General features: G+C 43.2%; 3 protein-coding genes across 9 annotated transcripts; all 3 read left to right on the top strand.

The window, feature by feature from the left end:
• Positions 1-4606: 4606 nt before the first annotated feature.
• Positions 4607-13740, top strand: LOC106607662 (matrilin-3). 6 transcript variants are annotated; one of them, XM_045712927.1, is made up of 7 exons: positions 4607-5033; positions 8062-8631; positions 9518-9640; positions 10070-10080; positions 10123-10174; positions 12815-12928; positions 13137-13740. In XM_045712927.1, the coding sequence occupies exons 1-7, from the start codon at positions 4778-4780 to the stop codon at positions 13181-13183; spliced, it is 1173 nt and encodes a 390-aa protein (XP_045568883.1). In that variant the 5' UTR covers positions 4607-4777; the 3' UTR covers positions 13184-13740. The 6 variants fall into 6 exon arrangements, with proteins under 6 accessions (XP_045568883.1, XP_045568889.1, XP_014060457.2 ...); XM_045712933.1 differs by having other exon boundaries at positions 10073-10080; XM_014204982.2 differs by having other exon boundaries at positions 4610-5033; positions 10073-10174.
• Positions 13741-14425: 685 nt separating this feature from the next.
• wdr35 (WD repeat domain 35) lies at positions 14426-75974 on the top strand. Of its 2 annotated transcripts, XM_014205269.2 has the most exons (28): positions 14426-14772; positions 15148-15265; positions 16485-16556; positions 16635-16727; positions 17928-18056; positions 18350-18483; positions 18657-18822; positions 25031-25170; positions 25517-25642; positions 31023-31208; positions 32135-32170; positions 33341-33401; positions 34284-34428; positions 39246-39315; positions 39498-39551; positions 39649-39758; positions 39982-40201; positions 40592-40672; positions 40960-41096; positions 58077-58280; positions 58539-58685; positions 59349-59481; positions 60141-60251; positions 61373-61537; positions 63655-63795; positions 64468-64624; positions 72294-72534; positions 73601-75974. In XM_014205269.2, the coding sequence occupies exons 1-28, from the start codon at positions 14749-14751 to the stop codon at positions 73749-73751; spliced, it is 3552 nt and encodes a 1183-aa protein (XP_014060744.1). In that variant the 5' UTR covers positions 14426-14748; the 3' UTR covers positions 73752-75974. The 2 variants fall into 2 exon arrangements, with proteins under 2 accessions (XP_014060744.1, XP_014060832.1); XM_014205357.2 differs by lacking the exon at positions 32135-32170.
• An 8738-nt stretch (positions 75975-84712) lies between these two features.
• On the top strand, positions 84713-86949 carry LOC106609318 (potassium voltage-gated channel subfamily S member 3-like). The gene has a single exon (XM_014208033.2). The coding sequence runs from the start codon at positions 84802-84804 to the stop codon at positions 86302-86304; it is 1503 nt and encodes a 500-aa protein (XP_014063508.1). The 5' UTR covers positions 84713-84801; the 3' UTR covers positions 86305-86949.
• Positions 86950-144179: the final 57230 nt, after the last annotated feature.

A 144179-nucleotide genomic window follows, 5' to 3' on the forward strand; every position in this document is an offset into this window, starting at 1 on the left:
AAAGCGCAGAGTGTTGAGTGCTCGTTATGATATTTATTAACTTAAAAACACTAATGACAAAATAACAAACGATCAACATACAGTTCTGTCAGGTACAGAGACTAAACAGAATGCAACTGCCCACAAACACAGGTGGGGAAAAAAAAAACTTAAATATGATCTCCAATTAGATGCAATGAGGACCAGCTGCCTCCAATTGGAGATCAACCCAAAAAAACAACAACATAGAAATAGAAAAACACCCCCTGTCACGCCCTGACCTACTCTACTATAGAAAATGTCATATTACAAGGGTCAGGACGTGACAAAGTCGCTCTTTCAGTTTTAATTCTGAGTTGTTTTTCTTTGACAGTGCTTTTTATTTTCAATAAGACCAAGTTCTTACCATGCAACATCAGTTACAGTTATATATATTATTTAACCTTTATTTAACTAGGCAAGTCAGAACAAATTCTTTTTTACAATGACAGCCTACTAGGGAACACTGGGTTAACTGCCTTGTTCAGGGGCAGAACAAAATATTTTTAACTTGTAACCTCAGGGATTCGATCCAGCAACCTTTTGGTTACTGGCCCAAAGATCTAACCACTAGGCTACCTGCTCCTCAAAATGATACATGTAAATACCACAGGCAGCCCACTTGTACCTTAATTGGGGAGGACGGGCTCGTAGTAACATTACTTTGAGCCGTCCATCTCTCAGCAGCCTCCTGTGGTTATTATACATGTCAATACCAAGAGACCCGGACCCTTCAGGTCTTATCCTTGTTTAGTAGAGAAGTCTCCAACACTGAAGGTTAATGCCTGTTCACTCTTCACGGATACACAGCTGGGTACAGGGGAGTCTGGTCTCTCCTGATGCTCAACACAACACCAAAACACCTTCGATCAGTGATTTGTTCCCCATTGAGTAAAATTGGCTGAGCACTTTATGTGGATACATTTCAGCACAGGAAATTTCCTAACAATATAATAGAAATCTCTCACCCTAAAGCTGCAATGTATAGGTCGTTCTTTTTTTTAGAGGCAGTGGTCCCCTCCTCTCTCTTCCCAAAGACACTAATTTTAGAGGCAGTGGTCCCCTCCTCTCTCTCCCTAAATACACTCATTTTAGAGGCAGTGGTCCCCTCCTCTCTCTCCCTAAATACACTCATTTTAGAGGCAGTGGTCCCCTCCTCTCTCTCCCCAAAGACACTAATTTTAGAGGAAGTGGTCCCCTCCACTCTCTCCCCAAAGACACTCATTTTAGAGGCAGTGGTCCCCTCCTCTCTCTCCCCAAAGACACTCATTTTAGAGGCAGTGGTCCCCTTCTCTCTCTCCCCAAAGACACTCATTTTAGAGGCAGTGGTCCCCTCCTCTCTCTCCCCAAAGACACTCATTTTAGAGGCAGTGGTCCCCTCCTCTCTCTCCCCAAAGACACTCATTTTAGAGGCAGTGGTCCCCTCCTCTCTCTCCCCAAAGACACTCATTTTAGAGGCAGTGGTCCCCTCCTCTCTCTCCCCAAAGACACTCATTTTAGAAGAAGTGGTCCCCTTCACAGAGAGACTAATTTAAGAGTCAGTAGTCCCCTCCTCTCTCTTATTTTAGTAGCCTGCACAGAATAAATATGCAGAAGAAAGTAAAATAAGTTTAAAAAGTATCAACTGTAAAAGTATGAACATCCTTTTTAGTGTGCTATTGTTGTGTAAATGTCAGATTAGCCAACTTCACTCTAAACTTAATTAAAATGTATTTCCTCCCCCTTCTCTCTCTCTCTCTCTCTCTCTCTCTCATTCTATTCTCTAGAACACAGCAGCCTAGCAACGTGCTGGTCTACATTCTACCCATTCTATTCTCTAGAACACAGCAGCCTAGCAACGTGCCGGTCTACATTCTACGCATTCTATTCTCTAGAACACAGCAGCCTAGAAACGTGCTGGTCTACATTCTACCCATTCTATTCTCTAGAACACAGCAGCCTAGCAACGTACTGGTCTACATTCTACGCATTCTATTCTCTAGAACACAGCAGCCTAGCAACGTGCTGGTCTACATTCTACGCATTCTATTCTCTAGAACACAGCAGCCTAGCAACGTGCTGGTCTACATTCTACGCATTCTATTCTCTAGAACACAGCAGCCTAGCAACGTGCTGGTCTACATTCTACCCATTCTATTCTCTAGAACACAGCAGCCTAGCAACGTGCTGGTCTACATTCCATTTATAGAAAAGCCCTAGATGGACCGGGAAATACATTACAATTCCAAGCACTATTACTGTACAAATTGGACAAAAATCTTTGCAAATTGCCATGCAAAATGTAAGAAATGTTGACGCAAAATCAAGCACTTTTGCCCCTAACTATAACAAAAACATTCAGCAAATTCCTGGAGGGACTGACTTCATCATATTATCTACCTACCTTCTTTCTTAACATGTACTCCTCCTTTTCAACAGTTACTGACAAATGAAGACTTTTCTATAAGAGCTTTTTTATCTGAAGGAAACATTGTTCAATGTGATTGTATGTCTCCAGAATAGATACTGTTACAACCCAACCCTGTCAGGTTGTCAGTCAAACCTTAACTCAAGTACAGTAAATCTGACCTCTTAATTCCCTTTCTAACTAAAGCGTTGTATGTAAGTACAGCACATGGATATACTGTATTACTCTGGTGTTACACTAACAGACACGCACAGCAGAAACTCTCTCTCTCTCTCACACACACACACACACACACACACACACACACACACACACACACACACACACACACACACACACACACACACACACACACAATTTTACAGTTGTGATCTATTTGTCCCCTCTGTGTTGAGCTCTGCTCTCTTTCCTGTCTCCATCCTCCATCTGTTTCCAACTGAGTACACCAAGTTTGGTACATTTGACTCATTGCCAACCTTTCTAAAAATGAAGTTGTTAAAAAGGATAATCCGAGTTAACTTCAGAGAGTAGCCATTCCATAAGGGAAATATGCAAATACATGCTGAAACAGGCCAATAGAATCTGACTTCCTTGTGCTTGGCTCTGCCCACCTTCTCCCTTGTTCGGCTCACTGTGTGAGAGTCGTGGTGTAGGAACCAGTTGGTCCACATTGTGTCACCACTGATACACTTCCTCCCTGTATGAACACAGATCAGACCTGCAGGGCTCAAATGCGACCACTTGGGCAGCCTGGTCTCATAGACTTGACATAACATTGTATATGTATATCTGGGACACTCAAATGAATATGATATGTTATGTTTGGTATGGTTACATAAGACAGATGGTTACTTAAGGCAAAAATGAAAGAAGAGTGGTTGGTTGGGGTAGATGGGTAGGTGTATAATGCGAATGTCTAGCAACCCAAAGGCTGTGAGTTTGAATCTCATCACAGACAATTTGAGCATTTCAGCTGATTAGCAACCCAACATTTCTGAGTTCGAATCTCATCACGGACAATTATAGCTAATTATCAACTTCTTAACTACTTACTACTTTTTAGCTACTTTGCAACTACTTAGCATGTTAGCTGAAACCTAACTCTTTTAGCTAACCCTAATCTTAACCCTAACCCTTAGCCAGCTAGCTAACATAAGCCACCTAGCTAGAATTCGTAACATATTGTATGTTTTGCAAATTCTTCACATATAAGACGAATCATAATTATTAACATATCATAAGAAATTGGTGATGGAAAACAACAAATTAATACATACCATATGAAACATAACATACAAAATAAATTGAGTTTCTCAGATTTAAGTAAAGAATAATATGAAATTCTCAGAGACCAGGTTGCAGCCAGCTAGTCAGCCAGTGGATGATGCTATGGCAGTGCCAGAAAGCGCAACACATTTCAATAATAATTCAAGAGCAGCCTTGTAACTTTGTCCTCCCTACGATCCTCATCCCTGCACACCTCTACCGTCTTGCTTTCTGCTAAAATAATAATATGCATTATGGAAAGATTATTTGAATTTGGTTCAGGATTTTCCATAAACAAAGTAAAATTATACAGTTGTTTTAATATGAGCACAAGCATTTCAGAGGTACAGTTTTGGCCAGAATACATTTGTTATGTCCAACTAATGATTTTACTCTTTATCTTTTTACCAATTTAACCAAATTCCAGTAGCTTCTATTTTTGTGAACAAGTTTGTTCGATGATTTTCACTAATAATATTCATTAACAATCGAAAACTGGCAGCAAATACATTTATAGCGTTTTAAAAATAAAAGTTTTTTTTATTGTAACGGCAAAGTATTTCAGTTTTTAATTACAACTGTCGGTTTTAATACCCTGTAATAAAGCTGAAAGAGCAATATACTAAAAACGAATATTATTATACATCAATTGTAGCTATACTAGATGTGTTTTAGTTTTATTTGTTCTAATAAAAATAATTTATGCATATCAAATTGAGAATAAAACTGATCTCACGAATAAGCTTGCATGTGATTGTATGTGACGCTCGGGGTCGCAGTTTGCATGAACAATGGAAAACAAAATTGCATCCTCTCCAACCCCATCACGTCGTTTGCCTAGTCCACGGTGCGTAAAGCCACGGTACCACGGTGCGTAAAGCAGGTCACACACCTGCACCCGAACCAACACCGAACTGTGATCTTTTCTTCCCACGTCTAATTTTCGATTGGACAACTTTCTCCCACGTGTGTCGGCCGGAGATGCTTAAATATGCCCCCAGAGACCAAATTATTGTACTCGTGGTTTAGTATTATGAATTGCCTCTTGATACGGACCTATTAAAAGAACCAACTGCCTGCCACAGGATGACATCGTTAATCGGAGGACTCGTCTTTTGCATTTCCTTCCTTGCCCTGGAAGTCCAAGCAACATACCGACCTTATGGAGGATACCATCCTCGGCAGCATCAGGCAGACAGCCCTATCGTGCCACGGCAAACGTTTCAGCGGAGCTTCCAACAGCAACAACCATTTCAGAGTGTTCAGCAAGGTCAGCAACATATTGGGAATGTTCAGCAACCAGCTCAGTTATCTCAGAATCAAACAACTATTGATTTGGGAGGTTGGTTCATTTTCATGCATTGTCCATTATTCTGTAGAGAGGCCTATGCTTTCTGTCTATAGTGCGCAGACAGCGGTAGCCGATATTTGGAATAGTCCGCGCAGATTGCTGTTTATATTAAATTATATTTGAGAGTATAGTATATTTAAATTTGAGATAATTTGGCATTGACGTCCATGTATGATGTGCATTAAAGTTTCGAATGTAATCAAATATCCTGTATTGGCCAGTCGTCTGGAATTACAGAATAAAGAATTCTGTAAATGATTTGATACTGTAAATATACATTCTTATCTTGTCAGACAATAACATACATTTAGAAATTCATTTGTAGGAAAATGTTACCAAATAGCACACCAAAGGAAGGACTGTCAATGTGTAGGCTAACTTACTCAGTCCTTTGGGCTAAATTAAACCTTCCGGCTGTTATATTTCAAAGTTAAAAGTTCAGAACCCATTAACGTTACATTGTCAGAAATGGAAAACAAGATACTGTATGATGTCGGTTACTACTCTAGACATTTTATTTTTCATCTTTATTTTTTATTTTTCATCAGCTTTTTTTGCATCTATACTCAATTGGTAGCAGACAGGACCGGTTCTTAAGGCTAGCAGACAGGACCGGTTCTTAAGGCTAGCAGACAGGACCGGTTCTTAAGGCTAGCAGACAGGACCGGTTCTTAAGGCTAGCAGACAGGACCGGTTCTTAAGGCTAGCAGACAGGACCGGTTCTTAAGGCTAGCAGACAGGACCGGGTTCTTAAGGCTAGCAGACAGGACCGGTTCTTAAGGCTAGTAGACAGGACCGGTTCTTAAGGCTAGCAGACAGGACCGGTTCTTAAGGCTAGCAGACAGGACCGGTTCTTAAGGCTAGCAGACAGGACCGGTTCTTAAGGCTAGCAGACAGGACCGGTTCTTAAGGCTAGCAGACAGGACCGGTTCTTAAGGCTAGCAGACAGGACCGGTTCTTAAGGCTAGCAGACAGGACCGGTTCTTAAGGCTAGCAGACAGGACCGGTTCTTAAGGCTAGCAGACAGGACCGGTTCTTAAGGCTAGCAGACAGAACCGATTCTTAAGGCTAGCAGACAGGACCGGTTCTTAAGGCTAGCAGACAGGACCGGTTCTTAAGGCTAGCAGACAGGACCGGTTCTTAAGGCTAGCAGACAGGACCGGTTCTTAAGGCTAGCAGACAGGACCGGTTCTTAAGGCTAGCAGACAGGACCGGTTCTTAAGGCTAGCAGACAGGACCGGTTCTTAAGGCTAGCAGACAGAACCGGTTCTTAAGGCTAGCAGACAGGACCGGTTCTTAAGGCTAGCAGACAGGACCGGTTCTTAAGGCTAGTAGACAGGACCGGTTCTTAAGGCTAGCAGACAGGACCGGTTCTTAAGGCTAGTAGACAGCCTCTTACTGATGCTTAAGGCTATACGCGTTTATTTTGTACTTCACGTCATCACCATGTAAGCCATAGGCGCTGGAGGCAACCAAAAACAATAACCTGCATCTTCCTCCCTCCTGGTGGCCCCAAAGCACATGGCAATAATCACTAGTACCAGCAGCCACACAGGATAATGGCCACCAGTCATGTACCTCCAGCTCACTGCACCACCCCTTCGACCTGCACCCACACGCCCATCATCAGTGCTGTCACAGGTATAAGAAGAAAAAAAAAGTCATTTTTAAATGAACCTCTCAAGGACTGATTGATTGCTGGGAAGAAATCGGACACCCCCACCCCTCCCTTCTGTTGGTGCCCCTTTCTTTTTCCAATCTCTTATCTTGTTCAATGATTGAGCAGGTGCTGTGATAAAAGTCACTATTTTTTTTATTTATTTCCTCTGCAGGTGAATCTTGAGAGAAATAGGATAAACATGTGCTTACTATACTACATTGGATGAATTGAACTGATTTCCAAGTTGAAATTTAACCTTTATTTAGCTAGGTAAGTCAGTTAAGAACACATTTTTATTTACAATGACAACCTACCTGGGGAACAATAGAAAGACAGATTTCAATTTTTTTTTTACTTTGTCAGCTCGGGGATTCAAACCTGCAACCTTTCGGTTACTGGCTCAATGCTGTAACCGCTAGGCTATCTGCCGACCCAAGTTACCATGTTTACTTCCCTCAGAAAAGGTCAGAAACAAAGCTTTGTTTAATCTCGTATCCAATCCTAATCCACTTTACTTCAGATTCCTTTATTACTTCAGATTCCTTTAGACTTTTATTTTTACTGCTTTATTTTGTAGCATATCATTGCTGTGTGTAAAGAAGCATGCACGATTGCACGCTTAAAAACTAACTCTCCCATCCAATCTTTTTTTAAATAGTAGCACATGTCAAGGTGACTTGCTAAAACCTTATTAAGCAACTCCAGGCCTGAATGTGAAACCTGAATGTGTTTGATATATACTGAATGTACAAAACATTAGGAACACCTGCTCTTTACATGACATAGACTGACCAGGTGAATCCAGGTGAAAGCTATAAATCGTTATTGATGTCACTTGTTAAACCCACTTCAATCAGTGTAGATGAAGCCTTGAGACTATTGAGATATGGATTGTGTATGTGTGCCATTGAGAGGGTGAATGGGCAAGACAAAATATTTAAGTGCCTTTGAACAGGGTATGGTAGTAGGTGCCAGGCGCACCGGTTTGAGTGTGTCAAGAACTGCAACAATGCTGGGTTCTTCCATGCTCAAAAGTTTCCAGTGTGTATCAAGAATGGCCCACCACACAACGGACATCCAGCCAACTTGACACAACTGTGGGAAGCATTGGAGTCAACATGGGCCAGCATCTCTGTAGAACACTTTCAACACCTTGTAGAGTCCATACCCTGATGAATTGAGCCTGTTTTGAGGGCAAAATGTGGTGCAACTCAATATTAGGAAGTTGTTCCTAATGTTTTGTACACTCAGTGTATATGACAGAGGAACTCTGGCTAGCAGTACCCTGTCAAAGTGTGTAGAGCCAAACCATTTCACCCTCTGTGGTAAAAACCTATGTCACGTTCTTTTCCCTCGCAGAAACCCACTGCAAAAGCCGCCCCCTAGATCTGGTGTTCATCATCGACAGCTCCCGTAGCGTACGCCCCCAAGAATTTGAGAAGGTCAAAATCTTCTTGGCTGACATGGTCGACACCCTCGAGATTGGTGCAGACGCCACACGTGTGGCCGTTGTCAACTACGCCAGCACAGTGAAGATTGAGTTCCTGCTCAAGACGCACTTCGACAAGCCGGGTCTGAAAGCAGCGTTGGCGCGCATCGAATCCTTAGCGGCTGGCACCATGACGGGGCTAGCCATCAAGACGGCCATGGAGGAGACCTTCACCGAGGGATCGGGCGCCCGGCTAACCAACAAGAACATCGCCAAGGTGGCCATCATCGTGACGGACGGGCGGCCCCAGGACACGGTGGAGGAGGTTGCCGCCGCGGCGAGGGCGGCAGGCATCGAGATCTACGCAGTCGGGGTGGACAGGGCGGACATGAAGTCCCTGCGTCTCATGGCCAGTCTGCCATTGGACGAACACGTGTTCTACGTGGAGACCTACGGCGTCATCGAGAAGCTCACGTCCAAGTTCAGGGAGACCCTGTGCGGTAAGAGAATGAGACTAGTGCTAAGGCTTAGATGAGAGAAGTCATGTTTGCAAGTCCTCCTATAATAGCGGGGCACAATTGAATAAGAGCCTCAGTCCTGCTGGTTTTTAGTTTCTTTCAGTCCTTGACACCTACTGATGTTACTGACCACCCAGGAAACATACCTGGTTTCCCAGTTCTAAACTAGCTGTTGGATTCCCAGTTCAGTTCTAAACTAGCTGTTGGATTCCCAGTTCAGTTCTAAACTAGCTGTTGGATTCCCAGTTCAGTTCTAAACTAGTTGTTGGATTCCCAGTTCAGTTCTAAACTAGCTGTTGGATTCCCAGGTCTAAACTAGTTGTTCGATTCCCAGGTCTAAACTAGTTGTTGGATTCCAGGTCTAAACTAGTTGTAGGATTAATTTACATTACATTTTAGTCATTTAGCAGACGCTCTTATCCAGAGCCACTTACGGTAGTGAATGCACACATTTCATACATTTTTTAAGTTTTTTTGTACCGGTCCCCCATGGGAATCGAACGCTGGCGTTGCAAACACCATGCTCTACCAACTGAGCCACACGCGACCCAGGTCTAAACTAGTTGTTGGATTCCCAGGTCTAAACTAGCTTTTGTTTAAAAATCAAGAATGGAAACCAGCAGATGCGGCTCTCGAGGACTGGTGATGTGCACCTGTACCCAAAAAACATTGACTAATAGTAATAATTCTTTCAACATTTAATGTGAAACAGTGATAAAAAATTTTGGGATTCCATATGATAACCCTCAATTGACCAATTGGAAAGTAATTCATAATTTACCTGAATTAATTCTAACCTGATTAATCCTGTTCAAGGTGATGATGTTGTCAGACTAAACCAATCAGCTGTGAGGATGTTTGTTTACAGGTGTGGACGCCTGTGCCCTGGGACACGACTGCGACCACATATGTGTCAACAACAACAACAACTCGTACGGCTGCAAGTGTCGAGAAGGCTATACACTGAATGCAGACAAGAAAACATGCTCACGTAAGGACCACAAGCCTCTATCGGGAATGTGGGTAGCACTTTGCTCGATAGGTACCTACATAAGGACTTCATAACACATTCATAACCCATGAATAACCCATATATAAGCAAGCATTTCCCAACAACCACAGGTTGATTTTTGTGATACTTATACTGCAGATTTCAACGATTGTTGACATAAGTATTTATGAAATGCTCACGTACTGCTTATGAAGGTGTTATGTTATGTATGAGTTATGAATGTATTATGAAGTCTTTATGTAGGTAGCCTTCAAATAAAGTGTTACCGGAATATTTTTGTGTGTAGGGGACATTTTTACTGTATTTATTGTGTAATACAGAAATGGGAGGGTAACAAAACAAGCCTTGTATTTAGGGGCAAAGTCAATATTAATGTGAAAGATTTTGTCTTATGTTTACACTTGGCAGCAGGTTCTTTGCAAAACCAAAACCAAAACCAGAACCAAAACCAAAACCAGAACCAAAACCAAAACCAGAACCAGAACCGGAACCAAAATGGATCAGGTTCCAACGGTTGGTGCACCTTTATTTCAGAATTCATAGGCTAGAAATCCAAAGTGCTGCTGTTATGGTATGCATGCCCAGTGCTTGAAGTGGACTGAAATAGATGCCACAGTCATTCTGGCTGCTGGTACTATTATATTTCTTATTCTACAAGAGGTGCAGGAACTCATGATGTGGAACATTTAAGGTGTCCCCGGAACTCAGTCTCTGTGTGTTCCTGCCAAAGTCAAGCACTGTGCATGCCACTATCCAATGCGTTTACGCCATTTTTGCTAGCTAACATTGCTTTGTCCCCTCTTCACCTTATACGGCTAATACATGGTGAGTTTGTTGTGATGCGACGGCGTGGCTCATTTAGCATTGGTTATCGACGGTTCCAAAAGCGTCCGCCTGGACAACTTTGAGCTGGTGAAGAGTCGGCACTGGCACTGTACAGGTTGGCCTGATCCAGTACACTAGCTGAGTCCGGACCGAGTTCACCTTAAACCACCACCAAGGCTTTGAAGAAGGCGGTGAGAGGTGTTCAGTACATGGGCTCCATGAGCGTTCTGGCCCTGCTCCACCTGCTGGACAGGAGCTTCACACAGGGAGAAGGCACCAGGCCAAAGTGCCCCGGGTGGCCATCGTGCTGACGGATGGACAGTTGCAAAACGACATCTCGGAGCATGCCAGGAACCTTAAAGAGCAGGGTGAGAGACCTTTTTCTTAAACAGTATAATGTAACACCATTTTATTGAGTTGAACATATCTGAAGTTGTAAGATGACAACTCCAAACTCTAAAATGACTCACTTTTTTTTGGTTCATCAAGTACATTTTTTGAGTTCATTATATGAATGCATGTTTCCTCCTACCATAGCTGTGTAATACTTAAACATCCAGTCCCATGTATATCATGCACCCTATCACAGTTTTGAGTTTGTCAAAAGAGTGACCTTTGTCCTGTCCTGTCTTCCTTCTCTCTTTCCTCAGGTGTGGAGATGTACGTGGTGGGTAAAACGGAGGAGAGCGAGCTCCTGGAGATAGCCTCTGAGCCCCACAGCCAGCATTACATTCACTCGGCTAACTTTAGCACCGCGGACTTCATAGCTCACGCCTTAAAGAGCAAGTTCTGCCACTATAAGGAAGAAGGAAATGGATGAGCATGGGAAGGTGCAGCATGAGCTAGCCGCTAGGGGAACAACAGCTAGATCCAGGAGAAGGACCCAAAGGAGCCTGGTCGACTGACTTGTGTTTGGCCTCATACGTTTGTTGGACTGATGCCCGGGTATTTGAAATTGCATGCAGTCACCTGTGGTTTGTTTCACATCTACGGGAGACCTTGAAAAATCAAAGTACACATGATGGGTTTGTGTTATGATGAACAAGTGCTTGAATGAATGGCTGGCCTACTGCCTTGGTTAAAGCTTGAATGAATGGCTGGCCTACTGCCTTGGTTAAAGCTTAGATTAATGGCTGGCCCTACTGCCTTGGTAAAAGCTTGAATGAATGGCTGGCCTATTGCCTTGGTTAAAGCTTGAATGAATGGCTGGCCTACTGCCTTGGTTAAAGCTTGAATGAATGGCTGGCCTACTGCCTTGGTTAAAGCTTGAATGAATGGCTGGCCTACTGCCTTGGTTAAAGCTTGGATTAATGGCTGGCCCTACTGCCTTGGTTAAAGCTTGAATGAATGGCTGGCCTACTGCCTTGGTTAAAGCTTGGATTAATGGCTGGCCTACTGCCTTGGTTAAAGCTTGAATGAATGGCTGGCCCTACTGCCTTGGTTAAAGCTTGAATGAATGGCTGGCCTACTGCCTTGGTTAAAGCTTGAATGAATGGCTGGCCTACTGCCTTGGTTAAAGCTTGAATGAATGGCTGGCCTACTGCCTTGGTTAAAGCTTGAATGAATGGCTGGCCTACTGCCTTGGTTAAAGCTTGGATTAATGGCTGGCCTACTGCCTTGGTTAAAGCTTGAATGAATGGCTGGTCTTCTGCCTTGGTTCAAGCTTTGAAGTGATTGTTAACCTTTTGCAAAACCCAATTGATTTACCATTGACTTCCCCTCAATGATCTAAAACAGCTTTACCTGATCTTTAACTTGACATCACTTGACTGTGTGCATTGTCTGTATTGGAAGTTTTGACTTTACATTAAGTCAACTAGTTGTAACACTTTACATTACGTTGCTCCAATAACCTCATAGTAACAGGGAATTGTAATATTTGGTTGCATTGTGCAATTTGTAACTACACTACAATTAGTTTCCTTGTTACCACTATGGAAAATGATTTTAATAGATCCCTAGGTGTGGAAGAAGTGACACTTTATGTTTCTAGCTACTGTGTAGAACATGGGGCTGCTGAGGGGAGGACAGCTCATAATAAATGCTGGAATGGAGTGAATGGAATGGCATCAAACACATGGAAACTATGTGTTTGCAGTATTTGATACCATTTGGGACCATTCCACCTATACCGCTCCAGCCATTACCACGAGCCCATCCTACTCAACCAACCTCCTGTGCGTAATTCTGAGTAGCCTATCATATTTAGACGACCAAAATAATACAGGAAAAGCTAACCGATAAGTTGTTTATTGGTAACTGCAGTAAGTCAAGTTTTTCATAAAAAATGTAGCATTTATTCATTATTGCCATTGATGTCTTTTTCAGAGGACGCGAATGAGATGAGCGGGAATGAGCTGAGTGAAGACGCCTGTATGTGTGAGGCTCAGATTGCGTTCCAGATGAAGATGCAATCCACCATAAAGCAGCTGACCAACAAACATATCCTTTTAACCACACCGGTCGTTTTTATAATGGGTCAGAGTGGTATTTATATAGGGCTTTACACAAGATCTCAAAGCCACTACCACCAGCTGCAATGTTGTATGGCCATGTGTATATTGGTCTACTTTGAACTGTTACACTTCTCTATTACACTTCAGTATATGTATTGAAGAAGACAAGTCATTTCCTTGACTGTTATTTCCACTTGATGACCTTTCGAGGAAAGTGACCCAGTTTGGAGGCAGGCGTTGATTCTGAAGAAGAGGATGCTGCATAGAGACCATTCAGAGTTCACCCAGTTAACCTCAATCTAAAATGGCTGTATAGTTTTTCTCTTTTAGCGACCGTCATTATTGACAACAGTCCATTTTGGAGTTATCGTACTGTATACCCTCCTTCAATATATGTGTTTTTAGATCTAAAACAATGTATTTATCATTGAATGACATGACCAATAATGTTCCATTTGCTCACAACAGATGTCCCCATTTCATTTTTTAAAGCTAGGAACAAAGACCAAAGTTGACTTTTTTTTTGCACAATATTTGTCTCCCCATGGTGGCACCTTTCCAGTTTAACAACATTCCATCGTCCACCACATCACCTATAATAAAGAGGAAGCAATACAGGCTCCATCACTGACAAGTGATTTGCTTCCTTATTGTGGTGCAAGATAAATGAGACAAGACTCACGAAATGTAATTTCTGTCAATATATGGTGTTCTATTGTTCTATTTTCTAGTGTTCCATTTTGGATATTTGTACAAATGTACACATTAAATACATATTTTGAACAAATCTCATATTAACATTGTTTCTGTCCATATTTTTGGTCATAAAGATTAAAGTGCTACATTCATGTATTGTATATACGTCAAGCACAATGTAAAAAAACATAACAAATACCTTTGCTGGCTGTCTCCAAGTCCACCAGCTACTAAACAATTTGTATCGAGAATAATTAACCACCCTAAAAAAGGAGAGACTGAAAAGGGATTGTCAAGTTCATATATGCCATTTCGTAGACACTTTTATCCAAAGCAACTTTAGAGGTCATATTTGCATACTTACATCCAAAGTGAATACAGTTGTAACTACATTTTCATGTATGGGTGATCGTGTGAATCAAACCCTCAAACCTGGTGTTGCAAGCACCATGACCTACCAACTGAGAACCATACATGACCAAAGAATTTTACAGACTAGCTGGATGATAAAAAGTAGGCACATAATGATGCCAAACATTTCCCAGACTGAGCCATACTGTAGATATTCTAATACATGGCTCTGGCATTTCCCATTTGAGAAGTGTTGACATACACAAATGTGAACAGTGCATGGAGATAATACATTTGGAATAAAGAGACAAACATGCAGAAGGGAGTGCAACGAAAAAGGACTACAACACAACACAGATATAAATAATGATGGACTACAATTACCACAATGTTGAGAGCGGAAGCCTCAACAAAGAGCTTTCCGGTGTGTGGTTACCAGGGATACCGATGAAAGCAACGTCGAAGTGCTGTAAAAAAAAACTGGCTTGTGAATTTAGTTTATGAAGGAAACCCATAGTTATGAGAAGAAATAAATTTTCACCTATGAATGTATCTTGCGCGGAGTTTGCTAGCTATATTCTACAATAGTTTGCTTGTAAACTGTTTGACAACGGTGACTGAATCTCCAGCTAGCTAACGTTATTTCCATAACCTAGCTAGCAAATTGCTAGCGTTCGCTCTCTAACATCGCTAGCTGGCTAACGTTAGCTTTAGCAAGCAAATTCTAGTGAACGTGTGTTGGGTCACTTGCCAGCAACGATGTTTATTTATCTCAGTAAGAAGGTAGGCATCCATTTCGGTGACATTTAGCTGTCAGATAGTTTTGTTGATACGCGTGAAGCTTCCATACGTCTCACTTGTTGCCTATCAAGACGAGAGCCGCATCAACATGCCATTATGATTAGGCTAATATTGTATTCATCACCATCATGCACACAGACTCTTGCATGCTTGAGCCAGCCATTTATTGCTAGGTAGCTTGGTATGAGACCTGCAAACTAACGTTAGTCATACTGTGCATGTTACTACCTGGGATAGCAGGCACATTTTTCAGAGCCTGTTGGCATAAGCAATACAATCAATGTCCCTTTTGCCTACAACAGTAACAACCAGTTATAATCAATTTGATATAAATGCACAATCCTCTTCCCCTCTCAGATTGCCATCCCCAACAACATACGGCTGAAGTGTGTGTCATGGAACAAAGACCAAGGCTTTATAGCCTGTGGAGGGGATGAGGGTCTTCTCAAAGTCCTGAAGCTGGAGACACAGACAGGTGAACTGGCTTTCCAACACAAGTTACCTCTATAAATTGAGATTTGCTGAGAGTACCATCTGAGCTATGTTATGTAATGTTTCCAAACCCATTTGATTCAGATTCATTTTAGTTATTTAGCAGACACTTTTATCCAGAGTGATTTACAGGAGCAATTAGGTTTAGTGGCTCAATGCTCTTTACCGTGATGCTACCTGCCTCCCAGATTCCAAATGTTTGTGAAACAGAGCTAGAGTAGCTAATTGTATGTGAAAAACAGTTTAAAACCAAAATCAGCTTGGCAACAGTAGACATATTCTGCCAGCAGTATTATGTCAATTAGAAAGTAGGATGGTGAGTTTCTTTCTGAGCTTTACCCCAGTGTGTTACCTAAAGGGCTCAGACTTTCCTGTTTCCATTGGCACGCATGTCTCACGGGACCATGGCCCCGGCGGACTTGCTCTGACTTGGGGCTAAAGCCTGGCCACCGGTACTTTTCAGCTGGCATTTACAGAACAACGGCTAACTGTGTAACACCATGTCACAAAGCAACTGTCTTGATGATGCAGAGGTTGTTGATTCTGCTCACCCCAAGTCTTTAGTGTCACACTCCCAATGGAAACACAATTACACTAGAGCCTACATTAACATAAAACACTGGTGTGGGGTAAGTCTTAGGTGGAAGTGCAGCATAATGGTGTCAGGAACCAATTTGCGTGGGCATCTCTGTATTAGGCTACTTTAGAGCTATGGTATGATTCAAGAAGCTTGTGATGTTGACAGGCTTATTTAACTCACTATAGGCTAGATAATCAAATCAAATGTTATTGGTCACATACACATGTTTAGCAGATGTTATTGTGGGTGTAGCGAAATGCTTGTGCTTCTAGTTCCGATAGTGCAGTAATATCTAACAAGTAATATCTAACAATTTCACGACAAATACGTAATGCACACAAATCTAAGTAAAGGAATGGAATTAAGAATATCTAAATATATGGACGGGATATATAAATATATGGACGAGATTGGCTTGGTTTAGGCTTGAGCATTTCAAATCATGCAAAAATGTGCACCTTTTGTATCCAGAGAAGAAGAAACACTTAGGGAATAATTACTTAGTGTTAGGAATTACTGTACTAGTATCCTATAAAGGAATTTGGAGTGTCCTATATATGTAAGTAGCCTAAACAATAGTGTTGTCACTCTTGTTCTCTTTGGGGCTGTGAACTTTCAACAGACGATGCCAAACTCAAAGGACTTGCAGCACCCAGCAATTTGTCAATGAATCAGACACTTGAAGGCCACAGTGGTAAGTAAAGCGCTATTATGCCTCTTTCTGGGAGCCAGTGGGACCTCTGAACTCTGTTTGTTGTTTGGTATGACACAGGTGCAGTCCAGGTTGTGACGTGGAATGAGCAGTACCAGAAGCTCACCACGAGTGACCAGAATGGTCTCATTATTGTGTGGATGCTCTACAAAGGTAGGCTACACTGTATAGTCACATGTACTGATACTAATGTATGGGGGGGTTGGTCAAACGCAAGATCCATCAGGATGCCTGTGGTCAGAAAGACTGTAGGTGTATTACACTTGAAGGATATGTCAAGTCAGAGAAACACTTCAGCCATCTTGAAGCCGTCTCAGTGTTGTCCATTTCTGTTGACTATTTATTGTATGACATAATGATATGGTGTGTGACTAGGTGATGATTATAATGATATGGTGTGTGACTAGGTGATGATTATAATGATATGATATGTGAATAGGCTGGTGGGACTATTTGATGATTATAATGATATGGTGTGTGAATAGGTGATGATTATAATGATATGGTGTGTGACTAGGTGATGATTATAATGATATGGTGTGTGACTAGGTGATGATTATAATGATATGATATGTGAATAGGCTGGTGGGACTATTTGATGATTATAATGATATGGTGTGTGAATAGGTGATGATTATAATGATATGGTGTGTGAATAGGTGATGATTATAATGATATGGTGTGTGAATAGGTGATGATTATAATGATATGGTGTGTGAATAGGTGATGATTATAATGATATGGTGTGTGACTAGGTGATGATTATAATGATATGATATGTGAATAGGCTGGTGGGACTATTTGATGATTATAATGATATGGTGTGTGAATAGGTGATGATTATAATGATATGGTGTGTGAATAGGTGATGATTATAATGATATGGTGTGTGAATAGGTGATGATTATAATGATATGGTGTGTGAATAGGTGATGATTATAATGATATGGTGTGTGAATAGGTGATGATTATAATGATATGGTGTGTGAATAGGTGATGATTAGAATGATATGGTGTGTGAATAGGTGATGATTATAATGATATGGTGTGTGAATAGGTGATGATTAGAATGATATGGTGTGAATAGGCTGGTGGGACTATTTGATGATTATAATGATATGGTGTGTGAATAGGTGATGATTATAATGATATGGTGTGTGAATAGGTGATGATTATAATGATATGGTGTGTGAATAGGTGATGATTATAATGATATGGTGTGAATAGGTGATGATTATAATGATATGGTGTGTGAATAGGTGATGATTATAATGATATGGTGTGTGAATAGGTGATGATTATAATGATATGGTGTGTGAATAGGTGATGATTATAATGATATGGTGTGAATAGGCTGCTGGTACGAGGAGATGATTAACAACAGGAACAAGTCCGTGGTGAGGAGCATGAGTTGGAATGCAGACGGCCAGAAGATTTGTATTGTTTACGAGGACGGGGCAGTCATTGTTGGATCTGTAGATGGTAAGTGCTCCTCTCTTTAACACGTCTGTCTGGACAGTATGGTTCGTTTTCCCAAACAGATTAAGCCTAGTCTTGGGCTAAGAAACAGTTCCAAAAGAGGATGACCTAAGAATTGTTTTTCTAATTCATACACTGGGTCCATCGGGTTATTTCAGTTTTAACAGTTAGAACAAGTTGTCATTGCATTGCTATTGATTTCTCACACCCATTGGAAAGTATAATGGTAATGAGAAAAGCATCATGACGAATATGGCACATGGTTGTTTTATAATGGATGGGTTTTGTCTTTTTAGGTAACCGAATCTGGGGGAAAGAGCTCAAGGGAATTCAGCTCGCTCACGTGGCCTGGTCACCAGATAGCAAGATCCTCCTTTTTGGGATGGCCAATGGGGAAATCCACATCTACGACAATCAGGGAAACTTCATTGTAAGTCTGGTAGCCTTTGAAAAAGATAGCAACACCCCAAAAGTAACGATGGATAGCGCTTTTTGTACACTTAGTAAAGGTGCACGTTTCAATTGTTTTAGAGTGTTTAATGCAACTTCTGAAGAGTGGATAACTTAGTTCTAGGAGACTTAGAGATAATCATTATGTTGCAGATGAAGATGACGGTCAGTTGTCTGCATAACGTGACTGGAGCCATCAGTATCGCAGGGATCCACTGGTACGCAGGGTCAGAGGGCTACGTGGAGCCAGACTGCCCCTGCCTGGCCATCTGCTTCGATAACGGACGGTGTCAGGTCATGCGATACGAGAGTGATGAAAGTGAGTGAATTGGTTCAGAACTTATGTGAAACAGCACAGTTAAAAATATATTGCAAATAGAAATCAAACTGGATGGACATCAGAAAAAGATGGTTGAGGAAGGACAAAGTAGAACTATTGTAAAATAGATTGTGTCCATAAAATGTATATTGTATGTATAAGCTGTATAAGCTTCCGTCTGGCCACTCTACCATAAAGACCTGAGTGCTGCAGAGATGGTTGTCCTTCTGGAAAGTTCACCCATCTCCACAGAGGAACTCTGGAGCTCTGTCTGAGTGACCATTGGGTTCTTGGTCTCCTCCCTGACCAGGGCCCTTCTCCCCTGATTGCACTTTTTGGCCGGTCGGCCAGCTCTAGGAAGAGTCTTGTTGGTTCCAAACTTCTTCCATTTAAGAATGATGGAGGCCACTGTGTTCTTGGGGACTTTCAATGCTGCAGAAATGTTTTGGTACCCTTCCCCAGCTCTGTGCCTCGACACAATCCTGTCTCGGAGCTCTACGGACAATTCCTTCGACCTCATGGCTTGGTTTTTGCTCTGACATGCACTGTCAACTGTTGGACCTTATATAGACAGGTGTGTGCCTTGCCAAATCATGTCCAATCAGTTGAATTTTGCAATCAAGTTGTGGGAACATCTCAAGGATGATCACTGGAAACAGGATGCACCTGAGCTCAATTTCAAGTCTCATAGCACAGGGTCTGAATACTTAGGTAAATAAGGTGTTTCAGTTTTTATTTTTAATACATTTGCAAAATGTTCAAAAAAACTGTTTTACCCTTTGTCATTATGGGGTATTGTGTGTTGATTAATGAGGAAAATGTTATATTTAATCCATTTTAGAATAAGGCTGTGTGTGTGTGTGTGTGTGTGTGTGTGTGTGTGTGTGTGTGTGTGTGTGTGTGTGTGTGTGTGTGTGTGTGTGTGTGTGTGTGTGTGTGTGTGTGTGTGTGTGTGTATACACTGCCATTCAAAAGTTTGGGGTCACTTAGATATGTCCTTGTTTTTGAAAGAAAAGGTCATTTTTTGTCCATTAACGATAACATCAAATTCATCAGAAATACAGTGTAGATATGGTTAATGTTGTAAATGACTATTGTAGCTGGAAATGGCAGATGTTTTATGGAATATCTACGTAGGCGTACAGAGCCCCATTAACAGCAACCATCACTCCTGTGTTCCAAAGGCACGTTGTGTTAGCTAATCCAAGTTTATCATTTTAAAAGGCTAATTGATCATTAGAAAACCCTTTTGCAATTATGTTAGCTCAGCTGAAAACTGTTCTGATTAAGGAAGCAATAAAACTGGCCTTCTTTAGACTAGTTGAGTATCTGGAGCATCAGCATTTGTGGGTTCGATTACAGGCTCAAAATGGCGAGAAACAAAGAACTTTCTTCTGAAACTCGTCAGTCTATTCTTGTTCTGAGAAATGAAGGCTATTCCATGCGAGAAATTGCCAAGAAACTGAAGATCTCGTACAACGCTGTGTACTAAATCAAATCAAAGTTTATTTGTCACGTACGCCGAATACAACAGGTGTAGACCTTACAGTGAAATGCTTACTTACAGGCTCTAACCAATAGTGCAAAAAAGGTATTAGGTGAACAATAGGTAAGTAAAGAAATAAAACAACAGTAAAAGACAGGCTATATACAGTAGAGAGGCTATATACAGTAGACAGGCTATATACAGTTGCGAGGCTATAAAGGTAGCGAGGCTACATACAGACACCGGTTAGTCAGGCTGATTGAGGTAGTATGTACATGTAGATATGGTTAAAGTGACTATGCATATATGATGAACAGAGAGTAGCAGTAGCGTAAAAGGGGTTGGCGGGTGGTGGGTGGGACACAATGCAGATAACCCGGTTAGCCAATGTGCGGGAGCACTGGTTGGTCGGCCCAACCAGTGCTCCCTTCAAAGAACAGCGCAAACTGGCTCTAACCAGAATAGAAAGAGGAGTGGGAGGCCCCGGTGCACAAATGAACAAGAGGACAAGTACATTAGAGTGTCTAGTTTGAGAAACAGACGCCTCACTAGTCCTCATCTGGCAGCTTCATTAAATTGTACCCACAAAACACCAGTCTCAACGTCAACAGTGAAGAGGTGACTCCGGAAGAAAAAAAGAAAAAGCCATATCTCAGACTGGCCAATAAAAAGAAAAGATTAAGATGGGCAAAAGAACACAGACACTGAACTTTGCCTAGTCACCTCTTCACTATTGACGTTGAGACTGGTGTTTTGTGGGTACAAGTAACAGACATATCTCAACATCAACTGTTCAGTGTAGTCTGCATGAATCAGGCCTTCATGGTCGAATTGCTGCAAAGAAACCACTACTAAAGGACACCAATAAGAAGAAGAGCCTCGCTTCGGCCAAGAAACACGAGCAATTGACATTAGACCGGTGGAAATCTGTCCTTTGGTCTGATGAGTCCAAATTTTGAGATTTTCGGTTCCAACCGCCATGTCTTTGTGAGATGCAGAGTAGGTGAATGGATGATCTCCACATGTGTGGTTTCCACAGTGAAGCATGGAGGAGGAGGTGTGACCAGTAAAGCAGCGATACACCATCCCATCTGGTTTGCACTTAGTGGGACTATGATTTGTTTTTCAACAGGACAATGACCCTACACACCTCCAGGCAGTGTAAGGGCTATTTGACCAAGATGGAGAGTGATTGAGTGCTGCATCAGATAACCTGGCCTCCAAAATCACGTGACCTCAACCCAATTTAGATGGTTTGGGATGAGTTGGACCTCAGAGAGAAGGAAAAGCAGCTAATTTGTGCTCAGCATATGTGGTAGCTGTTTTGTTTCAAAGCTGATAAATTAATCACACAAAGTCAAAGAACTATGAGTCCTATATAGCCTATTTCACCTCGTGCTGCAACACTGCCTGGCTGGGTTTTTTGCGCACGTGAAGAGCTGAGTGAAAGAAACATTTTTAGAAGAGCAGGCATAGAAGTTGGTCTAATTTACTTGAAACTAAAGTCTACTGAAAAGAGACTTTGTCCTTGTGTTTCTTGGCAATTTACATTGATACAAGCTAGGTTGTTTTTCTATGTTTAAGTTTCAACTGCTAGGGAAGAGAAGACCACGCTTCTACTAGTCAGACTCAATCTCATAGGCACAAACATGACTTGAGACACGCTACCACGGTAACCTCCCGCCCTTATTAAAGGGGCAGGTGACATTTTTTGTCTCATCTGTGATATTTTTGGTAATAAAAATGTCATCATTCAATATACCACATTAGTTACTTCTTACTAGTAGTAATACATGTATTGTTTTAGAAACATTACAAAGCATGCTCATCTGTTTCTTTGTAGTTTGTTGGTGTAATTTTTGCATCCCCAAAAATATTTTGGCTGGTAAAAAAATCTGAGTGACTGGTAGGACTGTTTCGCCAGCACAGACTGGAATATGTTCCGGGATGAATCAGTCACCGGCTTCATTAATAAGTGAATTGATGACGTTGTCCTCACAGTGACTGCACGTACATATCCCAATCAGAAGCCGTGGATTACATGCAACATCCAAACTGAGTTAAAGGCTGTCGCTATCAAGGAGCGGGACAATAATGCGGGCACTTATAAAAAAATCTCGCTGCGACCTCCGACAAATCATCAAACAGGAAAAGTGTCAATACAGGACTAAGATGGAGTACTACTACACCGGCTCTGATGCTCGTCAGATGTGGCAGGGCTTGCAAACTATCATGGATTACAAAGGAAAACCCTGCCATGAGCTGCCCAGTGACACGAGCCTACCAGACAAGCTAAATACCTTCTATGCTCACATCAAGGCAAGCAACACTGAACCATGCATGAAAGCACCAGTTGTTCCGGACAGCTGTGTGATCTCGCTCTCCATAGCCGATGTGAGCAAGACGTTTAAACAGGTTAACATTCAGAAAGCCGCAGGGCCAGATGGATTACCAGGACGCGTACTCTGAGCATGTTCTGACCAGCTGGGAAGTGTCTTCACTGACATTTTCAATCTCTCCCTGACCCAGTCTATAACACCTACATGTTTTAAGCAGACCACCATAGTCTCTGTGCCCAAGAACGCCAAGGTAACCTGTCTAAATCGCCCCGTAGTACTCACATCTGTAGCCATGAAATGCTTTGAAAGGCTGGTCATGGCTCACATCAACACCATCATCCTAGACACCCTGGATCCACTCCAATTCGCTTAACGCCCCAACGCTCCACACTGCCTTCTCCCACCTTGATAAGAGGAACATCTATGTGAGAATGCTGTTCATTGACTACAGCTCAGCGTTCAACACCATAGTTCCCTCCAAGTTTATCACTAAGCTCAGGACCCTGGGACCAAATACCTACTTCTGCAACTGGATCCTGGACTTCCTGATGGGCCGCCCCCAGGTGGTGAGGGCAAGCAGCAACACATCCGCCACGCTGACCCGCAACACGGGGGCCCCTTAGGGGTGTGTGCTTAGTCCCCTCCTTTACTCCCTGATCACCCTTGCCTGCATGTATAAGCGAATATGTACGATCAGGTAGACCTGATCCCCGACGACGATGAGACAGCCAATAGGGAGGAGGTCAGTGGTACATGGCATTGTGGTGCCAGGACAACAACCTCTCCCTCAACGTCAGCAAGACAAAGGAGCTGATCGTGGACTACAGTAAATGGAGGGCCGAGCACGCCCCAATCGACAACGCCGCAGTAGAGCGGTTTGAGAACTTTAAGTTCCACATCATTAAGGAATTAGCATGGTCTACACACACCAACACAGTCGTGAAGAAGGCACGACAATGCCTCTTCCCCCTCAGGAGGCTGAAAAGATGGGGTGGAATGGGGAGTTAGAAAGGGGAATGGGGAGGGGGTGGAATGGGGAGTTAGAAAGGGGAATGGGGAGGGGGTGGAATGGGGAGTTAGAAATGGGGAGGGGGGGGGTGGAATGGGGAGTTAGAAATGGGGAGGGGGAGGGGTTGGAATGGGGAGTTAGAATGGGGAATGGGGAGGGGTGGAATGGGGAGTTAGAAATGGGGAGGGAGTGGAATGGGGAGTTAGAAAGGGGGATGGGGAGAGAGTGGAATGGGGAGTTAGAAATGGGGAGGGGGTGGAATGGGGAGTTAGAAAGGGGAATGGGGAGGGGTGGAATGGGGAGTTAGAAATGGGGAGGGGAGGGGTTGGAATGGGGAGTTAGAAATGGGGAATGGGGAGGAGGTGGAATGGGGAGTTAGAAAGGGGAATGGGGAGTTAGAAAGGGGAATGAGTAGGGGGTGGAATGGGGAGTTAGAAAGGGGAATGGGGAGGAGGTGGAATGGGGAGTTAGAAAGGGGAATGGGGAGGGGGTGGAATGGGGAGTTAGAAATGGGGAATGGGGAGGAGGTGGAATGGGGAGTTAGAAAGGGGAATGGGGAGGGGGTGGAATGGGGAGTTAGAAAGGGGAATGGGGAGGAGGTGGAATGGGGAATTAGAAAGGGGAATGGGGAGGAGGTGGAATGGGGAGTTAGAAAGGGGAATGGGGAGGGGGTGGAATGGGGAGTTAGAAAGGGGAATGGGGAGGAGGTGGAATGGGGAATTAGAAAGGGGAATGGGGAGTTAGAATGGGGAATGGGGAGGTGTGGAATGGGGAGTTAGAAAGGGGAATGAGTAGGGGGTGGAATGGGGAGTTAGAAAGGGGAATGGGGAGGAGGTGGAATGGGGAATTAGAAATGGGGAGGGAGTGGAATGGGGAGTTAGAAATGGGGAGGGGGTGGAATGGGGAGTTAGAAAGGGGAATGAGTAGGGGGTGGAATGGGGAGTTAGAAAGGGGAATGGGGAGGGGTGGAATGGGGAGTTAGAAAGGGGAATGGGGAGGGGGTGGAATGGGGAGTTAGAAAGGGGAATGGGTAAGGGGTGGAATGGGGAGTTAGAAAGGGGAATGGGGAGGGGTGGAATGCGGCGGGAGAAAATGGAGCTTTGTGGAGATTGCACAATCCTTGACAGTTAAATATCTGCTGTAATGACTTATCGCCAAATTATGCCAGAATCTCAAGGTCTAAACTGTAAAAGAGATATTTACATGTTTTCATTTTAACATCATTGCAATCAGTTTTGCCTGCTGGGCGGAAACCCCTGGCTAAGTTGGTTATATTTGAGTAAGTTTGGGGTAATATCGTGATAATGACAATGATGGTCCTTGCTCCACTGCCAATTCCCCTTCCTTGTAACCCTTTCTCCTGTCCATCTCCAGGCCCAGTGTTCATAGACACACTGATGAACGTGGCCAGTATCCAGTGGAACCAGTGTGGCAGCGTGCTGGCTGTGGCAGGCTCCCTGAGGGGCATGGAGAAGGAGGTCAACGTGGTGCAGTTCTACACCCCATTCGGAGAGGTGAGAGAGCCAGGACATCTCAGACTCATAGCATAGCTTTCAGATGTTCCCTGTCAATGTGGAAAGTTGCAGGCAAAACATGACTTGTTTTTAGTTTCAGTCAACCGGCTTTCTGAGTTAGACTGAATGATACTAACCGAAATAAATGAAGTTTGTGTAAATGAAAAGTTATGTAATAAGTTGTATGAATACAAAGTTGTGGCAGATCGGCATTGATGTCAAAAGGATTTTATGTGACTCCAGTTGCATATATCTCCAGTTAGGATTCGGCCCCTACAGAGTACACTATATTGTCATTAGGCTATATGGCATTTGACCAAAGCAATTTTTACTCCCTTTTGCATAGCATTTGCGAACTTTGAAGGTACCTGGCAAGCAGATGACAGAGGTTGCTTGGGAAGGGGGAGGACTGAGGATTGGACTGGCTGTGGACTCCTACATTTACTTTGCCAACATAAGGCCTGATTACAAGGTAAAACAATCATCTGGGGAATAATCGGCTCCACTTGAAGGGGTAACAGGGTTTCTTGTACTTTGGTTAAATTCTCTGTGTTTAAAAACTGTTAACACAAGCTATTTGTAAATGGAGATTAATATGAAATGAAAATGATTTTAGTGTGCGAGGTAGGGCCATTTAGGGCCCTATAAAATCCGCGATGCGGAGAATGCATACGGAATCACGGAATACAGACATTAAAACAGAATTCGAAGGTTAAACAGTTTGATGCTTAGAACATAGTGTGGCTGTTTAAAACATTTATTCAACTTATTGCAACATTTTATTTAGTTTCTCGTAATACATGAACAGAATGCATCAGTGATTTAGTATTTGATACAATTGAGGAAGCAACGTCATGTCATGAGAATGTGTTAGCGGTGTGCTCGTAGCCCTCATACTGCTATCTAATCTGCTATCTAATGATAATGTCTTCTGGTAGATGGAAAGGCTTTCCTGAAAACCTTCTCAATTAACCTCTACTCAACAGCCAGTGTAATCCCGTGGCGCGTTATTCAAATACCTTAGAAATGCAAAACCTTCAATTTTTCAAACATATGACTATTTTACACCATTTTAAAGATAAGACTCTCGTTAATCTGACCACACTGTCCGATTTCAAAAAGGCTTTACAACGAAAGCAAAACATTAGATTATGTCAGCAGAGTACCCAGCCAGAAATAATCAGACACCCATTTTTCAAGCTAGCATATAATGTCACATAAACCCAAACCACAGCTAAATGTAGCACTAACCTTTGATGATCTTCATCAGATGACAACCCTAGGACATTATGTTATACAATACATGCATGTTTTGTTCAATCAAGTTCATATTTATATCAAAAACCAGCTTTTTACATTAGCATGTGACTAGCATGTGACTAGCATTCCCACCGAACACTGCCGGTGAATTTACTAAATTACTCACGATAAACGTTCACAAAAAGCATAACAATTATTTTAAGAATTATAGATACAGAACTCCTCTATGCACTCGATATGTCCGATTTTAAAATAGCTTTTCGGTGAAAGCACATTTTGCAATATTCTCAGTAGATAGCCCGGCATCACAGGGCTAGCTATTTAGACACCCAGCAAGTTTAGCACTCATCAAAGTCAGATTTACTATAAGAAAAATGTTATTACCTTTGCTGTCTTCGTCAGAATGCACTCCCAGGACTTCTACTTCAATAACAAATGTTGGTTTGGTCCAAAATAATCCATCGTTATATCCAAACAGCGGCGTTTTGTTCGTGCGTTCAAGACACTATCCGAAAGGGTAAATAAGGGTTACGAGCATGGCGCAATTCGTGACAAAAGATTTCTAAATATTCCATTACCGTACTTCGAAGCATGTCAACCGCTGTTTAAAATCAATTTTTCTGCCATTTTTCTCATAAAAAAAGCGATAATATTCCGACCGGGAATCTGCGTTTAGGTAAACAGACAAAAGAAAAGAAAGCATTCGGTCGACTCGGGCACGCACCTAAGCCCATAGTACTCTGAGCGGCCACTTGCCAAAAGCGATAATGTGTTTCAGCCAGAGGCTGCCTCGATATCCTTCAGCTTTTTCCCGGGCTCTGAGAGCCTATGGGAGCCGTAGGAAGTGTCACGTTATTGCAAATATCCTCAGTCTTCAATAAAAAGAGCTAAGATAAAACACACCTTGTCAGACAGGCCACTTCCTGCATGGAATCTTCTCAGGTTTTGGCCTGCCATTTGAGTTCTGTTATACTCACAGACACCATTCAAAACGTTTTAGAAACTTTAGGGTGTTTTCTATCCAAAGCCAATAATTATATGCATATTCTAGTTACTGGGCAGGAGTAGTAACCAGATTAAATCGGGTACGTTTTTTATCCGGCTGTGTCAATACTGCCCCCTAGCCCTAACAGGTTAAATGTTAGCTACAAAAAAAAGCCTTCACGTCAGAATCATATCATGATTATTTGCATCAATCCGGTGGGCTTTTGGGGAGCGGCAGGGCAGCCTAGTTAGAGCGTTGGGCTAGTAACCGAAAGGTTGCAAGTTCAAATCCCCAAGCTGACAAGGTACAAATCTGTCATTCTGCCCCTGAACAAGGCAGTTCACCCACTGTTCCTAGGCTGTCATTGAAAATAAGAATTTGTTCTTAACTAACTTGCCTAGTTAAATAAAGGTAAAATGAAAATGAAATACAATTTTACAGGAACACCTCTAGCCAAACACAACAGTTTACACACAGAATGATAGAGAAACGCCCACACCACACAGACAGAAATGGGAAATATTGCTGGAAAAGAATTGGAAAATATTGTATTAGGTTTCGCTTTTTAAGCCAATAGTTGCTAACCAGGGGTGGGATAATGTTGTGTTGATTAGATAGTAGCTGAGAGCTTGCAGTGTCTGATACTTTTGAGATTTGTTTATGACAGTTTGCGGTAGAACAAGTGAAAATTACATGTACTTTCAGAATTGTTTGGGGAGCTACTCATAGGTGGTCTGCGAGCTACTGGTAGCTATCGACCTGTTAGAGACCCCTGAGTTAAAGATAATAACAAAATGAACACTAGCAGAGATGACACAGCTCTGTTGTAGCAGTACTTACTATACCTACTGTACTATTTAAAAAAAATTATAAAATGCTTTCATTCTGTCCAGTAGCAGTGCATGGGTACAATCACTGGGGAAGCCAAGCCATATTGCAACCTGTGTTGTGATAATTGTGTTGTTTGTTCTATAACCCGTTCGTTAATACGCTACCGTGATATACAATAAAGCCGAGACAACAAAAAGACAACAGTTACACAGCGGCAGAATAAATTCAACCACATATACATTTGTTTCATCACAAAACCGGAGAGTCCTGTGAAGTCCACATAGCACCCATAGCATGTAACAAACAGTTACATGACCAGCAGCATGGTCAAGCAAGTTAATGTCTCCCACAGTTAATGTTTCCCACAGTACTAAACAATTGATTTACAACCCCAGACAGTTATTGCAAGTCAGCACAAAGACAACAGGAGCACTACCTCCATCACCATTTCAACTTCAAACATGTTATCCTTTATTTAACCTTTATTTAACCAGGCAAGTCAGTTAAGAACAAATTGTTATTTACAATGACGGCCTACTGGGGAACAGTGGGTTAACGACCTTGTTCAGGGGCAGAACGACAGAGTTTTACCTTGTCAGCTAGGAGATTCGATCCAGCAACCTTTCTGTTACTGACCCAACGCTATAACCACTAAGCTACCTGCTGCCCCAGGTTAAAGAGTGACTGCCTTTAAAAAGCAACGAATCCCTTTGAAAATGGGCTATGTGGCATCGATATGAGTCAGGAAAAAGTTATTCTAGTTGACTACAAACTTGACTACAAAGTGTAAATAGGATAATTTAGGTCATAAAGTCACTCTCGTCTAAACTCATCTGACTGTCATACAGTAGTACACGCTTTTACTTTTTGTTGTGATAGGCTCCCTGGATAAAATGCCTACGAGCCTAGCTTCCTTGCATGGGTAACAATGAACCAGCTAAGTTAACTAGCTAGTTAACGTCAGTCTACCAGGCTAAATATTGAACTTCAATCGTCTCAGGCCAGTGGCACAATATATTAATTTATAGTTAGATCAGAATCACCTTTAGAATCATTGGCCTGTATGGAGAATTAAGTCCAAATCCCCATCTCCGTACATGGCTTAGGAAAGGGACGATTTAGCTAGCTAGCTACTGCAGGACATCAACACGAGCACACCAGAAACAATTACGTTTTGCTTTTGATGTGATTTGGTTGGTGTAGTGGTTAAATTGTCCAATACAATTGTCCCAATACAATTTCCGTTCTGATCCTTTAGCCACAATGGAGAGTGGTGAAATGTTCGTCTTGACGCAGACATATCCAATGTCCAGAGTTTGATTCAAGTTGAAAATAATAATACATCTATTTGTTGTTCTTCTGGATACAAAACATTTATAGAATTCTACCAAAACAAATTGTGATCATTAAACGAAAGAAACAAACAGCATGGATAACGTGGTCTTGTATGGTCAAAAGACTGTGCTGCCATTCAGGGCACTCCCAGTAGGCCTTGGAGCAGGTATGCCTTTTAACTGTATTCTCCATTGGCCTGAAGAAGGGGTACACAGACTTGACAGGGGATCAATGGCAAACACACATACAACAGGAATGGATCATGAATTGGAAACATGCAAATATACAATATGATCTATTTGGCTCCTACAGTGGGTGTGACTCCAAATCCAAAATAGCCTCCCTCGGGGGTGTTTTGAAGAACCAGGACTAACCACAGTTGAGCTAATTGGCTAATTGTTTATTTATTTCGTTGTCAAGAGAGGTCAAATGCTTGCTGGCATCAATCAAATGTTACGACGGCAACATGTCATACTCTTTTTGTCCAGACAGCATCAGATACGTGGTCTACACATACTGAGACAGAGAGGTGCTGTTTCACTGTCCAGACAGCATCAGATACATGTCTACACATACTGAGACAGAGAGGTGCTGTTTCACTGTCCAGACAGCATCAGATACGTGGTCTACACATACTGAGACAGAGAGGTGCTGTTTCACTGTCCGGACAGCATCAGATACATGTCTACACATACTGAGACAGAGAGGTGCTGTTTCACTGTCCAGACAGCATCAGATACATGTCTACACATACTGAGACAGAGAGGTGCTGTTTCACTGTCCAGACAGCATCAGATTCATGGTCTACACATACTGAGACAGAGAGGTGCTGTTTCACTGTCCAGACAGCATCAGATACATGTCTACACATACTGAGACAGAGAGGTGCTGTTTCACTGTCCAGACAGCATCAGATACATGGTCTACACATACTGAGACAGAGAGGTGCTGTTTCACTGTCCAGACAGCATCAGATACATGATCTACACTTACTGAGACAGAGAGGTGCTGTTTCACTGTCCAGACAGCATCAGATACATGGTCTACACATACTGAGACAGAGAGGTGCTGTTTCACTGTCCAGACAGCATCAGATACATGTCTACACATACTGAGACAGAGAGATGCTGTTTCACTGTCCAGACAGCATCAGATACATGTGCTACACATACTGAGACAGAGAGGTGCTGTTTCCCTCTCTTGTATGATTTCTACGGTGAGATACTGTAGATTCAGCGAAATTATGAAAACACAGAAAGACGAAAGATCATTTAAAAAAATAATATATATATATATATATATATATATATATATATATATATATATATATATATATATTTGTTTTATTGGTCAAGTATTTGGGGAAAGCCTGGCTTCCATTGGCATTCATGAATACACACCACTGATTTCCTCTTCATCTCATCTCTCTCTCTCTTAACAGTGGGGCTACTGCTCCAACACAGTGGTGTATGCCTACACCAAGCCTGACCGGCTGGAGTACTGTGTGGTGTTCTGGGACACCAAGAACAACGAGAAGTTTATCAAGTACGTCAAGAGCCTCATGTCCATCACCACATCCGGAGACTTCTGCATCCTGGCCACCAAGGCAGATGACACACACCCACAGGTACACACACTGGTACATACACTGTCTGGTACACACACACACACACACACACACACACACACACACACACACACACACACACACACACACACACACACACACACACACCCACAGGTACACACACTGGTACATACACTGTCTGGTACACACACACATCCACAGGTACACACACTGTCCTGTCTGGTACACACATTGGTACAGGTACACACCCACATCCACAGGTACACACACTGGTACACACACTGTCTGGTACACACATTGGTACAGGTACACACCCACAGGTACACACACACTGGTACATACACAGGTACACACTGGTACAGGGCTCCCGAGTGGCACAGCGGTCTAAGGCACTGCATCTCAGTGCTAGAGGCGTCACTACAGACACCCTGGTTCGAATCCAGGCTGTATCACAACCGGCTGTGATTGAGAGTCCCATAAAGCGGCGCACAATTGGGCCAGCATCGTCTGGGTTTGGCCGTAGGCTGTCATTGTAAATACGAATTTGTTCTTAACTGACTTGCCTAGATAAATAAAAGTTACACATGTACACACACTGACCTGGTACACACACTGACCTGGTACACACACTGACACAGGCAGAAGGACTGGCAGCCTCGCCGGGTCACTAGGCACTAACAACAACTATGTCGAATGGAATCAAGACTACATTTTCAAAGGGAGTAGTTGTTGATATAGGAGAGGCCTAATACTTTACTTGAATGACACGTCATAATGAACTTGGCATCCACATTATGTTCAAAGCATCAAACTGTTTAACAGTTCCAAGTAAAGTGTTACTCAAATCTGACGAGCAGTAAGAGAAAGTAGAACTTGGAAGTACTGTAAGAAACAACTTGTAGCTTGATCAGTCTCATGTCAGTATCTCTCTGCCTTCTCTTGTTTTCAAATTCACTGCCACAAAGGAGGATGCTGACGTAGAGTCGGGAAATAATGCCATGGTAATGTACACCCTCTAAATATGACCCTGTGTGGTAATGTACACCCTCTAGGTATGACCCTGTGTGGTAATGTACACCATCTAAATATAACCCTGTGTGGTAATGTACACCCTCTAAATATGACCCTGTGTGGTAATGTACACCCTCTAAATATGACCCTGTGTGGTAATGTACACCCTCTAAATATGACCCTGTATGTCAATGTACACCCTCTAAATATGACCCTGTGTGGTAATGTACACCCTCTAAATATAACCCTGTGTGGTAATGTACACCCTCTAAATATAACCCTGTGTGGTAATGTACACCCTCTAAATATAACCCTGGGGTAATGTGCACCCTCTAAATATGACCCTGTATGGCAATGTACACCCTCTAAATATAACCCTGTGTGGTAATGTACACCCTCTAAATATGACCCTGTATGGTAATGTACACCCTCTGAGTATGATTCTGTATGGTAATGTACACTCTCTAAATATGACCCTGGTAATGTGCACTCTCTAAATATGACCCTGTATGTCAATGTACACCCTCTAAATATAACCCTGTGTGGTAATGTACACCCTCTAAATATAACCCTGTGTGGTAATGTACACCCTCTAAATATGACCCTGTGTGGTAATGTACACCCTCTAGATATGACCCTGTGTGGTAATGTACACCCTCTAAATATAACCCTGTGTGGTAATGTACACCCTCTAAATATAACCCTGTATGGTAATGTACACCCTCTAAATATGACCCTGTGTGGCAATGTACACCCTCTAAATATGACCCTGTATGGTAATGTACACCCTCTGAGTATGATTCTGTATGGTAATGTACACTCTCTAAATATGACCCTGGTAATGTGCACTCTCTAAATATGACCCTGTATGTCAATGTACACCCTCTAAATATGACCCTGTATGGTAATGTACACCCTCTAAATATGACCCTGTATGGTAATGTACACCCTCTGAGTATGATTCTGTATGGTAATGTACACTCTCTAAATATGACCCTGGTAATGTGCACTCTCTCTAAATATAACCCAGGATGGTAATGTACATCCCTCTAAATATGACCCTGTATGGTAAAATACACCCTCTGAATTTGACCATATATGATGGTGATTGAGTTTTGTATGACTGTTGAAGAAATGAATGACTTTGTCTTATTTTCCAGTATGTGCTGGTTCTCTGTAACTCCATTGGGACCCCACTGGATTCAAAATACATTGACATTGGTGAGTGATTTTAGAAAGATAAGAGAATATGTTTAAAGCAGGTTTTATTAATCTGGAACAGTGTGTTGTTTCACAATGTATCAAGGATAGTTTCATTCAATTTCCCTAATACACTTCAAAAGTGGAGACGTCAGAAATGTCAAGAAGTACACATCAGTGGAGAGACACCTTGCCGTTTTGGATTATGTGAATACTTTAAACACTTTGGCAGGCTTTGTACCAGATTCCTCTGGAATGAGAAAGCCCAACACTTCCTACCGCTGATCTGTCACCCATTTTCAAAGAGCTGCTGTCTCGTCTGGGGTTCTACCCACCAACAATCCTTCCCTTTCATGGGCTTGTTCATGACATACACCCTGAAGATTCCCCCATCTATAGGTCTCCTACACATTCTGTAATATTCCCTCTGCCGCGTTGCAAGCCAAGTCTGTGCTACTGGCCAAACGTTTACCCAAGACCATAGCGGAGGCAGTTCAAAGTCTGTCATCTGAGAGGGCTGGGAGAGCCTAAATGAGATCCAAGTGTCAGAGCATGCTGAATCAACAGTAAAGGATGTATACTTCCTCTTTGTGGCAAATCTTCCTCACTGTGACCTGAGTAGACCTCTTCGTGGGCCTGGAGTGTTGCATTGAAAGAATGTGCCTGTCACTGTTTTTGTTTCTGAAAATTATAATGTAATTGTTTATTTAGTCAGAATATTATTTTAGCTGTGAAGTTTTTCCTTGTATCACTGATTTTATGAACGATATAATTACATTTTTGGTTTCTGTTGCTACGTTTTGCTCCGGTGTGTCCCACTGAACACGACCCTGGTTACAGATTTTGATTGAATTTAAGGTCCTTAGTTTACTGAAATAACCTTGGACCATATCACCTCGACAGATCCTCTGTTCGTGACCATGACTAAGACCCATGTGATCGCTGCGTCCAAGGAGGCTTTCTACACCTGGCAGTACCGCGTGGCTAAGAAGCTAACTGCCATGGAGATCAACCAGGTGTCCAGGACCAGGAAGGAGGGTAGGGAGAGGTGAGTGCTGCCGGTACCGGCCTGTTCAGAGGATAGAATAGGGAATCATGTCAGCTCTATTCATTCCGTTTCTATCCAGAAAGTCCAGGTGGCACAGTTCAGACACCTTGCACAAGAGCAACAAACCAGAATAAGATATTCTGTCATTTATGAGAAAATATCCAGAATGAAACCAAATAAACTGAACGGAACCACCCCTCGACCTGACGTTATTCTGAACTGTTGATTTGGCCTGTGGCACTAATATCATGAAACAAGTGAGTTTTGCAGATTTTTGGGGGTTCAGAAGATGTTTAAGATTAAGATCAATCAATCAAATGTATTTATAAAGCCCTTCTTACATCAGCTGATATCACAAAATGCTCTACAGGAACCCAGCCTAAAACCCCAAACAGCAAGCAATGCAGCTGTAGAAAATCACTTTATTTGTGAATTGTACACAGGGTCCAACCAAAATCTGACTTCTTCTTAATCCCAACCCCTCTGAAAGACACATACAGTGTCTTGCGAAAGTATTCACCCCCCCTTGGCATTTTTCCTATTTTGTTGCTTTACAACCTGGAATTAAAATATATATTTTTTAGGGGTTTATATCATTTGATTTACACAACATGATTTACACAATAAGCTTGGCACATCTAGCCACTGGGATTTTTGCGCATTCTTCAAGGCAAAACTGCTCTAGCTCCTTCAAGTTGGATGGGTTCCGCTGGTGTACAGCAATCTTTAAGTCATACCACAGATTCTCAATTGGATTGAGGTCTGGGCTTTGACTAGGCCAATCAAAGACATTTAAATGTTTCCCCTTTAAACAACTCGAGTGTTGCTTTAGCAGTATGCTTAGGGTCATTGCTGGAAGGTGAACCTCCGTCCCAGTCTCAAATCTCTGGAAAACTGAAACAGGTGTCCCTCAAGAATTTCCCTGTATTTAGTGCCATCCATCATTCCTTCAATTCTGACCAGTTTCCCAGTCCCTGCCGATGAAAAACATCCCCATAGCATGATGCTGCCACCACCATGCTTCACTGTGGGATAGTGTTCTCGGGGTGATGAGGTGTTGAGTTTGCGCCAGACATATCGTTTTCATTGATGGCCAAAAAGCTACATTTTGGTCTCACTTGACCAGAGTACCTTCTTCCATATGTTTGGGGAGTCTCCCACATGCATTTTTTTCTTTAAGCAATGGCTTTTTTTCTGGCCACTCTTCTGTAAAGCCCAGCTCTGTGGAGTGTAGTGCTTAAAGTGGTCCTATGGACAGATACTCCAATCTCCGCTGTGGAGCTTTGCAGTTCCTTCAGGGTTATCTTTGGTCTCTTTGTTGCCTCTGATTAATCCTCTCCTTATCTGGTCCGTGAGTTTTGGTGGGCGGCACTCTCTTGGCAGGTTTGTCGTGGTGCCATATTCTTTACATTTTTTAATAATGGATTTAATGGTGCTCTGTGGGATGTTCAACATTTCTGATATTTTTTTATAACCCAACCCTGATCTGTACTTCTCCACAACTTTGTCCCTGACCTGTTTGGATAGCTCCTTGGTCTTCATGGTGCCGCTTAATTAGTGGTGTTGCAGACTCTGGGGCCTTTCAGAACAGGTGTGTATATATACTGAGATCATGTGACACTTAAATAAAGTCCACCTGTGTGCAGTCTAACTAATTATGTGACTTCTGAAGGTAATTGGTTGCACCAGATCTTATTTAGGGGCTTCATAGCAAAGGGGGTGAATACATATGCACGCACCACTTTTCCGTATTACATTTTTTTTGAATTTATTTAAACAAGTAATTTTTTCCATTTCACTTCATCACTTTGGACTATTTTGTGGATGTCCATTACATGAAATCCAAATAAAAATCTAATTAAATTACAGGTTGTAATGCAACAAAGTAGGAAAAACGCCAAGGGGGATGAATACTTTTGCAAGGCACTGTACAGGTTGGAGTGGAGGACTGCCGGACTGTGGAGGTTAAGTGCCTTTGCACGGCAGGCAATGGCATCTTGGATTGCCAGCTCACTTCCCGACAGATTTTTCTGGTCAGACCCAGGATTCGAACTGGTAACCCTCCGGTTGCTGGCTCACCTCTCTAACCGCTAGGCTACCTGCCGCCCTATTCTCTGGCTTGTTTGATCCTGTGCAAGGTGTTGACATTGATATGAAAAAGGTCCATTCATCTGCCTGAACCAGTAGACATACAGTAGACAGCGGGTTGACCAGTGAGTCAGTGATACTGACCTCAGACAGACAGGCAAGAGTAGGACCTACTGTCCTGCCAGGGATGTTCCTGTCTGCATGCCAACACATCAGCTTGAAGGAAAGTCCAATGTGCTCTCTCTCTCACTCTCTGTCTCTCTCTCTTGCTGTCTGACTCTAACCACCCAACGCCCTCTCTCCCATCCCTCTCTGCACCACTATATCTTCCTGAACCCGCCCCGCCCATTTCTGTCTGGCTGTTTCTCTCTTTCTCTCCCTGTCTCTCTGACCCTCCCCATCTCTGTCTGTGTCTGTCTGGCAATCTCTTTCGCATCCTGTCTGTCTCTCCCTGTCTCCCTGTCTGTCTCCCTGTCTGTCTGTCTCCCTGTCTGTCTCCCTGTCTGTCTGTCTGTCTGTCTGTCTGTCTGTCTGTCTGTCTGTCTGTCTGTCTAGGTCTTTCTTTCTCTTCCTGTCTGTCTGTCTCTCTTTCTGTCGGTCTCTCCCTGTCTCTTTCCTCTCTCTCTCTCTCTCTCTCTCTCTCTCTCTCTCTCTCTCACTGTCTCTCTCGCTCTCTGTCTCTCTCTCTCCCTGTCTCTCTCTCTCCTCCTGTCTTTCTTTGTCTCTCTCTCCCTGTCTCTCTCTCCCTGTCTCCCTGTCTGTCTCCCTGTCTCTTTCTCGACATGTCTGTCTGTCAATTAAATTCAAGGGGCTTTATTGTCATGGGAAACATGTTAACATTGCCAAAGCAAGTGAAGTAGATAATATACAAAAGTGAAATAAACAATAAAAATGAACGGTAAACATTACACTCACAGAATTTACAAAAGAATAAAGACATTACAAATGTCATATTATGTATATATACAGTGTTGTAATGATGTGCAAATGGTTAAAGTACAAAAGGGACAATAAATAAACATATATATGGGTTGTATTTACAATGGTGCTTGTCCTTCACTGGTTGCCCTTTTCTTGTGGCAACAGGTTACAAATCTTGCTGCTGTGATGGCACACTGTGGTATTTCACCCAGTAGATATGGGAGTTTATCAAAATTGGGTTTGTTTTCAAATTCTTTGTGGATCTGTGTAATAAAGAAATTATGTGTCTCTGATATAGTCATACATTTGGCAGGAGGTTAGAAAGTGCAGCTCAGTTTCCACCTCATTTTATGGGCAGTGTGCACATTTTGTGGGCAGTGTGCAAGGCTATGCTCACTAAGTCTGTACATAGTCAAGGCTTTCCTTATGTTTGGGTCAGTCACAGTGGTCGGGTATTCTGCCACTGTGTACTCTCTGTTTAGGGCCAAATAGCATTCTAGTTTACTCTGTTATTTTGTTGTTAATTCTTTCCAATGTGTCAAGTAATTCTCTTTTTGTTTTCTCATGATTTGGTTGGGTCTAATTGTGTTGCTGTCCTGGGGCTCTGTGGGGTCTGTTTGTGTTTGTGAACAGAGCCCCAGGACCAGCTTCGCTTAGGGGACTCTTCTCCAGGTTCATCTCTCTGTAGGTGATGGCGTTGTTATGGAAGGTTTGGGAATCTATCTTTTTAGGTGGTTGTAGAATTTAACGGCTCTTTTCTGGATTTTGATAATTAGCGGGTATAGGCCTAATTCTACTCTACATGCATTATTTGGGGTTTTACGTTGTACGCAGAGGATATTTTTGCATGCAGAGTCTCAATTTGGTGTTTGTCCCATTTTGTGAATTCTTGGTTGGCGAGCGGACCCCAGATCTTACAACCATAAAGGGCAATGGGTTCTATAACTGATTACATTTTTTTTTGCCAGATCCTAATTGGTATGTCGAATTTGATGTTCCTTTTGATGGCATAGAACGCCCTTCTTGCCTCAGATTGTTCACAGTTTTGTGGAAGTTACCTGTGGCGCTGATGTTTAGGCCAAGGTATGTATAGTTTTTGTGTGCTCCAGGGAAACGGTGTCTAGATGGAATTTGTACTTGTGGTCCTGGCGACTGGACTTTTTTTGGAACACCATTATTTTGATCTTAGTGAGATTTACTGTCAGGGCCCAGGTCTGTCAGAATCTGTGCAGAAGATCTAATCTGTGCAGAATATTTAGGTGCTGCTGTAGGCCCTCCTTGGTTGGTGACAGAAGCACCAGATCATCAGCAAACAGTAGACATTTCACTTCAGATTCTAGTAGGGTGAGGCCGGGTGGTGCAGACTGTTCTAGTGCCCTCGCCAATTCGTTGATATATTTGTTGAAGAGGGTGGGGCTTAAGCTGCATCCCTGTCTCACCACATGGCCCTGGTGAAAAAATGTGTGTTTTTTGCCAATTTTAACCGCACACTTGTTGTTTGTGTACATGTATTTTATAATGTCTTATGTTTTTCCCCCAACACCACTTTCCATCAATTTGTATAGCAGACCCTCATGCCAAATTGAGTCGAAGGCTTTTTTTAAATCAACAAAGCATGAGAAGACTTTGCCTTTGTTTTGGTTTGTTTGTTTGTTAATTAGGGTGTGCAGGGTGAATACGTGGTCTGTTGTACGATAATTTGTTAAAAAGCCAATTTGACATTTGCTCAGTACATTGTTTTCACTGAGGAAATGTATTTGTCTGCTGTTAATGTTAAAACAGGGGATTTTCTCTGTCTCTCTCTGTAGGGTTTATCATATTGATGATAGTCCATCTGGGACCACTGAGGGCCCCCTGGACTTTGCCAAGGCCTTCACTGTGAGTTGCATTTTTAGAAGCACACAACACCCACTTTGTTAACACAAGCTGAAGATGTCACCCTCGGTTACAATGCCTGTTAAAACTCCAAGATAGAGCTATCAAAAATACATTTAATAAAGTTGCATGGAAATCTTTAATTCTTAACCCATTGCCTCATATATTTTCCTTTTCTGTTTTAGGCAACACGAGACCCCATTTGTTGCATCACAGCAACAGACAAGACACTGATTGTGGTAGGTATTTCTCTCAGGATTTTAATTGAGTATTAAGTTCATCAGTCTATCAGTTTGGAAATGTTTTTTTACTGTGTTTGTCTGTTTGTGATCAAAGGGCCGTGAGTCTGGTACCATCCACAAATACAGCCTCCCTAACGTCGCTCTGGTGCAGAAATACTCCTTAAACTACCGGGCCTACCAGCTCTCACTCAACTGTACCTCCAGGTCAGGACTGTTGGCTGGTTACTGTAATATTACACCATATGTGGTGTTTCAGTTTCTTGATAAGAGTTTATAACAATGAAGCTCATTGCTTGCAGTACAGAAGTACAACCAACATAGCATTGCTATGAACCATCTGAACAGTTATTGCCTGGTCCAAAAGCAAGAAACAAAGTGACGTTATTTTTTTAAATTATTGTAAAAAAAACAACATGTTTTTCTTTAGCCGCCTGGCGATTATTGACATTTCGGGAGTGCTGACGTTTTTGGACCTGGAGGTGCGTTCGTCTTCGGATGATGGCTCTGGAAGCCAGGCGGGGACAGGCGACCCCTCCAAGTTTGAGCGCAAGGACGTCTGGGACATGCAGTGGGCCAATGACAACCCTGATCTGTTTGCCATGATGGAAAAGACCAGGATGTACGTGTTCAGGAACCTGGACCCAGAGGTGAGTCCCTCTGACATACAGTACCAGTCAAAAGATTGGACACACCTACTCATTCCAGGGTTTTTTTTATTTTTACTATTTTCTACATTTGTAGAAGACATCAAAACTATGAAATAACACATATGGAATCATGTAGTAACCAAAAAAGTGTTAAACAAATCTAAATATATTTTACATTTGAGATTCGTCAAAATAGCCACCCTTTGTCTTGATGAAAGCTTTGCACACTCTTGGCATTCTCTCAACCTGCTTCACCTGGAATGCTTTTCCAACAGTCTTGAAGGAGTTCCCACATAGGCTGAGCACTTGTTGGCTGCTTTTCCTTCAATCTGCTGTGTTTGTTTTTTTGACATACAATTTCTCATGATTTTAATATTCCATATTAATCAGGAACCCATTCAAACGTCTGGATACATTTGCAACTTTGAAGACCTGGAAATCAAATCGGTCCTGCTAGATGAAATCATGAAGGTAACCTTCTTTTCTTCATATGCAAAAGTCACACTTTCCGTAATACCGGTAATATGACAGCAAACAAAGTTAGGCAGTTAGCTGTACGGGAACAGATGTTTACTATTGCTATTGAAATACATACAGGCTCCCAGCAGAACACAAATGAATGTGCACAACAACAGCAAATACGTGTCTATTTCTGTTAGTTATGTAAAGTATACTTTGCTAAATGGAGTCGGATGCCAAAAGGTCCGGAATATCCATGATGCAATGGGAATGTGGAGTTATCCCAGATTTCCTCTTAGGATCCGGAGAGGCCGAACAAGGATTACCTCATCAACTTTGAGATCCGCTCCCTCCGCGACAGCCGCGCGCTGATCGAGAAAGTGGGCATCGAGGACGCCTCCCAGTTCATCGAAGACAACCCTCACCCCAGACTCTGGTAAATACATGGACAGTAATCTTGTTCCCAGCCCCCTTTGGGCAAAAGCCTGCGAACGAGGTTACATAGACAGTAACCCTGCATGTCATGGAGCCACTTAAAGGGACAGTTCACTCCAAAATTATAGTTTGTCAGATGCTTTCAGAACACCTCATAAGTTGTCTTCTGTTGAGATAAGTCTAGGTCCCTGGCCATCTGATGTGTACATCCAGCTATATGCTGACCTGGCCATCTGATGTGTACATCCAGCTATATGCTGACCTGGCTATCTGATGTGTACATCCAGCTATATGCTGACCTGGCCATCTGATGTGTACATCCAGCTATATGCTGACCTGGCTATCTGATGTGTACATCCAGCTATATGCTGACCTGGCCATCTGATGTGTACATCCAGCTATATGCTGACCTGGCCATCTGATGTGTACATCCAGCTATATGCTGACCTGGCCATCTGATGTGTACATCCAGCTATATCCTGACCTGGCCATCTGATGTGTACATCCAGTTATATGCTGACCTGGCCATCTGATGTGTACATCCAGCTATATGCTGACCTGGCCATCTGATGTGTACATCCAGCTATATGCTGACCTGGCCATCTGATGTGTACATCCAGCTATATGCTGACCTGGCCATCTGATGTGTACATCCAGCTATATGCCGACCTGGCCATCTGATGTGTACATCCAGCTATATGCTGACCTGGCCATCTGATGTGTACATCCAGCTATATCCTGACCTGGCCATCTGATGTGTACATCCAGTTATATGCTGACCTGGCCATCTGATGTGTACATCCAGCTATATGCTGACCTGGCCATCTGATGTGTACATCCAGCTATATCCTGACCTGGCCATCTGATGTGTACATCCAGTTATATGCTGACCTGGCTATCTGATGTGTACATCCAGCTATGTGCTGACCTGGCCATCTGATGTGTACATCCAGTTATATGCTGACCTGGCCATCTGATGTGTACATCCAGTTATATGCTGACCTGGCCATCTGATGTGTACATCCAGCTATGTGCTGACCTGGCCATCTGATGTGTACATCCAGCTATATGCTGACCTGGCCATCTGATGTGTACATCCAGCTATATGCCTCAATCCAAAATGGATGGAAAAGATAAACACAATATCCATTTGCTTTTGGTGTTTAATTTGGTTTTGAGGCATGCAGCTGGATCTACACGATTGATGGCTTGTGATTCTTCTTGACATTAGACTACTTTTAAAGTCTGAAAATGACTTATCATTTGATATTGGACTGAACTGTCTCTTTAAGGCCTTTCAAGTATCTATTCTGTCAGTCATTCCTCCATTCTTACCCAGTTTGAATGGACTCTTGTATTGACATCAATGTCTATCCTGAGCCTTTGCAGCCTTTCCAGTAGGCGCTCACACCCAGCAAGCATCAGTTTTCTCAGAAAACGTGCCACACAGACGTTTGGGTCGGGGGTCAAAGTATATTTGTAGGACCTAGTGACGTCAGAAAGTGGGAACTCAATGCTTTTTACAAGCTTATGGTCTGTTTAATGATGTTCTCCTCAAAGAACAAGCAGAGGAGAAACTGTGGCATGTGTAACGTCTTACAACACAGAGATTTACAGAAGGAGATTTGGCCTATTCTTAAAATATCAGTCCTAGTCACATTTTCAGTTTAGTTGTATACTCGTATTTGAAGAACATCATTTAAGGTGAGCCTGGGCTTTTCATCCCTGAAAGCATCACTGTCCTTTTTATCAAAGGCTAATATTCATCTGGTTACGTGGGAGAATCCCCACGCTGGCGCGACGGAGTATGGTTGATTTATCTCGCTGTTTTGGTAGCACTCGGCTAAAGGATTCTGGTTGAAAGAGGACTTCGGCTCCCCATGTCATTTTTCACACTGACTTGAGGAATTTGGGAACTTTGGGGAAGAAATGTCCCTTTCCGCCCCTTGGTGCTGAAACCAACCTATCAGGGGTGAGAAGTCCCTTTGATTGACTGAACAAGGTCTAGTGGTAGAGACCTGATGTGCCACAGATATTTTGACATGCCTGTATTGCCCGCAAATGTTCAATTTCTAAGGTGCTCCGAGTACAAGATGCATACCAAAGGTAACTAGTCATTTTCAGGATCAGGAGTTCAGGTGTAGCAAAAGTTGTAAGAACAACCTTCGTCACTCACTCACTCACACACACACACACACACACACACACACACACACACACACACACACACACACACACACACACACACACACACACACACACACACACACACACACACACACAGTCTGATTGAAAACACTCCACCCCGACACCCCAGTCTGATTCAGAACACTCCAGCCCGACACCCCAGTCTGATTCAGAACACTCCACCCCAACACCCCAGTCTCAGAACACTCCACCCCGACACCCCAGTCTGATTCGGATCACTCCACCCCGACACCCCAGTCTGATTCAGAACACTCCACCCCGACACCCCAGTCTGATTCAGAACACTCCACCCCACACCCAGTCTGATTCAGAACACTCCACCCCGACACCCCAGTCTGATTCAGAACACTCCACCCCGACACCCCAGTCTGATTCAGAACACTCCACCCCGACACCCCAGTCTGATTCAGAACACTCCACCCCAACACCCCAGTCTGATTCAGAACACCCAGCCCAGTCTGATTCAGAACACTCCACCCCGACACCCCAGTCTGATTCAGACCACTCCAGCCCGACACCCCAGTCTGATTCAGAACACTCCACCCCGACACGCCAGTCTGATTCAGACCACTCCAGCCGCCCCAGTCTGATTCAGAACACTCCACCCCGACACCCCAGTCTGATTCAGAACACTCCACCCCGACACCCCAGTCTGATTCAGAACACTCCAGCCCAGTCTGATTCAGAACACTCCACCCCAACACCCCAGTCTGATTCAGAACACTCCAGCCCACCGCCAGTCTGATTCAGAACACTCCACCCAGACACCCCAGTCTGATTCAGAACACTCCACCCCGACACCCCAGTCTGATTCAGAACACTCCACCCCGACACCCCAGTCTGATTCAGAACACTCCACCCCGACACCCCAGTCTGATTCAGAACACTCCAGCCCGACACGCCAGTCTGATTCAGAACACTCCAGCCCAGTCTGATTCAGAACACTCCAGCCCAGTCTGATTCAGAACACTCCACCCCGACACCCCAGTCTGATTCAGAACACTCCACCCCGACACCCCAGTCTGATTCAGAACACTCCACCCCGACACGCCAGTCTGATTCAGAACACTCCACCCCAGTCTGATTCAGAACACTCCACCCCAACACCCCAGTCTGATTCGGAACACTCCACTCCGACACCCCAGTCTGATTCAGAACACTCCACCCCGACACCCCAGTCTGATTCAGAACACTCCACCCCGACACCCCAGTCTGATTCAGACCACTCCAGCCCGACACCCCAGTCTGATTCAGAACACTCCACCCCGACACCCCAGTCTGATTCAGAACACTCCACCCCGACACCCCAGTCTGATTCAGAACACTCCAGCCCGACACCCCAGTCTGATTCAGAACACTCCACCCCGACACCCCAGTCTGATTCAGAACACTCCACCCCGACACCCCAGTCTGATTCAGAACACTCCACCCCAACACCCCAGTCTGATTCAGAACACTCCACCCCGACACCCCAGTCTGATTCAGAACACTCCACCCCAGTCTGATTCAGAACACTCCACCCCAACACCCCAGTCTGATTCAGAACACTCCACCCCAGTCTGATTCAGAACACTCCACCCCAACACCCCAGTCTGATTCGGAACACTCCACCCCGACACCCCAGTCTGATTCAGACCACTCCAGCCCGACACCCCAGTCTGATTCAGAACACTCCACCCCGACACCCCAGTCTGATTCAGACCACTCCAGCCCGACACCCCAGTCTGATTCAGAACACTCCACCCCGACACCCCAGTCTGATTCAGAACACTCCACCCCGACACCCCAGTCTGATTCAGAACACTCCACCCCGACACCCCAGTCTGATTCAGAACACTCCAGCCCAACACCCCAGTCTGATTCAGAACACTCCACCCCGACACGCCAGTCTGATTCAGAACACTCCAGCCCAGTCTGATTCAGAACACTCCAGCCCAGTCTGATTCAGAACACTCCACCCCGACACCCCAGTCTGATTGAGAACACTCCACCCCGACACCCCAGTCTGATTCAGAACACTCCAGCCCAGTCTGATTCAGAACACTCCACCCCAACACCCCAGTCTGATTCAGAACACTCCAGCCCAGTCTGATTCAGAACACTCCACCCCGACACCCCAGTCTGATTCAGAACACTCCACCCCGACACCCCAGTCTGATTCAGAACACTCCACCCCAACACCCCAGTCTGATTCAGAACACTCCACCCCAACACCCCAGTCTGATTCAGAACACTCCACCCCAACACCCCAGTCTGATTCAGAACACTCCACCCCGACACCCCAGTCTGATTCAGAACACTCCACCCCAGTCTGATTCAGAACACTCCACCCCAGTCTGATTCGGAACACTCCACCCCGACACCCCAGTCTGATTCAGAACACTCCACCCCAACACCCCAGTCTGATTCAGAACACTCCACCCCGACACCCCAGTCTGATTCAGACCACTCCACCCCGACACCCCAGTCTGATTCAGAACACTCCACCCCGACACCCCAGTCTGATTCAGAACACTCCAGCCCAGTCTGATTCAGAACACTCCACCCCGACACCCCAGTCTGATTCGAGAACACTCCACCCCGACACCCCAGTCTGATTCAGAACACTCCACCCCGACACCCCAGTCTGATTCAGAACACTCCACCCCAACACCCCAGTCTGATTCAGAACACTCCACCCCGACACCCCAGTCTGATTCAGAACACTCCACCCCAACACCCCAGTCTGATTCAGAACACTCCACCCCAACACCCCAGTCTGATTCAGAACACTCCACCCCGACACCCCAGTCTGATTCAGAACACTCCACCCCGACACCCCAGTCTGATTCAGAACACTCCACCCCGACACGCCAGTCTGATTCAGAACACTCCAGCCCAGTCTGATTCAGAACACTCCACCCCGACACCCCAGTCTGATTCAGAACACTCCACCCCGACACCCCAGTCTGATTCAGAACACTCCACCCCAACACCCCAGTCTGATTCAGAACACTCCACCCCGACACGCCAGTCTGATTCAGAACACTCCAGCCCAGTCTGATTCAGAACACTCCACCCCGACACCCCAGTCTGATTGAGAACACTCCACCCCGACACCCCAGTCTGATTCAGAACACTCCAGCCCAGTCTGATTCAGAACACTCCACCCCAACACCCCAGTCTGATTCAGAACACTCCAGCCCAGTCTGATTCAGAACACTCCACCCCGACACCCCAGTCTGATTAAGAACACTCCACCCCAACACCCCAGTCTGATTCAGAACACTCCACCCCGACACCCCAGTCTGATTCAGACCACTCCAGCCCGACACCCCAGTCTGATTCAGAACACTCCACCCCGACACCCCAGTCTGATTCAGAACACTCCACCCCGACACCCCAATCTGATTCAGAACACTCCACCCCGACACCCCAGTCTGATTCAGAACACTCCACCCCTACACCCCAGTCTGATTCAGAACACTCCACCCCGACACCCCAGTCTGATTCAGAACACTCCACCCCGACACCCCAGTCTGATTCAGAACACTCCACCCCAGTCTGATTCAGAACACTCCACCCCGACACCCCAGTCTGATTCAGACCACTCCAGCCCGACACCCCAGTCTGATTCAGAACACTCCACCCCGACACCCCAGTCTGATTCAGAACACTCCACCCCGACACCCCAGTCTGATTCAGAACACTCCACCCCAACACCCCAGTCTGATTCAGAACACTCCACCCCGACACCCCCAGTCTGATTCAGAACACTCCAGCCCGATATCCCAGTCTGATTCAGAACACTCCACCCCAACACCCCAGTCTGATTCAGAACACTCCACCCCAACACCCCAGTCTGATTCAGAACACTCCAGCCCAGTCTGATTCAGAACACTCCACCCCGACACCCCAGTCTGATTCAGAACACTCCACCCCTACACCCCAGTCTGATTCAGAACACTCCACCCCGACACCCCAGTCTGATTCAGACCACTCCACCCCGACACCCCAGTCTGATTCAGAACACTCCACCCCGACACCCCAGTCTGATTCAGAACACTCCAGCCAGTCTGATTCAGAACACTCCACCCCGACACCCCAGTCTGATTGAGAACACTCCACCCCGACACCCCAGTCTGATTCAGAACACTCCACCCCGACACCCCAGTCTGATTCAGAACACTCCAGCCCAACACCCCAGTCTGATTCAGAACACTCCACCCCGACACCCCAGTCTGATTCAGAACACTCCACCCCAACACCCCAGTCTGATTCAGAACACTCCACCCCAACACCCCAGTCTGATTCAGAACACTCCACCCCGACACCCCAGTCTGATTCAGAACACTCCACCCCGACACCCCAGTCTGATTCAGAACACTCCAGCCCGACACGCCAGTCTGATTCAGAACACTCCAGCCCAGTCTGATTCAGAACACTCCACCCCGACACCCCAGTCTGATTCAGAACACTCCACCCCGACACCCCAGTCTGATTCAGAACACTCCACCCCGACACCCCAGTCTGATTCAGAACACTCCACCCCGACACCCCAGTCTGATTCAGAACACTCCACCCCAACACGCCAGTCTGATTCAGAACACTCCAGCCCAGTCTGATTCAGAACACTCCACCCCGACACCCCAGTCTGATTCAGAACACTCCACCCCGACACCCCAGTCTGATTCAGAACACCTACCCCAACACCCCAGTCTGATTCAGAACACTCCACCCCGACACGCCAGTCTGATTCAGAACACTCCAGCCCAGTCTGATTCAGAACACTCCACCCCGACACCCCAGTCTGATTGAGAACACTCCACCCCGACACCCCAGTCTGATTCAGAACACTCCAGCCCAGTCTGATTCAGAACACTCCACCCCAACACCCCAGTCTGATTCAGAACACTCCAGCCCAGTCTGATTCAGAACACTCCAGCCCAGTCTGATTCAGAACACTCCACCCCAACACCCCAGTCTGATTCAGAACACTCCACCCCGACACCCCAGTCTGATTCAGACCACTCCACCCCGACACCCCAGTCTGATTCAGAACACTCCACCCCGACACCCCAGTCTGATTCAGAACACTCCACCCCGACACCCCAATCTGATTCAGAACACTCCACCCCGACACCCCAGTCTGATTCAGAACACTCCACCCCGACACCCCAGTCTGATTCAGAACACTCCACCCCGACACCCCAGTCTGATTCAGAACACTCCACCCCAACACCCCAGTCTGATTCAGAACACTCCACCCCAGTCTGATTCAGAACACTCCACCCCGACACCCCAGTCTGATTCAGACCACTCCAGCCCGACACCCCAGTCTGATTCAGAACACTCCACCCCGACACCCCAGTCTGATTCAGAACACTCCACCCCGACACCCCAGTCTGATTCAGAACACTCCACCCCAACACCCCAGTCTGATTCAGAACACTCCACCCCGACACCCCCAGTCTGATTCAGAACACTCCAGCCCGACATCCCAGTCTGATTCAGAACACTCCACCCCAACACCCCAGTCTGATTCAGAACACTCCACCCCAACACCCCAGTCTGATTCAGAACACTCCAGCCCAGTCTGATTCAGAACACTCCACCCCGACACCCCAGTCTGATTCAGAACACTCCACCCCTACACCCCAGTCTGATTCAGAACACTCCACCCCGACACCCCAGTCTGATTCAGAACACTCCACCCCAACACCCCAGTCTGATTCAGAACACTCCAGCCCAGTCTGATTCAGAACACTCCACCCCGACACCCCAGTCTGATTCAGACCACTCCACCCCGACACCCCAGTCTGATTCAGAACACTCCACCCCGACACCCCAGTCTGATTCAGACCACTCCAGCCCGACACCCCAGTCTGATTCAGAACACTCCACCCCGACACCCCAGTCTGATTCAGAACACTCCACCCCGACACCCCAGTCTGATTCAGAACACTCCAGCCCAACACCCCAGTCTGATTCAGAACACTCCACCCCGACACCCCAGTCTGATTCAGAACACTCCACCCCAACACCCCAGTCTGATTCAGAACACTCCACCCCAATACCCCAGTCTGATTCAGAACACTCCACCCCGACACCCCAGTCTGATTCAGAACACTCCACCCCGACACCCCAGTCTGATTCAGAACACTCCAGCCCGACACGCCAGTCTGATTCAGAACACTCCAGCCCAGTCTGATTCAGAACACTCCACCCCGACACCCCAGTCTGATTGAGAACACTCCACCCCGACACCCAGTCTGATTCAGAACACTCCACCCCGACACCCCAGTCTGATTCAGAACACTCCAGCCCGACACGCCAGTCTGATTCAGAACACTCCAGCCCAGTCTGATTCAGAACACTCCACCCCGACACCCCAGTCTGATTCAGAACACTCCACCCCGACACCCCAGTCTGATTCAGAACACTCCACCCCGACACCCCAGTCTGATTCAGAACACTCCAGCCCAACACCCCAGTCTGATTCAGAACACTCCACCCCGACACCCCAGTCTGATTCAGAACACTCCACCCCAACACCCCAGTCTGATTCAGAACACTCCACCCCGACACCCCCAGTCTGATTCAGAACACTCCACCCCGACACCCCAGTCTGATTCAGAACACTCCACCCCGACACCCCAGTCTGATTCAGAACACTCCACCCCGACACCCCAGTCTGATTCAGAACACTCCACCCCGACACCCCTGTCTGATTCAGAACACTCCACCCCGACACCCCAGTCTGATTCAGAACACTCCACCCCGACACGCCAGTCTGATTCAGAACACTCCACCCCGACACCCCAGTCTGATTCAGAACACTCCACCCCAACACCCCAGTCTGATTCAGAACACTCCACCCCGACACCCCAGTCTGATTCAGAACACTCCACCCCGACACGCCAGTCTGATTCAGAACACTCCAGCCCAGTCTGATTCAGAACACTCCACCCCGACACCCCAGTCTGATTCAGAACACTCCACCCCGACACCCCAGTCTGATTCAGAACACTCCAGCCCAATATCCCAGTCTGATTCAGAACACTCCACCCCGACACGCCAGTCTGATTCAGAACACTCCACCCCAGTCTGATTGAGAACACTCCACCCCGACACCCCAGTCTGATTGAGAACACTCCACCCCGACACCCCCAGTCTGATTCAGAACACTCCAGCCCGATATCCCAGTCTGATTCAGAACACTCCACCCCAACACCCCAGTCTGATTCGGAACACTCCACCCCAACACCCCAGTCTGATTCAGAACACTCCACCCCGACACCCCAGTCTGATTCAGAACACTCCACCCCGACACCCCAGTCTGATTCAGAACACTCCAGCCCTACACGCCAGTCTGATTCAGAACACTCCAGCCCAGTCTGATTCAGAACACTCCACCCCGACACCCCAGTCTGATTGAGAACACTCCACCCCGACACCCGTCTGATTCAGAACACTCCACCCCTACACCCCAGTCTGATTCAGAACACTCCACCCCGACACCCCAGTCTGATTCAGAACACTCCAGCCCAGTCTGATTCAGAACACTCCACCCCGACACCCCAGTCTGATTGAGAACACTCCACCCCGACACCCCAGTCTGATTCAGAACACTCCACCCCGACACCCCAGTCTGATTCAGAACACTCCAGCCCGACACCCCAGTCTGATTCAGAACACTCCACCCCGACACCCCAGTCTGATTCAGAACACTCCACCCCAACACCCCAGTCTGATTCAGAACACTCCATCCCGACACCCCCAGTCTGATTCAGAACACTCCAGCCCGACACCCCACTCTGATTCAGAACACTCCACCCCGACACCCCAGTCTGATTCAGAACACTCCACCCCGACACCCCAGTCTGATTCAGAACACTCCACCCCGACACCCCCAGTCTGATTCAGAACACTCCAGCCCGATATCCCAGTCTGATTCAGAACACTCCACCCCAACACCCCAGTCTGATTCAGAACACTCCACCCCGACACCCCAGTCTGATTCAGAACACTCCACCCCGACACCCCAGTCTGATTCAGAACACTCCAGCCCGACACGCCAGTCTGATTCAGAACACTCCAGCCCAGTCTGATTCAGAACACTCCACCCCGACACCCCAGTCTGATTCAGAACACTCCACCCCGACACGCCAGTCTGATTCAGAACACTCCAGCCCAGTCTGATTCAGAACACTCCACCCCGACACCCCAGTCTGATTGAGAACACTCCACCCCGACACCCCAGTCTGATTCAGAACACTCCACCCCGACACCCCAGTCTGATTCAGAACACTCCAGCCCAACACCCCAGTCTGATTCAGAACACTCCACCCCGACACCCCAGTCTGATTCAGAACACTCCACCCCAACACCCCAGTCTGATTCAGAACACTCCATCCCGACACCCCCAGTCTGATTCAGAACACTCCAGCCCGACATCCCAGTCTGATTCAGAACACTCCACCCCGTCACCCCAGTCTGATTCAGAACACTCCACCCCGACACCCCAGTCTGATTCAGAACACTCCACCCCGACACCCCTGTCTGATTCAGAACACTCCACCCCGACACCCCAGTCTGATTCAGAACACTCCACCCCGACACGCCAGTCTGATTCAGAACACTCCACCCCGACACCCCAGTCTGATTCAGAACACTCCACCCCAACACCCCAGTCTGATTCAGAACACTCCACCCCGACACCCCAGTCTGATTCAGAACACTCCACCCCGACACGCCAGTCTGATTCAGAACACTCCAGCCCAGTCTGATTCAGAACACTCCACCCCGATACCCCAGTCTGATTCAGAACACTCCACCCCGACACCCCAGTCTGATTCAGAACACTCCAGCCCAATACCCCAGTCTGATTCAGAACACTCCACCCCGACACGCCAGTCTGATTCAGAACACTCCACCCCAGTCTGATTGAGAACACTCCACCCCGACACCCCAGTCTGATTGAGAACACTCCACCCCGACACCCCCAGTCTGATTCAGAACACTCCAGCCCGATATCCCAGTCTGATTCAGAACACTCCACCCCAACACCCCAGTCTGATTCGAACACTCCACCCCAACACCCCAGTCTGATTCAGAACACTCCACCCCGACACCCCAGTCTGATTCAGAACACTCCACCCCGACACCCCAGTCTGATTCAGAACACTCCAGCCCTACACGCCAGTCTGATTCAGAACACTCCAGCCCAGTCTGATTCAGAACACTCCACCCCGACACCCCAGTCTGATTGAGAACACTCCACCCCGACACCCGTCTGATTCAGAACACTCCACCCCAACACCCCAGTCTGATTCAGAACACTCCACCCCGACACGCCAGTCTGATTCAGAACACTCCAGCCCAGTCTGATTCAGAACACTCCACCCCGACACCCCAGTCTGATTGAGAACACTCCACCCCGACACCCCAGTCTGATTCAGAACACTCCACCCCGACACCCCAGTCTGATTCAGAACACTCCAGCCCAACACCCCAGTCTGATTCAGAATACTCCACCCCGACACCCCAGTCTGATTCAGAACACTCCACCCCAACACCCCAGTCTGATTCAGAACACTCCATCCCGACACCCCCAGTCTGATTCAGAACACTCCAGCCCGACACCCCACTCTGATTCAGAACACTCCACCCCGACACCCCAGTCTGATTCAGAACACTCCACCCCGACACCCCAGTCTGATTCAGAACACTCCACCCCGACACCCCCAGTCTGATTCAGAACACTCCAGCCCGATATCCCAGTCTGATTCAGAACACTCCACCCCAACACCCCAGTCTGATTCAGAACACTCCACCCCGACACCCCAGTCTGATTCAGAACACTCCACCCCGACACCCCAGTCTGATTCAGAACACTCCAGCCCGACCGCCAGTCTGATTCAGAACACTCCAGCCCGACACCCCAGTCTGATTCAGAACACTCCACCCCAACACCCCAGTCTGATTCAGAACACTCCACCCCGACACCCCAGTCTGATTCAGAACACTCCACCCCGACACCCCAGTCTGATTCAGAACACTCCAGCCCGACACGCCAGTCTGATTCAGAACACTCCAGCCCAGTCTGATTCAGAACACTCCACCCCGACACCCCAGTCTGATTCAGAACACTCCACCCCGACACGCCAGTCTGATTCAGAACACTCCAGCCCAGTCTGATTCAGAACACTCCACCCCGACACCCCAGTCTGATTGAGAACACTCCACCCCGACACCCCAGTCTGATTCAGAACACTCCACCCCGACACCCCAGTCTGATTCAGAACACTCCAGCCCAACACCCCAGTCTGATTCAGAACACTCCACCCCGACACCCCAGTCTGATTCAGAACACTCCACCCCAACACCCCAGTCTGATTCAGAACACTCCATCCCGACACCCCCAGTCTGATTCAGAACACTCCAGCCCGACACCCCAGTCTGATTCAGAACACTCCACCCCGTCACCCCAGTCTGATTCAGAACACTCCACCCCGACACCCCAGTCTGATTCAGAACACTCCACCCCGACACCCCTGTCTGATTCAGAACACTCCACCCCGACACCCCAGTCTGATTCAGAACACTCCACCCCGACACGCCAGTCTGATTCAGAACACTCCACCCCGACACCCCAGTCTGATTCAGAACACTCCACCCCAACACCCCAGTCTGATTCAGAACACTCCACCCCGACACCCCAGTCTGATTCAGAACACTCCACCCCGACACGCCAGTCTGATTCAGAACACTCCAGCCCAGTCTGATTCAGAACACTCCACCCCGATACCCCAGTCTGATTCAGAACACTCCACCCCGACACCCCAGTCTGATTCAGAACACTCCAGCCCAATATCCCAGTCTGATTCAGAACACTCCACCCCGACACGCCAGTCTGATTCAGAACACTCCACCCCAGTCTGATTGAGAACACTCCACCCCGACACCCCAGTCTGATTGAGAACACTCCACCCCGACACCCCCAGTCTGATTCAGAACACTCCAGCCCGATATCCCAGTCTGATTCAGAACACTCCACCCCAACACCCCAGTCTGATTCGAACACTCCACCCCAACACCCCAGTCTGATTCAGAACACTCCACCCCGACACCCCAGTCTGATTCAGAACACTCCACCCCGACACCCCAGTCTGATTCAGAACACTCCAGCCCTACACGCCAGTCTGATTCAGAACACTCCAGCCCAGTCTGATTCAGAACACTCCACCCCGACACCCCAGTCTGATTGAGAACACTCCACCCCGACACCCCAGTCTGATTCAGAACACTCCACCCCAACACCCCAGTCTGATTCAGAACACTCCACCCCGACACGCCAGTCTGATTCAGAACACTCCAGCCCAGTCTGATTCAGAACACTCCACCCCGACACCCCAGTCTGATTGAGAACACTCCACCCCGACACCCCAGTCTGATTCAGAACACTCCACCCCGACACCCCAGTCTGATTCAGAACACTCCAGCCCAACACCCCAGTCTGATTCAGAACACTCCACCCCGACACCCCAGTCTGATTCAGAACACTCCACCCCAACACCCCAGTCTGATTCAGAACACTCCATCCCGACACCCCCAGTCTGATTCAGAACACTCCAGCCCGACACCCCACTCTGATTCAGAACACTCCACCCCGACACCCCAGTCTGATTCAGAACACTCCACCCCGACACCCCAGTCTGATTCAGAACACTCCACCCCGACACCCCCAGTCTGATTCAGAACACTCCAGCCCGATATCCCAGTCTGATTCAGAACACTCCACCCCAACACCCCAGTCTGATTCAGAACACTCCACCCCGACACCCCAGTCTGATTCAGAACACTCCACCCCGACACCCCAGTCTGATTCAGAACACTCCAGCCCGACACGCCAGTCTGATTCAGAACACTCCAGCCCAGTCTGATTCAGAACACTCCACCCCGACACCCCAGTCTGATTTAGAACACTCCACCCCGACACCCGTCTAATTCAGAACACTCCACCCCAACACCCCAGTCTGATTCAGAACACTCCACCCCGACACGCCAGTCTGATTCAGAACACTCCAGCCCAGTCTGATTCAGAACACTCCACCCCGACACCCCAGTCTGATTGAGAACACTCCACCCCAACACCCCAGTCTGATTCAGAACACTCCACCCCGACACCCCAGTCTGATTCAGAACACTCCAGCCCAACACCCCAGTCTGATTCAGAACACTCCACCCCGACACCCCAGTCTGATTCAGAACACTCCACCCCAACACCCCAGTCTGATTCAGAACACTCCATCCCGTCACCCCCAGTCTGATTCAGAACACTCCAGCCCGACATCCCAGTCTGATTCAGAACACTCCACCCCGACACCCCAGTCTGATTCAGAACACTCCATCCTGACACCCCAGTCTGATTAAGAACACTCCACCCGACACCCCTGTCTGATTCAGAACACTCCACCCCGACACCCCAGTCTGATTCAGAACACTCCAGCACAGTCTGATTCAGAACACTCCACCCGACACCCCTGTCTGATTCAGAACACTCCAGCACAGTCTGATTCAGAACACTCCACCCGACACCCCTGTCTGATTCAGAACACTCCACCCCAACACCCCAGTCTGATTCAGAACACTCCACCCCGACACCCCAGTCTGATTCAGAACACTCCACCCCGACACGCCATTCTGATTCAGAACACTCCAGCCCAGTCTGATTCAGAACACTCCACCCCGACACGCCAGTCTGATTCAGAACACTCCACCCCAGTCTGATTGAGAACACTCCACCCCGACACCCCAGTCTGATTGAGAACACTCCACCCCGACACCCCAGTCTAATTCAGAACACTCCAGCCCAGTCTGATTCAGAACACTCCACCCCAACACCCCAGTCTGATTCAGAACACTCCAGCCCAGTCTGATTCAGAACACTCCACCCCGACACCCCAGTCTGATTCAGAACACTCCACCCCGACACCCCAGTCTGATTCAGAACACTCCACCCCAACACCCCAGTCTGATTCAGAACACTCCAGCCCAGTCTGATTCAGAACACTCCACCCCGACACCCCAGTCTGATTCAGAACACTCCAGCCCAGTCTGATTCAGAACACTCCACCCCGACACCCCAGTCTGATTCAGAACACTCCACCCCAACACCCCAGTCTGATTCAGAACACTCCAGCCCAGTCTGATTCAGAACACTCCACCCCGACACCCCAGTCTGATTCAGAACACTCCACACCGACACCCCAGTCTGATTCAGACCATTCCACCACAACACCCCAGTCTGATTCAGAACACTCCAGCCCAGTCTGGTTCAGAACACTTCACCCCAGTGAGATTTAAAGACATTCTCTGTATCATGTCATTTAATTATTATTTTTTTTTACATTTATTTAACTAGGCAAGTCAGTTAAGTACAAATTCTCATTTACAATGACGGCCTACACCGGCCAAACCCAGACGATGCTGGGCCAATTGTGCGCCGCCCTATGGGACTCTCAATCACGGCCGATTATGATACAGCCTGGAATCGAACCAGGGTGTCTGTAGTGATGCCTCTAGTACTGAGATGCAGCGCCTTAGACTGCTGCGCCACTCTGGAGCTAGAGTCTTATTGTGACATACAGTTAGGTTGGAGTCATTAAAACTAGTTTTTCAACCACTCCACAAATTTCTTGTTAACAAACGAGTTTTTGCAAGTCGGTTAGGACATCTACTTTGTGCATGACACAAGTCATTTCTCCAACAATTGTTTACATACAGATTATTTCACTTATAATTCACTGTATCACAATTCCAGTGGGTCAGAAGTTTACATACACTAAGTTGACTGTGCCTTTAAACAGCTTGGAAAATTACCAAAAATGATGTCATGGCTTTAGAAGCTTCTAATAGGCTAATTGACATCATTTGAGTCAATTGGAGGTGTGCCTGTGGATCTATTTCAAGGCCTACCTTCAAACTCTGTGCCTCTTTGCTTGACATCATGAGAAAATCTAAAGAAATCAGCCAAGACCTCAAAAAAATTCTAGACCTCCACAAGTCTGGTTCATCCTTGGGAGCAATTTTCAAACACCTGAAGGTACCACGTTCATCTGTACAAACAATAGTACGCAAGTATAAACACCATGGGACCACGCAGCCGTCATACCGCTCAGGAAGGAGACGGGTTCTGTCTCTGACTTAAGGTAAACAATTTAAAGGCAATGCTATCAAATACTATTTAATTTATGTAAACTTCTGACCCACTGGGAATGTGATGAAAGAAATTAAAGCATAAATAAATCATTCTCTCTACTATTATTTTGACATTTCACATTCTAAAAATAAAGTGGTGATCATAACTGACCTAAGACAGGGAATTTTTACTATGATTAAATGTCAGGAGATGCGAAAAACAGAGTTTAAATGTATTTGGCTAAGGTGTATGTAAACTTCCGACTTCAACTGTATGACAACACTAAAGTGTGGAGTATTTTCAAAATGTGTGTTTTTTTCAGGAGGGGTTTTGTTGGTGTACCACAGGTTAGGATTGTATTGCATTTGCATGTAGGGTTGCAAAATTACAGTAATCGTGGTTGGAAGATTCCCAGAATCAGAAGCGAATTCAGATTCCTCCAACCACGATTTCTGGTAAACCTGGGGATTTTGGGTAAATTACTGAATTTTACAACCCTAATCACATATAGTGAGCCTGTATAAATGTTCTGAACCTTCTGAGACATTTCACCAAATTATAGTCTTCACCCTGCTATTGATCTGCTCCCAGGCGCCTGTTGGCCGAGGCTGCCCTCCAGAAGCTGGACCTGAAGACGGCTGAGCAGGCTTTTGTCCGCTGTAAGGACTACCAGGGCATCGAGTTCGTCAAGAGCCTGGGAAACCTGCAGAGCGAAGCCATGAAACAGGCCGAGGTGGCGGCCTACTTCGGCAGGTTCGAGGAGGCCGAGAGAATGTACCTGGACATGGATCGCAGGTAAGGTGTTGGATGTTGTGTTTTACCTGTATGGCTTATGCTAAGTATTGAAGACACTAAACAATAAAGGATACCTTTGTTTTACTGTTACTTTTTGTTATGTTTTAGAATTTTAACGCAACGTTCACTTATTGATTAACGTCGGTAAAATGGTATTGATGTTTTTCACTGTTGACTTAACTTCCATGGACGTGTGATGCTGTCCTAATATGGATGCCGTACCCTACAGCTAACGACAGATAACATCTCTCTCTTTAGGGACCTGGCCATCAGCCTGAGGATTAAGCTAGGGGATTGGTTCCGCGTCCTGCAGCTCCTGAAGACTGGATCAGGTGACTGTGATGATGCACTGCTGGAGCAGGCGTACAATGCCATCGGGGACTACTTTGCAGACCGACAGAAGTGGTACGGGCCTTTCAGTATTTATATTTCAAGACGGTGAATGGTATTTTACCCCCCTTTTCTACCCAATTTCGTGATATCCAATTGCGATCTTGTCTCATCGCTGCAACTCCCAAACGGGCTCGGGAGAGACGAAGGTTGAGTCATGTGTCCTCCGAAACATGACTCGCCAAACCTCGTTTCTTAACACCCGCTTGCTTAACCTGGAAGTCATCTGTTGGCGGAAATACTGTTTAACTGACGACCTGAGTCAGCCTGCAGGCGCCCGGTCCCGCCACAAGGAGTCACTAGAACACGATGAGCCAAGTAAAGCCACCCTGGTCAAACCCTCACCTAACCCAGACAACGCTGAGCCATTTGTGCGCCGCCCTATGGGACTCCCGGTCACGGCCGGTTGTGACACAGCCTGGGATCCAACCCGGGTCTGTAGTGACGCTTCAAGCACTGCGATGCAGTGCTTCAGAACGCTGCGCCATTCGGGAGGCCATCCTTGCACATGTGATTCTAGGCAACAGAACGGAGTCCAGTTGTCTGACAGGATCCTTTCCCTCAGCATTTTGTCTCTCACGTTGACATTTAAAATTTGACACTTGTAGTTTCATAATATCGTGTGAGTGAACCTGTATTGTAGTCTGTAAATGCTTTGTTGCCAATGTTCGTCTCCAGGGTGAATGCGGTCCAATACTACCTTCAGGGGCGCAACCAGGAGAGGCTGGCAGAGTGTTACTACATGCTGGAGGATTACGACGGACTGGAACGACTGGCTAGTTCTCTACCGGAGAACCACAAACTGCTACCGGTGAGGGCTGCCCTGTAGAAAAGAGAGGACATGAGATAAGTGTCCAGTACTGCTTTTATACCTACGTGACAGTTAAAAAGCTAGTGCAGGGGCCACTTCTTGTCGTCAGTATTCACTGAGGTCTGGAGGGCCACACTGAAAATTGGTGACATTTCGTTGCCATCAAAATGTGCAAAACATAGTCCTCTATCCAATGTTTTATTGTTTTTGGAATTTTTGAAGTTTCTCTGATTGTTAACGAGCTGGATAGAGTGAGGAGACTGTAAACGTCTGTCTGCCACCCCTGAGCTAGTGTTTTGTGTTGGTTCTCCACTTTCTCTGACTCACCTCTCCTACCCGTCCGTCTGGCTTCCATCAGCATGTCAATAAATACAGTGTGTTTAGTAGGTTTCTACCACAGTTGGGGTCAATTTGGTTTTCATTTTCAACCCAATCAATTCAGGAAGTGATTCCTGAAATTCACAAAATGTAATGAAAAGGAGATCAATGGGCAATTTTCAATTGATGAATTGAATTTCACTTCCTGACTAAATGGACTCAAATCCATAAATATCCCCTTAAATTTTAAGGCTTCAATTGGAATTTCCCCCATTCAGCCATTCCCACGTGGACAAAGAAGACCTTTCCCCTCATCTATCTTTTATGTTTGCACGTCGTAGGACATCGGCCAGATGTTTGTCACCGTAGGCATGTGTGAGCAGACGGTGAACGCCTACCTGAAGTGCAACCAGCCCAAGGCTGCTGTCGACGCCTGCGTTCATCTAAACCAGGTGAGAGACGGACAAACGAGACGGTCAGAGAACTCCAGAGGGAGTTGTGGTTCTGAGCTTAGGACAGTTTATCTATTCAGTGCTGATTCCAAATTGGAAAGTGGAAGCTGGCAGTCCCCACTGTCCTCCACCAACTAGGTTTTGACATCACTACACCAGATGATATCACTGCACCAGTGGCAGACCACAGTAGGACTTTCTGTTCTGAGGATTGCACTGTCAATTCTTTTGTCATTGCACTGTGAATGGTTTTTACTGTTGAAGTGTGTTTTTTCAGATGTCTTCGCATGAGCACGACAGACATGAGCAACACTATTTTCTTTAATGTGCCACGTTTCTTTTGAGGCATCGTACTACTTTGCTGATTTCGAGTGTAACTGAAGCTTGGCGTCGTAACAGAATTGCCCGATGTAAATGTGACCAGGAGAGCAGTGTTAGGGTATGTGATAGATCATTTAGCTCAAGGCAGTCTATTAAAAGCATGTTATTGTGGCCAGTGTTTCTGATACGCATGCTTTAATCATGATACTTTTCTCCCATTTCCTGTTGTTGAAAACCACATATGACCAGGACCTCCAGCATTAGGCTCACAGCAATAGCTTTTAAATTCTTTCAACTGGTTATTTCTTCCCAAAGCCCTAACATATCGTTTTTCAATCTAATTTCTATATTTTCAAATATATAAAAAAAATATACAGTACCAGTCAAAAGTTTGGACACACTCACTCATTCCAGGGTTTTTCTTTATTTTTACTATTTTCTACATTGTAGAATAATAGTGAAGACATCAAAACTATGAAATAACACATATGGAATCATGTAGTAACCAAAAAAGTGTTAAACATATCAAAATATATTTTATATTTGACATTCTTCAAAGTATCCACCCTTTTCCTTGATGCCAGCTTTGCACACGCTTGTCAGGCGTATCCAAACTTTTGACTGGTACTGTATATTAAACAATTATTTATTCACAACACATACGAACATATCACCCAACAACAAAACACTACTTTCCACACCACATGTAAACACAAAGACACAACATTGTTCTGTCTCACCCTTATACATTCATATCAGGTGCATTTATTAGTTCATAACTGTTTCTGCTTTTTTCCCAGTGGAACAAAGCTGTGGAGCTGGCCAAAAACCACAACATGAAAGAGATCAACTCTCTTCTGGCCAAGTATGCCTCTCACCTGCTGGAGAAGAACAAGCCTTTGGAGGCTGTGGAGTTGTACCGTAAAGCCCACCATTTCCTAGAAGCAGCTAAACTCATGTTCAAGGTACTGCCAACGACTGTGCCTTAACCTGTTGGGTCTAGGGGGCAGCATTTGCACGTCTGGATAAAAAAAATGTACCCGATTTAATCTGGTTACTAATCCTACCCAGTAACTAGAATATGCATATACTTATTATATATGGATAGAAAACACTCTAAAGTTTCCAAAACTGTTTGAATGGTGTCTGTGAGTATAACAGAACTCATTTGGCAGGCAAAACCCTGAGACATTTTCTGACAGGAAGTGGATACCTGATGTGTTGTATTGACTTTAAACCTATCCCATTGAAAAACACAGGGGTTTAGGAATATTTTGGCACTTCCTATTGCTTCCACTAGATGTCACCAGCCTTTACAAAGTGTTTTGAGTCTTCTGGAGGGAGATCTGACCGAACAAGAGCCATGGAACGATGATGGCCCATTAGACACCTTGCGCGCGAGTTCATGTTGGGTACCCTCGTTCCAATACGTTATAAAAGAGTATGCATTCGTCCACCTTGAATATTATTCATGTTCTGGTTAAAAAAGGCCCTAATGATTTATGCTATACAACGTTTGACATGTTTGAACGAACGGAAATATATTTTTTCCCCTCGTTCATGACGAGAAGACCGGCTGGCTTACATCATGTGCTAACGAGACGGAGATTTTTGGACATAAATGATGAGCTTTTTTGAACAAAACTACATTCGTTATGGACCTGTGATACCTGGAAGTGACATCTGATGAAGAGAATCAAAGGTAATGGATTATTTACATAGTATTTTCGATTTTAGATCTCCCCAACATGACGTCTAGTCTGTATCGCAACGCGTATTTTTCTGGGCGCAGTGCTCAGATTATTGCAAAGTGTGATTTCCCAGTAAGGTTATTTTTAAATCTGGCAAGTTGATTGCGTTCAAGAGATGTAAATCTATAATTCTTTAAATGACAATATAATATTTTACCAATGTTTTCTAATTTTAATTATTTAATTTGTTACGCTGACTTGACTGCCGGTTATTGGAGGGAAACGATTTCCTCAACATCAATGCCATAGTAAAACGCTGTTTTTGGATATAAATATGAACTTGATAGAACTAAAAATGCATGCATTGTCTAACATAATGTCCTAGGAGTGTCATCTGATGGAGATTGTAAAAGGTTAGTGCATCATTTTAGCTGGTTTTATGGTTTTGGTGACCCTGTCTTTGACTTGACAAAACATTACACACAACTCTTGTAAATGTACTGTCCTAACATACTCTAAATTTATGCTTTCGCCGTAAAACCTTTTTGAAATCGTAAAACGTGGTTAGATTAAGGAGATGTTTATCTTTCAAATGGTGTAACATAGTTGTATTTTTGAAAAATTTGAATTTTGACATTTATTTGGATTCAAATTTGCCGCTCTTGAAATGCACCTGCTGTTGATGGAGTGCACCACGGGTGGCACGCTAGCGTCCCACCTAGCCCCAAGAGGTTAACACCATGTAAAGTCACATTCTTGTTTTGAAGTGGCTTCTGGCTAAAGAAGGCAAATGTTGGAATGTAATTGGTAGGGCACACATAAGGGGACATGATCAACCGATAGAAAAATCTGCAGTGTAGTCTGCAACACTTCCCCGCTTCAGTATATACCACACTTCCCCGCTTCAGTATATACCACACTTCCCCGCTTCAGTATATACCACACTTCCCCGCTTCAGTATATACCACACTTCCCCGCTTCAGTATATACCACACTTCCCCGCTTCAGTATATACCACACTTCCCCGCTTCAGTATATACCACACTTCCCCGCTTCACTAAATACCACACTTCCCCGCTTCACTAAATGCCACACTTCCCCGCTTCACTAAATGCCACACTTCCCCGCTTCACTAAATGCCACACTTCCCCGCTTCACTAAATACCACACTTCCCCGCTTCACTACATGCCACACTTCCCCGCTTCACTACATGCCACACTTCCCCGCTTCACTACATACTTATCATTCAATTCAGTCCTTAGCTAATTACCTTCAGAGGTATTTAACTACATTGTGCCTCGGACCGGACAGACCCCTGGCTGAGCTCTTATTATTATCCAGTACACTGGTGTCAGAGACCCATCTGTCATCTGCTCTTTTAACTTGTCAGATAGCGGATGAGGAGGCTAAGAGGAGGACCCGGCCATTGAGGGTGAAGAAGCTTTATGTGCTGGCAGCCCTGCTAGTGGAGAACTACCACAGCCAAGTGAAGACATCCCAGCAGAACAAGACCAAAGGGAAGACGTCAGAGGTACACAACCCACACAATCATTAAGACATACAATCCTTTAGGTCCTATGTGTCATTGTGGTTTGTTGGCTGCTATCAAATGAAATGGTATTTGTCACACGCTTTGTAAACAACCGGTGTAGACTAACAGCGAAAGGCTCACTTACGGTTCCTTTTCCAATAATGCAGAGTTAAAAAAATCAAATTAATGCTAAGTCATTTACAATTTGTTGGAGTTGTTAGCTACAAGGGTCTGATTTATATAGTGTTTACACCAGTGCAGAGGGAGCACTTGTTATTTTCCAAAAGTGAATACAGATTAAGCATATCAATAGTTTGGTGCTTAATTCCCCTCTGATAACAGTAAATACCCCTCTAATAACAGATGTACTGATACCATATATTGGTCTTTAATTCCCCTCTGATAACAGATGTACTGATACCATAGATTGGTCTTTAATTCCCCTCTAATAACAGATGTACTGATACCATAGATTGGTCTTTAATTCCCCTCTAATAACAGATGTACTGATACCATAGATTGGTCTTTAATTCCCCTCTGATAACAGATGTACTGATACCATAGATTGGTCTTTAATTCCAGTCTGATAACAGATGTACAACAGTGTTCATTCTCAGTGAATTCATTCCCATGTCTTTTGAACCTGTCAGCTACTCCCTTCTCTTCCTTCAGGCTACATCTGCTCTAGCTGGCCTGCTGGAGGAGGACGCCACCTCCTCAGACAACCGCGTGGTGGACAGCGCCTGGCGTGGGGCCGAGGCCTACCACTTCTTCCTGCTGGCTCAGAGGCAGCTGTACGAAGGCTACATGGTGAAAGCCATGAAGACAGGTACCCCCCCACTCTCTCGTTTACATTTTCTATCCTTCTCTCTGCTGTTCCTGCCAACCTTCTCGCTTCACCAGGCATGAAAAGACACGGCAAATAACAAAGACAGCCCTCTCTTTTGACAAGCGTCTATTAAAGTGTATGTAGGCCTATGCCTTCTCCGAGGTATAACTGTGCACGTAACCCTTTCTCATTCATCCTTGAGGGGGTGTTTTTTTACTAGCCCTCTGTTCATACATTCAAACTGTTAAATCACTTTTTAGCACCATCAAATGAACTGGTCCGCTGTAGCTCAGTTAGTAGAGCTTGCAACGCCAGGATAAGTGGGTTCGATTCCCGCGACCACCTCTACGTAAAATGCTTTGGATAAAAGCGTCTGTTAAATGGCACATCGTATTATTATTAGATTGTTTATCTCCACTCTTTCTGAAGGCACACAGAATTAGTAGACTATGTCAAAAGCCTATACCTGAGTAAATGTCTGCATTTATTAAGACCACCTTAATAGGTTTCTTTTTTTTAATGAGCTTGGTTTAACTGAACAGGTTTCTGTATTCCCATCTACCAATAGGTGCAAGGCTTTGGAAAACCTCCCTGGTCTTTATTTAACTAGGCAAGTCAGTTAAGAACTGTTACGTACACCTCTTGGAGGAGGGGACGCAACACCCTGTTATATGTCAACTCCCCGTGGAGTGAAAAAGTATGTGATCGTAGGTGCGGGGAATGATGAGAGGCAGAGAAAAATACAGTTTACAGGGAATTTATTATTCCTTCACACGGTAAAGTGGGGAAAAGGGTCTGGACGGAACCAAAGCAAAGAAAGTAAAAGTTAGAGTCCCCTCCCCTACCTTACCTGCCTTCCTACTTCTAACCTAACCTTTAGCACCACCTGGCGCACTAACCAAAATACAGGGGGTGGTCTGCCCAGGTCTTACTTAGTGTGCATGTACAGATTAAATACTACGGGTTATGTATGCCGCAGGCCTCTTGCCTAAACACTCCCAAGGTGCATTCCCCTTCCCCCCCCCCGGGAACAAATGAAACAGAATAATTTACGAGAACAATTTCAATTAACCAAAAACACTAAGTCCTTTTGGCATACACATACCTCGGAAGGAGCAGCTACAAAACAATAGCAACAACTTTTACTGACCGTCACAACAATCAACACAGGACCTAAAAAGAAGCTCTTTTCCCTGGGGAAGGAACACTGGCTTTCATCAAGCTGGAGAAGGAGTTGGTCATTGTAGAGACGGCTGTATCCCCTGATGAGAGGGAGGGGTCAGAGCTCCAATCAGCGATGGGGCCGACCAATCAGCTGCTTCAGGAATCCAGGAAGCAATTTCCTGAAATACACACACATACAAACCCACAACAACACAGAAACTGGGGAACGTAACAAGAACAAATTCTTATTTACAATGACGGCCTAACAAAAGGCCTCCTGCGGGGACGCGGGCTGGGATTAAAAATACAAAAAATATTTAAATATAGGACAAAACACGCATCACGACAAGAGACAACACTACATAAAGAGAGACCTAAAGACAACAACATATCATGGCACCAACACATGACAACACAGCATGGTAGCAACACCACATAGTAGCAACACAACATGACAGCAGCACAAAACATGGTAAGAAACATTATTGGGCACAGACAACAGCACAAAGGGCAAGAAGGTAGAAACAACAATACATCATGCAAAGCAGCCACAACTGTCAGTAAGAGTGTCCATGATTTGTGTCTTTGAATGAGATACAATGAAGAGATTGTGATTAAATCTGTGTTTGAAATTCACCCCTCGACTGAGGGACCTTACAGATAATTGTATGTGAGGTTACAGAGATGAGGTAGTCATTAAAAAATCATATGTAACTCATTATGTGACTTAAGCACATTTTTACTCCTGAATTCATTTAGGCTTGCCATAATAAAGGGGTTGAATAATTATTGACTCAAGACATTTCAGATTTTTATTTGTAAAAACTTCAAAAAACGTCCTTCCACTTTGACATTATGGGATATTGTGTGTAGGCCAGTGACACAAAATCTCAATTTAATCCATTTTAAACTCAGACTGTAACACATGAACATTTGGAAAAAGTCAAAGGTTGTGAATATTTTCTGAAGGCACTGTATTCAGGGTGTGATTAGCTTGGTTAAACTGAACAGTTATCTGTATTCTGACCAACCTGCCCTCTAAATACACCTCTGCTGTCTTCAACCAGGATCTCAGCAATCACTGCCTCATTGCCTACGTCCGTAATGGGTCTGCGGTCAAACGACCACCCCTCATCACTGTCAAACGCTCCCTAAAACACTTCAGTGAGCAGGCTTTTCTAATCGACCTGGCCCGGGTATCCTGGAAGGATATTGACCTCATTCCGTCAGTAGAGGATGCCTGGTTATTCTTTAAATGTGCTTTCCTCATCTTAAATAAGCATGCCCCATTCAAAAAAAAATGGAACCAGGAACAGATATATCCCTTGGTTCACTCCAGACGTGACTGCCCTTGACCAGCACAAAAACATCCTGTGGCGTTCTGCATTAGCATCGAATAGCCCCGCGATATGCAACTTTTCAGGGAAGTTAGGAACCAATATACACAGGCACTTAGGAAAGCAAAGGCTAGCTTTTTCAAACAGAAATGTTCATCCTGTAGCACAAACTCCAAAAAGTTCTGGGACACTGTAAAGTCCATGGAGAATAAGAGCACCTCCTCCCAGCTGCCCACTGCACTGAGGCTAGGAAACACTGTCACCACCGATAAATCCACGATAATTGAGAATTTCAATAAGCATTTTTCTACAGCTGGCCATGCTTTCCACCTGGCTACCCCTACCCCGGTTAACAGCTCTGCACCCCCCACAGCAACTTGCCCAAGCCTCCCCCATTTCTTCTTCACCCAAATCCAGATCGCTCATGTTCTGAAAGAGCTGCAAAATCTGGACCCCTACAAATCAGCTGGGCTAGACAATCTGTACCCTCTCTAAAATTATCCGCCGCAATTGTTGCAACCCCTATTACTAGCCTGTTCAACCTCTCTTTCGTATCGTCTGAGATCCCCAAAGATTGGAAAGCTGCCGCGGTCATCCCCCTCTTCCAAGGGGGAGACACTCTAGACCCAAACTGTTACAGACCTATATCTATCCTACCCTGCCTTTCTAAGGTCTTCGAAAGCCAAGTTAACAAACAGATTACCGACCATTTTGAATCCCACCGTACCTTCTCCGCTATGCAATCTGGTTTCCGAGCTGATCATGGGTGCACCTCAGCCACGCTCAAGGTCCTAAACGATATCATAACCGCCATTGATAAAAGACAATACTGTGCAACCATATTCAACGACCTGGCCAAGGCTTTTGACTGTAAATCACCGCATTCTTATCGGCAGACTCAACAGCCTTGGTTTCTCAAATGACTGCCTCACCTGGTTCACCAACTACTTCTCAGATAGAGTTCAGTGTGTCAAATCGGATGGCCTGTTGTCCGGGCCTCTGGCAGTCTCTATGGGGGTGCCACAGGATTCAATTCTCGGGCCGACTCGTTTCTCTGTATACATCAATGATGTCGCTCTTGCTGCTTGTGATTCTCTGATCCACCTCTACGAAGACGACACCATTCTGTTTACTTCTGGCCCTTTTTTGGACACTGTGTTAACTAACCTCCAGACGAGCTTCAATGCCATACAATTCTCCTTCCGTGGCCTCCAACTGCTCTTAAATGCAAGTAAAACTAAATGCATGCTCTTCAACCAATCGCTGCCCGCATCTGCCTGCCTGTCCAGCATCACTACTCTGGACGGTTCTGACTTAGAATATGTGGACAACTACAAATACCTAGGTGTCTGGTTAGACTGTAAACTCTCCTTCCAGACTCACATTAAGCATCTCCAATCCAAAATTACATCTAGAATCGGCTTCCTATTTCGCAACAAAGCATCCTTCACTCATGTTGCCAAACATTCCCTCGTAAAACTGACTATCCTACCGATCCTTGACTTCGGCGATGTCATTTACAATTAACGACTGGAACAAATTGCTAAAATCACTGAAGCTGGACACTCATATCTCCCTCAGTAACTTTAAGCATCAGCTGTCAGAGCAGCTCACAGATCATTGCACCTGTACATAGCCCATCTGTAAATAGCCCATCCCCATATTTTTTTTTTCTTCTCCTTTGCACCCCATTATCTCTCCTTGCACAATCATCTTCTGCACATCTATCACGCCAGTGTTTAATTGCTAAATTGTAATTACTTTGCCTCTACGGCCTATTTAAATAAAGGTGACATAAAATAAATTCAGGGTATGATTAGCTTGGTTTAACTCAGCAATTATCTCTATTCAGGGTTTGATTAGGTCAGTTTAACTGAACAGTTATCTGTATTCAGGGTGTGATTAGCTTGGTTTAACTGAACAGCTATCTGTATTCTAAGGATGTTTGCGGAATATGGTCACATGTCAGTTTCTTGGAAAATAGTTGTGTTGTAGAAAAGTAGGTTACCTATTCATGTATAAATTGCTTGTACAATGTTTGACCAGCACTGACCTTATCCCTTGTTGTCTTAAGGGTCAAACATGACACGCCACTATGTTTAACCTCTCTGGGCTAGGCGGGACGAATTCGTCCCACCTACGCAACAGCCAGTTGAATCCCGTGGCGCGATTTTCAAATACCTTAGAAATGCTATTACTTCAATTTCTCAAACATATGACTATTTTACAGCATTTTAAAGACAAGACTCTCGTTAATCTAACCACACTGTCCGATTTCAAAAAGGCTTTACAACGAAAGCAAAACATTAGATTATGTCAGCAGAGTACCCAGCCAGAAATAATCAGACACCCATTTTTCAAGCTAGCATATAATGTCACAAAAACCCAGAAGACAGCTAAATGCAGCACTAACCTTTGATCTTCATCAGATGACACACCTAGGACATTATGTTATACAATACATGCATGTTTTGTTCAATCAAGTTCATATTTATATCAAAAACCAGATTTTTACATTAGCATGTGATGTTCAGAACTAGCATACCCCCCCCACAAACTTCCGGGGAATTTACTAACAATTTACTAAATTACTCACGATAAACGTTCACAAAAAACATAATTATTTTAAGAATTATAGATACAGAACTCCTTTGTGCAATCGAGGTGTCCGATGTTAAAATAGCTTTTCGGTGAAAGCACATTTTGCAATATTCTCAGTAGATAGCCCAGCCATCACGGCTAGCCATTTAGACACCCACCAAGTTTAGCCCTGACCAAAGTCAGATTTACTATTACAAAAGTTTGATTACCTTTGTTGTTTTCGTCAGAATGCACTCCCAGGACTGCTACTTCAATAACAAATGTTGGTTTGGTCCAAAATAATCCATCGTTATATCCAAATAGCGGCGTTTTGTTCGTGCGTTCTAGACACTATCCGAAATGGTAAATCAGGGTCACGAGCATGGCGCAATTCGTGACCAAAAAATTCTAAATATTCCATTACCGTACTTCGAAGCATGTCAACCGCTGTTTAAATCAATTTTTATGCCATTTTTCTCGTAAAAAAGCGATAATATTCAGACCGGGAATCTCCGTTTAGATAAACAGAGGAAAGAAAACAAAGCATTCGGTCGACGCGGGCACGCGCCTGAGTCTCACAGTACTGTAACCTGCCACTACCCAAACGCGCTACTTTTTTTCAGCCAGAGCCTGCAAAGCCACGATTCAGCTTTTTGCCGCCTTCTGAGAGCCCATGGCAGCCGTAGGAAGTGTCACGTAACAGCAGAGATCCTTTGTAATAGATAGAGATAATCAAGAAGTGGAAGAAATTGTCACAGGCCACTTCCTGCATGGAATCTTCTCAGGTTTTGGCCTGCCATATGAGTTCTGTTATACTCACAGACACCATTCAAACAGTTTTAGAAACGTTGGAGTGTTTTCTATCCAAAGCCAATAATTATATGCATATTCTAGTTACTGGGCAGGAGTAGTAACCAGATTAAATCGGGTACGTTTTTTTTATCCAGCCGTGTCAATACTGCCCCCTAGCCCTAACAGGTTAACAGCAGAGAAATCCCCTTAAATTATATTTTTTCAACTTAAAATTTTATGTTTTTTCCTAGTGTGACCCCAACATTAGAAAAACTGAAACATCGCCTTGTTCACATTTCCATGTAAGCTGTACACCACCAGGGTACAAAGGTTCTTTTTTGTCCCGGCAGTTATAAAAAAAAATGGACTGAGGGGGCACAATGTCACGTGTGACAATTTCTTCACCTCTTTTGAACTCAGCCAGCAGCTCCTGAAGAGGAAGATCACCATGGTTGGCACAGTTAGAAAGAACAAGCCTGAGCTCCCCCCTGCACTCCTCACAACAAGGGGGAGAGAGGCCTTCTCATCAATGTTTGCCTTCACCCCCACCACTACTCTAGTTTCTTACCTCCCACAGAGGAACACGAATGTGGTCCTCCTGAGCACACTGCACAAAACAGCTGAGATCGTTGATCGTGAGGACAGGAGGCCAGCCATCATCCTGGACTACAACCACAAGAAAGAAGGCGTGGACAACCTGGACAAGGTGATTGGAACTTACAGCTGCAGGAGGATGACTATCCGCTGGCCCCTGGTCAGCTTCCATAACATCATTGATGTGACCTCATACAATGCCTTCATGATATTGAACAAGATCAATCCTACCCGGATGCCTGATAAGCAGAACAAGAGGAGGGTGTTCCTGGAGCAGTTGGGAAAGGCACTTGTAACCCCACACATTCAAAGAAGGCAGCGCCTCCCCTGCACAGCAGCCTCTGCAGCGCTTGTGAAAGCTGTTCAGGGGACTGAATCTTGTCCTGATCCACCTTAGGCTGCAGCTGGGGCAGGCAAGTGGAGGAGATGCCAATTCTTCCCCCCCAAAGGACTGTAAAACAAATACTATGTGCTGCACATGTGAGAAATACATATGTAAAGTCCATGCACACACACTTGCATACTGTTCAACACGTGATAATTAGAGTGGATTGATTTATGTTCTTCACGTTTTCATTTTGTATCTATCTTATTTTATTCTTATTTATTGTTGTTGTTTATACACCTTGTGGGTGAGGGCAATGGTTAAAAAAAATGGGAGAAGACTAGTATTTTGTAGTTGAATTCCTCATTGTACAGTATATAAGAATATATCACCATGTTGCCAAAAAAGTAACTTATTGTTTCCCTTCAATAAAATGCATTCAAAACTACTTTCTGCACATTTCTGCTACTTTCTTAGGCTATGCAAGTGCTATCTCTTTCTAAAAAATGTATGTTTACACCTATGCAGTACCTTTAGCAATAATAATAATAATAATAATAAACCTCTACTTTAGTAAAGAAAACAATTTTGACAGGTGTGTTGTAATAAAAAAAAAAGTGGTGTCCGCTGATTAAATGCAGTCTTTCTGCATTGTGAAGAGGGAAAACCCAGATATTCACAAAGTTTGTGATGAATGACAGGTTGTTTCTTCATGCAATATAGATTTGGGGTTTAAAATTCAATTAAGCTGCTTTATTTTAGGGGTTTAGTGAAGGCGGGATTTTTTTTTTACCCTTGGGGGAGTATATAGAATGCTAAGACTACACAAGGGTTAAAATGAACTGTAAATACTCAACCAATCTCCCCTCCTTACCAGCTCTCCACCTACGGGACTACGAGGACATCATCCCAGCGGTTGAGATCTACTCCCTGCTGGCCATCTGCTCGTCAGCCAACCGGGCTTTCAGTACGTGTTCCAGAGCCTTCATCAAGCTGGAGTCCCTGGAGAGCCTGAGCCCTGAGCAGAGACAGCTCTACGAAGACCTGGCCCTGGAGATCTTCACCAAACACAGCCCCAAGAACAACCACATGTCTGGACTGGACAGCGCTCCTGAGGGGTGAGGTCCATGACCACTGCAGTACAGGCCTGGGTTCAAATAGGATATATATATTTTTTTTATGAATATTTTAGCTGTGCTTGATTGAGCTTGCCTACCGGCTGGCTTAATGGGTGGGTGCTAAACCCTGTCCATCTTGTACCCTGGTCTGTACTGCTAAACCCTGTCCTTCTTGAACATAGGTCTGTACTGCTAAACCCTGTCCTTCTTGAACCCTGGTCTGTACTGCTAAACCCTGTCGTTCTTGAACCCTGGTCTGTACTGCTAAACCCTGTCCTTCTTGAACCCTGGTCTGGGCTTACCCAGTCCTCTTCCCTGGTCTACTTCCCTGTCCTCAAGGTTGTACTGCTAAACCCTGTCCTTCTTGAGCCCTGGTCTGGACTGCTAAACCCTGTCCATCTTGTACCCTGGTCTGGACTGCTAAACCCTGTCCATCTTGTGCCCTGGTCTGGACTGATAAACCCTGTCCATCTTGTACCCTGGTCTGGACTGATAAACCCTGGTCTGGACTGCTAAACCCAGTCCATCTTGAACATAGACCTGGACTGCTAAACCCTGTCCATCTTGAACCCTGGTCTGGACTGATAAACCCAGTCCATCTTGAACATAGACCTGGACTGTTGTACCACTGATAGCTACAGTTACGCTCTCCTTTTCTCTCTCTCTCTCTTTTCTCTCTCTCTCTCTCCTTTTCTCTCTCTCTCCTTTTCTCCCTCTCTCCTTTTCTCTCTCTCTCTTTTTCTCTCTCTCTCTCTCTCTTTCTCTGCTGATCATTGACTGATCATTCTACACTTGGGTTTATTTAGAGCTTCAGTGACACCAGCATCCCCGGGTAACAATTGGTACTATGTAGTTACTGATTGAGTTGAATCCTTTCAGGTAAGTACCAGATAGTATTTATTGTTGCCAAGTAGTTTCTTAGTTAGTACCATATACATACCAGGAAGGTACCAGCTTTAACCGGGCTGTAAAATAAAGTATTAGCAAAAACGTCCACTGTTCCACATGACAGGCCTGTAGTTAGTAAAGCTTCATCTTCTCCAACCGTCATTATGTTCTCTTCCAGGGCTGAAGGGAAGCTGCCCACCTGCATTGTGACCGGCTGGACCATCTCAGAGTACCAGTTCTGGATGTGCAGCGTGTGTAAGCACTGTGCACTGGAAAACGAGATTGGCAGCCACAACTTCTGCCCTCTGTGCCACAGCTCGCTGGCATAAAGTCCAAGATCTTTAAGTCAATCAGTACTGCAAACTTTTGAGTTTACAAGGATAAGCCCCAAGAATAGGGCAGCTACGGCACATACATTGTCTCACACTACACTGACTAACTAAATACAGTGCCTTCAGAAATAATTTATATCCCTTGATTTATTTCACATTTTGTTGTTACAGCCTGAATTCAAAATGGATTAAAAAATATATATTCTCACCCATCTACACAGAATACCCCATAATAACAAAGTGAAAACTGGTTTTTAGAAATTTTTGCTAATTTATTGAAAGATAAAAACATATCTAATTTACATAAGTATTCACACCCCTTAGTCAATACTTTGTAGAAGCATCTTTGGCAGGGATTACATATGTGAGTTTTTCTGGGTATGTCTCTAAGAGCTTTCCACATCGGTACTGTGCAACATTTTACCATTTTTTTATTTTTTATTCTTCAAGCTCTGTCAAATTGGTTGTTGATCATTGCAAGACAACAATTTTCAGGTCTTGCCATAGATTTTCAAGTAGATTTAAGTCAAAACTGTACCTCGGCCACTCAGGAACATTCAGTGTCTTCTTGGTGAGCAACTCTAGTGTAAATTTGGCCTTGTTTTAGGTTATTGTTCTGCTGAAAGGTGAATTCAACTCCGTGTCTGGTGGAAAGCAGACTGAACCAGGTTTTCCTCTAGGACTTTGCCTGTGTTTAGCTCCATTCCGTTTATTTTTTTTATCCTGAAAAACTCCCCAGTCCTTAATGATTACAAGCATACCCATAACATGATGCAGCCACCACTCTGCTTGAAAATATGGAGAGTGGAACTCAGTAATGTGTTGTATTGGATTTGCCCCAAACATAACACTTTGTATTCAGGACAAAAAGTTAATTGCTTTTCCACATTTTTTGCAGTATTGCTGTAGTGCCTTGTTGCAAACAGGATGCATGTTTTGGAATATTTGAATTCCTTCTTTTCACTCTGTCAATTAGGTTAGTATTGTGGAGAAACTACAATGTTGATCCATCCTTTTTTCCTATCACAGTCAATAAATTAACTGTTTTAAAATCTCAATTGGACTTATGGTGAATTCCTTGAGCAGTTTCCTTGCTGTCCGTCAACTGAGTTAGGAAGGACACCTGTACCTTTGTAGTGACTGGGTGTATTGATACACCATCCAAAGTGTAATTAATAACTTCACCATGGTGAAAGGGATTTTCAATGTCTGCTTTTTTATTTTAAACTGTCTACCAATAGGTGCCCTTTGCGAGCCATTGGAAAACATCCCTTGGTCCCTGGTTTTTGCGGTTGAATTTGTGTTTGAAATTCCCTGCTCGACTGAGGGACCTTACAAATAATTGTATGTGTGGGGTACAGAGATGAGGTAGTCATTCAAAAGTCATGTTAAACACTATTGCACACAGTGAGTCCATGCAACTTATTATGTGACTTGTTAAGCAAAGTTTTACTCCTGAACTTATTTAGGCTTGCCCTAACAAGGGGGTGAATACTTATTGACTCAAGACAGCTGTTAATTTTTTGGGATTTGTAAAAATTTCGAAAACATAATTCCACTTTGACATGGGGGTATTTTGTGTAGGCCAGTGACTAAACAAATCTCAGTTTAATCAATTTAAAATTCAAGCTGTTACACAACTAAATTTGGAAAAGTCAAGGGGTGTGAATACTTCCTGAAGGCACTGTAATTCCGTCCTTATTGCAGTGTATTGGAGATCTGTGAATCTGACACCAGTCCAGTAGTCATTACTTAATTTGTTTTGCATAATAAATGTATTGATTATGGATTGGCATGGGGTGTCAACATGGAGCTCTGTCTGTTAGATTAAATACTTCACATAGTAGCCTGATACACAACTAAAAATGTATTTCAACTTGTTTTCTATTTATCTACCATTGAGGTTTCCAGGGTGCTTTTTTTATGTTCATGTGGTTGCTACATTTGTTTGTTGACAGTACATATTATACACATTTCATTTTTTTTTTTTACTCTTATTAAGCAGTGATGTTCTCTTAATTTTAAAGATTTAAAGACTATCATTTTTTTAGTGACGTGTCGCCGCAAATACATTTTGTGCAACTGGTTTCATTAAACTGTTACTCTTCATTTTTACTGAACAAAATACTGAAAAGGGACCCATTTTAGTATATTGTCTTTACATAATTACATGGAATGTCATTTTTATATTGATGAAAATGTATATTAAATGAAATAACATGAATACTTTTGTTGCATGTTTTATTTGTTCCACTTTTATTTGTTAATTGGAAAGAGGTTTATACTGGACTTACCAGGAGACTTTGAAATTCACCTTTACCTGCTGGTAGAGCACTTATGCTAATCAGAGAGATTGGTGGTTGATTTCATTCAGACATTAAGACAATGTTGAAGGAATTTCATCTCCCGGAATGAGCTTGGTTCGAGTTTGCCAAACTTTCTTATAAACTCTGCTTAGGGCGGCAGGTAGCCTAGTGGTTAGAGCGTTTCGGCCAGTAACCGAAAGGTTGCTGGATCAAATCCCCGAGCTGGCAAGCTAAAATTCTGTTCTTTCCATGAACAAAGCAGTTAACCCACTGTTCCCCAGTAGGCTATCATTGTAAATAAGAATTTGTTAACTGACTTGCCTAGTTAAATAAATTAATTAATGTCAACAAGCACGCAACGGAAAATTATTGTTTCATACAGGTACTCCTGGCCTGTTTTCTTTTGTTTGTTGCCTTGGAAACACAACCAACTTCAAATCAGGTTGATCAAGGTCAGGCTGACAGCAGGAGTGGGATCTTTGGCTTGTGTACAGTCTATTTCTGCCACCTATGGTCCACAATTGGTATCACACAGAACAATACATAACATCATTTTTTAAGAAGGGGAAAGGGGAATACCTCGTCAGTTGTTCAACTGAATGTATTCAACTGAAATGTGTCTTCCTCATTTAACCCAACCCCTCTGAATCAGAGAGGTGCGGGGGGGCTGCCTTAATCGACATCCACGTCTTCGGCGCCCGGGGAACAGCCTATATTTGAAGTGTATGTTCACTAATATAGAAGACTAGGTCAAATCATTTTAGTTGTTGAGTCCATTTTCCTCCAGGTCTCAAAAAGCAGAAATCAGTCACGTGAGTGTTTCTGGTGAGAGATATGCTTTTCCTTTATCCTACTGGGTTGATCCGGAGCTGAATGGTATTTTGACAAACTTAAAAAGGCTCCTAATGGCGAATGAGGAAAACATGAAATGCATAAAATCTGGTTGATTGGTATGTGATTGTGTGGGTAAATTTGATTTATTATTTACATGGGTAACAATATGAACAGGATTATTCAATTCCACAGAACAGAGTCCACACAAAAAGCTAGAATCAAAAGTGATTGCCCCATGCAGCACAAGAAGATTTGGAATATCAAGTAAGTTAAACATAACATTATGACACACACAATATACTTTTAAAAATGAAAAACATAAATTTAGACATACAGTAGCAGTCAAAAGTTTGAACACACCTACTCATTCAAGGGTATTTCTTTATACTATTTTCTACATTGTAGAATAATAGTGAAGACATAAATTATGAAATAACACATGGAATCATGTAGTAACCAAAGAAGTGTGTTAAACAAATCAGAATTTGAGATTCTTCAAATTAGCCACCTGTTGCCTTGATGACAGCTTTGCACACTCCTGGCATTCTCTCAACCAGTTTCACCTGGAATGCTTTTCCAACAGTCTTGAAGGAGTTCCCACATATGCTGAACACTTGTTGGCTGCTTTTCCTTCACTCTGCGGTCCAACTCATCCAAAACCATCTCAATTGGGTTGAGGTCAGGTGATTGTGGATGCCAGGTCATCTGATGCAACACTCTGTCACTCTCCTTGGTCAAATAGCCCTTATACAGCCTGGAGGTGTGTTTGGTCATTGTCCTGTTGAAAAACAAATAAAAGTCCCACCAAGCGCAAACCAGATGTGATGGCGTATTGCTGCAGAATGCTGTGGTAGCCATGCTTGTTAAGTGTGCCTTGAATTCTACAGTGGCAAGAAAAAGTTTGCGAACCCTTTGGAATTACCTGGACTTCTGCATAAATTGGTCATAAAATTTGATCTGATTATCATCTAAGTCACAACAATAGACAAACACAGTCTACAAACAATTATACGTTGTCATGTCTTTATTGAACACACCGTGTAAACATTCACAGTGCAGGGTGGAAAAGTATGTGAACCCTTGGATTTAATAACTGGTTGACCCTCTTTGGGCAGCAATAACCTCAACCAAACGTTTTCTGTAGTTGAGGATCAGATCTGCGCAACGGTCAGGAGGAATTTTGGACCATTCCTCTTTACAAAACTGTTTTAGTTCAGCAATATTCTTGGGATGTCTGGTGTGAACCGCTTTCTTGAGGTCATGCCACAGCTTCTCAATCGGGTTGAGGTCAGGACTCTGACTGGGCCACTCCAGAAGGTGTATTTTCTTCTGTTGAAGCCATTCTGTTGTTGATTTACTTCTGTGTTTTGGGTCATTGTCCTGTTGCATCACCCAACTTCTGTTGAGCTTCAATTGGCGAACAGATAGCCTTACATTCTCCCGCAAAATGTCTTGATAAACTTGGGAATTAATTTTTCCTTCGATGATAGCAAGCTGTCCAGGCCCAGAGGCGGCAAAGCAGCCCCAAACCATGATGCTCCCTCCACCATAGTTTACAGTTGGGATGAGGTTTTGATGTTGCTGTGCTGTGCCTTTTCTTCTCCACACATAGTGTTGTGTGTTCCTTCCTTCCAAACAACTCAACTTTAGTTTCATCTGTCCACAGAATATTTTGCCAGTAGCGCTGTGGAACATCCAGGTGCACTTTTGAAAACTTCAGATGTGCAGCATTGTTTTTTGGGACAGCAGTGGCTTCTTCCGTGGTGTCCTCCCATGAACACCATTCTTGTTTAGTGTTTTACGTATTGTAGACTCGTCAACAGAGATGTTATCATGTTCCAGAGATTTCTGTAAGTCTTTAGCTGACACTCTAGGATTCTTCTTAACCTCACTGAGCATTCTGCGCTGTGCTCTTGCAGTCATCTTTGCTGGATGACCACTCCTAGGGAGAATAGAAAGTGCTGAACTTTCTCCATTTATAGACAATTTGTCTTACCGTGGACTGATGAACATCAAGACTTTTAGAGATACTTTTGTAACCCTTTCCAGCTTCATGCAAGTCACCAATTCTTAATCTTAGGTCTTCTGAGATCTCTTTTGTTCGAGGCATGGTTCACATCAGGCAATGCTTCTTGTGAATAGCAAACTCAAATTTTGTGAGTGTTTTTTATAGGGCAGGGCAGCTCTAACCAAAATCTCCAATCTCGTCTCAATGATTGTACTCCAGCTTAGCTGACTCCTGACTCCAATTAGCTTTTGAAGAAGTCATTAGCCTACGGGTTCACATACTTTTTCCAACCTACACTGTGAATGTTTAAATGATGTATTCAACACAGACAAGAAAAATACAATAATTTCTATGTTATTAGTTTAAGCACACTGTGTTTGTCTGTTGTTATGACTGAGATGTAGATCAGATCTAATTTTATGACCAATTTATGCAGAAATCCAGATAATTCTAAAGGATTCACATACTTTTTCTTGCCACTGTAAATAGAATTCAAGGCAGCACAGCATCCCCACACCATCACCTCCTCCTCCACACTTCACGGTGGGAACCACACATGCGGAGATCATCCGTCCACCTACTCTGCATCTCACAAAGACACAGTGGTTGGAAACAAAAATCTCAAATGTGGACTCATCAGACCAAGATGACAGATTTTCACCGGTCTAATGTCCATTGCTCGTGTTTCTTGGCCCAATCAAGTCTCTTCTTATTATTGGTGTCCTTTAGTGGTGGTTTATTTGCAGCAATTCAACCATGAAGTTCTGATTCACACAGTCTCCTCTGAACAGTTGATGTTGAGATGTGTTTGTAACTTGAACTTATTTATTTGGGCCACAATCTGAGGTACAGTTAACTCTGATGAACTTATCCTCTGCAGCAGAGGTAACTCTGGGTCTTCCTTTCCTGTGGTGGTCGTCATGAGAGCCAGTTTCAATAGCGCTTTATTGTTTTTGCGACTGCACTTGAAGAAACTTTCGAAGTTCTTGAAATTTTCCGGATTGACTGACCTTCATGTTTTTAATAAGTAATGATGGCCTGTCATTTCGTTTGCTTATATGAGCTGTTCTTGCCATAGTATGGACTTGGTATTTTACCAAATAGTGCTATCTTCTGTATACCACCCCTACCTTGTCACAACACAACTGATTGGCTCAATCGCATTAAGGGAAGAAATTCCACAAATTAACTTTTAACAAGGCAAACCTTGAAATGCATCCCAGGTGACTACCTCGTGACGCTGGTTGAGAGAATGCCAAAAGTGTGCAAAGCTGTCATCAGGGCAAAGGTTGGCTATTTTGAAGAATCTCAAATATAAAATATATTTAGAATTGTTTAACACTTTTTAGGTTACTACATGATTCCACGTGTGTTATTTCATAGTTATGATGTCTTCACTATTATTCTACAATGTAGAAAATAGTAAAAATAAGAAAAACCCTGGATTGAGTAGGTGTGTTCAAACCTGCTTAAGTTTCAAAGTCTTTTTGAAGGTATGTTTTCACAATAGAATTTCCTTTCTGTAGTTTTTCAACAGTATTTGGATGAATTTTGGACAAGCCATTCACCTCTTGCTCAGCCTTAAAATAAATGTCCAGTGTTTTTCTTTATGAAATATGACCCTTAATAATTACAATACAAGTTAAATAGTTTTGTAATTAAGTATTTTAAAAAGCAGCTTTTCTGTGTTTGAATGGTGTGGGTGTATACCAGTCATTACAAGTATTCAACTAAATAGCTGATTGGGCAGCTCAGCCAATGAGCCAACGTGATGTCAAATTATATGAGGACATACTGTAGCTAGCATTTTTTTTTAAAGTCTGAGATACTAATTTGAAGTGTGTTTTAAAGTGTTTTGTCTCCAATTTATACTTTGGCAATAAATACGAGTATAGGATGTCAACAACATTATTTGGGTAGGAGTCAACAGAATATTCACTTTTAAACGTGAGATCTTCACTGGACAATTACTTTAAGTGCTTTTTTTGCATGCTGAGATAACGGACACCATCTCTCCTTATAAACAATCCTGTTATTGTGTGGTATGGTTGTAGTGTTGTGGTATTATTATTACAGTCTATAGGGAGATAATGCACCTGTTAAAACAACCATCGCTTGTGGATACCAGTCTTTTGTTGACTGTAGAAGGCTCTGGAAGATACCATTGCATGTCCCATGTTAAACCTGTAGATGGCGATATAGGTTAATTTATGGAAGCTGTCTTTAGAGGACAATACACTAACAGCTCTTGCCATGCTCTCCACTCCTTCCCTCTGTATTATCAAAGACCCCGGTCGTAAACTGTTTTCAACAGACCAGAAGATGATGTTAGCGAATAGGAAAACAACAAACATGCTGCCCGCCACTTGTTTTGGTAAACAGCTGAGGGATACTGCTAGAAAAATGTAACCACTCAAATTTATAGACAATGGAGTTTTAAAAGCAAAGGCTGGCCATCCATGAGATCAAACTTATAGTTTTAACCATGTTTTGAAGCTATACAGTGTTTGTTTACACCAATACCGTTGTCATGGTTTTTGTTCCCGAGCTGTGTAGCATCTCGCAGCATCCTAAAAATGCGTTGTGCAGCAGCACATATTGTGCTCTTCTGTCGAACATGCGATGATGTACCTGGGGAGAAACAGTGTTCATTGTTTGCAGTAATTTCTTTGCTATTGTAATATCACAAATGGATGTGGCTGTTTCACCATTATGAACTCCAGCTTTAACCTCTACAGGATCGGTGTGTGTCCCCCCCCCCCGCGGGACGGTTGAGCTAACGTAGGCTAATGTGATTAGCATGAGGTTGTAAGAAACAAAAACAAAATCCCTGACAGAAACTTAAATTCTTGTTAATCTAACTGCACTGTCCAATTTACAGTAGCTTTTACAGTGAAAGGATACCATGCATTTTTTGAGGCGAGTGCACAATTATGAACTTCAAAATGTATGAATAAACCAATTAGGCACATTTGGGCAGTTTTGATACAACATTTTTAACAGATTTGCAATGGTTAATTGGATCAGCCTAAAACTTTGCACATACACTGCTGCCATCTAGTGGCCAAAGTCTAAATTGCGCAAGGGCTGGAATAATACATTATGGCCTTTCTCTTGCATTTCAAAGATTATGGTAGGGAAAAAAATGCATGTTTTTCCTTTTATTATCTTTTCACCAGATCTAATGTGTTATATTCGCCTACATTAATTTCACATTTCCACAAACTTCAAAGTGTTTCCTTTCAAATGGTATCAAGAATATACATATCCTTGCTTCAGGTCCTGAGCTACAGGCAGTTAGATTTGGGTATGTTGTTTTAGGATAAAACATTTTTTTTTTAAATGGACGGATCCATAAGAGGTTTTAAGGCCCATGAGACAGTTTCTATTCACAGGCAGTGTGGATACTAGCTGACTGAAAGTCTGATGACGCATAGGCCTGTTTCACTTTGCTACTTTATTTATCAGCTTGTCCAATTTGTGCTTTACACATGACAAATTAACTGGAAACTGATTCAACCAAAGATCCCATTTCTATTGGTTTACTTTTCCCGGTTGCCAGTTATCCCCAGTCTTGCCACGGTTAGTGCTGGCTTTGCTGTCTGTAGATTGTGGAAAGCCCCCATATGAGTCTATACTAGGCGATCACTCATAAACAGAATATATTTATATCGTAATGTTATGATAAAAACATAGGTAGGCTCATGTCATGAGAAATATGTGGAAAATAGGAGGGACTAGTAATATTTAATTTTATACAGCATAATATTGTCCTATACTATGATATTGGTCATGTTTTTGGGGTGAATAAGTAGTCGAACATATAAGTAGCCTAAACATTAAAGATTTGTCAATGTCAACTAATAACAAGCCCTCGTGCAAAATGCTTTGTTTGTCTTGTTTTTAGAGTTGTAAATTCAGCATTTCTTGCACGTTACGAGTTTCAAATTGAATTTAAACTGAATATCCTTGAAATGTGAGATCTCACTTCGATTTCTACTCAGTTTATTTGCCGCGTGCGTCGGCTCATGGGACGCAGCGCGCACGCCACTAGAAAATGGACCAGTGAGTGACGCATCGATCCTGCCCTTGGCCATTGAATCACTTAGCTCCTCTTCTAAACGCCCGGAGCATCCCGGCTGAAACAGTGTGATGAGACATGGAAGGAACAGGAGCGCGAGTTGAAGCGCTTTTCAGCTAAATAAGTTTGCCAAAATGTATATATTGCCTCTGGAATAATGTCATTTAATATAAAGACAGGTAGGCTATGTAACTCAGTTGAGTTTTTGTTGTTTGTGGGGAGTCGACCATTAACTTTCTTAGATAGTGAACTGTGCTGTTGGTTTTATTATAGTTTGTATTGTGTCGCATTAACTTCAGATGAAACTCTTCTGAATATTTCGAATTATTCATTATTAAATTGATTTAGGTACGTTCTTGGTCTGAACTGCTTTTTATAATTTTCTCTCTGCAAGGTAAGGGTATATGGGTCTGTTATATTTTTAAGATAAATTCTTTCAGTTTCTTCATTTATTAATTTTATCTTTTACACTTTTTAAATCAGATTTTTTTTTAAGTGTTGGCGTGCGTTTTTGAAGTGTTGGCGTGCGTTTGAATATGGGATATTTATTGTTTAAAATCGTCATTTTTTTGTTGCATGATATCTCAATTTGGGTTTAAATGAACCCAACACTGTGGAACAGATATCAAGGTATCATGGTCATATAAAGAAAGCACTGTAAGCACAATGATAAGGCACAGTACTTTTCTGAAAAAAATAGTTTAAACGCAACATACAACAATTTCAACGATTTTACTGAGTTACAGTTCATTTAAGGAAATCAGTACATTTAATTAAATTCATTAAGCCCCAATCTATGGATTTCATGACTGGGCAGGGCTGCATACATGGGTGGGCCTTGGAGGACATAGGCTCACCCACTGGGGAGTCAGGCCCAGCCAATCAGAATACATTTTTCCCCACAAAAGGGCTTCATCACAGAGAGAAATACTCCTCAGTTTTATCAGCTGACCGTGTGGCTGGTCTCAGAAGATCCCGCAGGTGAAGAAGCCGGATATGGAGGTCCTGGGATGGCGTGGTTACATGTGGTCTGTGATTGTGAGGCCGGTTGGACGTACTGCCAAATTATCTAAAACAACTTTGGAGGTGGCTTATGGTAGAGAAATTAACAATAAAGTCTCTGGCAACAGCTCTGGTGGACATGTTTGTAGTCAGAATGCCAATTGCATGGTCCCTCAAAACTTGAGACATCTGTGGAATTATGTTGTGTGACAAAACTGCACATTTTAGAGTGGCCTTTTATTGTCCCCAGCACAAGGTGCACCTGTGTAATGATCATGCTGTTTAATCAGCTTCTTGATATGCCACACCTGTCAGGTGGATGTGTTATCTTGGCATAGGAGAAAGGCTCACTAACAAGGATGTAAACACATTTGTACACAACATTTGAGAGAAAAATTCTGAGATCTTTCATTTCAGCTCATGAAACATGGGACCAACACTTTACATCATGTGTTTATATTTTTGTTCAGTTTATAATGTTTTATAAGATAAAATTATTTATGATACAGTACATCAATAATGTACTATTTGTTTGGTGAGTTTCAGAACCAAACTCTATTGTGCAAGAAGTATTCATTCACACAATGTATCAAACGAGGGGGCCTTCTAAAAGTGTGCAAATAAGGTTTTCTTCTTGATCTCACGGTTTGAAACAGATATAGTATAGTAATACTGTGATTTGTGTCGGTCACTGACGTCTACATCCTGTTTCCTTGTCTAGTTGATGGATCTTCAGCTGGGAAGTGACCTGAGCCAGCATTGAGCAGTGACCTCCTCTCCCTTCTTGTAAGGCACCACCCATGCCACAGTTCCACCATGCAGTACGGCCAGATCCTTCACAGGCGCGGCCCGGACGATAGCTTCCTCAACCTGAACGTGGGTGGCTTTAAGCAGCGCGTGGAGCGCAGTATCCTGCAGCGCTTCCCCAGGACCCGCCTGGGACGCCTGCTATGCTGTGTCTCCGAGGAGGCCATTCTGGAGCTCTGCGACGACTTCAGCCCCACCGACAGGGAATACTACTTTGATCGCAACCCGTGTTTCTTCCGCAATGTCCTCAACTTCTACCACACGGGCAAGATCCACCTGATGGAGGAGCTGTGCGTCTTCTCCTTCAGCCAGGAGATTGAGTACTGGGGCATCAAGGAGCTCCACCTGGACTCCTGCTGCAGCAACAAGTTTCAGGAGCAGAGACAGTTTGCAGAGGACAAGGACTGGGACCGGAGGAGCGGTGAACAGCAGCAGCAGTTCGGGAGCATTGACTCGTCCATGGAGGAGCTCTCAACTATGGACAAGGACCTGGAGAAGTTCGAGGGTACCTGGTGCTCGGAGGTCCGCAAGAACATCTGGCTGCACCTGGAGAACCCGGGCTACTCATGTTTGGCCAAGGGGATCGCCGTGGCCTCGCTGGCTGTGGTGCTGACCTCCATCGTGGCCATGTGCGTCCACAGCATGCCCGAGTTCCACCAGGTGGACCTTAACGACAAGGAGATTGAAGACCCGGTGCTGGCCATCTTCGAGGCTGTGTGCGTCATCTGCTTCTCTGTGGAGTTCCTGGTGCGGCTGGCAGTGGCGCCGTGCGCCCGTAAATTCATGAGCAACGCTCTCAACATCATCGACTTTGTTTCCATCGTTCCCTTCTACGCCACACTGGCCTTTGAGACAGTGGACGAGGAGAACGAGGAACTGGAGAACGTGGGCAAGGTGGTTCAGATCCTGCGACTGATGCGAATCTTCCGCATCCTCAAGCTGGCGCGTCACTCGGTGGGGCTGCGCTCGCTGGGTGCCACGCTAAGGCACAGCTACCACGAGGTGGGCCTCCTGATGCTCTTTCTCTCTGTGGGTATCTCCATTTTCTCTGCGCTCATCTACTTTGTGGAGAAGGAGTCAGAAGAGTCAGACATAACGACCATCCCCGTAGGCTGGTGGTGGGCCACTATTAGCATGACAACAGTGGGCTACGGCGACACCTGCCCGGTGACGGTTGTAGGGAAGCTGGTGGCCACCATATGCATCGTCTGTGGGATACTAGTGGTGGCCCTGCCCATCACCATTATCTTCAACAAGTTCTCCATGTACTACCAGAGGCAAAAGGCCATGGATGCCAATCAGAGCAATAATGAGACCGACCAATGCAATAATAACAATATTAAGATCCCCGACCCCAGTCTAACATACTTTAATGTCGGTGACCAGTACACCTTAAAGATGAACTCATTCGTCACCAATATCTCTGTCAGGAGCAGCGTCGGCAGTGATGAAGACACGGATGCATCGAGCATCCAGGGTGGAGAGACGACTTGTATCCTGAGGGGCACTTGAGAGCTTAACTTACTTGACTTAAACCTTTTTACTCATTGAGGAGCATACTGTAGGTCATCTACAAATGATCTTATTATTTTTTGTTCCTTCCATGAGTAGTTCTATCTCTGCATTACAGATCTTCTCCAGGTGTTCCTTAGTCTCCCACGATTTCTTTTGCCTTGTGGGTTCCATGTCGGGGACTGGAACAGTGGACTTTCTTTCTTACAGTGTGGACACAGTTGAGAGCGGGAAGGTAAAATAGGGCCATCCTGTTTTCACCTGAGGCTTCTTAAATAAGCTGGACATGGCAATAAGCACTTTATGGTTCTCAGGGTGAAAGTGAGCTGTATCTCTCCACGCTCTCCTCCTTAGACACTATGATCTCTCTACACTCTCCTCCTTAGACACTATGATCTCTCTACTCTCTCCTCCTTAGACACTATGATCTCTCTACACTCTCCTCCTTAGCCACTATGATCTCTCTACTCTCTCCTCCTTAGACATGATGATCTCTCTCCACTTTCCTCACACTATGTTCTCTCTACTCTCTCCTCCTCAGACACGATGATCTCTCTACACTCTCCTTAGCCACTATGATCTCTCTACTCTCTCCTCCTTAGACACGATGATCTCTCTCCACTTTCCTCAGCACTATGATCTCTCTACTCTCTCCTCCTCAGACACGATGATCTCTCTACACTCTCCTCCTTAGCCACTATGATCTCTCTACACTCTCCTCCTTAGCCACTATGATCTCTCTACACTCTCCTCCTTAGCCACTATGATCTCTCTACACTCTCCTCCTTAGCCACTATGATCTCTCTACACTCTCCTCCTTAGCCACTATGATCTCTCTACACTCTCCTCCTTAGACATGATGATCTCTCTCCACTTTCCTCAGACACGATGATCTCTCTACACTCTCCTCAGACACTATGATCTCTCTACTCTCTCCTCCTTAGACACTATGATCTCTCTACACTCTCCTCCTCAGACACTATGATCTCTCTACACTCTCCTCCTCAGACACTATGATCTCTCTACTCTCTCCTCCTTAGACACTATGATCTCTCTACTCTCTCCTCCTTAGACACTATGATCTCTCTACTCTCTCCTTAGAGACTATGATCTCTCTACTCTCTCCTTAGAGACTATGATCTCTCTACTCTCTCCTTAGAGACTATGATCTCTCTACTCTCTCCTCCTTAGACACTATGATCTCTCTACTCTCTCCTTAGAGACTATGATCTCTCTACTCTCTCCTCCTTAGAGACTATGATCTCTCTACTCTCTCCTCCTTAGAGACTATGGTCCATTAGGCCTAAGAATTGGCCTGTTTTTCATCCTTGACTTGAGGACCAACTTTGAAGTTGAGCAGTTTCTGTTAACATTTCTTTTGAATCAATATTTTTTTTTGTCCAATCATATGGAACGAAACAGCCATTGTTTGAAACAACCCACTCGGCACACCATGTCATTTCAACATGGCTAATTAGGTAATATTTGGTTGAGACGTTGATCAATGAGATTACAAGCTATATTCACCCACTCAAAAAGACAGACAAAAATGTGTTCCATTTCCAATGTGTTAGCACTATGCTTTGAACAATCTAAATTCACAACCAAATTCCAATGGAAAAACAATGTATGGTTTTTGGTTTATTTGTCACCCAAATGTTTATCACTGCGCTTTCAACCATTTAAAAGCACAGCAAAGTTAAAATGGGAATACAATGTCAGATATTTTGTTTATTTATACATCAGATTAATGTGTTATCACTGTGCTTCATCTAATAGCGGAACAAAACAACCTGGAAGGCAGTTGAGATTACATTAAAAGTACATGATGCAGGTGATCAATGGCGTTCCAGATTCTGACAGATTATTACAGCAATGTGAAGATCTCCACTGACCTGCGGCGACCTTTGCATGCTATCTAGAACATGCTATGATTATATGATTACATAAGAAGACATTTATAGTAACAGTAACCTCAAAATGTGGCCGTGGATGTGATACTCATTTTAAGGTTGAATGTTACATTAGTTTGTAAAACAGCTTTAATTTTAGGCTATTTACTGTCTTGCTGCGTTTTTTAGTTACATTTTCTGTTGAATTGAAACAATTGCTGTTGATGACTTTGCAAATGTTATACAGTGTAGACTTAACTAGCATCATTTATGATATGAGTATGCTCAGATTTAATTAAACTTACCCTTTGGAATGACTTTAAAAAAACTGACTTTTTAAGTGGAGATCTCTCAACAATAATTCTCATGATAGCACATTGGTAATAATCAGAGACAAATATCATAGCTGGGCTTAGTTAAAACCCTGGATGGGAGACCAAAGGGTACATTTACATTACATTTTAGTCATTTAGCAGACACTCTTATCCAGAGCGACGTACAGTAGTGAATACATACATTTCATACATCTTTTTTTTTTTCTTCTCCGTACTGGTCCCCCGTGGAAATCGAACCCACAACCCTGGCATGGCAAACACCATGCTCTACCAACTGAGCCACACAGGACAATCTGGGTAGCTTTAGATACAGTAGATCTCCAGTAGGAGGTGCTGCACAGCCTGATAGTTGATATAACGTTGAAGATCTTGAATATTTTTATACAAGGTTTGACTATGTTGAAATTTGGGTACCTTCAAATCAAACAGTTGATGACAAAAATATTAAACGCAGCATACAACAATTTCAAAGATTTTGCTCAATTAAAGTTCATAAAAGGAAATCAGTCAACTGAAATAAATTCATTAGGCCATAATCTATGGATTTCACATGACTGGGCAGGGGTGCAGCCATGGGTGGGCCTGGTAGGGCATAGGCCCACCCACTTGGGAGCAAGGCCCACCCACTGGGGAGCTAGGCCCAGCCAATCAGAATGAGTGTTTCCCCACAAAAGGGCTTTATTACAGACAGAAATACTCCTAAGCTTTTTGTGCATATGGAACATTTCTGGGATCTTTTATTTCAGCTCATGAAACATGGGACCAACACTTTACATGTTTATATTTTTGTTCAGTGTATTTTCCACGTAGATTCCACGTCACAATACATTGACAAATTATGTTGAAACAACACTGATTCAACCAGGAAGAAATGACTGAAACAAAAGTAAATGTTGTAATATCTGGCTACATGTACTTCATGGCATGCTACTGCATTGCTGTTCTATGCTAATATTTGAAAGAGACGATTGTATGTGTGCTTTAAGGATAAAGTCAGCATAAGGGGATTGCTGTAATAAATTATGAGCTTTAATAAAGTAATATAAAGTATGACCTTTGAAATTGTACAGCAGTGGCTTGTCTTCAAGACACCATTGCATCAATCCAGAGTTCTCTACTTTGACGTGCCACATACAGTGCATTCGGAAAGTATTCAGACCCCTTGACTTTTTCCCAAATTTTCTTACGTTACAGCCTTATTCTAAAATTGATAAAATATTTTTCCCCCTCATCAATCTACACACAATACCCCATAATGACAACGCAAATACAGTTTGAAAAAAAAGAAAAGTTTTGCAAATAAATAAAAAACAACCGAAATATCGCATTTACATAAGTATTCAGACCCTTTACTCAGTACTTTGTTGAAGGACCTTTGGCAGCAATTACAGCCTTGAGTCTTCTTGGGTATGACGCTACAAGCTTGGCACAACTCTATTTGTGGAGTTTCTCCCATTCTTCTTTGCAGATCCTCTCAAGGTTCATCAAGGATTTCTCTGTACTTTGCTCCGTTCATCTTTCCCTCGATCCTGACTAGTCTCCCAGTCTCTGCCGCTGAAAAATATCCCCACAGCATGCTGCCACCACCATGCTTCACCGTAGGGATAGTGCAAGGTTTCCTCCAGACGTGACGCTTGCCATTCAGGCCAAATAATTCAATCTTGGTTTCATAAGACCAGAGAATCTTGTTTATCATGGTCTGAGCCTCTTTAGGTGCCTTTTGGCAAACTCCAAGCGGGCTGTCATGTGCCTTTCCTACCGGCCACTCTACCATAAAGGCCTGATTGGTGGAGTGCTGCAAAGATGGTTGTCCTTCTCCCCCGATTGCTCAGTTTGGCCGGGCGGCCAGGTCTAGGAAGAGTCTTTGTGGTTCCAAACTTCTTCCACTTAAGAAAAATGGAGGCCACTGTGTTCTTGGGAACCTTCAATGCTGCATACATTTTTTGTTACCCTTCCCCAGATCCGTGCCTCAACACAATCCTGTCTCGGGGCTCTAGTGACAATTCCTTTGACCTCATTGCTTGGTTTTTGCTCTGACATGCACTGTCACGCTTGGATCAGATATAGACAGGTGTGTGCCTTTCCAAATCATGTCCAATCAATTGAATTTACCACAGGTGGACTCCAATCAAGTTGTGGAAACATGTCAATTTCGTGTCCCATAGCAAAGGAGTACTTATGTAAATAAGGTATTTTTGTTTTTTATTTGTCATAAATGTGCAAACATTTTGAAAAACCTGCTTTGTCATTGTGGGATATTGTGTGTAGAATGATTAGGACAAAATGTATTTAATCCATTTTAGAATAAGGTAGTAACCTAACAGAATGTGGGAAAGTGAAAGGCTCTGAATTCTTTCCGAATGCACTGTAACAATCAGTTATGGCACATTTACCTATTTTAGGTCATAAAATATTTCCCATATCAGTTAGCCATGCCAGAAAAGGCACTGCTCAGCAAATATGACAGGCACACATACAGTCATACAGAAAATTAGTTACACATGACTGTTTTCTACGCCCTCTGTGAAGCTTAGGAGTCTAACACATCTTTCATTTACCTCAATTTCAACAACTTGATATTGTTCGTAGGTGCATAAAATGTGCTTTGCCTGTCTATTTCTCTCTCACTCTCAATCTCTCTTTTTCACTTCTCCTCATCCCATCCATCTGATCTCCCTGAATGCACTCAGAGGGACATCACTCTTTTCTCAGATTAAGATGTGTATATCAGATCGATCAGAGAGAGAAAGGCCAAACATTGGGGCGGTCATCCAAGAATTACAGTGTAATGACCCAGACAAAAGTGCTTTCCCAAGTGCCACTGTTAATCCAATTGATTTGATCTTATTTTGTAGGCGATCATTGATCAAAGTGTCTCTGTTCAAATCAAATTGAAAGTGTCTCAACTCAATTCCAACTGCACCTGTCGCAGCAGGTAACTCTCTACAAGTATAAAAGTAATCTGTATTTACTAGTGTCGTCTGTCAATGATGTTTTTCTCTACGCTATTTCTCTAAAACGTGGCAGAAGCGGAACCACTTAAAATATTGTAATTGAGGTTGGTTGGGAAAAGGTACATCAAAATCTGTATTTCTTCGATTTTTGACAATGCTTATCACCTAGAATAGCACATTATTAGTCCATATGAGACTTTGTGTGTTTTGGGGAGCAGACCTGAAGACAAACACAACTGTTGTAATGTCTGAAAGCTCTGGACATCAGAGTAGCTGGGCTGTATTACCCAGACACACAGATTATCCGTCTTTAAAATGGAATTCTGGAAGTATTCCATGAATGCAACAAAGATGGGACTTTGAAAGAAAAAGCAATAAAAGGGTTACTGTTTAGTAGGCACACATATTCACATATAGAATGTCTATGTTTTTTGTTAGCAGATAGTTCCATATTTATTATCCTCCACAGCAAACAGTGAATACAGACCATGAGAAGCATCTACTGAAATGACGACTAAGCTAAGGCAATCACAAACTGTTCTACTGATGTGAAAGTATATTGAAATGACATTGGCCTTTTTTTGGCAGCAAGCTGCAATTGTCAGAGATGGATAAGTAGCCTGGTGGTGAAACTGACATTCTAACGAATGTTTACATCAGCACTGCAGAGTGTGTCCTTCCCCTTTCGAGATATCCATGACGCCACCTTTTATTGTGTCCATCCCCTTTCGAGATATCCATGACACCACCTTTTATTGTGTCCATCCCCTTTCGAGATATCCATGACGCCACCTTTTATTGTGTCCTTCCCCTTTCGAGATATCCATGACGCGACCTTTTATTGTGTCCTTCCCCTTTCGAGATATCCATGACGCGACCTTTTATTGTGTCCTTCCCCTTTCGAGATATCCATGACGCGACCTTTTATTGTGTCCTTCCCCTTTCGAGATATCCATGACGCGACCTTTTATTGTGTCCTTCCCCTTTCGAGATATCCATGACACCACCTTTTATTGTGTCCTTCCCCTTTCGAGATATCCATGACGCGACCTTTTATTGTGTCCTTCCCCTTTCGAGATATCCATGACGCGACCTTTTATTGTGTCCTTCCCCTTTCGAGATATCCATGACACCACCTTTTATTGTGTCCTTCCCCTTTCGAGATATCCATGACACCACCTTTTATTGTGTCCTTCCCCTTTCGAGATATCCATGACACCACCTTTTATTGTGTCCTTCCCCTTTCGAGATATCCATGACACCACCTTTTATTGTGTCCTTCCCCTTTCGAGATATCCATGACACGACCTTTTATTGTGTCCTTCCCCTTTTATTGTAGGCTCAGAGGTTGGTTGATGATTGAATATCACAGTTGTAGTAGACAGCTGTAGTAAACTGTTCTTGTCGTCCACAATATTATAAGCCTAATCTATTTACCAATATATGTATGTAGCAGAGCAATATAATTGACAATGTCCTCATACCAGCAATACTATGTCTACTGTGACTTGTTAAATTTTTACTCCTGAGCTTAATTTAGGCTTGCCATAACAAAGGGGTTGAATACTTATTGATTCAAGAAATTTTAGATTTAATGTTTTAATTCATTTGTGAACATTTCTTAAAAACATAATTCCACTTTGACATGATTGGATATTGGGTGTATGCAAGTGACAAAAATGTCAATTTAATTCATTTAAAATTCAGGTTGTAACACAACAAAATGTGGAGAAAGAAAATCAACGGGTATGAATACTGTCTGAAGGCACTCGCCATGTCCGAATACCCATACTAGCATACTACATACTTAAACTGCATACTATATACTCATCGTCACATAATATTTAGCAGGTAATGTTAAGTAAAAAGTATGCAGTGTGCCACAGTCACAACGCAGTAGCGGCTCCTGGTTGGCTGAGGAGGTAGGGCGGGGCCGAGTGAGGGTGGATGTTTACAAATTCAACAGACATGCATGCCATCCTGATAATAGCTCATTTCCAATTTGATTAGTTTCTTTAAACTCTGAATAGAATAGGAATGGAGTTATAGGCCTACCCAGGCTGGTTATAGGCAGACTTTCACATTAGACCTATACCTTAGTAGACCATATAGCAGAGGTGGGACCAAGTCATTGTTTTACAAGTCAGAAGTAAGTCTCAAGTCTTAGCACTCAAGTCAAGTCCCAAGTAAAGACAGGCAAGTCTGAGTCAAGTCTCAAGTCCTAAACTTTGAGTTTCGAGTCCTAAACAAGTCATAATGTGCTCTTCACCAAATGTAATACCATTTATTTTTAACAAGAGTAATAGTATATTACATTTACACAAATCATGAATGCTTTTAAAAATATCTATATATCTATTACTTTCCAAATAAACGTTAAATTTCCATGGAAATACATGGGTAGCCATGAGAAAGACACCCCCCCCAATAGTGACGAGTATTGAGGATCGCTATGGGGCGCAATCGGGCGATGTAGGCTTGTACACAATCGCCCAACCTTAACAGACACAATTGTGTGGTTACAGTAGGCTAACGTATGTCAACGGTTTTAGGAACAGCAGTAACATCAGGCAGGGTTTAGGCCACCAGCTGCCTAGCCAGTTGTAGCTCAATCTGGGTGCAATGATCACGTTCCCTCACTGACTGACTGTGTGGAGGCTCATTGATTTAGCGTTACGTTAGCCTACATTATACATTAGTAAAGTAATAAAATATATAGCTGTCGGCTATGTTAGCCACGACTTACCGTTCTTTGTGCAGCTTCAAATGTCGAACAAAGTTGGAAATTGTTGCGCCTCTGTCTGTAATTTTGTTCCCGCGTGTTTTGCAAGTTGCAATCCGTTTTTTGTTGATACGGTGTCATCTTTATATCCGAAAATAATAATTTGGGGTATCATCTTTCCAAGGGCTCCATCTGAATTCACCCGCCAAAATTCCTCTGCACTGCCACGCACAACTTTTTCTCAGCTGGCACAATTTGATTGGCTGCTGTCCGATTCAAACTGTAATCCGTCAAATGAAGAGTTGATGCACTGCACACTTCTTTTAATAGCATAATTTTTAATATTTAGGCTTGAAAGGGTATCAAGTCAGGTCAAGTCATAAGGCTCAAGTCCAAGTCAAGTCACGAGTCATTGGTGTTAAAGTCAAAGTTGAGTTGCAAGTCATGCTATTTGTGACTCGAGTCTGACTTGAGTCCAAGTCATGTGACTCGAGTCCACACCTCTGCCATATAGCCCATCTATCCTATTTAAAAAGGACTGAAGAAAGAAACAGATAATTTGGTTCCATTTCAACATATTTATTAGTGAAACCAAAGTGCAGTAACATATATAAATTATATCAAATATATCAAAACACTCTAAAACTTTTGAAATGTTCAAATCAAAAGGCTATTGCACAGAAAAATGTGGAACCTCTGGACAGCATGTGGTTAATACATAATAAACTAAAGCGCTGATCATTGGGAACAAGATCAGAATGATTGCTAAGGCTTGACCCATAAATGAAATGATTCAATAAGTAGCCTAGCCTACAAAACTAAAAACAATCCGTTCAAATCAAAAGGCATTATCTACATGACATCAGTGACGCAGCCACATGCCGAGTCCCCGGCACCGACATATTCACAAGTCAACAGATGGTTTATTATTTAGTTTAAAAGCTCTGACGAAGGCCAAAATAAAAAAGAAGAAACACTTTTCAGTGAGAAAATAGAAATCCAACTTTGGGTATAAGATTTATACATTTTCAAAGATGTAGCCTACGATGCGATACTCGTGCTAATTTTATGGAGAACCAACACTACTTAGCCTACATTTGAACATCAGCGCAGAAGCTTCGGTCGCCTTCCCAATTAGGTAGCCTAGGTTTGTTGTTGGCTACTTGAAGAGAACTAGGGCCGACCACTCGCAGCCAATGCGCTGTGGAATAGATGGACAGCCTACATGAGTATAACATCCTGGCATTTAAACCATACTCAATTTTCTATTACGTTTTCTTTTTTGTCATACGTGATTGCGTTGTTTCTCGCTAGTCGTTGATTTCGGTAGCACATCCCAATATCTAATTGATCATCTGTTGTCAAAGCCAAAATCAGTATGACATTTGGGCATTTAAAGTATACTCCATTTTCGAAATGTTGCATATGATTATTTTTCCACACTCTCAAAATGGCCTACTATTAGGATGCAAGTATGTGTATTGAAACACGACCACTGTATGTGTGATACACTTTAGATTAGATTTATTGTAGTTGTAAATACAGCATTTAAACTGCATATACTCCCTTACCTAATACTGGCTGATGAGGTTGTTCTTCTGCTAGATAGCTATTATTTAAAGCCATGGAACTGTAGCAATGATGCATTATCATAAAAACAATTTGTTCATTTCTAACGCAGAATAATCTTTATACACATTGAGATATATATGTATATATATACACATAGATTTGGAATCACTAGCCACTTTAGTAATGGAACACTAGACCCTTTAATAATGTTTAAATAATGTTTGCATTCTGCTTTACTCATCTCATATGTTTATACTGTATTATATTCTACCGTATTTTAGTCAAGGCCACTCTGACATTGCTCAATATTTATATATTTCTAAATGCCATTATTTTACTTTTAGATTACTGTGTATTGTTGTGAACTGTTAGATACTACTGCACTGTTGGAACTAGGATCAGCATTTCACTACACCAGCAATAACATCTGCTAAATATGTGTATGTGACCAATACCATTTGATTTGATTTGATTGCACTGCAGCCAGGCTCAAATGACAAAATGTCAATAAACGACTTGCAATGTCTTGAAAGAAAAACCCATGAGAGGTCATTTTTGGCACACGAGCAACCAGAGCCCTTTTCAGCTGACTCATACCACTGCGTCTAAGTGTTCTATGTAGTCAGTCAGTCTTTCTCAAACTTCCATTACCCTAGAATTACTGTTTTAGATTGCCCAGATATCTCCATTCTAAATGTTTTAGCAAATCCATGAAATTGGGCCCTGCTACAAATAGGTATAACACATGCAAGTAATAAGCAACTATGTGTATCTATACTGTAACTATCTGTCTAATGTAGACACCATGGAAATACGCAGTTTATCCAAATACCACTTGGTATACAGTAGGACCACAAATACACCTGGAAGAAGAACCACCGGATCTGTACTACTAAATGACAGATTCTAAACGCGGCTTAAAAAGGACGCCAAGTGACATGTTCACAGAGACAAATGTCTACGTTAGTGCCTCCGAGGCGTTCCCTCTGGCTAAAGAGATATTGATTTTGTGTCCGCTGTTAATGTCGGGCGATTCTGACGCCCCACAGCATTTGAAACATCTGTGCGATTTGCTTGCAGTGGAGACGAGCGTGAGCAGCAGACTTTGGACAAACGAAGAAGTGTGTTTGAGATGCACTAATAGTTCAGACACCTTTCACTGAGGATGGGAGGGGACATGTCCTCCCTCCCATTCTGAAATTGCATTTTTGCCCCCCCCCCTCCAGTTTTATCATTGGAATGTGATACAAAACAAGGCAACGGTGTGCTTTAGGACCATGCAGACGACTCCAAGCAGTCAGTTAGGATGTTTGGATGTTTGGAGTGTTTATCCATATATATTCACTCCTCCCCCAAAACACAGCATTTTATGATACAAAACACAGCATCGTATGATACAAAACACAGCATCGTATGATACAAAACGCAGCATTTTATGATACAAAATGCAGCATCGTATGATACAAAACGCAGCATCGTATGATACAAAACACAGCATCGTATGATACAAAACGCAGCATCGTATGATACAAAACGCAGCATCTTATGATGCAAAACGCAATATGATACAAAGTGCATCATACAGGGATGATTTCTGTATTTTGAAAGTTACATAACTTGAAAAGTTACATAACTTGAAAACATATTTATCATATGTCAGGTATTTGCCCGCTTTTCCAAGCGGAATGCTTGAGATATCCCCTGAATGCAATAGATTAGACATCTGGACGGACGGCTCACAGGCTGATGGTTAAAGGTTGTGTGGTTTTATGGTTATTGGTCATCGCTTATGTCACTCAATCCAGAGGCAGTAAGGAGATCCTAAGTGTGTTAGCTAAAACCCAAGCAGCAAATACGTCAAATGACATTGAATGGCATCAATTACTTTGTCGTTGAAGAATCTTAAGGCACTATTCCTGCAGATGTTTTACTGATCTAGGAACATTTTTGTTTAATCATCAAATTGAATCTGGAATCAAATGCTACCTGACTGATTACACATGCAGATGTACAGTCACGTGTGACTGTCCTAATATGGATATCACACGGCTGCACACATTTCTTGTCTGTGTGTCTACCGTTACCAGAGACCTGTATATAATGATGAGATGCTCATGTCTCCGCCCTAACAGTGGGAGTCATTGTCCCAAATGCAGGAAGAGGCTATAAGCTTAGGTTTAAAATAAGCCCATAGGAGCACATCGGGCTTATTTTTGGCGAAAGTGAAACCTCTCGCTTCGCCTCTTCCTCTCTGCCTTTACTCTTGCTGTACAGATGTAGAATCTTAATTTGATCACCTTGTTGTTGCAGGAAATATCCTGCACAGCAGAAAATGCAAACTTGTAGTATATTCAAGGTTTTAAAAGGCTTCTAAAACTTGTAATTTCCACTTTAACATAACCGATCTTGATTTGCTCTAATGAAAAATGTATCAACCCCTACAATTATAATCCACACAACAATTCAAATGTCTTATTGCTGCAGGATTATGTTTTACTTCTGTGAGAAACTGGTCAAATTAAGATCCTATATCTGTAGGTCCATTTGCAGTTGTTGAAAGACAACAGCCATAGAGATGTCTTCAACAATTCCAGACCTTCAAGGTCACGAGAACAATACGGACACCTCTGATTTATCTCTTGGTGGATAAAGATTTCTGTCAACAAACCTTGTGAGCGGAAATAGGCCATCGTGGGCTGAGAATATGATTCGGATTTAATATGACACATGAAATTCACACCATAAATGGAACGTTAGCTCCAACGAGGGATCATAGCCTGGTGTCATGCTGTGAGCTAGATCTCCTGTATCTATTTTCTCGAATCGCAAACAAAAAGCAATGTGAAAAGCATCTTCTTATCTCTGCACCTAATATAACACATTTTAGTGGATCAGGACAAAAATATGGGGGGGTGATGGGAATGCCTCTGACTTGATCATGTGAAAGAAATTTAATACTTTTGACAGGTCCATCTGAAACAGAGCAGTGATCTGGTTGCCGTTGAATGGTAACTCTGTGATGAAAGTGCCCTATAATAGGCCTGCCTGAGTTCAGTGGAAGTGTTCTTTCGATTGGCAAAACACTGTCATTCAAGTCTATAAATATTGATTGAAATTTAGCATAATTTTATTGAGTGCTGTACAAAAAAGAACCTCATAAATTCAATCACGTTTGACAATTAACATATGAGACAATTGGTAAAAGTCCAAAAATCTGAATGAATGTAGGGAGACCGGGCCAGCTGCTGCTGCCCTACTACCCAGGCCCATTGAGGGATCACCATCACTGTCTGACATCCATCTTTATTTACATGGGCGTCACATCACCCCCCCATTCAACTCAAACCAACATACAGAGGTAGTAGCATGCAGAGAAATGTTATAGAGTGAAAAGAAAGTTTGGGAAATCATTGGATGAAGTCATCTGTGGAAATCCAGACACGCTGAAATAACTATAGGATTATATAAAAAGACTGGCAGTCCATCTGTGTAATGACAATGGTTTAATTCTACACGCCCTGACAGATATTGGATATGTAATAAAATGATAAATATATTATTACACAGTTTTATACAAAGAGCATGTTGGCCACTGTTGTTACATGCTCAAGTGAGGGAAAGGGTGTACAACTGACCACTATCTGGGATAATAACAGACGAAAATAGTTAAACTGCTCAACCATTATATGGCACAAACATGTAACTGCACCCACAGATGGGCTGCCCAAAGTCGGTTGCACAACAGCCCAGCTGAATCTAATTGCCGAAAGATGTTGATTAGCTTGCTAGCTAGTCTCGGCTAATTCCAGACACAAGACCTGGTTAGACTGTTTCAAGTTATCAAGAATGGTGAGTGACTAACTGTGTACTGTTCCCTTTCAGTCGGTCACTCAGTATAACATACCATGGGGAGTCAACAACCAATCATACTCAACTGAAAACTGAAATCCCGCCCAATGGGACAATGGATGCTGAGCCCGCCCTCGGAAGCACTGCCTTCCTGGCAATAATACCAGGGCTTGTATTAATTTTCAAAATTATTTTATCTTCAGCTGGCCTGAAGGAAGAACGTGTCACGTAATTTACAAACTTTTCAAGCACACGAAGACTACAACACTCAACTCTGACTTAGATGTCTGTTAGTGGGAAGAGAGTACTAGTCCCTCTAGATGTTGCACGTTTTGGGTCTTGGTTTTTGTGTCTGCTAAAAGCTAACTACATTCTGCTCTGCTTGAGTACTCTAGCTAATGCTTCTTTGCTTGGGTAGGATTAAGAATAAGTGTCCAGTGGTAAGAGTAAGTTCAAAAAGGCTAACCTGCTGAGTTTGAACCTCCAACCGTGCCCTAGGATGCCAAGAGTGTGCAAAGCTGTCATCAAGGCAAAGGGTGGCTACTTTGAAGAACCTCAAATATAAAATCTATTTTGATTTGTTTAACACTTTTTTATGGTTACTACATGATTCCATATGTAGTATTTCAGAGTTTTGATGTTTTCACTATTATTCTACAATGTAGAAAATAGTAAAAATAAAGAATAACCTAGAAACGTTTGACTATTACTGTATGTGGATAGGACCAAGGATATCCGCGTTTGTGACCAGCTTTTGTTTCGCTAATCCAGCTCGGGGTAGGGCGCTTTCTGAGCAGTGTCTTTCTCATTTCTCCCTGGCGTATGACCTCAAAGTACAATGGTTTCCATCAAGTCAATTCGTCAAATTTCTTCCCGGCTCGAGCTGCCCTGGTCAACTTTAAGTGCTGTTATTGTGAAGTGGAAACGTCAAGGAGCAACAACGGCTCAGCCATGAAGTGGTAGGCCACACAAGCTCACAGAACGGGACCGCAGAGTGCTGAAGCGAGTAAAAATTCTCAGTCTCGGTTGCAACACTCACTACTGAGATTCAGACTGCCTCTGGAAGCAACGTCAGCACAAGAACTGTTCGTCATTGAGTTTCATGAAATGGGTTTCCATGCCTGAGCAGCTGCACACAAGCCTAAAATCACCATGCGCATTGCCAAGTGTCGGCTGGAGTTGTGTATGACAATGCCCCCGTGCACAAAGCAAGGTCCATACAGAAATGGTTTGTCGAGATCGGTGTGGAAGAACTTGACTAGCCTCCACAGAGTCCTGACCTCAACCCCATCGAACACCTTTGGAATGAATTGGAACGACAGGCCTAATCACCAAACATCAGTGCCTGAACTCTGCCGCGGGGACTTGCTTCCATTCTGTCACAAGAGCATACTGTACATTTTACAACATCTAGTGGAAAGCCTTCCCAGAAGAGTTGAGGCTGTTATAGCAGCAAAGGGGGGACCAACTCCATATTAAGGCCCATGATTTTGGAATTTTCGACGAGCGGATGTCCACATACTTTTGGTCATGCAGTGTATTTGGGCTGCAGTTGCAGCGTGTCAGTGCGCATAGCCAAGTTGCAGCAGGTTCTGGTCATCTATATGGGGTTCTGACAGTTCAGGCCTCATGAGGCTAAGACAGTTCAAGCTTCTTGGCAAATTATTTGGGAAAAAGGTAGCTTCTTTAACCCCTTTTTGGAGCCGGTGGAACATATATGTGCTTGGGCTGCTGTGGGGCTCTTACTGTAGTTTGGTACCCTCTGAGCCGGCTTGGGGCGTCATTGTATGTCCCTCATAGTATGTTATACAGAGTGAAATGGAACGTACAGTTATTAATATAACTACTGTTCCCTGAAGAAGGGAATGAGGTATAACATATTTTGGCTCCGCCTAGTCAGAATTAAGGAAATGAATGTGAGCCCCGGTATTATAGACAGGAAGGCGGGGCTTCGCCATCCATTAGACCGTTGGGCGTGATTTCAGTTTTCAGGTGAATACGATTGGTCGTTGACTCCCCATAGTATGTTATACCTCCTTCCCTCCTTCAGGGAACAGTAGTTATATTCATAGCTGTACGTTTTAGCAGAGTGAAAGTACAAACGCTTCGCACGTTCAAACACACACACACACAAGAGACACCCACATCAAAGCACGTCTCCAAAACACACATTTTCTAAAGAGGATAATTGAAACCGTTCAGCCCTCCTTTATTACAGATTGTACACCAATATTACATTTTAAATTCCTCTTTTATTAAATTAAGTGCCCTTTAATATGTACCACATGGAGAATTCCATAAATCCACATTTTTCAATGAATTAAGATATGCTAAAGTGCCAAATTTCAGCATTTTGACATGTCCCTCTGTGCACCCTTTGACTTCTAGGAAGATTTTAACCCACTTAACCCCCAACATTTCTCAAAGTTTTCACCATCATAGTTATTTTGTTGCTTTGACAAAGTAATTTTAAAGGTCAACCCTGTTACGTGAATTGAAAAATATAACATCTAATAGTCAAATCACAGTGTAAAAGCCGGTGAGCTGCTTCTACTCTCTTTGGCCATTTTTCTGTTGTTTTGAGCGGGTGGAGAATAACAAGTCAACCCTGTTACCCATAGATAGACAGGCTAGAAATTGTTTTTGTGAATCTTCAATTGCCCCTCCCTGTTGCATACAACAAGCTTCCATTTCCACCGTCATGAAGGGATTTATGGCTGATTTAAGATGAAAACGTCAACCCTGTTACGGTCATCCCTGTTACGGTCAACCGTGTTACGGTCATCCCTGTTACGGTCATCCCTGTTAAGGTCAACCCGGTTACGGACATCCCTGTTACGGTCAACCGTGTTACGGTCAACCCTGTTACGGTCATCCCTGTTACGGTCATCCCTGTTACGGTCATCCCTGTTACGGTCAACCGCGTTACGGTCAACCCTGTTAAGGTCAACCCTGTTACGGTCATCCCTGTTACGGTCAACCGTGTTACGGTCATCCCTGTTACGGTCAACCGTGTTACGGTCATCCCTGTTACGGTCAACCGTGTTACGGTCATCCCTGTTACGGTCAACCGTGTTACGGTCATCCCTGTTACAGTCAACCATGTTACGGTCATCCCTGTTACGGTCATCCGTGTTACAGTCAACCCTGTTACGGTCAACCGTGTTACGGTCAACCCTGTTAAGGTCAAACCTGTTAAGGTCAAACCTGTTACTTTGTTTGTCACTTAATTGGGACTTACTATAGTCACTTTTTATTTAACCTTTAACCTAATTGGTTTTTTATTGAGTTGGAAATGTCCTATTTATGACTGAATGTAAAAAGTAGGTGAAATAATGCTTTTTTTTTTTACCAAGTTACATTTCTCAAAAGACACCGAATTTGTGGAACGACCCAAATACTAATTACATTTTTCCCAATAATGACAGATGGAAAACGTCATTGACTTCTGAACATGAGGAAATCATATCGGTAGGACGTTCATCCATGCAACACCAAAATCCATTTCTCTCCAATTACCTTCCAGTATCGACAACCTTTCTGTGCGCTGAGCAGATGCAGCAACGGCCATTTGTATGTGTTTTTTTTTTTAGCACTCCACACATGGTGTTCATATTAGGACAGGACGCCTGTCCTAATATGGACCCGTACAGAGAGAGCACAGTTTATGGCTTGATGAGTACCAAGGTTAGAGTATTCTCAAAGCCACTCTTCTTTGTCTAATGCTGGTATAAAACACTTGAGTCAGCACTGACAGTTGACATAATCTCTATTACTAAACATGATTTATTGGTGTTTTTTTTACTGAAACCTATTGGGTCTTCCGTTCTACCACTTTTGTTGTTTTGGTCTCGTGGCGTTTTATCATTATGCATTTTTGATTCTTTCCACTTAGGCAGCGTAATGCATCTCCCTAGCACTTTAAGGTTTATAAAATACTATTAAATGTCTTGGCTAATGTGTTTCTTTGGGTTGCGGTTCTCTGCTATAATGTCTCAAAGGGCAGAGGATATTGTCTGGACAGAGATGAAAGCGCCATAGAATGTGAGGCTTTCAGCTGGAGAACATGCCACATGGCCCTAAAAGCATTGTCATCAGAGGCTAGTGCCCTCCTAGAATCAATATTTGAAATGTAAGGTTATCCACTATTCAGGAACTTAGTGCTGCTCAATTTCTGGGATCCTTGTAAGCTGTAATCTATGTCGAGAAAATTTTGTAATTGAATAGTGACATATAAATTACAGCTTGGCTTTCAAAGATTGAATGTCAATTTGAGAATTGGACAAGGACCAAATCCATCACTCGTGTACAGCAGATTCATATGTATATTGTGCATATGAAGATTTTGACTCATATTATATATACTGCTCAAAAAAATAAAGGGAACACTTAAACAACACATCCTAGATCTGAATGAAATAAATAATCTTATTAAATACTTTTTTCTTTACATAGTTGAATGTGCTGACAACAAAATCACACAAAAATAATCAATGGAAATCCAATTTATCAACCCATGGAGGTCTGGATTTGGAGTCACACTCAAAATTAAAGTGGAAAACCACACTACAGGCTGATCCAACTTTGATGTAATGTCCTTAAAACAAGTCAAAATGAGGCTCAGTAGTGTGTGTGGCCTCCACGTGCCTGTATGACCTCCCTACAACGCCTGGGCATGCTCCTGATGAGGTGGCGGATGGTCTCCTGAGGGATCTCCTCCCAGACCTGGACTATAGCATCCGCCAACTCCTGGACAGTCTGTGGTGCAACGTGGCGTTGGTGGATGGAGCGAGACATGATGTCCCAGATGTGCTCAATTGGATTCAGGTCTGGGGAACGGGCTGGCCAGTCCATAGCATCAATGCCTTCCTCTTGCAGGAACTGCTGACACACTCCAGCCACATGAGGTCTAGCATTGTCTTGCATTAGGAGGAACCCAGGGCCAACCGCACCAGCATATGGTCTCACAAGGGGTCTGAGGATCTCATCTCGGTACCTAATGGCAGTCAGGCTACCTCTGGCGAGCACATGGAGGGCTGTGCGGCCCCCCAAAGAAATGCCACCCTACACCATGACTGACCCACCGCCAAACCGGTCATGCTGGAGGATGTTGCAGGCAGCAGAATGTTCTCCACGGCGTCTCCAGACTCTGTCACGTCTGTCACATGTGCTCAGTGTGAACCTGCTTTCATCTGTGAAGATCACAGGGTACCAGTGGCGAATTTGCCAATCTTGGTGTTCTCTGGCAAATGCCAAACGTCCTGCACGGTGTTGGGCTGTAAGCACAACCCCCACCTGTGGACGTCAGGCCCTCATACCACCCTCATGGAGTCTGTTTCTGACCGTTTGAGCAGACACATGCACATTTGTGGCCTGCTGGAGGTCATTTTGCAGGGCTCTGGCAGTGCTCCTCCTGCTCCTCCTTGCACAAAGGTGGAGGTAGCGGTCCTGCTGCTGGGTTGTTGCCCTCCTACGGCCTCCTCCACATCTCCTGATGTACTGGCCTGTATCCTGGTAGCGCCTCCATGCTCTGGACACTACGCTGACAGACACAGCAAACCTTCTTGCCACAGCTCGCATTGATGTGCCATCCTGGATGAGCTGCACTACCTGAGCCACTTGTGTGGGTTGTAGACTCCGTCTCATGCTACCACTAGAGTGAAAGCACCGCCAGCATTCAAAAGTGACCAAAACATCAGCCAGGAAGCATAGGAACTGAGAAGTGGTCTGTGGTCCCCACCTGCAGAACCACTCCTTTATTGGGGGTGTCTTGCTAATTGCCTATAATTTCCACCTGTTGTCTATTCCATTTGCACAACAGCATGTGAAATTTATTGTCAATCAGTGTTGCTTCCTAAGTGCACAGTTTGATTTCACAGAAGTGTGATTGACTTGGAGTTACATTGTGTTGTTTAAGTGTTCCCTTTATTTTTTTGAGCAGTGTATATTATTATAATATTATTTATATAGTATTCCAGTATTCATTAAAAAGCCCAGCTCAAGACTACTTTACTTAACATTTCCTTGTAGCGTGTCATCATAACATTCTATTTACATCTGGATAGGTGTGCCTTGATGGACTCAGACTTGAAAACATGCATGGGTTGATTTTGGAATGTAGACCAAAGTAAACTGTGTTGTCATTTTATTACTACCGACAGTGGATATATAGCATCTCTCAGTTTCAAAGAAGAATTGTGAAATACATTGATTATTATCAACAACATCCATATCCATAATACATGTGCACAAACTTTGGCTTTTATAGACACATTCCTATCTTATATAAATCTCCAATTAATCAATTAAATGAGTTTGGACCTTACGTTGCCAGCTACGCTATTTTATTGTGTTTTTATAGAAAATGTCACATTACAGCTATATTCAATTACTGCTGCTCTTTAAGAGAGCCTCTCGTGAATGTGTGAATTCTATGTCTTAAAACAATTGACAAACCTTCAATATAAAGTCTGGAAAACAGGAGGTGGCCTAATCCATTCATATTTCACTTCTGGTAAATCTGCAGGGCTCATTGGTATTTCCCTTGTCACGTTCTTGAGGAAATTAGTATGATTGGTTACTGAACGAAAGCAGGGGTGTTGGCGATATTGTCACTAAGTGATCGAGGAACAGCTGATTTATTACCCACTACTAGGGCTGCGTTTAGCGGGGTACAACCATGGAGATACAATATAATAAATAACCTGATCTAACTTTATATATGTGTTCCAAATCATGACATTTGCTTGTGAAAATTATTACTTCAAGGACGCAAGAAACTCGATGGGTTAAGGTTAGGCAATAACCCCTATGTGGTTAAGGTCAGGGTATTGGTTAGGGTTAGGCATTAAACCCCTATGTGGTTAAGGTCAGGGTATTGGTTAGGGCTAGTTTGTCAGTCGAGTGAGCAGGTAAGAGAAGCCATGAAGAGCAAACCAAAATGTGACTGTGGGCTTTGTCCTAAGCAGAACGTTGGTCGAACAGACCCCGAACGTTTGGCAAATAGACCCAGAACATTGGGCAAATAGACCATCATTTTAAACTTGCCCACCAACTTGTACTATCAAATAGAAACACGCTGTGCTTGCGAGCCGGCTCTCGGGCCGAGAGATGACAGCAGACTAAGCAGACAACGCAGCAGATACAGGCCGAACCGGAACAGTCGACAGAGAGTGGTGGTGGTACCCAGCCGAATCCAACGGACAGTGGTGGGGGTACCCAGCTGAATCCGACAGACAGTGGTGGGGGTACCCAGCCGAAACCGACGGACAGTGGTGGTGGTACCCAGCCGAATCCGACGGACAGTGGTGGTGGTACCCAGCCAAATCCAACGGAGAGTGGTGGGGGTACCCAGCCAAATCCGACGGACAGTGGTGGTGGTACCCAGCCGAATCCGACGGACAGTGGTGGTGGTACCCAGCCAAATCCGACAGACAGTGGTGGGGGTACCCAGCCAAATCCGACCGAGAGTGGTGGTGGTACCCAGCCGAATCCGACGGAAAGTGGTGGTGGTACCCAGCCGAATCCGACGGAGAGTGGTGGGGGTACCCAGCCGAATACGACAGAGAGTGGTGGTGGTACCCAGCCGAATCCGACAGAGAGTGGTGGGGGTACCCAGCCGAATCCGACAGAGAGTGGTGGGGGTACCCAGCCGAATACGACAGAGAGTGGTGGGGGTACCCAGCCGAATCCGACAGAGAGTGGTGGGGGTACCCAGCCGAATCCGACAGAGAGTGGTGAGGGTACCCAGCCGAATCCGACGGACAGTGGTGGTGGTATCCAGCCGAATCCGACGGAGAGTGGTGGTGGTACCCAGCCAAATCCGATGGAGAGTGGTGGGGGTACCCAGCCAAAGAGCAGTGGGATGCCGGCAAGCGAGTGTCAGCAATCGGAGATGCTGCGAGTTCCCATCGCGCCCAGAGGGTGATGCCTCTGGGCGCCATGGAAGTGTTGGCCGGGCAGGGAGTGAGGCCTGGGGGTGTGGAGGTCCAGGGAGTAAGCTGGACTCTCAGGCCCAGGGAGAGGGCAGTCAAGCAGGCAGGCAGGCAAGGAGTGTAGGCCTAGAGGCCTGGTGTAAGACGTGGAGCTCCAGAGATGCTGAAGCAGTGGGTAGACAGGGGTGTCTCGAATCAGCTAGAGGTCACCAGGACAGTGGGGGCCTGTCTGGAGCTATAGAGAGGACCATGGAATGTGAGGCAAGAAGTAGGCCCATACAGGGGGCATGTACTTGTGCAGTGAGTGTTGGCCTAGAGGCCTGGAGGTTAGGAGGGCCATGGAGTGAGCTGACAGGGGACATGTACTTGGGCAGTGAGTGTAGGCCTAGAAGCCTGGAGGTTAGGCTGTGGAGGTCCAGTATAAGGCATGGAGATCCAGAGAGGAGAATGAGGTTGAAGGGAGGAGCAGACAGGGGTGCCTCGAGTGGGGGAAGAGGTCACCCGGTTAGTAGTGGTCTCCCTGGAGGTCAGGTAGGCCCCAGTGAGAAGGCCCATGTGAGTAGGCGTTTGAGTGACACAGTCCTTCAGGGAGGCAGAGCAGGTCGTCTCTGTGGAGGTTGGCTGCTTTGTCCCACTTTTTTTTTTTACCTACTTGGCCTCTGGTGTGTGGAGGGCTGGCTGAGGCCATGTGAGGGACCTACACTGTCCTTCAGGGGGCCAGAGCACGCAGCCTCTGTAGAGGTCTTGGCAGCACACTGGCCTCTCTGTAGACTGATTGGGCCTCTAAACAACAACCCTTACCACTTTTGTACTCACAAGGAACAATGTCTAAAAACAATAAGTTGTCCTAAATAGAGATACAAATACAGATTGATAGACAGATACAGGCCGTACATTGGACTGTGCAATAGCATGTCTGTTTCACCAGTGCTGTGGTCTGCAATGGCTGGAAGACGTAACACACAATACAAGAGGTCATAGTTGACAATGGAAAACAAATATATAACAAACAACCATAAGATTTCAAATACACTACATTGCCAATTCACTCCTCGTCAAACATCTCATTCCAAAATCATGTGCATTAATATGGAGTTGGTCCGCCTTTGCTGCTACAACAGCCTCCACTCTTCTGGAAACGCTTTCCACTAGATGTTGGAACATTGCTGCAGGGCAGTGTTACAGTATGTTCGAGACAACCTAAAGCGAGACCAATTCAAAACCGAGACCAATTCAAGACCATGATTGTACTTTCTGTCAAATCCCCACCATAATAAGCGTTCTAAATGTCCAGTAATTCTGTGTTCATATTTCAGAACAACATACAGATTCTTTAGACATTCAGAACAGTGATCAAAATGCATTCTGGGGGAAAATAGCGCCACTCTACAAATGATTACTAACCCAAACACAGTGGGGAACAATGGGTCTTCTACGCCTTCAGAGAAGGGCTAAGGATTTAAAAAACGAATGATTCTAATAATATAATAATAATGATAATTATATTATTATTTTCAATGATGTTCTGATGTAATCTCGTCAGTGTATGTTGAAAAGGTTAACACGAAAGAGAAAAAAAAAGATCCAATTAGTATTTTTCACTTTGAACTGGACTGTGTGTTTACAGGCAGTAGGACCTGCCATCATTCCCTTTTAACTGGACTGTGTGTTTACAGGCAGTAGGACCTGCCATCATTCCCTTTGAACTGGACTGTGTGTTTACAGGCACGACTTTAGATTATTAGAACACATTCTCCAAAAGCCACAAAATATACCTGAATGGATTTCTGGAAATATGTAAATACCACGGGAGTCCTCTTACATTTTGGAACTTTACAGTTCTATTGATTAAACAACCATGAAAAGGCTCTCTCTCCATCAGTTATGCACATCAACAACAACAAGATCAACAAATAATGCTAGCCAGAGCAAAATGAGCTCAAATCTAACGAACGAACATCAGGTAAACCCTCTCAAACCTTTTCAGCTAGTTGGCCATCAAAGTTGCACTGACAAACAATGGGGAATTGTAGCCTCCTCCTCCTTCTACAGCTTGCCTGCCAATGCATGCTTGTCCCAACCAAGCACCCAAGCTAACTGGCTAACGTTGGCTAGCTTGCTAGCTACTTCCTGACACAAATGAGAGAACACCTCACTCTGACTATTTTACTCGCCGTAGCAGATCTGGTTAGGCTGTTAACATGTTATCTAGAGCGTTCTAAAGTAACTATTGACTTTTTTTTGCCTACGTTTACTGACACCGGTCATATTCAGCAGGTGTTGCTCATTAGACAAATTCATCAGTTGTTCTGCGCTCTGGCAGACTCAGACTCAGTGCTCTGAAGTTAGAATAAATAGCCCGAGTGAATTTGCAAACGCAAGAGATATGCTAACTGGATAACAGTCATTCAAGTTCTTACTAGCTAACCAAATGACACCTGCATCTCTAGCTGTGTATATCCACCGAAAAACGATATGAGGGGAACAAGTCAGTCACTCACCCACTCCTCAAATGACATGACATCCTCCTAGCAGCTAGCTAACTAGCTAACGTTAGGCTCTGTGTTTTTTAGCTTGCTACATAAATAGATACGCTAGGCTATTAGCCACGTTTTGACTGACCTGTGATCATTGCTCTTGCTAGTTTGACTGTATTGACATTCCAAGCCTTAGTTACGTTTGTCAGTTTTTGTCCAGAATATTTAGTCATTGAAACTGAAACAGTGCATCCTGAATGGAGGCAGCAAACAATGTACCAGATCAGCTGTGATTTACAACCTGATAGCAATATTTGTTGGACAACCAAGAAATGTATTGGTAAATTATATTAATCATGTATTGAACTACATCCATCTATTCTACCAACAATGCCTTCGTGTACGTCATGGAACACTGAGTCAAACAGAACGTATTTTTAAAACCTCTTATAAAGTCAGTTCTATAATATAAACTGGGAATTTAATATTTTTTACTGATATTATGGTTGTCTGTTTCAACTCTGCAAAGTAGTTAAAATGCTGTCAGTTCCACTTTAAACTTTAGGTCACTTTGTGTGCTAAACGTGAAATGTTTTTTTTGTTGTTGCAATTGGAAGTAATAGATAGTACATTTCGATTGGGAAATGCTTAATAGTTGTGTTTTTGTATTTTTTATGTTTCCGACCTGCTGGCTTATCCGATTTCATGGGCTGCTTATCCTTGTGTGTGACTGCTGTCTTTCCATTGGCCCTATGCAGTGGTGTAGTGGTACCTGGAGAACTGGGTATACTCTAGTTTTGCCTGAAAGTTCCCAAACGGCCCACCTAGCGAAGGAAAGATCCTATGTTTTCCTATGTGTTTTAAAAATTGATTTTTAATTGAAAAAAAAATACAAAAAATGTCCACAACAAAGCTTGAACCACATCAATTGAATTGGGTGGGCCTATCAGGGCCTGGCTCCTCAGTGGGTGGGCCTCTGATGGGCGATTAGGCCTGGCTCACAGTTGGCGTTCCAATTTATTTCAAAGGTTTTCAATGAAGTTGAGGTCAGGGCTCTGTGCAGGCCAGTCAAGTTCTTCCACAACAATCTCGACAAACCATTTCTGTATGGACATTGCTTTGTGCACGGGGGCATTATCATGCTAAAACAGGAAGGGCCGTCCCCAAACTGTGGCCACAAAGTTTGAACCAGAATCATTTAGAATGTCATTGTATCCCGTAGCGTGAAGATTTCCCTTCACTGGAACTATTAATTTCTCCAGAGAACGTGTTTCCACTGCTCCAGAGTCCAATGGCGGCGAGCTTTACACCGATCCAGCTGACGCTTGTTATTGCGCATGGTGATCTTAGGCTTGTGTGCGGCTGCTCAGCCATGGAATCCCATTTCATGAAGTTCCCGACGACCAGTTCTTGTGCTGACGTTGTTTCCAGAGGCAGTTTGGAACTCTGAAGTGAGTGTTGCAACTGAGGACAAACTATTTTTACGCGCTTCAGCACTCGGCAGTCCCGTTCGGTGAGCTTGTGTGGCTTATCATTTCGCAGCTGAGCCGTTGTTGCTCATAGACGTTTCCACTTCAGAACAACAGCACTTACAATTGACCTGGGGCGGCTCTAGCAGGGCAGAAATTTTACAAACTGACTTGTTGGAAAGGTGGCATCCTATGACGGTGCTATGTTGTAAGTCACTGAGCTCTTCAGTACGGGCCGTTCTAATACCAATGTTTGTCTATGGAGATTGCATGGGTTTGTGCTCGATTTTATACACCTTTCAGCAATTTGAAGGCGCGTCCACATACTTAGGCCATGTAGTGTACTCACCACTGCATTTAACTCAGAAACAAGTTTGGAATAATGCAGAAGGCAATCACATTGTGTAGCTACATCACATAACTTTTCCCCACCCTCTGGTGGACATAGGAAAAAGAGATGTTGTATAATAAATGTCACTCTAGGTATGGTGAACAATACATTACGTTTTGGTAACCTCTCTGCACTTTCCAAACGGGACGCAAGGTGTGAGCGATAAATAATCCTTGTCCACCTGGCTGTAGTCTCTCCAGTAAGGCCATAGTTCAGTCCCCCTCCTGCCAAGTGGCTGCCTTGTCAGCATTCATCCAGGGCCATCATGGTCACATGCTGACACATTGAGGAGCAATCTCCCTGATTAAGAGGCACGCTATATGACAGTAACAATGGGGAAATTCATCAGACAACCTCTGACTGAGGAAAAACTCCATGCAAGGTTTTTCCAACCAGCATATACAATGAGTGTACAAAACATTAAGAACACCTGCTCTTTCCATGACATAGCTTTCACCTGGTCAGTCTATGATCCTTATTGATGTCACTTGTTAAACTCACTTCAAATCAGTGTAGATGAAGGGGAGGAGACAGGTTAAAGGATTTTTAAGCATTGAGACAAGGATTGTGTATGTGTGCCATTCAGAGGGTGAATGGACAAGACAAAATATTTAAGTGCCTTTGAACGGGGTATGGTAGTAGGTGCCAGGCGCACCAATGTCAACAACTGCAACACTGCTGAGTTTTTCATGCTCAACAGTTTCCCGTGTCTATCAAGAATGGTCCACCACCCAACGGACATCCAGCCAACTTAACACAACTGTGTGAAGCATTAGAGTCAACATGGGCCAGCATCCCTATTGAATGCTTTCGACACCTTGTAGAGTCCATGCTCCGATCAATTGAGGCTGTTCTGAGGGTAAAAGGGGGTGTGCAACTCAATATTAATCTACAGTAAATTCTTAACAGACTGTAAGCAAATAGTGCATTTACATAAGTGTGGTTACTGTGGACTGCTTCAAACAGTATCAGCATACCAGACAAGACCTGTTTCTCACACAACTCTATTCAAAGCCAAACGTCCTCATGTAAATATATCCTGCATACTCCTCAAAACAACATATTGTAGGCTAGCCTACAAGTACATGATTAATTTCACAAATATCACATACTGTCATATTTGGTTCAACCCTCAGGTAAGAAGTGCATGGCCTGTCATCCAGAGAGTGAGTACACATCCTCAGACATGGACAGATGTTTGATGAAAACCATTGACTACCTGGGGTGGACTGACGCTTTCACCATTGTTCTGGTCTCATTTGATGTCTTGGGGATTGTTGTCAGCCTTCTGGTGACCAGTTTGTTTGCCGTGGATCGAAGAACACCCATAGTGAAATCCACTGGAGGCTACCTCAGCTTCCTGGAGCTGCTGTCCCTGCTGACCTGCTTCTGCTGTATCAGTATGTTCCTGGGAGAGCCAACAAAGACCACCTGCCTTGCGGGTCTCCCACTCTTTGGTATGGCCTTGGTATGGCCTTCACTGTCTGCGTGACCTGCATCCTGGCCAACCTGCTCCAGATCTTCGTGGGCTTCACTTTCGATCTGAGGGTTACAGTCGGCGACACACTAAAGCGCCTCAACCGACCCATTGCCGTGGTAATGTGCTGCTCGGCGGTCCAGGTGGCCGTGTGTGACTTGTGGCTGACCTACGCCCCACCGTTCATTGTCGAAAGCAGCAGGTTCGACGAGGCCATCAACCTTCTGGAGTGCAACAAAGGTTCCAAAACGCTCTTTGGCGCCATGTTGGCTTACATTGCCCTGCTGGCAGTGGTCTGCTTCCTGTTTGCGTTCAAAGGGAAGCAGTTGCCAGATTTGTATAAGAGCGCCAGTTTTGTTTCCATCAGCATGATGATTTTCCTGGTGGTTTGGATCGTCTTCATCCCTGTCTACATCAACATGTCGGGGAAGTACCAGCAGGCCATCGAGGCGGCGGCCATATTGGTGTCCAATTACAGCGTTCTCTGCTGTCACTTTGCTCCCAAGTGCTACATCATGCTCTTCAGGAAGGAGCTCAACAACGAGAATGCCATCACAAATTACATTCGGCATGGCTGTTGTCAATGGTTTGTTGATAGTAAGACCATATGTCAAATTGTATTTGAATAAAACTAGTGTAGACTTAAATAGTAACATGAGGAATAAAATAAAATACACAAGAATGGAGCTATATACAGGAAGTACTAGATCAATGTGGATCTATATACAGGAAGTACCAGTGCTCATAGCCTCGGTAAATGGGGTGCCGAAGGTGCTGCGGCACTCCCTGAAAAATCTACAAACTCCTGTATTAGCGGACCGATATACAGTAGCCATCTGTAGTGCAGGAAACATTAGGAAGGTGTTCTTAATGTTTTATCCACTCAGTCATATCACTTATAGGATGACGGAGTGTATTGTGCATGCATTCTAATCACAGGAGGTTGGTGGCACCTTAAACGGGGAGGATGGGCTTTTGATGAAGGCTGGAGCAAAATAGGTTGAACAGTATAAAATACATCAAACATATGGTTTCCTTGTGTTTGATGCCAGTCCATTCGCACTGCTACGGCCATTATTATGAGCCGTCCTCCCCTCAGCAGCCGCCTGTGATTCTAAGGGGATATTGGAATTTTCTTTCTTCCTGCATTTCCTTGTAGAAGCATCTATTGAGCATCTTTGGATCATCCATAGGGGACTATCCAAAAATACTTTACTGTACTTTTACTAAATACATCTGTATAGTAAATCTATATATCTAGGAATTAACATATTGAGATAAAGTATGTGTCATAACAAATAAGCAGGTTGGCATTTATTGTCACAAATCTTGTTCTGGAGGCAGCTCTGCAGAGAAAGTAGAGCCCCCCCCAAAAAAGGCCATATTACAACCTATGTGTTGTTATAATTGCATTGTTTGCTCTCTAGCCTGTTAGGTTATATGCCTTGATATCGTGACACAGTGCATTGGAAAAGTATTCAGACCCCTTGACTTTTCCCACATTTTGTTACGTTACAGCCTTATTCTAAAATGGATTGAATAATAATTTTTTCCCCTACTCAATCTACACACAATACCACATAATGACAAAGCAAAAACTGGTGTTTAGACATTTTTGCAAATTGTATATAAAAAAAACGGAAATATCACATTTACATAAGAATTCAGACCCTTTACTCAGTACTTTGTTGAAGTACCCTTGGCAGCGATTGCACCCTAGAGTCTTCTTGGGTATGACGCTACAAGCTTGGCACACCTGTATTTGGGGAGTTTCTCCCATTCTTCTAAGCAGATCCTCTCAAGCTCTGTCAGGTTGGATGGGGTGCGTCGCTGCACAGCTCCTTTCAGGTCTCTCCAGAGCTGTTCGATCGGGTTCAAGTCCGGGCTCTGGCTGGGCCACTCAAGGACATTCAGAGACTTGTCCTGAAGCCACTCCTACATTGTCTTGGCTGTGTGCTTAAGGTCGTTGTCCTGTCTGAAGGTGAACTTTCGTTCCAGTCTCAGGTCGTGAGCACTCTGGAGCAGGTTTTCATCAAGGATCTCTTTATACTTTGCTCCGCTCATCTTTCTCTCGATCCTGACTGGTCTCCCAGTCCATGCCGCTGAAAAACATCCCCACTCCAAGATGCTGCCACAACCGTAGCAATGGTGCCAGGTTTTCTCCAGACGTGACGTTTGGCATTCAGGCCAAAGAGTTCAATCTTGGTTTCATCAGACCAGAGAATCTTGTTTCTCATGGTCTGAGAGTCTTTAGGTGCCTTTTGGCAAACTCCAAGCAGGTTGTCATGTGCCTTTTAATGAGGAGTGACTTCCATCTGGCCACTCTACAATAAAGGCCTGATTGGTGGAGCGCTGCAGAGATGGTTGCCTTTCGGGTAGGTTCTCGCATCTCCACAGAGGAACTGTGGAGCTCTGTCAAAGTGACCATCCTGTCTCGGAGCTCTACGGACAATTCTTTCGACCTCAGTGCTTGGTTTTTGCACTGTCAACTGGGGGACCTTATGTAGACAGGTGTATGCCTTTCAAAATCATGTCCAATCAATTGAATTTACTACAGGTGACCTCCAATCAAGTTGTAGAAACATCTCAAGGATGATCAATGGAAACAGGATGCACCTGAGCTCAATTTCGAGTCTCATAGGAAAGGGTTTGAATACTTACGTAAATATGGAAGGGGGCAGAGTGAGACCAGCCTCTCTCTTCTCTAGTACTAAAAATTGCCGGCATCATTGGTGATACGGCAGTGACAGGGATACTACAGGGGGGTGACAGTGACCACAGCCCCGTGTCTGACTCAAGGCCATCGCAAGTTCAGGTTGAAGGTATGGATACAGCATAGCAATTTCATCAAATTAATATTTATTTATCATGGTATCGAAAACAAATTGTTTTTTCCTTGTCCTTTGTTTCAAATAAGTAATTGTAGGCTAATAACGAATCAAATAACTTGACAAGGCATTGATAAACTTTAAAAACGTCTGTTGTAGAGTGACTAGCAGAGATCCAGTGCCACCCAGAGGGAGTCAACTCATGCCAGTGCCACCCAGGGGGAGTCAACTCATGCCAGTGCCACCCAGGGGGAGTCAACTCATGCCAGTGCCACATCAAGTAGGGAGCCAAGGGTGCTGACTGATACGGTCCTGAAAAAACAAGATGCCATCAATAACTCCATCCTCCAAATGAACAATAAATTGAATGTGATTTGCATTCCATTAAATAACACAAAGGATTCGCTAAAGCAACTGGTCACATGTGCAAATCAAATGTTCTCTTGGATGAATAAATTATCTAAACTACAATCAAGTGTGCGCTTTTTAATTAATTCCTTACTTTACAGAATTAAATGATATGCTAAATGGACTTGCGGCCACTGCATTGGGAGGTGGGAGAGGTCGTAGGGTTGTCAGGTCTGTCCTACAATAGCGGGATGCAATGTTGTGGAGCACACTGCAAGTCATTACGACATGGCAAGCCTTTTCAGGTCGATATTGCAATGCTCCACCATCAAAAGACAAGCACGTCCACCGACACTTGAGCGTGCGCTCCACGACGGGCCGCGTTAAAGGCCCTCTCCTGTGCCGTCACAGGATTTGTCATGGGAGTCATCGGCCAGGGTTTTAGCGGATAACCTCTGTCTTCTACAAAAATAAACAATTGTGACAATTAAAGTTGCAACGGCAAGTACATTTCAAATGTGTCGGCAACACTCACCAATAAGCCATCGTCAAGAGCTCCCACCTGCAGGCGAAGGCCAACATTGCTGTTCTGCAGAATGAACAAGTTGTGTGTTCCACCTGGCCACCACATTCAGCAGCACCACATTTCTCCTGCATATTAAGTGATTGGAAGCCTAGTTGAACTCGTTTTGGGATAGTGATTTTATGGCGATGTGGTAGACGTGTATTGCTCTGATCGTATTTGGGAACCCATTGATGGCAAAGAAACCCATCTTGACTTCAACTTGTTGTGCGATGGAGAAATTGGATGCAACTATTGATTTTGCTGGTGATTGCATCCAAAACAGCATCAATCGGTTCATCAAGGGTTCTGATACAAATACAAGGAAACAATTTAATTATTCATTTCACAATTTAACACATTTTCAACATATATTTTTCCCATTCTACGCTTGACAAGCAGCTACCTTATTCCACCACTTGGCACTGTGCGTAGGTCTATGGTTATAACTGTGCTGTAAAATGTAAATTTACGCACACTCTCATGCAAACTTTCATATTTATAAATCTCACATTTTGCATGGAAATGAACCCAGCAATGGTTTACGCACAGATTTCTGCCTTTCTGATAAATGAGTCCCCAGTTATGTCTAGCTTAAACTGACTGATTTTAATGGGGATTCGTTTTTATTATGTCACTTAAATTGACGCACAGGTTGCGTCAATAGACTCTTCAGCCTTAATATGAACTCATGCAGAATTAAGCATTTCCTGTAGTAAAAGGCTACACCAAATGTAGGCTAGATTTTGACTCGGGACAGGAGTTCTCTCTCATCTTGAGAGAATTGTGAATGTACAGTTCGATACCATCTGTAGAGGTGCTATCTTTATCAGCATCATAAAATCTGATAGTAGCCTAGGCTATTTGACCATAAAATATGCATCCAAGCCAAACTGAAATCTTGTTGTTTTCACAGCTTTCTATTTCCTTTAACTGGTCAAACTGAATTTGTTTGGAAATTTTGCAAAAATGTTTACCTTTTTAGGTCTTTGCTCTACGAAAGAAGCAAAGAGGACAGGGAAAACTTTGCAATGTCAGCTAGATTGAAGCAATCATTCAATTGATTTATTACATTATTCTGGTGAGCAAGGGTGTATTTAGTCTTCTAGGGCAACATATAGGCCTAATAAAGCTCCATGTATCTAATTATAGACAAGTTGACAAAAAAGTAGCCTACTGAAATGTCAGAAATTATAAGCAGAAACATATCTAAATCAGGCAACAACAACAAAAAAACCTGCACCCCTTCAAATCATTCCCGCAGTCTGACTAGCCTACAGCGCATTTTCTATATTAGCGGGTTAGAGTCGGTGCAGACCTCAGATTTTCACTTAATCATGTATAGTTGGGCGGTTACGGGTGGGTTATTAGCACTTGCATGCAGGCACCAGTGAACAAACATCTGACCTGAGCACCACTAGTGGTTACTATAGTCTGAGTTTAAACCTAACCACACTGCTAACCCAAATTGGTTTAGCCAATTTTTACTTTGCAGCCAGCCTATTATTTCCTGGGATTGGCATTTAAAATGTGCTACCCTGGATTTATTTTAAAGCAAGCTCCTTGTTTCTCCAAGTTTGTCCCTTTTCAGTGCAAATCTGTTTGTCCTCTCTCTGAAGAAGCATTGTATTAATCTGACTACAAAAGGAAAATGGGGTTATCTTTTGCTGATGTAGGAAGATGAATGATATACTCGTTTTCTAACTTTGTCTGAACCATAGGTGGGGGTTGTCCTTCCAGCCACAGTGAGGTTGTCCTTCCAGCCACAGTCAAAGTGAAAAACATTCCAGGGAGGCAGTAATGATTAATTTAGCATGATAACTGACTTCATGGAGCAGCGCTTGGTTAGCGATTTGTTTGCAATTGAGATGAGTTACGAGCAGTGTGAATGGCAGGAGCTACTACCCACTCTAATGACCCAGTGACAGATGTGGATCTAGTTTTTCTTCATAATTATTGTTGGTAAAGTATGCAGTGTGACAAATGCATTAATCCTATAGTTAGAGAGTAATCATACTGCGTCTACCAGTCTCCAGTCTCCTCCTGAATGTACCACATCAACACTATGCAAGCCGGTTGATGTCTAGAAATCTTTCCCTGTTCCTTCATTTTGTTTTTTAAGATAATTTTTATTGGGGTTTTCACAATTATTGAGACACATGAGAGGGAGAGCAGGGCGGACTGCTGAAGCCGTGTTCATTCATTATTATCCCATTATGGTGCGCCGATGGGACATAAAACAGTGCTGCAATTTGAAGTGGACTACCGAGATGCACACCAATTCTGTGAAATAATGTCCATTACTGTCTTTACATGATCTGTAGCTATTGAATCAAATGAAACGTCTTGCATTTCAAAATAGGTTTAGCTAGAAAAATGGAAGACCCTGAAAAAAAATGGTTCAGGTGAAGTATGGTCTATCATTAAAAGTAGTTACATGTACCTGTGTAGTAACCTAGTAACCCTGTAATTAATCCATTAACAAATTAACACATCATTCATATGTTCTTCCTGTGTGTCTACCTGGTTAATGCATATCAAACAGTAACAGCTCCCATTGCTGACAATTTAGGATACAACGAGTGTACGTATTTTCTTCCAATCCAAACCACTGTTATTTAGACAGTCTGTTTAAGTTAATGGAACTTTGTAACCTATGGCTATGACCACCGGTTAGTCTTAAAGTTGCAACGAGTCAGTTGCACTGACATTGAACAGTTCTCTCTGTGTCATAAAAGTATTCCATGTAAGAAGCTGTGCGTTGTTGCATATGACATCATATGTGTCTCGCTTCAGGAAACTAGGCCTATGTCGTACATCACTACTTTACAGGAGAGGCATTCGAACACAAATAGAACACCATTTTTGGCAGAAATGCCTTCCGGAACGTGTGAATTTTCATGTGTTCTAATACCAAACTTGTATTCCATCAGTAAATATGAATAAAATTGTTAAATTACGAGCCTAGTTGGTTTAGCCGCGGAAAAAGTCAGGAACCTTCCCGCTAGTCATGATTGGCTGAGATAATGGATGGGCTGGACATGCCGGGAGATGAGTTTGGATTGGTCTCCCATGTAGCATGCTTCTGTCTATAACGTGAGCTGCTGAGTATGTGTTGAACGTCCTTTCTACCATGCCGTTTTTGAAAGATTTAATGTTAGCCATCAAAAACTACAAAAGTTTTGCTACTTTTCTCAACAACATTGATGCCCTGAATCTAGCAGGCGCTATCGGCAGATCAGTTGAAAAAAGTGATGGGCTACTTTCTGCACACACCACGGTCAGTGTGAACCGGAGTGGCTTGACACAACGCTATCCAAACAAGATGTAGCTACAAACAAAACAGAGTTAAATGGTTCAAGTCAGTCGGGAAGCATTCATCCATGTATACGAGTAAAGAGTCTAGCTACATTTCCAGATATTATAGGTTTCTAATTTTGTCAGAAAGTCATTTTCATTGTAAGTTGAAGTGTACTGACAACAGTGACCCATCCACTTATCTAGATGTATCTGGGGGTGATTACGACCATCTATTGTATTTCATGAACATGTGTACATGTCTAGACAGTAGTGACCCATCCACTTATCTAGATGTATCTGGGGGTGATTAAATCAAATCAAATCGAATTTATTTATATAGCCCTTCGTACATCAGCTGATATCTCAAAGTGCTGTACAGAAACCCAGCCTAAAACCCCAAACAGCAAGCAAAGCATGTGAAAGAAGCACGGTGGCTAGGAAAAACTCCCTAGGAAAAACTCCCTAGAAAGGCCAAAAACCTAGGAAGAAACCTAGAGAGGAACCAGGCTATGAGGGGTGGCCAGTCCTCTTCTGGCTGTGCAGGGTGGATATTATAACAGAAATTGGTCAAGATGTTCAAATGTTCATAAATGACCAGCATGGTCAAATAATAATAATCATAGTAGTTGTCGAGGGTGCAACAAGCACGTCCGGTGAACAGGTCAGGGTTCCATAGCCGCAGGCAGAACAGTTGAAACTGGAGCAGCAGCACGGCCAGGTGGACTGGGGACAGCAAGGAGTCATCATACCAGGTAGTCCTGAGGCATGGTCCTAGGGCTCAGGTCCTCCGAGAGAAAGACAGAAAGAGAGAAAGAGAGAAAGAGAGAATTAGAGAGAGCATATTTAAATTCACACAGGACACCGGATAAGACAAGAGAAATACTCCAGATGTAACAGACTAACCCTAGCCCCCCGACACATAAACTACTGCAGCATAAATACTGGAGGCTGAGACAGGAGGGATCAGAAGACACTGTGGCCCCATCCGATGATACCCCCGGACAGGGCCAAACAGGCAGGATATAACCCCACCCACTTTGCCAAAGCACAGCCCCCACACCACTAGAGGGATGTCTCCAACCACCAACTTACCGTCCTAAGACAAGGCCGAGTATAGCCCACAACGATCTCCGCCATGGCACAACCCAAAGGGTCTAGATGTATCTGGGGGTGATTATGACCATCTATTGTATTTCATGAACATCTGTACATGTCTAGACAGTAGTGACCCATCCACTTATCTAGATGTATCTGGGGTTGGTTATAGCATTTCCTTCACATGACCCATCAATTTAGACCAATGTGTCAGGTACTGTACATGTCATCTAATAATTATGAAATATTTGCATCTGGACACTTTCTGTTTTTGATATTGCTGTTATGCAAGTAACCGTTTCACTGTACCGTTTACATTTTCTGTATCATATGCATGTGACAAATACATTTAGATTTTATTACATTTAGTGTGTGTTTACGAGAGACTGTAATGTGAAGAACATGACCTGCACCAAAGTCAGATTTGGATATAGGCCAAGGACTAGATAAAGTGTATTTTTACTTGGAGATTTTCCTTATTGAAATCTTTGGTTGTTTACTAAACTACTCACTATGTTTAGTACATAGCCTCACATGTGAATCCTTAAAGTGATGGGTGGGGCTAAAGCTTAAGAGGGTGGGAATGATGCTGAATGGGTGTAGACAAAGAAGAGCTCTCTAGTAGGTACCAAAACTTTCAAGGGCCATTACAAAGCTACAAGTTTATCATCTTTCAAAGCATAATTACTTTACCATTGTTCCTCAACTGCAGTGTATGATACACAATTTTCTAGCTCTATGTCTCTACTTTTATCCACTGTAAAAAAAAAACATTGTAAAAATGTTGCTACATGAGACCGAATCGAGGCGGTCGGTCACGTATATATGAATGTAAAACAGTGCTGTTTTAGGATGCATCATTATGTTCTGAGATGTTACTTTGTCTAACTGTTGATGGTTGGCATCTCTGGACTGTTCAACTGTACCACACTGTACCAGCCATGTGTCTGAGGAACCCAGTGGGCCCTCTCTGCCAAAAAGCCCATTTGGAAGGCCGAAGGGGTCAATGATATCTGCCAATATGTAGGTAAGTCGGATGTGGCAGGGCTTGCAAACTATTACGGACTACAAAGGGATACAAAGCCGTGAGCAGCTCAGTGACGCAAGCCTACCAGAAGAGCTAAATGCCTGTTATGCATGCTTCGAGGCAAACAACACTGACGCATGCATGAGAGCACCGCCTGTTCCAGACAACTGTCTGATCACGCTCTCCGTAGCCGATGTGAGCAAGACCTTTAAACAGGTCAACATTCACAAGGCTGCGGGGTCAGACAGATTACCAGGACGTGTACTCAGAGCATGCGCGGACCAACTGGCAAGTGTCTTCACTGACATTGTCAACCTCTCCCTGACCGAGTCTCTACTACTTACATGTTTCAAGCAGACATCCATAGTCGCTGTGCCCAAGAAAGCGAAGGTAATCTGCTGAAATGACTTCCTTCCCGTAGCACACACGTGGGTTGCGATGAAGTGCTTTGAAAGGCTGGTCATGGCTCAAATCAACACCATCATCCCAGAAACCCTAGACCCACTCCAATTCGCATACAGCCCCATCAGACCCACAGATGACGCAATCTCAATTGCACGCCACATTGCCCTTTCCCACCAGGACAAAAGGAACCCCTATGTGAGAATGCTGTTCATTGACTACAGCTCAGCGTTCAACACCATAGTGCCTACAAAGTTCATCACTAAGCTAAGGACCCAGGAAATAAACATTTCCCTCTGAAACTGGATCCTGGACTTCCTGACGGGCCGCCCCCAGGTGGTAAGGGTAGGCAACAACACATCTACCACACTGATCCTCAAGACTGGGGCCCCTCGGGGCCTGTTTAGTCCACCACACTGCCAGGTCAGAGACCTGGCAGTGTGATGCCAGGACAACAACCTCTCCCAAAATGTGAGCAAGACAAAGGACCTGATCGTGGACTACAGGAAAAGGAGGGCCGAACAGGCCCCCATTAACATCGACGGGGCTGTAGTGGAGCGGGTCGAGAGTTTCAAGTTCCTTGGTGTCCACATCACCACAAACTATCATGGTCCAAACACACCAAGACAGTCATGAATAGCACATGACAACATGTTTTCCCCCTCAGGAGACTGAAAAGATTTGGCATGGGTCCCAAGATCCTCAAAAAGTTATATAGCTGCACCAAGGGCATCCTGAGCAGTTGCATCACCGCCTGGTATGGCAACTGCTCTGCATTCGACCGTAAGGCGTTACAGAGGGTACTGCGTACGGCCCAATACATCACTGGGGCAAAGCTTCCTGCCATCCTGGACCTATATACTAGGCGGTGTCAGAGGAAGGCCCCAAAAATTGTGAAAGACTCCGTACACCCAAGTCGTCGACGGTTCTCTCTGCTACCGCACGGCAAGCGGTACCGGAGCGCCAAGTCTTGGTCCAAGAGGCTTCTAAACAGCTTCTACCCCTAAGCCATAAGACTCCTGAACATCTAATCAAAAGGCTACACAGACTATTGCATTGCACCCCCTCTTTTACGCTGCTGCTACTCTGTTATTATCAATGCATAGTTACTTTAATTAACTCTACCTACATGCACATCTACCTACATGCACAATTAACTTGACTAACCGGTGCCCCCGCACATTGACTCTGTACCAGTACCCCCTGTATATAGCCACGCTATTGTTATTTTACTGCTGCTCTTTAATTATTTGTTACTTTTATTTATTTATTTTTTTCTTAAAACTGCATTGTTAAGGGCTTGTAAGTAAGCGTTTCACTGTAAAGTCTACACATGTTGTATTTGGCGCATGTGACAAATAAAATTTGATTTGATTTAAAGACAAGTACACTGAATATTGACGACCAAACGCCAATTTAGACCCAATCACCATCTCTTCAAAGTAAGTTACTAAATATAGTCCAGTTTAACGTTCTCTTTGAAATTGGCTTTAAAATTGTGTAATTTAACATATTGCGATTTGACGTTATTGATGCATGTCCATTTTAATACTAATATTAATGGACCAAAATACTAACAAATCTCAAAATTGATAGGTAGAGGCAAAAATGTAATTTCAGCCTGTGGTACCTGGGCCTAAGAGGACCAATTCCCCAAATTAGCTACAGCAACAGTGCCCTCTGCCTCATAGCCATGTTGCTCTTCCTAACGACCTCAACAAAATAAAAAGTACAAAACAAAAAAAAGGTAGGCGCTGAGGGCAGCAGTCCGTAAAATAGAACAACTTCACTCTCCAGAGAGTTTCTCAGCTGAGGTGAGCAGCTGCATTAAAAATGTATTGGCCAAAAACTTCTGCTGTCTCAGAATTGTTTTGTTTCTCACCTACAGCGGTGTCAAGGGAATTGAGGATTTAATGTTTTAACACCATTGATTTCTTGCCAAAGTTTTTTTGGGGAAAAAACATCATGGTACTTACCGTATATTGAGCTGGGTCTGTTTTTCAATAAGGAGTTTTATCAACAGGAGGAGGTGCAGACCTAACCAATGCCCGATTCAATTCAAATGTACACTGAATTGGTGGAAGAAGAGATTTTAGATTTAACTGGTTAGCTGGAATTCAATCAAACCTGTACTACAGGTCAATACCAAACAGGAGCTGAACTGCAGAGTAATTTTATAGTTCTGTATATATGACGTTCACCTTTTCATGGAAATGCAGCCTTTTTCTTAAATAATATACATTTGTGGTTTTATGTTCTCTAAAGACCAACCTAGATGTCGTCACTACACAGAAAAGGGAACTAACAAAGGAGTCACTGACAACCGAAACGGAAGGGGTTTCAAACGGTTTCTGAAAGACACCCATGGGGATGTCCACTAAACCAAAATATAAACGCAACATGTAAAGTGTTGGTCCCATGATTCATGAGCTGAAATAAAATATCCCAGAAATGTTCCATATACGCAAAATGCTTATTTCTCTCAAAATGTGTGCACAAATTTGTATACATCCCTGTTAGTGAGTATTTCTCCGTTGTCAAGATAATCTATCCACCTGACAGGTTTGGCATACCAAGAAACTGATTAATCAGCATGATCATTACACAGGTGCACCTTGTGCTGAGGACAATAAAAGGCCACTCTAAAATGTGTCACACAAGACAATGCCACTGATGTCTCTAGTTTTGAGGGATTGTGCAATCGGCATGTGGACTGCAGGAACGTCCACCAGAGCTGTTGCCAGAGAAATGTTCATTTCTCTACCATAAGCCGCCTCCAACATTGTTTTAGAGAATTTGGCAGTACGTCCAACCGGACTCACAATCGCAGACCCAGGGTAACCATGCCAGACCTCGTCTATGGCGTCATATGGACGTTGTGAACAGATTGCCCAATGGTGGCGGTGAGGTTATGGTATGGGCAGGCATAAGCTACAGACAACAAACACAATTGCATTTTATCAATGGCAATTTGAATGCACAGAGATACCGTGATGAGATCCTGAGGAACATTGTCATGCCATTCATCCGCTGGTATCAACTCATGTTTCAGTACGATAATGCACGGCCCCATGTCGCAAGGATCTGTGCACAATTCCTGGAAGCTGAAAATGTCCCAGTTCTTCCATGGTCTGCATACTCACCAGACAGGTTACCCATTGAGCATGTTTGGGATGCTCTGGATCGACATGTACGACAACGTAAAAGATCTAAAAGACACCCACCATGGATACCCACTAGAATTGCCTTTAGAAAAGACAAACTAATAGAAACACCCCACAGGAGTTACAAAGAATACAGTTTAAACTAAACAGAGGAGAAGACCAGATTCAGGTGTTATTGATTACCTAAAGTGGAAGCGCTGAGGAGTAACTCTCCTAACATCTGTTTTTCCAAGTGGTGCACTGGGACAGCAGGTCTTAAATACAAGCTGGGCAAGCACAGGTGAAACACATCCTGATTAATGAGGTGACTCCAATTAGTGCGTGCCTCACCTCACATGCTAACGTGCTAACCAACCTCGAAATGGAGAGAGAACCCAAAGCCTGTAACAATGTTTAGGTGTACACATTCCACTTCAGTGTGGGAAAATGAGTCAACCCTTAGCATAAAGAATAATTCATAATCTTCATGAAATATTTGTCATCCCATCATGTCATGACAGCTTTATGAATATTTCATTGGCAAATGCTCCTTGACATTAGGGCAGGTGTGTCAAACTCATTCCATGGAGGACCTAGTGTCTGCTGGTTTTTGGTTTTTCTTTTCAATTAAGAGCTAGACAACCAGGTGAGGGGAGTTCCTTGCTAATTTGCGACCTTAATTCAACAATAAAGTACAAGGAAGTAACAAAAACCTGCAGACACTCTGCCCTCCGTGGAATGAGATTGACACGTGCATTAGGGTGACAGTGCACATACACTATATATACAAAAGTATGTGGACACCCCTTCAAATTAGTTTATTCGACTATTTCAGCCACACCCGTTGCTGACAGGTGTATAAAATCGAGCACACAGCCATGCAATCTCCATAGACAAACATTGGCAGTAGAATGGCCTTACTGAAGAGCTCAGTGACTTTCAACATGGCACCGTCGTAGGATGCCACCTTTCCAACAAGTCATTTTGTCATATTTCTGCCCTGCAAGAGCTGACCCGGTCAACTGTAAGTGCTGTTAATGTGAAGTGGAAACGTCTAGGAGTAACAACGGCTCAGCTGTGAACTGGTAGGCCACACAAGCTCACAGAATGGGACCGCCGAGAGCTGAAGCGCTTAAAAAGCGTCTGTCCTCGGTTGCAACACTCACTTCTGGAAGCAACGTCAGCTGAAACTTCATGAAATGGGTTTCTATGGCCGAGCCTAAGATCACCATGCGCAATGCCAAGTGTCGGCTGGAGTGGTGTAAAGCTCGCCGCCATTGGACTATGGAACAGTTCTCTGGAGTGATAAATTACGATTTTCCATCTGGCAGTCTGACGGTCAAATCTGGGTTTGGCGGATGCCAGGAAAATGCTACCTGCCCCAATAAATAGTGCCAACTGTAAAGTTTGTTCTTGGGCTGATATTCATGGTTCGGGCTAGGCCCCTTAGTTCCAGTGAAGGGAAATCTTAACGCTACAGCATACAATGACATTCTAGAGGATTCTGTGCTTCCAACTTTGTGGCAACAGTTTGGGGAAGGCCCTTTCCTGTTTCAGCAAGAAAATGCCACCGGGCACAAAGTGAGATCCATACAGAAATGGTTTGTCAAGATCGGTGTGGAAGAACTTGACTGGCTTGCACACAGCCCTGACCTAAACTAGTCCTTAGGCTAGAAAACCCACCCAAACACATTTTCAGTCTGAACATTTTGGTCAACAAAAGGGAATGAAATTATACTAATTTGGGACATTACCCTGATATTACATTACCCTGGTATTACATTACCCTGATATATTATTACCCTGACATTACATTACCCTGACATTACATTACCCTGACATTACATTACCCTGATATATTATCAGCCTGATATATTATTACCATGATATTACATTACCCTGATATATTATCACCCTAAAATATTATTACCCTGATATTATCACCCTGATATTATCCCCCTGATATTACCCTAATTTTATCCAGGGGTGCTTTACTACTATGACATTTTACTGCACCTCTCTGGTGTTTGACAATAAAACATGCATTTTTTATTTATTACTCTATATATTACTACCCTGATATACACTTAAGGTACACCAATATAGTACCAGGTCGGGACCCCCCTTTGCCTCCAGAACTACCTGAATTCTTCAGGGCATAGATACATTGCTCAAATTGGTATCAAGGGACCTAACGTGCACCAGGAATACATTCCCCACACCAGTACACCACCATCACAGCCTGTACCGTTTAAACCAGGAGGATTGGTCCATGGACTCATGCTACTTCCTGACTCTGCCATCAGCATGACACAGGAGGAACTGGAATTCGTCTGACCAGGCAATGTTTTTTTCCACTCCTCAATTATCCAATGTCGTTTATCGCGTGCTTCTTCTTGTTTTTAGCTGATAGTAGTGGAACCCGGTGTGGTCATCTGCTGCAATAGCCCATCCTTGACAAGGATCAACGAGTTGTGCGTTCCGAGATGCCGTTCTGCACACCGCTGTCGTACAACGCTGTTATTTGCCTGTTAGCTTGCACGATTCTTGCCATTCTCCTTCCACCTCTCATCAACGAGCTGTTTTCGCCCACAGGACTGCAGCTGACTGGATATTTTTTGGTTGTCACATCATTCTCGGTAAACCTTAGACACTTGTGTGTGAAATTCCCAGGAGGCCGGACGTTTCTGAGATACTAGAACCGGCGCGCCTTATAACATGGTGAACGTTACTTAGGTCACTCGTTTTGCCCATTCTAACGTTCAATAGAACAGTAACTGAATTCCGCGATGCCTGTCTGCCTGCTTTATATATCAAGCCATGGGCACGTAACTCACTGTCTGTAGGAGCGAACCATTTTCGTGAACGGGGTAGTGTACCTAATAAACTGTGTATTTCACCCTGATGTATTTCTCTACATTTTAATTAATTTGATTATGAATTATCTAGCCTCTCATTGTCCCAAGAACAATGAGAATACTAAAGCAAGCTACTAAGCAAGTGAACGAAACCCACGCCACATCATTCAGTCCTCCGGTGGGTTTTGGCGTTTCACATTTTAGAACCTTTTTGATGAGGGTCAAAAGCATCATAGAGATGGGGGTGTGAGTCATGTGGACGGATAGACCTCATCACCCATAAAATATCACTAGCTTAAGTCTTATCTGAGACCAAAAAAGTGGTGCGTCCCTTTTACTGTTCAATGAGATCGTTTATGTCCATTTAGAGGACCCCTTTTGGCTCAAGAGGACCCGCAGAGGTATTTGTGCCATATAGCCTCTTTAACTGAGGACCAAAACAGTTGTCCCTGTTCAATTGAAGTGGCACAAAAATACATTGGTGTACTGAAAACAGCAGGAAGCAATCTTTCCTTTGTCTTGCTCACGTTGAGGGAGAGGTTGTTGTCCTGGCATCACACTGTCAGGTCTCTGACCTCCTGCCTATAGGCTGTCTCATCGTTGTCGGTAAACAGTTGTCCCTGTACAATTGAAGTGGCACAAAAATACATCGGTGCACTGAGAACAGCAGGAAGCGATCTATCTTTTTCTGTATCATGTTTGTCAGTACAGTACATATGTAGTGCTGCAGATATCAATCAGACATGTGAACGGGATTGAACCATCATCTAAAAATATGACAATAGACTTCATATTTATCTGAAGAAGTACAGGTTGCCAGATCTGTAACATTACGTTGACATTTGCACTTCAGAAACATACAGATCACCAAGACTCAGTCAGTTTGTCTCAAGGGCAACAAGGCACAAATACAACTGACTGAATGGTTTGCATTTGGTCTATTAAAACTCTTACTGTGCTATGACCAATGAATTCTGTATATTTTCAAGGAATGTATCTACTGGACGATCAGATTGAGATTTGTTATCAGAAATAGAAGTCTTGGGGCTCTCTTCATTCTCATTGCTGGGTGCTTGGGGATTTTTAACAAGGCAGTTAAAACAGTTATAATAGACTGGGAAATGTGTCAAGGTCCCTCGGGTCATCTCTCTGATAGATGTGCCCTCTCATGTGCATATAGAAATGAGTTTTCCCTCTGCTTCACTACCTGCTGTCCTCCCAATAAGCATCTGCTCTTCCCGTAACAAAAGCACATCCCGCACAAAAGGGATCAATTTAAACAACTGGAATGAAACTACCTAACCAGAAGGAGATAGAGAATGGTCCCTTGTGATGTATAGGGTCCTCCACCCCTATTGAAACTCTGATCACAGTAGAGATTGCAGTAGAGTTAGAGATGGATAATGCTGAAATGACAATTAATTTGCTGAGACTTTTCTTGTGGTGAGGAAAGAAGTTTGGAATAGAAGATATTTAGATCAGGCTACAATAGAAGATGTTTAGATCAGGCTACAACAGAAGATATTTAGATCAGGCTACAATAGAAGATATTTAGATCAGGCTACAATAGAAGATGTTTAGATCAGGCTACAATAGAAGATGTTTAGATCAGGCTACAATAGAAGATGTTTAGATCAGGCTATAATAGAAGATGTTTAGATCAGGCTACAATGGAATGAAACTACCTAACCAGAAGGAGATAGAGAATGGTCCCTTGTGATGTATAGGGTCCTCCACCCCTATTGAAACTCTGATCACAGTAGAGATTGCAGTAGAGTTAGAGATGGATAATGCTGAAATGACAATTAATTTGCTGAGACTTTTCTTGTGGTGAGGAAAGAAGTTTGGAATAGAAGATATTTAGATCAGGCTACAATAGAAGATGTTTAGATCAGGCTACAATAGAAGATGTTTAGATCAGGCTACAATAGAAGATGTTTAGATCAGGCTACAATAGAAGATAGTTAAATCAGGCTACAATAGAAGATGTTTAGATCAGGCTACAATAGAAGATGTTTAGATCAGGCTACAATAGAAGATAGTTAGATCAGACTACAATATAAGACAGTTAGATCAGGCTACAATAGAAGATGTTTAGATCAGGCTACAATAGAAGATGTTTAGATCAGGCTACAATAGAAGATGTTTAGATCAGGCTACAATAGAAGATGTTTAGATCAGGCTACAATAGAAGATGTTTAGATCAGGCTACAATAGAAGATAGTTAGATCAGACTGCAATAGAAGATAGTTAGATCAGACTGCAATAGAAGATGTTTAGATCAGGCTACAATAGAAGACAGTTAGATCAGGCTACAATAGAAGATGTTTAGATCAGGCTACAATAGAAGATGTTTAGATCAGGCTACAATAGAAGATGTTTAGATCAGGCTACAATAGAAGATGTTTAGATCAGGCTACAATAGAAGATAGTTAGATCAGACTACAATATAAGACAGTTAGATCAGGCTACAATAGAAGATGTTTAGATCAGGCTACAATAGAAGATAGTTAGATCAGACTGCAATAGAAGATAGTTAGATCAGACTGCAATAGAATATGTTTAGATCAGGCTACAATAGAAGACAGTTAGATCAGGCTACAATAGAAGATGTTTAGATCAGGCTACAATAGAAGATGTTTAGATCAGGCTACAATAGAAGATAGTTAGATCAGGCTACAATAGAAGATGTTTAGATCAGGCTACAATAGAAGATGTTTAGATCAGGCTACAACAGAAGATATTTAGATCAGGCTACAATAGAAGATATTTAGATCAGGCTACAATAGAAGATGTTTAGATCAGGCTACAATAGAAGATGTTTAGATCAGGCTACAATAGAAGATGTTTAGATCAGGCTACAATAGAAGATAGTTAGATCAGACTACAATATAAGACAGTTAGATCAGGCTACAATAGAAGATGTTTAGATCAGGCTACAATAGAAGATGTTTAGATCAGGCTGCAATAGAAGATGTTTAGATCAGGCTACAATGGAATGAAACTACCTAACCAGAAGGAGATAGAGAATGGTCCCTTGTGATGTATAGGGTCCTCCACCCCTATTGAAACTCTGATCACAGTAGAGATTGCAGTAGAGTTAGAGATAGATAATGCTGAAATGACAATTAATTTGCTGAGACTTTTCTTGTGGTGAGGAAAGAAGTTTGGAATAGAAGATAGTTAGATCAGGCTACAATAGAAGATGTTTAGATCAGGCTACAATAGAAGATGTTTAGATCAGGCTACAATAGAAGATGTTTAGATCAGGCTACAATAGAAGATAGTTAAATCAGGCTACAATAGAAGATGTTTAGATCAGGCTACAATAGAAGATGTTTAGATCAGGCTACAATAGAAGATAGTTAGATCAGACTACAATATAAGACAGTTAGATCAGGCTACAATAGAAGATGTTTAGATCAGGCTACAATAGAAGATGTTTAGATCAGGCTACAATAGAAGATGTTTAGATCAGGCTACAATAGAAGATGTTTAGATCAGGCTACAATAGAAGATAGTTAGATCAGACTGCAATAGAAGATAGATCAGACTGCAATAGAAGATGTTTAGATCAGGCTACAATAGAAGACAGTTAGATCAGGCTACAATAGAAGATGTTTAGATCAGGCTACAATAGAAGATGTTTAGATCAGGCTACAATAGAAGATGTTTAGATCAGGCTACAATAGAAGATAGTTAGATCAGGCTACAATAGAAGATGTTTAGATCAGGCTACAATAGAAGATGTTTAGATCAGGCTACAACAGAAGATATTTAGATCAGGCTACAATAGAAGATATTTAGATCAGGCTACAATAGAAGATGTTTAGATCAGGCTACAATAGAAGATGTTTAGATCAGGCTACAATAGAAGATGTTTAGATCAGGCTACAATAGAAGATAGTTAGATCAGACTACAATATAAGACAGTTAGATCAGGCTACAATAGAAGATGTTTAGATCAGGCTACAATAGAAGATAGTTAGATCAGACTGCAATAGAAGATAGTTAGATCAGACTGCAATAGAAGATGTTTAGATCAGGCTACAATAGAAGACAGTTAGATCAGGCTACAATAGAAGATGTTTAGATCAGGCTACAATAGAAGATGTTTAGATCAGGCTACAATAGAAGATGTTTAGATCAGGCTACAATAGAAGATAGTTAGATCAGGCTACAATAGAAGATGTTTAGATCAGGCTACAATAGAAGATGTTTAGATCAGGCTACAACAGAAGATATTTAGATCAGGCTACAATAGAAGATATTTAGATCAGGCTACAATAGAAGATGTTTAGATCAGGCTACAATAGAAGATGTTTAGATCAGGCTACAATAGAAGATGTTTAGATCAGGCTACAATAGAAGATAGTTAGATCAGACTACAATATAAGACAGTTAGATCAGGCTACAATAGAAGATGTTTAGATCAGGCTACAATAGAAGATGTTTAGATCAGGCTGCAATAGAAGATGTTTAGATCAGGCTACAATGGAATGAAACTACCTAACCAGAAGGAGATAGAGAATGGTCCCTTGTGATGTATAGGGTCCTCCACCCCTATTGAAACTCTGATCACAGTAGAGATTGCAGTAGAGTTAGAGATAGATAATGCTGAAATGACAATTAATTTGCTGAGACTTTTCTTGTGGTGAGGAAAGAAGTTTGGAATAGAAGATAGTTAGATCAGGCTACAATAGAAGATAGTTAGATCAGGCTACAATATAAGACAGTTAGATCAGGCTACAATAGAAGATGTTTAGATCAGGCTACAATAGAAGATGTTTAGATCAGGCTACAATAGAAGATGTTTAGATCAGGCTACAATAGAAGATAGTTAGATCAGACTGCAATAGAAGATGTTTAGATCAGGCTACAATAGAAGACAGTTAGATCAGGCTACAATAGAAGATGTTTAGATCAGGCTACAATAGAAGATGTTTAGATCAGGCTACAATAGAAGATAGTTAGATCAGGCTACAATAGAAGATGTTTAGATCAGGCTACAATAGAAGATGTTTAGATCAGGCTACAACAGAAGATATTTAGATCAGGCTACAATAGAAGATATTTAGATCAGGCTACAATAGAAGATGTTTGGATCAGGCTACAATAGAAGATGTTTAGATCAAACTACAATAGAAGACATTTAGATCAGGCTACAATTGAAGATAGTTAGATCAGGCTACAATTGAAGGTAGTTAGATCAAACTACAATAGAAGATAGATAGATCGGACTACAATAGAAGATAGTTAGATCAGCCTGCAATAGAAGACATTTAGATCAGGCTACAATAGAAGATAGATAGATCAGGCTACAATAGAAGATAGTTAGATCAGGCTACAATTGAAGATAGTTAGATCAGACTACAAAATAAGATAGTTAGATCAGGCTACAATAGCTTCTGATTCAATTCATTGCAAGTCAGTCTGCCACAACTCCCCATTCACTCCTTTAAATCGAAAACCCCCCATTCTAGAATACCTAATAAATAAAGCTGTGCACAATACCCAGCTTTCCTAAGGCACTATTGTGCTATTGTTTTTACTAGATCACCACACCATGTCCAGACAGTCCAACTTATAGCAAATAAAAATTCATATCACTGCCTTAATCACTTTCAGGAAAACAAATTGTAAACCAAAATGAAAGCATTGTGCTATTTGGACTGTTCATATTAAGTATGGAGACCACTGTGTGGTAATGCATTTACAAAACCTACTCTAAATCTGCCTTGATCAGGCTCATTGGAGAACTATAATATTGTGGAAGCGTTGGTTTGGTTAATTCCAGGATGTTTATAAGATAATAAAGCCCTATTCGGACGGGATAAGTTTTACTGGGGGAGCTCAGGTAATGTTATTATGTGCAATAGCACAAATCACCACATCCGTAATTTTAGCCTTGTCCGAATCTGCCATGTCAGTAATTTTTACTTGGCAGAAAGGTTATTATCCCAGCCGTAAAAACCTACTGTTTTTTGGCAAACTCCCAGGGCCTCTGATTGTTCTTAACCCGTGCGAATCGTCATAGCTGTGTTTTTTTGAGGGATATTACAGAGTTAAGCAGGTACTACACTCAGTCTGGGTAAAAACATAGGAACAAATTGATGCTTAAATCAAATTGCTATACACGTAGCCTACAGATTAATAAACCGTTTTTTCACATATGAACTTTCCTAGTGACATACATACATGAAGTGGACGATATTGTGTCAATGAATTGATAAATTGCCAAATCCGTCAGGTAATTAAATGTCTGCAGGGTACAGTTCATGGAGCTTACTGATATGCATTATTATTTAGCCTTTCTCAGAACTGAAGATCATTAGGTCAATATTAAGCTATCCCTAGACATTTGAACTGAAGGTCATTAGGTCAATATTAGACTATCCCTAGACATTTGAAATATCTTCTCCCCTAGAAGAGCCTCCAGGTTTCCGTCAAAAGTGCAGTTTGTAGAACTATTCCCGTCCAAATCGTCCACTGGAAAAAACGGACATGCTGGGGTTATAATTACATAGCCGATGTTCTAGTAATACCAGTCCCATGCGAATAGGGCTTTTAAGACCACAGGCATTTTATGTTAATGAAACAGATGCTGATTACGTTAAAATTCACGGTAGCTTTTATCTAATAAAGGAGCAATCTGCGATTTCCGCATACATTTTGGGATTTTAAATTAATGATAAAGTGCTTTCAGAAAATATTCACACCCTTTGACTTTTTCCACATTTTATTGTGTTACAGCCTGAATTTAAAATGGAATACATTTAGATTTTGTGTCACTGGCCTACACACAATACCCCTTAATGTCCTTGTGAAATTATGTTTGTAGAAATGTTCATGAATTAATAAAACATGAAAAGATGAAATGTAAAAAAAATCCTAGATGGAAACCTGGTTCAGTCTGGTTTCCACCAGACACTGGAATTCACCAACAATAACTTACAACACAAGGCCACATCTACACTGGAGTTGCTTACCAAGAAGACCAATGTTCCTGAGTGGCCGAGATACAGGAGATAAAGTTTTGACTTAAATCTACTTGAAGATTTATGGAAAGACCTGAAAATGGTTGTTTAGCAATGGAGGATCATCCTACTCTATGAATTTCACAATTAATTAGTGAAAAGTTAGCTATCCTTTTTAGATAAAACTACACTAGATATATCCACGTCATCAAATAACTGATGAAAATACACCGTTTTGCAAGGAATGTCTACAGTAGCCTCAACAGCACTCTCTGGGGTAGCACCATGGTGTAGCCAGAGGACAGCTAGCTTCCATCCTCCTCTGGGTACACTGACTTCAATACAAAACCTAGGAGGCTCATGGTTCCCACCCCCATCCAATTATGACGACTTCCGGAGCTCAGAGCTCTTGCAGTATGAATTGACATGTTGCCCACCCAATCAAATGATATGAGAATGAATGCTAGAAGTGGAACTGATAGTGTTTTAACTACTTTGCCGATACTTTGCAGTTATGAAACAGACAACCATAATATCAGTAAAAAATATACAATTCCCAATTTAGACTACAAAACCGACTTGATAAGTGGTTTTAAAAAGAGGTTAAATTTGACTCAACATTCCATGATGTACACTAAGGCATTGTTAGCAGAATAGATGGATGCAGTTCACTGCATGATTAATATAATTCACCAATACATTTCTTGGTTGTCCAACAAATATTGCTATCAGGTTGTAAATCACAGCTGATCTGGTACATTGTTTGCTGCCTCCATTCAGGATGCACTGTTTCAGTTTCAATGACTAAATATTTTGGACAAAAACTGACAAATTGTCACGTTCGTCGTAAAGATGGGACCAAGGCACAGCGAGAATGTGAATACTCATCTTCTTTTATTACAGAAGAAAACTAAAACAAACACTTAAACAAAAACAACGATGACAACAACGACGACGACGACGACGACGACGAGAAACAGTCCTGTGAGGCACACAGCTACACATACGGAACAACTACCCACAAAAACCCATGAAAAACACCCCTACTAAATAGGACCTTCAATTAGAGGCAACGAGGAACAGCTGCCTCCAATTGAAGGTCAACCCAATAAACTAAACATAGAAATAGAAAGACTAGAACGAACATAGAAATATACTAACATAGAACATAAACCAAAAACCCCGAAACACATAAATCAAACACCCCCTGCCATGTCCTGACCAAACTACAATAACAAATAAGCCCTTTACCGGTCAGGACGTGACACAAATGTAACTAAGGCTGTGAATATCAATAAAATCAAACTAGCAAGGGTAATGATCACAAGTCAGTCATAATGTGGCTAATAGGCTAGCGTATCTATTTATGTAGCAACCTAAAGACACGGAGCCTAACGTTAGCTAGCTAGCTGTTGGGAGGATGTCATGTCATTTGAGGAGTGGTTGAGTGACTGACTTTTTCCCCTCATTGTTTTTGGTGGATATACACAGCTAGGGATTCAGGCATCATTTGGTTAGCTAGCAAGAACTTGAACGTCTGTTATCCAGTTAGCATATCTCTTGCGTTCAATAATTAATTCTGGCTATCTACTCTGATTTCAGAGCACTCTTGTCTGAGTTTGCTAGAGCACAGAACAACTGATGAATTTACTAACACGCAACACCTGCTGAATATGACCGGTGTCAGTAAACGTAGGCAAAAAAAGTCATAGTTAGTCAAGAACGCTCTAGATAACATGTAAACACCCAGGTGAAAATAATAATTTTTAAGCCTTGAGACAATGTAGACATTAATTTGTGTATGTGCCATTCAGAGTGTGAATGGCCAAGACAAAATATTTAAGTGCTTTTGAACAGGTTATGGTAGTAGGGGCCAGGCGCACTGGTTTGTATCAACAACTGCAACGCTGCTTGGTTTTTCCACACTCAGTAGTTTCCCTGTGTGTATCAATAATGGTCCAATACCCAAAAGACATCCAGCCAACTGGACACAACTGTGGGAAGCATTGGAGTCAACATGGACCAGCATCCCTGTGGAATGCTTTTCGACACCTTGTTCAGACCATGCCCCCGATGAATTGAAGCTGTTCTGAGGACAAAAGTGAAGTGCAACTCAATATTAGGAAGGTGTTCCTAATGTTTGTTTTACCCCATCAGAACCCAAAATATAAGATTGTTTTACTCCTTTGTTTGTCTTCAATGTAATTGTAAACAAACACGGTATAACCACAAAACATGGTTCAAACTATAATTTTGATAGCTATGGATGCAAGCATTGACCATTCATGATATTTATACATTTGAAATTGGTTACATTTCTCCAGCCCCATCCTTCAACTATTGACCAAATCAGTGGCTTTATTGTTGGAACAGCAGATTTCCCCTTTAAGGGAACGATGTGTTCAGTCCAATTTCAATGTTCAGCATCTGGAGTCTATGTTTAAGCCCAACAGCAGCCACAATACATAGTTTAGGAAAGAACAATCTGAACGAACAGTACTCTGGCTTTAAGGGGAGGCAGTTGTCTCTTTGTTTACCTGCTGACTTGCAAATACAGGAAAAGCCACACAGGAAAGTCACAATACAACAAATGTCAAACATGACAAACATCCATACATGGATCAGCTTTAGCCACATCAGTTCTTGTCCAGAAGTCAAGGACATGTCTAGTTACTGTAGGTTCTTAACAATGGTCAAGGACATGTCTAGTTACTGTAGGTTCTTAACAATGGTCAAGGACATGTCTAGTTACTGTAGGTTCTTAACAATGGTCAAGGACATGTCTAGTTACTGTAGGTTCTTAACAATGGTCAAGGACATGTCTAGTTACTGTAGGTTCTTAACAATGGTCAAGGACATGTCTAGTTACTGTAGGTTCTTAACAATGGTCAAGGACATGTCTAGTTACTGTAGGTTCTTAACAATGGTCAAGGACATGTCTAGTTACTGTAGGTTCTTAACAATGGTCATAGCCATCAATATTATGTTTACATGTACTCTTCTGCATGTTAAACTAATAACATGGTAATAAGTTGAGTCCACCTTGGTGGGACCGATGGAATTCTAGTGGTATCTCTGCCTTTCAACAGTTCACGGTGGGGCCTTTGTCTTCAAGAACAATTATTGAAATAGAGGGAACTATAACAGTGTGTGTTCTACTGCCTCTTCACAAGGCTTTTGTGGTACAGGTGGTAGAGCACTTGTGTCTGCTCTGCATGATTAAACATCCCCCCCCCCCAGCTGTTCACTCTCCCACATCACAAATATCAAAGCATGCTAATCAGTCTGTGGAAATATTCCGGAGTCTGAATTGGTCCCTGTGACAACTGCCAACACAATAGAAGATGACTTAAAAGATGTCTCAGGAGATTAAACACAATTATCTACTGTAACAGTTTATCACAATATGTAATTATTTATTCAATGACATGATTGATGTTTTTATTGTAGGCTTAAGCTTAAATCAATGGGTGGCTGCAGTTTACAGTGAAAGAAAGGGATTTCACAGTAAAAGTATTACAATAGTTTATTTGGATACTGATCTCTGCTGCACGGGCAATTGTAGGAATGTGCTGAGACACAGGCCTCATGGTACAAACTTGTGTAACCGATGTGAAATGGCTAGCTAGTTAGCGGTGGTGTGCGCTAATAGCGTTTCAATCGGTGACATCACTCACTCTGAGACCTTGAAGTAGTTGTTCTACTTGCTGTGCAAGGACCGTGGCTTTTGTGGAGCGATCGGTAACGATGCTTCGAGGGCGGCTGTTGTCGATGTGTGCAGAGGGTCCCTGGTTCAAGCCCAGGTAGGGGTGAGGAGAGGGGACGGAAGCTATACTGTTACACTTGCATGACACACAGTTACGTTTTCTACAATGAAAAGAAAATAACAGTTACAGTATGACAATTGCCTGGATAAAACACTTCAAGTACATGTACATACACACACTGGTGATAGATAGTGTACATTGAAAAGCACTATCATCCTGTTCTTTTAGGGGAACCAGTGCTTCTGGAATCCCTTCATAGTTTGACTTCCTACAACATACCCTGTTTGGGAAAAAAACGAACGCATATTTGTGTCTCATTTCAGGAAACTAGGCGTATGTTGCACGTCAATACTTCACAGGAGAACCATTTCAACCTAAACTTTTTTATTTAATTTCATCAAAATGTGTTGGTTTTTTTTGGCAGAAATGCATTCTCGAACATGTGAACTTTCATGTGCCTTAATAACAAACTTGCATGCCATCTGTAAATACAAATAAAATTGTTAAATTAAGAGACTACTTGGTTTAGCCATGGAAAAAGTGAGCAACCTTCCCGGTAGTCATGATTGGCTGAGATAATGAGTGGGCTAGGCATGCAAAGAGATGAGTTCGGATTGGTCTGCCATGTATCACGTTTCTGTCTACTGTATAACATGAGCTGGTCAGTATGTGTAGTTATTAATACTTTCTAACGCTGCTATTAAAAAAAAAAGACATAGTAGAACTGTATAGTAGAACTGCATATGTGTTGCACTCCACTTTCTGGAGGACTGAGTTTTGAAATCAGTGGAATTAGAGTATGATAGCTAAGGAGATGGAGAAAATTCTGCCGTTTGATTGGAAATACACTACCATTCAAAAGTTTTAGAACACCTACTCATTCAAGGGTTTTTCTTCATTTTTACTATTTTCTACATTGTAGAATAATAGTGAAGACATCGAAACTATGAGATAACACATGTAGTAAGCAAAAAAGTGTTAAACAAATCAAAATATAGTTTATATTTGAGATTCTTCAAAGTAGCCACCCTTTGCCTTGATGACAGCTTTGCACACTCTTTACATGATTGGACGCATCAATGGACAGGGACACAAATTCAACCTAGTCTAGGTCCTGTGTTACCAAAGTAGTTACCCATGGTGCTAACACGTTACTCACTATGGCATCACATTTTGTCCTAGCACATGTAAACTTTGGCTCATAAAGCTTCCATGTCAGTTGTGCTGTGCAGTCCATAGATCTGTAACTATGATTGTGTCGCATAGTGTGGTATTCAAAGACATCCTCCTGCACAGCTAAACCATATTCTTCTTGGGAAGGCTCTACCTTCTTGAAGAATGTGGTGACAGAGGGCATACCAACACGGGCCAATCAGACAGGCTTTATGCTTTTTCGTCTGTCGTTCTACTACTGTTCTACTACTGCCGTCCATTCTTCCCCCGCTGCCAATTGGAAAAATAGGAAGAACCATTCTATCGTCTTGACCTGAGCGTATAAATGGAAATTCTCTCATCATGTTGTCATTGAAATGGCATTTTCCGTTTCTTGGAAAGAGCCATTGTACCTCCTCTGTCTGCTCTTCTTCACTCTCCTTGTGTCACTCTTCTTACTCTCTTAACTTTTTCTTCTCCTCAAATCTTTCTCCTCCTCTTTTCTTCTCCTCCAATCTCTCCTCCTCTTTTCTTCTCCTCCAATCTCTCTCCTCCTCTTTTCTTCACTCGTATTCCTTCTCTTTCTTCTTTTCCTTCTTTACCTTTCCACTTCCCTCTTTTACACTCTCCTCGCTTCACTCTTTTTACTCCCTTCATTTTTCCTTCTCACTCTCTTCTCCTTCCTCTCCAACCTAAATAGTAGACTATTAGATAAAATACTTTGGTTAACAGATTTCCATTGCTTGCCTCATTTTTGTATTTTATCTCAAAAACATTGTTTGGAATAATAAATTGGCAGGCTCTGTAATCATATCTTTACCTTTCCTCCTCTATCTCCTTCACTCTCCTTCCTCTCCACTCTCTAACAGAAAACATGATGCTAATGTTATCCATGAAAATTTCAAAATATTAAAATTGTAATCTACAATTAAATATTATCAGAATTAATTGTGCATTCATTTAATATAATCGTATTTTCAAAATAGCCCGTCCACTGCATGTTTACATGTGAAAGTTTTTTAACCTAGCTACCATGACAGTAGCTAGCTAACCTAGCTAGATAACTTATTCTACATAGCTAACGTTAACTGGCATAACCTATTTAACACCTTTTAGAGCAGATCATCTATTTATATAATAAATTGTGACATTATAACATCACTAGCTAGTTTCTCAAACGATTGTAACTTACCTGGCTTGAAAAGACATTTGTTGTGATGTTGTGGATTCACTTGACACTTGCTAGCTTCTGGATGAGTTTTCCACAGCAGTTTTCACTAAAACTAGTGAGAGCAAGTAATTAGTAGTAGAAGAAGAGGGAATGAAGCTACTATAGCGAGCAGCCCCCTCTGTTGGCCAAAACAAGCACATCGCGATTGAGACGTCAACTGGTAGGCTTTGCTGCCCGTCTTTCTTGCTACGTAAAATATTATTTCACTTTGCTGTCTGTTTTTAACGCACAGTTAAAAACGGGGACATTTCTGGGGACAGCTCCAGCCAGGGACAGGCCACCAAAAACAGGGACTGACCCAGGAAAACGGGGATGTCTGGTCACCCTAAGCTAGCTAAACTATCTTACCCGTAGTCTGAAATCGGAGTAGATAGCTAGAGCGAATTCACCAGCAAGTATGTCTTATCAACAGTTGCAGTGACATTCTATTGAAATGGAAACGTGCATAGTGGAGTCTTTTGTTAAGATGTGTAGCTAGCTAGCTAGCTAAACAACGGACCATAATCACGGCTCATGATGTTACTACCCTGCATGAATCTGCAGGTAGCTAACCAACCAGGTTCTATGGCTGTAAATAGTCAAGCAAATGTTTCTGATATATGAAGAATAATATCATACACATAACGTTAACTAGCGACCCAGCCAGCTAGCTAACAGTGCACTTGAAATTAAACCACTTTCTGTCAAAATTAGAAACGTGTAATATCTGAAAATGTAGCTAGCTAAACTATCTTACCCGTATACATTTTTTTTTACATTTTACATTTTAGTCATTTAGCAGACGCTCTTATCCAGAGCGACTTACAGTAGTGAATGCATACATTTCATACAATTTCATACACTTTTTCTGTGCTGGCCCCCCGTGGGAATCGAACCCACAACCCTGGTGTTGCAAACACCATGCTCTACCAACTGAGCTACAGGGAAGGCTACATCATGGTTGTATGCGTCTCCTGTCTGATGCCATGCATGGTTTCCCTTTGAAGATGTAATCCAGACTGGTGTTTTCTCCATCTCCTTAGCTATCATACTCGAATTCCACTGATTTCAAAACTCGGTCCTCCAGAAAGTGGAGAGCAGACACATAAAGTTAGCTAGCGAGCCAGCCAGCTAACGTTAGCTAGCTAACAGTACACTTTAACTTGACATTAAGTTTATGCAGAAGCCGCATTTGACACGATTACCTAGACATACTGACCAGCTCCAATAGACAGACACTTGTTATATGGAAGACCAATCCAAACTCATCTCTCGGCATGTCCAGCCCACTCATTATCTCAGCCAATCATGGCAAGTGGGAAGGTTGCTCGCTTTTTCTGTGGCTAAACCAACTAGACTCGTAATTTAACAATTGTATTCGTATTTACAGATGGCATACAAGTTTGATATTAAGGCAAATTAAAGTTCACATGATCGAAAAGGCATTTCTGCCAAAAAACGCATTTTGATAAAAACTTATATTTTTTACTTTAAACCGGCTCTCCTGTGAAGTCGTGACTTGTGACATACGCCTTTTCTGAATTGGGTCACATTTGTGTCTGGAAGTAGTTAGCAAGCTAGCCAACGTTAGCCAGTTAGCTTTGGTGCTTGACTGCTGTTGTCAGGTCAGAACGCTCAGATCAACCCTACTCCTTGGCCAGAGCATCCACTGTGCGCTTTGAATGCTCCAAAATGCTCTGAATTTATGAGCAGAGCACACTCTGGTACTCCAGATTAAATTTACGAACAGACCCGTAGTCTAAACCAGCCTTTGGTCTTGAAATCTTTGGTTGTTTAGTACATAGCCTCACATTTGAATCCTTAAAGAGATGGGTGGGACTAAGGTTTAACCTGTTAGGGCTAGGGGGCAGTATTGACACGGCCGGATAAAAAACGTACCCGATTTAATTTGGTTACTACTCCTGCCCAGTAACTAGAATATGCATATAATTATTGGCTTTGGATAGAAAACACCCTAAAGTTTCTAAAACTGTTTGAATGGTGTCTGTGAGTATAACAGAACTCATATGGCAGGCCAAAACCTGAGAAGATTCCATGCAGGAAGTGGCGTGTCTGACAAGTTGTTGTTCATCTTGGCTCTTTTTATTGAAGACTGAGGATCTTTCCTATAACG

This window comes from Salmo salar, chromosome ssa01 (assembly GCF_905237065.1).
Source record: "Salmo salar chromosome ssa01, Ssal_v3.1, whole genome shotgun sequence".
NCBI classification, from domain to species: domain Eukaryota; kingdom Metazoa; phylum Chordata; class Actinopteri; order Salmoniformes; family Salmonidae; genus Salmo; species Salmo salar.

Coding starts and splice junctions, on each gene's coding strand:
- LOC106609318 (XM_014208033.2), top strand. CDS start 84,802: ATGCAGTACGGCCAGATCCTTCACAGGCGCGGCCCGGACGATAGCTTC.
- LOC106607662 (XM_014204891.2), top strand. CDS start 4,778: ATGACATCGTTAATCGGAGGACTCGTCTTTTGCATTTCCTTCCTTGCC. Junction 5,034..8,061: donor AACAACTATTGATTTGGGAG/GTTGGTTCATTT, acceptor TTTCCCTCGCAG/AAACCCACTGCAAAAGCCGC. Junction 8,632..9,517: donor GTTCAGGGAGACCCTGTGCG/GTAAGAGAATGA, acceptor GTTTGTTTACAG/GTGTGGACGCCTGTGCCCTG.
- wdr35 (XM_014205269.2), top strand. CDS start 14,749: ATGTTTATTTATCTCAGTAAGAAG. Junction 18,484..18,656: donor ACAATCAGGGAAACTTCATT/GTAAGTCTGGTA, acceptor ATTATGTTGCAG/ATGAAGATGACGGTCAGTTG. Junction 18,823..25,030: donor GCGATACGAGAGTGATGAAA/GTGAGTGAATTG, acceptor GTCCATCTCCAG/GCCCAGTGTTCATAGACACA.